At 36.4% G+C, this 144,179-nt stretch overlaps 1 protein-coding gene across 2 annotated transcripts; it reads right to left on the minus strand.

Moving 5' to 3' along the window:
* Positions 1–11,382: 11,382 nt before the first annotated feature.
* On the minus strand, positions 11,383–69,985 carry LOC118900165 (glutamate carboxypeptidase 2). 2 transcript variants are annotated; one of them, XM_036862452.1, is made up of 19 exons: positions 69,728–69,985; positions 67,341–67,446; positions 61,830–62,016; positions 57,210–57,311; positions 48,790–48,915; positions 47,487–47,673; positions 44,447–44,540; positions 33,478–33,576; positions 33,111–33,196; positions 31,404–31,523; positions 29,125–29,207; positions 27,573–27,636; positions 24,885–24,952; positions 22,454–22,545; positions 20,112–20,202; positions 16,955–17,219; positions 16,600–16,681; positions 12,813–12,905; positions 11,383–11,687 (listed from the first exon to the last, which is right to left on the minus strand). In XM_036862452.1, exons 1-19 carry the CDS (start codon positions 69,843–69,845, stop codon positions 11,498–11,500), a joined length of 2,253 nt encoding a protein of 750 aa, XP_036718347.1. In that variant the 5' UTR covers positions 69,846–69,985; the 3' UTR covers positions 11,383–11,497. The 2 variants fall into 2 exon arrangements, 1 of the variants encoding a protein (XP_036718347.1); XR_005021051.1 differs by lacking the exon at positions 11,383–11,687 and adding an exon at positions 14,145–14,300 and having other exon boundaries at positions 12,819–12,905.
* Positions 69,986–144,179: the final 74,194 nt, after the last annotated feature.

The following is a 144,179-nucleotide window of genomic DNA, read 5'->3' on the forward strand; positions in this document are numbered from 1 at the left end:
GGTCACTTATCCGTTCTTCTGCCTCAGTTATTCTGCTATTCATTCCTTCTAGTGTATTTTTCATTTCAGTTATTGTATTGTTCATCTCTGTTTGTTTGTTCTTTAATTCTTCTAGGTCTTTGTTAAACATTTCTTGCATCTTCTCGATCTTTGCCTCCATTCTTATTCTGAGGTCCTGGATCATCTTCACTATCATTATTCTGAATTCTTTTACTGGAAGGTTGCCTATCTCCACTTCATTTAGTTGTTTTTCTGGGGTCTTATCTTGTTCCTTCATCTGGGACATAGCTCTCTGCCTTTTCATCTTGTCTATCTTTCTGTGAATGTGGTTTTTGTTCCACAGGCTGCAGGATTATAGTTTCTCTTGCTTCTGCTCCAGGCATTTGATAAGAGAGGCAAGTACCTCTGAGAAACGGGCTGGAATCAGGCAAAGAAGAATAGTGAAAATAAATTTCCAAAAATGGAACAATTCTATTCCAGGAGGGTGGAGAAAGGATTTTGATGAAGAATGTTGAGCTGAAGGATGCTGACTTATCTTAGAGGCTGATTAACCGCATCTGTCTCCTTACAGGAGTGAGTCAGCACAGCTGCACTTGCCTCAGCCTCTGCTGCCAGAACTCCATGCACAGCCCATGTCTGGGCTGATGGACTGGCTCAACCGCTTCCAAGGTGAGTATCTCTCCATTGGTGTGTCCACCCTGCAAGGCTCTTCAATAATGGTTTCCACAGACAAACTTTCCCTCTTCATCTCTCACCTTGTACAGGAGAACAGCCTACAAACAGGCACGTACAGACATGTGTAGTCACAGAGTCACTAAAATCCTTACAAAATACATGCAGGCTGGTGCAGGGATAGATGTGATTCAGGCCTCATCAATTACTTATAAATTTGATAAATAATTTCTATAATAAATAAAAGGACATGCTCCAAAAATGGCTCCTTGAGCCCTAGAAATATCATCACATACAATGTCAGTTGTTCACTGAATTCTAGAAAATGGGTTATTAATCCAGGATATTCCAATTTCAGAGTCTAAGTGCAGTTACTTAGAGTTTAAAAACATTTTTGCTTGAAAGTTTCTTAGCAATTGAATGTATAATGTGTTTTTCCATTGATATAATCAGAAAAAATGCATAAGCCTCAAAAATTAAATGCAGAAACTGCAAGGAAGCAAAGGAATGGTTGATGAGCCACATAGAGCTAGCTCCATGATAAACCTAACTCTGGAGGGTGCCTTAGCAGAAAGTGGAAGACTAGACCTCAGGTTGGAACCACATATCAAAGGCAGAAAAATCCTATAAGTAAACTACTTTTAAGAAGCCATCCTTAGTTTTTGTTTCTGCAGTGACCATTTGCTAACTTAACTGGAACAGTATAATAATCCTGGCAGAACGATCACCAATTCTTTAGTCTAAGATGCACTGTGTTTCCACTGATAGGGGTGGTGGAGGTGGAGTAAGGTACAGTGCCATGACCTTGGAGGTGACCAGTGCACATGTGCGCAGGCTTTTAGATGTCATGGAAAGCATCCATAGCCCTGACCTCCCTTGAGTTACAATCTCTGAACTTATAGGAAGTGTTTTCCATGGGAACTATTTATTTGTTTCTTCAGCAGATATGCTGGCAACATTTGAATCCAGTACTTTCCAGTGAGAGCTGCTCTTCTAATCTTAAAATACTTTTCCATTGAGACCCTAGGTGGACTCTCTTCTCTGGTAGAGAATATGATTTTTAACATTGATCTTGACTGGAGTATTCTCTCATCTCTCCACAGTAAAACTTTCATTCAATAATGAAGTAAGCAGTCAGCATGTCAGGCTGTTTCATGATGCAAGAAGTTTGAAGTATGAGCATGACAGCCTCTGTGTGTCTTTGGATGGCAAAACATCGAAGTATTTTGCTGCATGGGGAGCCCGGGGCTTCACCTCTGGCAAACAATACTGGGAGGTGGATGTGGACGGCTCTTGGGACTGGGCTGTAGGCATCTGTAAGGATTCCTGGACAACGAAGGATGACGGCATACTGAAGGAATCCAACAGGGACAGCTTTCTCCTTGTGTGTGTGAAGGAGGATCATCATTACCGTCTCTGGACCACCATACCGACCACTCCTCTGTACATAGAGAAACCTCTGGGCCGGGTTGGCATGTTCCTTGATTTTGACAGCGGGAGTATGAGTTTTGTGGATGTTGTCAAGCGCTCCCTCCTTTGGAGGTACGAGGATGGCCTGTTCACTTCCCCTGTCAGGCATTTCATTTGCACTGGCCACACGTGAGGCGGGCTAAGTCAGGACCCTGACTGGATGCTCAGGACTCCTTCTCCGAGGCAACCCTTCTCAGGTGCAGCAAATCAAGGATACTTCATTGTCTTTAGGCTCTTTCTACTGTAATGGAAACTCCTTTATTGTTATTTGGTGTGAAGATAGTGTCAAATGCAACTTTTGTTGGTTTTGCTTCTTCTTGACCATACATTCTTGTCCTGTAGACATGTGTCTGGAGTATATGTTGTGGTTGTTCACCTCTTTTGTGAGCTTGCTGCATTCACCACAATATGACCGTGTGCTTCCCACTTCCTGGTCCCCAGTACAGGACCCCAGGGCTGGCACAGCATAGACAGACCTGGTCACCAACCAGACCCAGGTCAGCCCCTTACCTTCTCCTCCTTCCTCATGATCTACTCTGTCTTACACATCTATTCACCCTCAGGGCGAAAACCAATTTTCAAGGAAATCTCCACTGATCTTGTAGACTGGGATAAGCATTTCATTAAAGAACCCAGAATTTGCAGGTCCTTTTCTTTCACAATAGAATAAGGGAAAAGAGATAAAGAAAGATAACACCTCTTAAAGGAAGCACTTTATGGCTTCTCTTTGATCTATCGGATATACCACCATCACTACTACCGCGCCTTGGGCCATTATTAAACAAAATAAGGGTTACTTGAACACAAGCAGTTTGATTTTAGGAGTGGATCTGATAACCCAGAAAGTTACTAAGTGAATGAGGGTGGGATAAGCAGGACTAAGGGGTGATTCACGTTCTGGAGGGATTTCATCACACTGCAAAGAATGGCTCACAATTAAACAATCTGAATTATTTATTTCTGGGATTTTCCATTTAATATTTTCTGAGCAAGGTTTTAACAACCGGGTAACTGAACTCAAGGAAAGCAAAACTGTGGATAAGGGTGGATTACTCTATAGTTAAAAAAAAAAAATCTAGGGAAGGGAGTGAAAGAAGTGCTTGGACTTCTAGTAATTTCCATGTTTCCCTGTGGGTCATGTTACTCTGGAACACACAATTAACATCTAGGTCATCAAAAACAAATATGAAGGTATGAATTTTACATACCCAGAGGGCTTGCATAAATGTGATTTTCCTGTTATAAGAAAGGCTGAGAGAATTTGCCTGAATTTATCATATTGTCAATAAAGCAGGAACATGTGGGTTCATTTCTGGAAAGTAACAGGATTTATTAAGTAACCCATTAATACAATTGCTTTCTATTAATGTATCTGAGGAAAAATCAGATTGATAGATGAAAGAAAGGATGTGATAAACTAATGTGATAAATTAAAGGATTTGATAAATTAATATCCATCATGGACTAAAAGCCTAAAATGAATAAGTAAACAGACATTGACTTAACATATTAACAATAATTTAAACTCTATACAAATCAGCATTATTTTAGTAGTAGGAAACCCTGCTTTAAAGCTTTGAAGCATCAGCTTTAAAGTCACAATGAGAACAATAACATATCACCACTATTAACATTGTTTTAGACATATGGCACAACACAGTGTGAAATAAACTTCAGGTATAAAAAGTTAAATACTATCATTATTTCTGATATTATGATCATTCACCTGAAACACACTTATAAACAGTAAAGTAAGTCACTAAGATTTCTAGAAACAAAATTAACACTCAAATATTAACATTTGAATGTAATTAATGTTAATGTTAAAAAAATTAACTTTTTTTGTATATAAAAGATACAACTACTTAGTAAATGCAAATGTTCTTGAAAACAAAAAATGAAAAAAGCCAGGAACTTTAAGGCAAAGAAAAGAAGAAAGAATAATGTGAGGGCATTAGTGTTAAACAGACTTTCCATTATTATTCATATGTCAGTGGGATAATTATATATGTATAATTTCCTGTTATAAGAAAGGCTGAGAGAATTTGCCTGAATTTATCATATTGTCAAAATATATATATATATATATATATATATATATATATATATATATATATTACCAATATATATATATTAGTAGAAAAGAGTCGGGGTTTCTGCTAAGAATAAATGCAGACACTGCCTGGAAAACAAGTGGAGCACCTCATTCAAATGAAATAGATGAGTGTTTTTGATTTTTATTTTTCTAAATCAGAAAGAAACACTTTATTGGCAGATCAAAGTTTAAATATACATATAGAAATACTGCTGCCCACAATCTATTCACTCTCAGTTGGAGAACGGCCTACTCCTAAACTGAGGAAGTAAGGAAAAGAGATAGCAAGACTTTGGCCATTTTCTTAAAGTCACCTAGCCCACCTCCCGTCAAATATTCCCCACTGCATATCCAGTACAGGGGTCCATGAGGAGAAATACACAGAAAAGGAGTGGATCATAGACAGATGATAACAACACTTTTCACTCCAGGATAAACAGTCTAACCCATTGTTTCTTTACCCAACAGCTCAATCATTTCATTGTTTTCTCATTTTGTTTTCGAAGAATCTTAATTGCATGGATTTCCAGGAGGAGGGATGGGTGGTATTGGAGGTGGAAGCAATATTAATTCGTATTTACAGTTATTCTGCCTGTAGTGTCCCCCTCCTCCCATGTTTATGGACCTGATGCAGTGAATACTGCTTCAAGTTGTCTTCTTCCCAACCTGTCCTACTTTATATGCAGAAGGAAGGAAGGAGGAAGGAAGGAAGGAAGGAAGGAAAGGAGGAAAGGAGGAAAGGAGGGAGGGAAACTGGCAAGGAGGAGAGTCCCCTCCCTTTGGCATAGATTCCCTAGAGTTTTGCTTGACATTCCTCTGTCCCACCCTTTAAGGGATGAAAACATATTCAGTTGGAATCTGAATCAGAGGAGAAAACAGACAACCCCTGACTGAGTGTGAGATTCTTTCCTGCCTCATCTTCCCACGGGAAAAAGCCTCCTGAAAAAAAATTTTTATTAAAATGTCTTGAGCCCCTGAGATGGCCAACACTGAGCCTGCCAAAATGCAGAAAATACCTGCTCCTCTGCGGTGTGCTAACTCTGGAATAGCTGTCAGATGTGAATTCATCAAGGTTTATGGACTTAGCTTGATGAAAAAACTTAAAATGAACATGAATCTAAAAATGGGCAGTTGAAAAAGGTATCTTTTATTTGGCTAAGAAATAGTAATATCATAAATATCAGGTACTTTGGAAATAAAAAACAGATGGAGCAAATAATATTTCCAAGAGAACACAAATAATCTGTTATGCCTAGTATTGCCCAGGGAAGATCCTTTTGCACCAGGGAGATTAAAAGAGACTTTCAGTTTATTCATCTCCCATGACAGGACCTAGGGCAGGTGAGAGATGCTGAGAGAAGCCAGGGTACAAGCAGGTATACATCCATCTGGACTGCAACATGGATTTTGACATGACCAGGCCCCCGTCACATTCTGGCACCTTCCTATCCTGAGTGGTGCAGCTCAACTTGGCTACAGGCAAATAGGAGTGAACTTCTGGTTGATATCAGCGCGGTTGGTGGGAAGAGTTGGTCAGTCTATTTACCAGAAGGTGAACAAGAAATTATAAAACTGCTGTCAGTACCACTTGGGCAACTAGAAATAGATGGAAACACTCACTTAGTAAAATAACGTGATCAGCCTCACCCAATCATCTGCTTTTCAACTTCTGTGAACAACTTGTGAGAAGATTTAAAACACACCCAGGGCCTAAAGCCTGCTATCAACCTGGCATTATCAATATGCTGGGTAGCAAGAACCTGAATGCAGCAGCTAGCTACAAGCTTGTTAGGACTGGGTTTCAAGTGAGCATCTGAAAGTATTTTATAACACAGCTATCTCCACAACTTAGTGTATCATAGTGTTTTTCCTTCTATACCTAGGATGCAAGCGCTTCTAACCAGCATACTAGGAATCCAGTTTGAAATAATTCTGTTTAAAGTGTTTGTCTTTCGAAGGTACTCAAGAAACCCAAATTTATAGGCCTGGGAGGAAAAGAGCTTTTCTGACTTGGGGAAGTCTTGGTAGTTCTCTTAAAGTTTTTAGTTTTCCCTAAGATTGAAAAGGAGCTTGCCACCTTTTAAATCTAGAAATAGTTTCATGTAGTAGGTAATGAGTAATGAAAGGTATTATGACTTCCTGAGAATGTAAGTCCACTGCAGCAGCCTGGGTCACCAAATCCTATGTAAACTCAGGCTCACTGCTTGAAGGAGTGAAAAGCTGATATGGACCTTTTTAGACAGATCTTTATACCCCGTTCCTACTACAATTTATCTCCTTTCACACAAATGTTGCCCTCCATCATACGGTAGAATTTTCATTTGAGCCACTTAGGTATGGAATACTTGAGGTGATAAGGTTGATAACACAAATTCCTCTTTATGTGTGTGATCTATCCTTTATTCTCTGGAGCATAAACCATTTTCTAAGAGGCACAGCCACACACATACATTTAAAAATCAACTTCTCTATTACACACACACACACACACACACACATACACACACACACACACACACACCCTACACACAGCTTCCTTGACTATTTATTTGAATGGTATTTACTTTAGAGTTCTATTTGGGGAGGATTGACATTTTTACCACATTTTGTATTCCTATCCACAAATGTGGGCTTTCTCTCCATTCACTCATATTTCTTTAATTTCTTTTAATAGTAATTAATGGTTTATGTACATAAAATTTTACACCTTTCTTTAGACTTATTTCTAGGTATTTGATGCTTTTGCTAATATTTTAAATGCATTTCAAATTTCCTTTCCCCCTTTTTATCGTTTATAGAAATGTATTTATCTCTCTTATTAATTCCACTAATTAGAGCTTTCAGGAAATTTTCTAACCACACTATCACATCATGTTAATAGTTCAAATTACTACAGCTTTATTTCTTCTTGACTCGTATAAGATTTATTTCTTTTTCTTGTTCAATTGCATTGAATATGACATCTATAATGGTGTTGAGTACAAGTGGTAATAGCAGACAATCTTGTTTCTTTCCTATTCTTAGGAGAAATCTTTCAAATTCTCCATAAATATGATACTATCTATACATTTTTTTAGATAATCTTTCTTAGATTGTAAAATTTTGCTCCCATTTCTTTTTTAATAATTTTTAAAATTATGGATGAACATTGAGTTATACCAAATGCTTTTTTCCTGCATATGTATATATATATATATATTTTTTCCTGCTAATGAGGTGATTTGCATTTATTCTGCTTTCAGGTGTTAAAAGACTTTACCTTTCTAAAACAAACTCCACTAGGACATGGTATATTATGCCTTTATCTCTCACTAGGTTTGATTAGCTCATATCTTGTTTAGAATTGTTCCATCTATATTTATGTGAGAGTGTGTACCATAATTTTCATTTCTCATAATACCCTTGTCAGGCCTGGGTATCAAAATTATGACTTGGGAAGTATTATTTCTCTCTCTGATATATGGAAGAGTTTGTCTAAATTTGTGGTGTTTTGTTTTTTGTTTTCTTAAAATTTTGGAAAATTTCACCAAAAGATCAGTGGACAAAAATTTTTTTAAAATAATGGATTCAGTTCCATCAGTGTAAATAGTGTCATTCAGATTTTCTATTTATCTTTCTGTCAGCTTTTGTAAGATGTGTTTTTCGAAGAATTTGTTCATATCATCTAAATTGTCAAGTGCCAAGACATAAAATTGTTCAGAAAAACCTCTTATTACCTTATTAACATCTAAGGAATCTATACGTTTGCCTTTTATTCTTGATTTAAACACCCCTCCTTTTTTGCTAGAGGATTATCAGTTTAATTGCTCTATTCAAAAAGCCAATTTTTGATGTTGTTGACTTTATCTATTGTCTGCTTTTTTTTTTAATTTCAGAATTTTCTGCAATTATTATTATTATTTTAATCCTAGTTTATTTGGCATGGATTTGCTTTTATTTACCTCTTTGAGGTAGGCTTTTCTTCTTTTTAATTATATGCATTTAGTGCTACAAATTGCCTTCTAAGCATTGCATTAACTGCATCTCAAAAGTTTTGTTTGGATGCATCCTTAATATTATTCAATTAAAATATTCCATCATTGGTTTTTGTTTAATTTGTGCAGTTGCATAAGAAATACATAGTTGGAAGAAAATAGCTGCTGAGTACCAAAAAGAATGGACTGTCCAGGCTGGGACTTGAATGTGTTCAGAATCTTTGCACATCTTCCCCCTACTTTCTTCTTTATCTCATGTAGCCTGACACTACAGGCTGAGATTCCAAAACTTTTATACAACCTGGTGTCTAGCAGGCTCTGGAAGGACATTAGAGGGTGAGAGAAAGGGAGAAGTCACTATATTTCTTCTCTTCCTCTCTGCCTAGGGCACCATGTCCTTCATGGTTCCAGCCTCCATCCCTGACTCTGGCTCTGAAAATAAGTAACATCACTACCATCCTATCTCCACAGTCTAGTCTGGTGGTGGCTCCTGCTGTTGCTAACCTCTGAGTGGTTTCACTGTCTCTTATTTCTATTCTCGCCTCTCATTTCAGCAGTACAACCAATTCCTTGCATTACATTCCTTCTGTTTTAAATGCCCAGAATATTTTCGATTTTTTTTGTTTAGATTCTTACTGACCCATTTTCCCTTCATATTTTAAAGCCTCAAGACCACAACTTATAATGTGAATCAACTCCAGGTAACAAATTGTCCCTTATAAAATGGCATAAATGCAGTAATCTCTTCTAAAATGGACTAAGGGTGCCCTATTTGTGTTTCTGAGAGGAGACCATAATATTTTTGCTCTTTTTTTCCCCCAGAGTTTTTGATTTACACATAACTCTGAGCTGTCAATCAACACGTTTAAATATTTATTTAAACTCGTTGAAATTGATTTAAAGGTACGTCTATAAACTAAAGGTGTTAAAGATATATAAAGTATTGCATTTCACTACCTGTGTTCTCAATTGATTCAACACAATCATCCAGTCTATATGAAACACTTACCTTTGCCTTTCAGGTATGGTGGGTGAACCAAAACAAGGTAGCTGAGCCTTCTCCCCCAGAAAACTTACTGTATAGTTAGAAAGATAAGGCAAACACAAAACAATTTTTCAAAACGTGCTTAAATTAATCACAAGATTGAATAAAATACAACTGAAATGCTTAATGCAAAAAAGATTTAAAGAATACAATAGGGCTTCCCTGGTGGTGCAGTGGTTGAGAATCCGCCTGCCGATGCAGGGGACACGGGTTCGAGCCCTGGTCTGGGAAGATCCCACATGCCGTGGAGCAACTGGGCCCGTGAGCCACAACTACTGAGCCTGTGCGTCTGGAGCCTGTGCTCCGCAAAAAGACAGGCCGCGATAGTGAGAGGTCCGCACACCACGATGAAGAATGGCCCCCACTCGCCGCAACTAGAGAAAGCCCTGGCACAGAAACGAAGACCCAACACAGCCAAAAATAAATAAATAAATAAATTAAAAAAAAAAAAAAAAGACGGCATGGCATCAGACAATAATTCTCATATTTAGATGTGGAAACAAATTCTTAGGAATCCACCAATTCTCCATGTAAATGTGTTTAAAAAAAAAAAAAGAATACAATAATAATAAAATTTTTATAGAAATATAATCTGAACCGTATATGTATTTTTAAACTTCTTAGTGTCCATATCATAAAAGGTAATTAAAAACATTTGAAATGAATTTCAATAATATACTTAAATATATTCAAAAATTATCATTAAAAATATAAATAATATTGAAAATATTAATGAGCTATTTTACATTCTTTTTTCTATACTAAGTTTTTGATGTCCAGCATGCATTTCATACTGACAGCACAGCTCAATTCAAAATAGTCACATTTCAAGAGCTTGATATCTACATGTGGCTACCCTATTAGGCATTATGGAATTAGACAAACCACCTATTACACGGGAGACACATTGTTTTCAAATCCTCAGCTGACAGAACAATTTCAAGCAGTCTTAGGAAGAGAGGGTGTATTGGAACCCACTATCTCCAAATTCCATAGCAATAGATGAGCATCATAAATGGTCTCATGATGATAATTTTAGAGGAAAAGTTGTCAAAATCAGCCAGGCTGTTTGCATTGTAAGAGAGGACTAATTGGCAGCTGTACTTGGCATCTTAATGTCCACCAGTGAAGATCTTTATTTTCTGGATACTGTGAATTGTATTCCTTAGGCCTTTTGTAGAATTTCCAAAGACTAGACTTTTCTTAGGATATTGTTCGTTAAAGAAGATTAGGTTATCTTAGGTGTAAACACAAGATCAAATCATTTTGATTGGATTTACACAATGGCCTAATTTATTTTTAAGGAAACATCCACATGTTCCTGCAGTCCTCAATCCAAGGAACAGTGATTGCTCCATATATCTGTAATTCTTATATTCTGTTTTTTTAAAAAATAATTATTTATTTATTTGGCTGTGCCGGGTCTTAGTTGAGGCGCATAGGACCTTCCTTGCGACATGCGGGCTCTTAGTTGCTGCACGTGGGATCTAGTTCCCCGACCAGGGGTTGAACCCGGGCCCCCTGCATTGGGAGTGCGGAGTATTAGCCACTGGACCACCAGGGAAGTCCCTGTAATTCTTATATTCTTTAAACTTCTTTTTACCTTTTACTAGACAATACTTCATTGCTCCAATGCTATTGTAATTAATCATTCTTTACGTTAACTTTCTGTTTATGTTTCTGTGTGGTTTCTCTGTCTTGACTGAATGCTAATGCATAAGTGTTATATCCACGCAAGGGAATGCTCTGTGTCAGTGGAATCTAATGACCTACAGCCACAATAATACATGGATGAAATGTTAAAGGTGAGTGAAAAAATCAAGTCCTAGAAAAATATACATGGTACAATTTTATTTATAAAAATTCTAAAAATACACAACAAATAACAAACTGATGTTTTCTACATGTGCAGTGACAGGAGTAGTTTTGTAAGTGCTGAATTAGACATGATTCTCTGATAATGCCACATAAGTGTATTAAAATTTTACTCTCTCCTTAATTTCAACACATAGTCCAACTTCAGAATGACTTTCTATAATTACAGAATAAAAATCATCCATCTTTCTTATTCGATCTATATGGAGAAGAAAAAAGAATGCCAAGGTGGATATATGTATCTGTCTGTATCTATATATGTATATATATGTACACAACTTTATTTTTCAGTTTATCAGTACATCCAACATGATTCTTTCTGAGTGATACATCATACTAATTCGATGTGTTCCCCAAAGAAACTTCTTAGGCTACTTCTCTCAGAGTCCCTGCTGCAGCCTGCACAGTGAAGGCTGCAATAGAAATGTGTCTCTTCACTTCTTCCCAGGCCTTGGAAGGATCCACCTTGCTTTCAATATCAAACAGAGCATCGAAGATCCCTGGGAATGACTCCCCCATATACTTGTTGTGGCTGCTTGGAGCATAGATGACATGTCTGTTGATAAAAATAGTTTGCTATCAGTTGCTCGAATTATATATACAAGGGAAAAAACAGGGACATTCTACAATTCATGGATTGTATAATTCTAATTGGCACTTGTCAACTAAATTTACAAGTTCAATCTCCAAAGACTAGTCTATGAAATATGTGGCAATTATTTATATTTTGACTTTAGACAGATGACGTAAAGTGGCTCAGAGCAACAAAACTGATGACAACGATAGCAACAACAGCTTGTCACCTACTATGGAGCACGCTTGGCATTAAATTATTTACCTATCATTTTTCTAATCCTTGAAAATAAACTCTACAGAGTTGATATTATAATTTCAAAGAGGAGGAAATTGAGGTCTGGGAGATGAAGTGATCACTCTCAAGGCACACTGCAAGAAGTGATGAGTTCAAAATACCACTCTATCCTCTGAAATGTAGCACAACTGTGATTATAGGGTTTCATTTGTGACCAGACAACCTATCATTGTGTTTTTCTCCTATTTAAAAAAGAAGTCATGTTATAATACCTAGCGTCAAGCATGAAGAATCATTAAAAACAGTTTTATAACATTCAACATGACCTAGGAAGAAGGTGATGTTTTACTGAAGGAGCTAAGCCAGTGCATGTAACAGCCCCTGGCTGGGGATAGTTGGTGTTTATCAGAAATAATTATGATTGTCAAAAACTAGAAGAAAACTAAATGTCAACATTAAGAGGTAGAGTAAATAAATATATATTTATTATGCCTTATGTATATGCATAAATACACATATATTCAAAATAAAATGAGAGGGGCTAAAATTATGTATTACCAAAGGACAAACATGGTTTTATATCTGACAAGTAGAGTTGGGGAGATTTTTATTTTCTACTTCTGACTTCCTGGGTTTTCTAAATTTCCTGCAATGAACATATACTCTTTTATATACAGAAACAAAAAAGATAATAAAATAAAGATCTGTAGTAATCATATTACATTATATAAATAAGTAATATATTTATCATTTACTACATATATTTTGGAATTTTTTAGATGCTTGCAAGAAATCAACTATATTTTTCCCACAGAGCAAAAAATAAGAAAAAAATTATATTAAAATAAAGAGTCATATTTTTATCCTTACCTATAAAAAGGCCTGTCTGGTAATCCTAAAGGATCAATAAATGCTCGTTCCAAAAACATAAGTTGATCATTCATAATTCTTAATAATATTGGGCTAGAAAAGGAAAGGAATACAGTTGTAGCTTCATGAAAATATGTGCACTACCCAGCAAAAAAAATTCAAAACAAAACTAAACACAGCTAATATATTTTAAATTCCTATAACATGCAAATTAAGAACAGTAGCATGCATAGTTACATTTTTTAAAATCCTACAAAATACTACTCTGCTGAGGCTTATAAAAGGACTGAAAAAGTTCAATGTGCCCATGGAAAAAAAATATAGTAATTTTTATTTATATTGAAATAATTAATTGATAAACCTAGGTATTCAAATATCGGCAAGACTTTTTTTCATCTTAAGTCTCATAATAATCTGTTCATAGAAGTCATTTCAATACTGAAATGGAAGAGTCTATTAATGTTTAGTAGGGTACCTGGGGAATTATATATATTTACCAAATGACAGCTAATAATATTTTTATTATTATTTTTAAAGATAAACCTATCATGAACAAAAGGGGTGGTGCTTATTTCACCCTTTCAACAATATTTGAATGCCTGCTATGTATCAGACACTTTTGGCTTTCACAGAGCTCACATTCCAAAGTGTGTGGGACAGCGTTACTGTAATAAAAATGACTCAATACAACTGAAAATTTACCAGCAAGCCTGCAGTAGGGCAACAACGTTATTAAATTCAACCTATTAAGTCTGTCATAATTTAATTAACTAATGAGAAATAACCATTACCATAAGGAATCATAAATTACTTTATATAAAAATTTAATTATCTTAGCTTTGTTATTTTTTAGATTTAATAATAAAACAATGTGCCCATTACTATTCTGAAAGTTTACAAAATTTATTCTTTTTAATCTTCAGAGCAGTCCTCCAAGTTATGCAGGATAATAGCCTCGTTCCACAGATGAGATACTCAGATTCAGTAGATAAATGACTTGCCCAGGTCCACAACTAGAAAGTTTTAGAGTGAATAGTAGCTCAGTACTATTCCTTCAACTGGACTATGTTGACAACACGAAGACAGACTAATTAAAGGCCCCACAGTTTGGATTTGAGCTATTTTCAACTTTCATTTATTTAGCATCAAGAACTCGGGTTTTACAATAGTATAAAGGTAAACTGGGCATACACTTTACCTGTGAGCAGTTCACATAAACTAACAAAGGCGGCAATTGAATGAACCATAATTTCAATAAGACGTTACAGGTTTCCGAACCAAATTCATAAAGCATTGCTACAAACACAAAAATTCATGTGGTTACGCACACACCCCATTTGGATGTTCCTTGTACAGAGCAGGGTTCAATCTGAAATATCCCTGGGAGGTAAATGCTCACAGCACCAGACGTACGTAAACAGGATCTATTTCCACCAGAAGCAGGCTGGCCTCCCTAGGGCTGGAGGAGGTAGGTCTTGAGGTTGAATACTATGTGAGCATAAAAGTACCAAGGAGTCAACACTATATCCTTTGATGGGTTAAGGGATTGATTTAAGAAAAGCAGGATTCAAGAAGTGTCTCTTCCTCACATTTCAAAGTTTTGGTTGAGAAACTCAACATCCACTTTAATTTACTTTAGCCAGCATTTACTCATATTATGTACAAAGCACAGCTCCAGGTGTTTCAGGATATGTAAACATAATATAGAGACACAAACTGTACCTTAACTATCATTTAGAGATGGTAAGACAAATACAGAAATACTCAAGGAAGTGAAAGCTCAGTGTCCTGGATTACCATACCATGCCAACAGCAGTTCTCCACAAGGAAGAAACGTCATTTATTTAATGATAGAAAATCAGCTTAATAGACTATATGGTGTTTGGCATTTCTCTAAAATTTATAATTGTTGAATTTTTTACTCACATAAAAAATTTGGAAAGAATTGTAAAGTATAAGAAAAAAAATCTTCCTATTCACCCAAGGGTAACACGATTATTATACTAATTGTTTTTCTGTAAGATTTTCTCTATATTCAATAAAATATTGTATATGTACAATTTTATGACCATTTTGTTTGCTTAACATTTTATTACAAACATCTTATTATACTTCCTTTATAACCATCAGTATTAATCTTTACAAAATGTTTAAATGGGTGGACATCTGATTGTTTAGTAATTTCTGTCCTCATAGGTATTAAGGCTGTTTTGAATTATCTGGTATTATAATTTGTAACTTTCTCTGAGAAGCCATTTTATTCTCTCAAATTTGAGACTCTTCCCTGAAGAAAAAAATTCAAGAAATAGAAATACTATGGCAAAGTGTAAGAACCCTGTCATAGCCCTAGAAACTTTAACAATATGTATTTATGCTTTTTAATAGTTTAAAGCAATTCACAATGCTATCAGAAAAACATGAGAGCATCTGCTTCAGTGTACTGCCTGTAGCAATGTGCACAAACAAGTTTTAAATTGCTACTCATTTGGTATGAAAATAGTATGACATTATTTTCATTTGTATTTTTGAATTATTAATAAATTGAATACTACATTATTTTCATTTGTATTTTTGAATTATTATTAAATTTGAATTTTTTTTACCTGTTTCTGCACAGGTGGTATCTTCTTTTTGAATGATTTCTCTTGTCTAGTGCCAATATTTCCAACTTTGTTCTTTTGATTTTCTTATCAATTTTCAAAAAACATATTTTTATTATACCCATATTACCCCTCTGTCCATATTTTCTGGAAAAGAGTTTTTCCAGTCTTTTATCTTTGATTTGGAGTATCAGTTTCCATATTATTAACCATTTTAATATTCTCAAATCTGATTGCATTGTTATTTCTAAACTTGGAATCTCACTTCCAAGATATTTCAATTTTTACTAAAAATTTCTTCTATCCCTGTTGTTTATTTTTGCATAGAATGTGAAGTGAGATTTTGAATTCACTTTTTTATCAATTCCTGAAAGAGCTTATACAATATTATTGTTGAATACCTTTCTTTCTCATTTGACTTTAATGTATCCTTCATTACAAATACATCCTTATATATCACTGGTCTATTTTTTGTTCTGTCTGCTCTTTGTCTTTCTATGTATTCTTGCATCAGTCTCCAAGGATTTGATATTTGTATCGTCACAATATTTTTAATATATAGTAGATATTCACTCTCAAAATTCTACCTTTAAAAAATTGTCCCTAACATTCTCTTTTTCTCCAGTCTTAATATTTTGTTCATATTATGTTTTACTTTTGTGATTTTACAAGAATTAATCCCAAATGCTTAACATCTGAAAAAAAACTAATGGCTTTACCTTATTTGCTAGTCTGGATATAGAGAATTTTTCCAGGTGGAAGTGGAGATTAGGAACTCTTTGTGTGGGTAATGACATTAAGAAAAGGGAGGAAGAAGGTGTGTTTTGGGAATAGGAGAGCTTGGTTGAAGTATGATTTACAGATGTTGAAAGAACAGGAGATAAAACTGGAAAAAGATGGGGACACACAGTGGAGGACCTTCAATGTTAAGGTAGAAATTTTGTTAACTACCACTCAGTTGGTAGTAAAGAAGGTACCAGCATTTCTCAACAGCACATATGACACTCAGAATGTCAAAAATATCTCTTTGAGAGATATGGCAGCCCTGTATAGCCCTGTTAGAATGAAGAGAAAGAAAGCAGAAAAATACTTTCCAAAGATACTTCAACAACAAAGATGTCAGCTACTATTTCTTTTTCATTATGTCTATTACATGCATAACTTATATCTATATATATACAACGTACTTGTTTTTGTCCAAGTCTTGGAGTCTCTCACTGAAGTTAGAAGCAATTTCTGTAAAATTCTTCACTGCAGAAAATAGTGATTCTGAAATAGAAATGAGGACCTAATGGCATTGTTCTATAGTTTAAGCAAAGGGAACAATATAGAAGGTTGCTCTCTTTTGTATTTAACAAGGTATTCATATTTTGTATATTGCAAGACAGGCATCAATGAAATGGAAGATACATTTATATGCATAAAATATTTGATCATATGGAATAGCAATAAATAATAAATGGGCCTAAGGTAGATCATTACATTTTAGAGATTAATAGAAACATACAGACTGTGAATTTTGAAAAAGGAAGGCTATCATACCAAATGACACATTGTATGTTTTCATTTCTTGTGGATGTTTCATTGAAATATTGTAGATTTTATCAGCATACTTTCTTAAAACGACAGCATAATCTCGACAGTCAAAAGGGAGCACTATGGAATTGGCTAGTTCGAAGATGATTCCTCCTCGAACCTGGGCCACAGCAAGGTGATACTTAAAAGCTGGATCATAAAACTTTTCCACTAATTCATATGTTTCATAGACACTGTGATACAGTGGATAGCTGCTGAATTTGTTTGTTGCCTACAAAAAAACCCAAAAAACAAAATATATCTCTCGTGAGATAACTTATACAAAATGCATAGTATCATAGATACTATTAATATTAGTAAGACTGTTTCTGTCAGCAATGAATAAAGGAAAGTATTTAAGTACCTCAATAAGCCACTTACTAAAGGGTTAATATAATATTAAAACCCACCCCAGATTTTCACCAGTTAAAAAGTATGTGTATATAACAAACAATACTATGAAAATTACCTTGGATAAAACCTAACATTCTTGCCTTTAAGAAAACAGGAGATGTAACAGAAATGTTTCTGAAGTAAAGATAAGATAATGTTGCATTTGAGTGAAAATAATTTAAGAAGACAGAGAATCATTAAAAGCAAGGAAATAAGCATGATACAATATTATATAGAGCAATGCTGCAAATCGTTTAACGACTGAAATTCCATGAATAACTTTCTGACAAGCAGTGTGCTGACAACTGAAGAGTGAACAGTGAGGGTTTCAGCAGTAGATCCAAAATCTCACTAAGTAAAGAAGTAATGCTCAGATGGGTATAAAAAAACAAGAACATACACAAAAGGCAAGAGAGAACAACTTTTCAAATTCCGAGTTGCTGATTTATGCCTTTTGCCCATCATTTAGATGCTTATCAATTTATTCTTTTTTTTTTTTTTTTACTGATATAACAGAACACTTTATATAGTGGTGTGTTGAGAGTGGACTCTGGAATTAGCCTGCCAGAGTTTGAATCCAGGCTTCATGGCTTATTACCAAATAACTCTGGGAGGTTATTAACCCAAAAGTTATTAACCTTTCTTTGCTGTGGTTTTCTCATAAGTAAAATGTAGATAATATTAACATCTACCCTCATCACCAACCCCAATGGTAAGAGATTATAAAGATTTTCTGTCTGGGGAGAATAACTAGCCCAAGACAAAAGACCTATAGATTCTCAGCGTTAGTTGGCTCCCAATGAAGCAACAAGAACACGCATTCTCAATCCCTCTCTTGTGAAGCTCCCCCTACAACAAGCACCTCCCCTGCATACAGGGCTTCAATCAGCTTTTCATGGTCTCACTCCCAAATAAGATACATTGCCAAAGAGGGCCAGGCATTTGAAGAAAGGCTTTAACTTGAAAGATACAGACCAAGCACACAAACTGAAGTAAAATCAGCCCACAGTAAGGAGGTACTACGGGGAATGGAGGGAAACAATAAAAAAGAATGAATTAATGGCAGAGTTGAGAAAAATATCCCAGAATGTAGAAAAAGACACAGATAAGAACACAAAAGAACAGATAAAGACATTGGAAAATAATGCTACAGATGCTAAACAAATTAATAATGGTTTGAGAAAGAGGAAAGAGGGAATAATCAAAGAAAAAAACATTTCCTCCAACTACAATACATAGGTTTCCAGAACAAAGAGTCCACTTTGTTCCCAGCTCAGCGTATTAAAAATGGCATAATACACATGTACACCAAGGGCAACACAGCCATAAAGAGAAGATACTAAAATCTTCCTTTAAAAAAAACCAGAGGCGGGACTTCCCTGGTGGCGCAGTGGTTAAGAATCTGCCTGCCAATGCAGGGGACACAAGTTCGATTCCTGGTCTGGGAAGATCCCACATGCCACGAAGCAACTAAGCCCGTGTGGCACAACTACTGAGCCTGCGCTCTAGAGTCCGTGAGCCACAACTACTGAAGTCTGTGTGCCTAGAGCTCGTGCTCCGCAACAAGAGAAGCCATGGCAATGAGAAGCCGGCGCACCACAACGAAGAGTAGCCCCCGCTCGCCACAACTAGAGAAAGCCCGCGCACAGCAGCAAAGACCCAATGCAGCCAAAAATCATAAATAAATAAATAAATAAATAAATAAATAAATAAATTTATTAAAAAAAAAAAAAAAAACCAGAGGCAAGAGATCAAGGAACAAGGGACTTCCCTGGTGGCGCAGTGTATAAGACTCTGCACTCCCAATGCAGCGGGCCCAGGGTTTGATCCCTGGTCAGGGAACTAGATCCCACATGCATGCTGCAGCTAAGACCTGGTACAACCAAATAAATAAATAAATAAAATATAAAAGAAAGAGATCAAGGAACAAACAACATCTCTCAACAGGCAATGAAGCAATGAGTTCACAATTCTAAGGGTACAGAATTTTCAAGCAAAATTTTGTGCCCAGTCAAATTATTGAAGAATTTTGTGTAATATAACAGACATGCAAGGTGTTTAGCTGTCATTCACCCTTTTCAAGAAGTGCCTGAAGGATGTGTTCCCAAAAACGTGGAGAGTAAATAAGAAAAAGGAAGAAAAATCTGGGAAACAGAAAATCCAAAATACGAGTGAAATGAAGATACTCTCAGATTTCTTAGTGAAGGAAAATTTCACAGCCAAGAGCTGTGCCACAGGCAGAAAGAATAACCAGAGAACCCAGAGAAGCAGAAGAGCCCCAGTGGGGAAAATGGACTCAGCCAGTTCACCTGATGTGTTTGAATATACTAAGAGTTTTAGGTGAGTTAAGTATGGATACACGGAGGAAAAACATGTCTTCTAATCAACAAGGGTAGCACAACTATATATTGAAAAAAATGCCATGAGGGAAAGCATTTGGGGGTTGGGAGAAGTGATATAAGAGAACTGAATGCCTAGCTTTCCTAGTAAGAAGTAAATGGATAATACCTAAAACTGAAAAAGAAAGAAGTAGCAGTAGAAGCATATTATTTACAAACATGCAGATCGATATCAGAAGAAACCAATTAAAATACTGAAAGAATTTCAATTTGCTGAACAGAATCAGAGATGGAACAAGCACGGTGCTTAAGTCACTTTTTTTGATCCAGAATTATTTGTTTAGCTAAAATATATTCATAACTAACCATGAAGAACTTACTGATAGACTTACCCAATCTTTAGTGTACCGTGCTCTGCCTGAGGCAATTCCAAGTCTTTGGAAGAACACTTCAAAATCATTACCAGATCCTAATTTGCTAATCCTTTTAGGGATAAAATACAGGATTATTTGAGTAACTTCTTCACTGAGTACAGATCAAAATTAATTAAACTAATCTCCACTCAATACTATAAATATAATTTTTAGATATATTGCCTTGGATATATTTTAGATATAAGCAGAAAAAAAAAAGGGGGGGGGGAATGTCAATTCTGATCACAAAATATCTACTTCCATAAGACTGTTTTAGGGAGAGGTGACCATTGTTCTTTTGGGTTTCTGGATCCAATTCCAACCTGTTTGTGTGTGTGTTGTCGGGGGGGGGGGGCAGTTCCCCACACCAACAACAAGCGATTCTCCAGGCCATCAGCTGGGTATTCTACAATTCAACTCAACTCTGACATTGTCCACCCAGAGATAGGGTCAGGTTCCACACATTAAGGGCTCAGTCCCAAGAGACTGTCCCCCCCACAACACACAACCACCACCAGTGCTCCTGACCAACTGGCTGTAGATGGGAGGTTCCCACGAGCCCCTCCTTGGGTTTGCTAGAGATGCTCGTAGAACCCAGAGAAACATTTACTTACTAGGTCATCAATTTATTATGAAAGGTTATGACTCAAGAACAGCCAGATGGAAGAGATGCATAGGGTGAGGTATGGGAAAGGGGTCAGAACTTCCACGCCCTGTCCGGGCTCGCCGGACTCTTCTAGCACCTCCATGTGTTCACCAACCAAGAAGCTCCCCAAACCCAACTCTTTTGGGGTTTTATGAAAGCCTCATTCCATAGTCATGATCAATTAAGTCATTGGACACTGGTGACTGAGTCAACCTCCAGGCTCTCTCCCTTCCTGGGAGGTTGAGGGTCAGACTGAAAGTTCCAACCCTCAAATCACTTGGTTGGTTCTCCTGACAACCATCCTCCACCTTAAGTGGGGTCCGTGTCACCTCATTAACATAAAAAAAGGCACCTTTGTCCCTCTCATCACTTAGAAAATTCCAGGGGTTTAGGAGCTCTGTAAGAGATCAGGAGGACCAAATATGCACTTCTTATTATGAATCACAATATCACAATTGTATGTTGCTAATCTTAGAAAAAGATCATTGAAGTTGGAAAATATTTTCCTTCACTAATTTTTTTTATTACCTATATTTGTTGTACATGATAAAGTTAAAAGAATCAGAAAATTTTCAGATAACTCAGATTTAATTCCCATCCTTAAAAATTTAAATTATTTGTACTGTTATCTTTAATCTCAAACTACTGAGATATTTATTCCTCTTCCCATGCTTGTGAAGACACAACTAAACCTGAAATGATGCCTATATTCTTCTTAGAACATTATGCAGTTAACAAAACACTTGTTAACTGTATAATGCTCAGAAAAAAGAATATTTATACAGTGATGAGAGGACAGACTTAGGTGCCATGTGTATATATTACCTATTCAAAAGTGAACCATATTTTGATGGCCTACAGATTTAATTTCAAAACACACAGCAATATTTTGTAAGCAGATAGGGTAGGGGGGTCCCTGGAGAAAGAGAACTAGGCATGGCTTTCTTGACATAAGACAACTCATTTTTGGCCTAAGCCATTTTGTGGTAAAGTCCTGGCCACAATGTTTATCCTTGAACAGGTCTCAGTAATTAATGATCTTAAGGCAGCAAGAGAATTTAGGAACAAATGACTTATCAGGCAAGAGAGGTAACAATAGCAAAGATAATAAATCAGTTGTAAAGACTCGCAGTTCTGCTACAATGGTAAAGATTAGCCTGAAGAACATTTTTGAGCTGTTTTGCAGAATTTGGATCCCCTTGAGCACTCAACCCCCAGATCAGCTGAAACCTAAGGAATGATGATGTTGACCCTTTCTGAACTCAATCAACTAAAGCTTGTACTCTGTGAAACTTTGCCCCAATTCTATACTGAATTCTCCTCTGCTCAAACCCTCTCATGAATATGTATGTACCCTTAACTTGAAACTTCCCCCATTTTGCTGTCCAGGGAGACACTGCTTTGGAAAAGATCCCCGGTACTCTCCTTACTTGCTGCAAGTAATACATCCTTCCTTCTACCACTCTTTGGCTTGGTTGTGCCATTTGGCTGACACCCACCAGGAGGCAAACCCAGGTTTTGGGTAACAATTTTATTTGTAAACCTAAGCATCACTTTTTCTTTAACAGGTATCAGAGAATTTTAAATTAAATGTTTATTATTTGTTGAAAGAAACTACCCTTTTATTTTCAACACAATTCCACAGTAAATTCAGTAAAGAGTTTTCTTTGTTTACCTGGGCAAGCCACTGAATTCGGGTGAAGGGCTTTTTTCATTCCAGCTCTCAAAAAGGGATTTGCCTTCAAAACCTTCATCAGGACTTTGGAGCTACACAAGTTAAAAGGAAAAAAAAAAAAAAAGAGAGAGAGAATACTTATAAATCAGATGTTTTAAAACCTAAACATCTATTAACCAGGGAATGAGTAGCCAAATTATATTCAGGAAAATAAGGAATGCAATTCATACATTAGCAGTCATTAAGAATTACAACAGTGAGTTTCTGACAATATGGGAAAATGCTCATGTTATTATCTATAATGCACCTATTATAAAAAAAATACATGGAGTGTATGGAAAAGAAAGCTGTACCAAATTATTACCAAGCCATTGTATTCAGACGAATGGTCATACTGTAAGATTTTTTTTTTTTTTTTTGGTCTATTTTTCCAAATTAAGGGAGGCTACTCTCAAAAACACATTCCTCCTCCACTTATAAAAAAAAATGAAAAGAAGCAAGCTGGTTAAGGGAAGGTTTGTTTTTTTGGTTTTTTGGTTTTTTTAAAATATTGCTTTGTGCCAACAAGTTTGTTAAATAATACATAACAAGTTTGTCATTAAATAATACATAACAAAACAAATGCACTAATATTTTATTTAATTAGTTGAGTATTTATTGTAATTGTGTTAAACACAGGGCTTTCAATACATTTTCAGATTTTACAGATGAGAATTCTAAGGGAGTACAATACGCCCTACTATTGAATGCTAAACTCAGAGCATTAAATGTTATGCCAAAACGTTTAGCACACTAAATTGTAACTAATACTCACTAAACTGTAACTGAATAATATATGGTATAAAAAGTTTTTATTTTTTATTTAAGAAAAGTCCTATGCTCTATTTTTTAACAGGTTCAACTCAAAAAATTTTATAGACTACCTATTCTGTGGAAGACTTTTTGTAGATGTCAGCCATACAAAGTTTAATAATACAAATTACACACCATCTACTAGTGGGAACTATAAATAAAAATGTGGAATTCATGTGCTAGGTGCTATAATAGGCGGATGTGCAAAGGTTGATGGGAACACCGATAAATTTATATAAACTTGGGGAGAAAGAAGTTATGTCAGCATCTTAAGTCATAAAATATCAATACATAAAGCAACAAAATAATTTCACTCAAGCTTACAAATTTACACAAAATTTTGATATAATGGACAGTACCACTCCATTTATTTTAAGTAATATGAATTTGAAGTAATGTATTTAGAAATATATTACTAAAGTCACAGTTTATCACTAAAATTTGAAATACCATGAATCACCTTCCCCAAACAAAAACAGAATTTAAAAAATCCAAAACTGTCAAGCATCATACAATTTCAAACTTGACCTAGAAAGTAGTGTTTTTGCATTTGTCACAGGGTGCCACCAATCTACCTGGTAAACAAATATAACTGCCAAGCTTCCTTAGCATTGACCTCAAATTACATAAATGGTGGGAATTCTGTGAGACACAATGTTTCAGATATTTAATTTTGTATACACTTCATGGGAATTGTAAAACTGCAGGCACCTGACAGAGCTCTTAAGTAACAATATGAATAGATTAGTGCCAAATTAAACTTTTCTATTCCTACTGGAGATGTTAATAAATTAAATTCCATGCTTGGGAAACCAAAGCTTAACAATACGTTTAGGATCTATTTAAAATCCCTATCTGAGGGAAATAATTGTCTTTCCTGGTAATTACATTTCAATTGGTAATTCTGTTAAATAAGCAAGTCTTTTTATCCTTTCCAGTTCAAATCAGGTAATTAGCAGTAACAGCAAAAATCTGCCATGCAAAACATTCCTTATGACTAACTTTAGGAATGGTGGCTTTATGGGGCAGGAGAATTAAAATGAAGAGTTGCCTATTGGTCCTATAGAAATTTAGGCACCACCTCTCCGCCAGGTTCAGTATGTTGTGCTACTGTCAGAATTAAGATAACTTTAGCTCAGTGGACTGAAGCCCACAGCAGGAAATCAGGAATTGGGTACATGGTCTTACCCAGTCTCTGTCCCAGGAGTCAGCACCTGGTTTTTTATACATTCTCTTTCTCAATCGGTTAGAAATGTCTACTCTTCCAGAGTCCTAAATTAATCGGTATCATTATATTAAAGAGTAAAAACCAGTTTTAAAATTAAGGAGTTAAACCGCAGGACCAAGTCCTGGTTCAGCTACTTGAACAAGTTGTGTGACGCTAGGGGCTAATGCTTTTTGGGCTCAGTTTTCTCATTTTCAAATGGAGATGGTAGACGCAATGCTCTCCATAGACTGCCTCAGATTGGTATGGGAGAAATGGGCAAAAGTTATAAAACAACACAGATGTTTAACATAATAATGCCACCTCAAGAAAACATCATTTGTAGAACTTAAAATTCCATGTAATTATTTTTACCTCCTTTGTTAGGTTGTATACCAAGCTGTACATAAGTGGGGTACAATCAACTCTCAGAGTGTAGTTTCCTGAAAGACAAGAAGATAGTTTGTTTTCTATTTCATTTCTTTATTTTATTCTTCCATTCAAAGACCATTCCTAACTCCTTAGCCAGAATGATCCCTTTATAACCTAAGTCTGGGGAATTCCCTGGCGGTCCAGTGGTTAGGACTCTGTGTTTCCATGCAGAGGGCATGGGTTTGATCCCTGGTCGGGGAAATAAGATCCTGCAAGACACGTGGCCAAAAATAAATAAATAAATAAAACCTAAGTCTGATCAAAACTCTCCAACTCATCACTCAATAAAATTCATCCTCACCATGACACTTGGTGCCACACATGAAACAACCTCAGGTCACCTCTCCAAATATTCACCTCCTACTCCACCCAAGTAAATGTTCTATACAAGAGAGATAATAAAAGTACTTACCTCACAGGAATATTGTGTTAAATAAATGTTTATATTTAAACATTGGTTGGTACTTTGTGTGAGCTAAATTCTATATATGAATGTCAACATGATGGAAACACCTCAAACTGAGGACAGTAGTTCCTATGAAGAGAGGGTTATTTGAGAATGGTTTCAGTAGGAATTGTTTTCTTTGCAAATTTTGCATTTTAACATTAGAAAGCTAATAGATGACTTATTTTATTATTTGAAAAACGAACAGTTAATAAAATTTTAAATATAAAACAAAGTGAGACAAGCTGTGTTTCAATCACAGAGTAATGAGTGTGTTATTTGCTCTTGATCCTGAAAATGCTGGGGAGACAATGCAGCATTTTAAACCAGGGAATGACGTAAACAGCAAAATCAAAGATTAAAAAAATGCATTAAAATCAAGTCTTAAAGAAAAAAACCAAACAAACTAGCAATAGAGAGAACATTATTCTACTTTTGAAGAATATATGTTTGGTATACTTATTCTGTGTGGCAAAGGTGTTTCATCTTCATATGTGTGTTTAAATAAGGGTAATAAGGAATTCCCTGGTGGTCCAGTGGTTAGGACTCTGTGTTCTCACTGCCGGGGGCCCTGGGTTCAGTCCCTGGTTGGGGAACTAAGATCCCACAAGCCGTGTGGCACGGCCAGTAAATACATAAATACAGATAATAATAATCCAAGCTAACATTTTTGAACATTTACCCTGTGCAAGGCACAAGTCTGGGAGTTTTGCAAATATTAACTTCTTTTGCCCTTACAAGAGCCTTTGAGATATGTGCTCTTAGTAACTCTATTGAGAGGTGAGAAAGTAACAACCTGAGGTCACATAACTATAATAGAAAGTAGCAGTGCCGGGAATAAGGCCAAGCCCTGAGCCACTAACTAAGGAAAGTTAGAGGAAGGAAGAAAAGATAACTGAAATGCATGAACTAACTTAGGGGACAGTGCAGCTCAGATATGTGGACAAAGAAGAAAATGTAAATGCCAATGCGCCTCCATCAATATACAATGCTCCAACTATTTTTGACATGGCAGATTTACTAATAAACTAAAGAAAATATTCTATAAGTCCACCCTTCATTCATTTATTCATTCATTTGTTGCACCCATGCAAACACCATTTATTTAATAAGACATTAAGAATCCAGGAATGAAGAAGTATGATCCTGCCTGTTCCTGGAAGAAAAATATAGTCTAGGAAGGGAGAGGGTTTATAAAACAAATAATTACTTAATAACAGCAGTGATGAATGCTACAAAGATGGTTTCCCAGAAAAAAATAACATTCCTGGGGAGACTGTAAGAATAAGAATTAAACAGATGGTGTGTCGAACAGCAATCTGAGTACAGAGAACAACAGTTGCAACGGCTGAGAAGTTGCATGTGGTCAAGGGACAGAAAGATTCGTGCGGGGCTACAGTATAGTGAGTGACAATGGACTGTTTCAGTTTCTTGAAAATGGACTTGAGATTGTCCCTTAGTTTGAATCTCTGTTTATCAAAGCAAATCCATTCTAAAAGGCCTGTCTTCGATGCCTATCTCATTTCTCAAGCCTTTCCTGACGTTGCTATCATTCTCTCTTCTGAACTCCAAGATCAGTCCGATAATATCCTTCTGAGAGTACCTGCATATATTAGAATCCTAGACTGACTTATTTTATCATCTATACTGAGTCTTCAACTCTTGAGCACTAAACTATTCTTTACTAACCCCTAATTCCTTTGAAATCCTGGAAAGTACACTGCACAGAGAGGTGCTTAGTAAATATTTGCTGAATTGAAGAAAAAAATATTTAAGAAGAAAAAATTCTTGGTGAAAGATGAAATCTGGGAAATCAGCATTTGTTTTCAAAATTTGTGTGCATGATATTATGATGACAGTAGTTAAATCATACCTTTTAGCTACCCCATTCTAAAATCATAGAAATCTTTAGTTCCATAACTGACTTGTTCATTTAACAGATATTCACTGAATTCCTACCATAGATAAGGTAATCTGCCAGATGAAACAAACAAATCATAGAGTGTTGTTCTGAGGGCCCAAATCAGCACCCTAGAGCTCACAGCTGCCATGAGTATGACAAACCAGCAGCAAATTCCCTCACCACCTGTTCATGGATTTGCATTCCTAGTTAGTGCATAATTTATGAACTAAACTGCCGTTACTACCAAGATCATATATTTTCCTATGAAACCAATAATATTCACCTTCTATAGAAGAATCAGCATTAATATAGGCCACACCACGCACTTGAAGAAGTCTGGAATTCTCCTATAATATTAAATAAATAAATAAATAAACAAACAAATAGCCATAACCCCTTCCTAAAAAAATGCACATCTACATTTACTGTATGGAGGTTTCTGAATTAAGTTGGCCCATGTTCACCCCAAATCTGACATATAAGATTTTCAAGCATATGTTTGAAAGAATTTCAGTAAAGGTCATTGGTAAGAAATAACAAGCAAAACATTTGTAAGACTAAAATTTGAGATGAGACTATCCACATTCATAATACAGTGAGTGGGAAAGGAGTTGATTTCTTTTTTTTTATTGGGTAGTTGCTGTGTGCGGGCTTTTGTGCACGGGCTTTCTCTAGTTGCGGCGAGCTGCTCTTCGTTGCGGCGCGCGGGATCTAGGCGCGCAAGATTCAGTAATTGTGGCACGTGGGCTTAGTAGTTGTGGTTCATGGGCTTCGTTGCTCCGCGGCATGTGGGATCTTCTTGGACCCGGGATCGAACCCGTGTCCCTTGTATTGGCAGGAGGATTCTTAACCACTGTGCCACCAGGGAAGCCCAGGGGTTAATTTCTTAACCACACTATGGTTTAATTCCTTAAATTAAGTTCTCCTGTGTTATGACACCATCTACTGGTCAAAACTTTAAAATTTTTTCCTCAGCTTTAAAACACTGACAAAGTATAGCAGGATTTTTTTGATATAAGTGGATTATGAATCTCCAAAACAAGCAATTTTCTAAGTGTCCTGACTGTAAGAAATAAAGTGAAAAAACATGCAGCTCTAGGTAATGAAAATAAGATGAAAGAGGCAAATCAACCTCAAAATATTTAGGCTCTTCTTGATGCCAGCATAAATCTTTGTCTATAGGAGCACTACTTTTTTTTCTACCCCAGAGAAAATTGAAGTTTACAGGGCTTCTTGTAATTCCTAGATAATAGGAGCCAACTAAATATTTATAGCGTGACTAGAAGTTAATGGAATGTTAATTTTGCATATGTTTACAAGTAACACTTCTATTACACAAAGCCAACAATGCATGCGGGTAAAATTACTTTCCAAGGAGCCTAGTAAATATTCTGTGGTGGGGCATTCCACTTCACTTTTAGCATGATTTAGAGTAGGTCATTATGATATGAGGAAGACAGTACAAGCTCAAGGAGTATTTAAATGTGATTAGCTTTAGGAGTTAATTTGAAAAAATTAAAACATTATATCTTATTATGATGTCCAGTTTCTAGTGAATTTACTTAGCTACTATCACACTCCCAGACAACGAAGATTAAATTATTTCCACAATTGACATTAAGTGGCTTTAAAATTTCAAACAAAACTTAGTTCTCAAGTGACGAAAAAATTTTTATCGTTGATTTTTGAACAAGAATATGTCGCTTCAGACTTTCTGGAAAAAGAGTTTAAATATTTTCTGGCTGGATTGACCAGTTATTCTTACATTCTTGTGAATTAAATACTAACTGCTTTATTATTATGAAAATGCATGTTATATCGAATTATCAACTAACCTCTGCCCACTCAGTGGAACCAAGAAGACCAAATTCTTCTGCATCCCAGCTTGCAAACAAAATTGTTCTTCTAGGCCTCCATCCTGAAATACATGTGCATACTTATAAAAGCTGGGAAAATGCATAACATTGCCAAGACATCACCATCCCCAGCAGAGTAACAACAGCAAAAATTCATTGGTTGTTTAGGAAGGGTGAATTATGGTGACAATCTTTACTTAATTTCCTTTTGAAAGATTTTAAAGCTAATCTGTCAATACAAAAGAACACATATGTATTGAAAAAGGGGGAAATGCAGACATGGTAAAAATCCTGTGAGATCATAAAATAGTCTAATAGGTTTATAATGATTGCCTATGCTAGGAAGCCATCTGTGGTCTGCAGCTGCCTAGAGTGAAAGAAGAAAATGCTGGATGTGGTCTGTGCTCTGAGACAATAGAACTGAGAGAAAATCCTTTACAACTCTCCCATGCTGTGTTGGCATCACAACAAACACAACAAACAATTGTTCAATGGCAGCTGGTTGTGTGATTTCACTCCATTCTCTGCCAGAATTAGTCAACAGAAGCTCCATTCGCAACACTAGTGTCTGCTGCTGCTGAAAAGGACACCCTTCATTAGGACGGTCATATGGCTTGGAGTTATAAACACTGATCTTGACGTTAAAGAAAGATCTTATTTCAAGCCCTGGTTCTTTCACTTACTAGCAGTATGACCAAGGGAATGTTACTCAAACTTGTTAGGCCTCTTGTTTCTTCACCTGTGTACCAGGAAGGGCAGAGTAAAGATAACACTCCTTGATTGTTAGGAGGATTAAATGGAATAATATTTATAAATATAGCACTGAACAAGTGCTCCAGGCATGTAAGTTGTTATTGTTTGAGTACATATTTCATTTGTGCTTAAGGATATATATCCCTCTAGCTGTTGAGTCCAGAGCTTCATTTTTGTTAAATATATTAATAGCATTATTCAAACCTCCTATTAATTATTATTCCCCATCATTGCAGCCTTTTGGCATACTTTGTAATTGTCATAGTGGTGTTTTGTATTTACCATGGGAATCTTCTGGCAAAATCACGAAACTTTTTGTAATACTATTAAACACAACCTGATTCACAAACTACGTAAATTCAGGTCTCCATAGTTCTATTTTCTTAAAAAATAAGATAGCTGTGTGGAAAAAAGAATACAGCACCTTTACATTTGATTTCAAAGAGTGACATCATTGTTCTGTGAACTGGGAGCCAGAAATCTGAATTTTAACCCTAGTTCTCTGATTCTGCCACACACCAGCTACAAAACGTTGGGTGAATTACTTGATTCTGGAAACCTCAGTTAACTTATTTGTGAAATGAAGACAGAAATAATTAAACATATCCCTCATCCTATGAGTTCAAAATAGATAACACTGTTTCTCTAAGAAAGTAAGTACCAGGCAAATGTAACATATTTTTACCACATTCATTGTTGCTAAAAAAAATATGTATGCATCACATTTACAGCCCGTAGACACCTTGTTTGCAGGGTCAGTAAACAAAGTAGAACTTCTGTTCTCAGTATGTAATGTTTACTTTAAAAAGTAACCATTTGAACTCAATTTTATTTTGGTTTTCATATGAAGATTCTAAAATGACTGAAGTGACTGTGCTAGTAGTACAATCTTAAATTCTGTGAGAGAAATCAAAGCTGGGGGTGTGAGAGTGCAGATATCAAACTTTTGACAGCATCCTATTAAGCAGGAAGACCAGCATTTTTCTGAATAAGCTTTCATCCCCTCAGTCAGTTGGTGTACTTGACCTGAGGCCTGAGGCTGGAAGATCCCAAGGAACTCCTGCTCACATTTCTCAGACCAGGATGCTTTGGCTTATGACCTAAATCTGGTGTCTACTCTCCAGTAAAGAAACCCATCTCCATCTTCTTTGTTGCCAGAGAAACCACTAATAGTATAATTCCTTTATTTCAGATTATAATTTAATATATAAATATAAATAATATGAACTTTATTATATAAATAAAAGAATTATTAAAAATGAATATATAAAAATGAATAAACAATATCATTAACCAACATAAGTAATATAGCTGCTAGTTATTGAAAGCTACTCTCTGCTATTAAGCACTACTAAGTGCTCTATGCTACTAAGATGATATAATTTGCATGCAGCCTCTCTGTTGTGTTTCACACAAACCTATGAGGTGGTATTTTTATACTCACTTTACTGAGGACCAAACTGAGATTCAGAAAACATGGTCTTTTTACTTTTTGTTTACATTACCTTCTTTTTTCAGCTTTCCAAAACTCCTGACAATTTCATGAACAACAGCTGCTCCACTCTGAGGGTCAATGCCACCAAATACCCAAGAGTCACGGTGACCTCCAAGAATGACATATCTGTCTAGAAAGCATCATTGCAAAATTACTTGCCATTCCAGGTCAAGAATAGAGGAAAATTGCAAATGACTCAATAGCATCTAAACACAAAGCACTCAGGACTCAAGTTAAGATAGCAAAGGTTCCTGAAGACTTTTGTAAATATATCACTTTGTTCTGAATTTGATGTATGAAGAAAATATGAATGTGATAAGCAAATGTATACTTCAATTAATTACAGTAATTATAAGTATATAAGTAATGATAAGTGAGTATAAAAGTATCCTTATCCATTTCTTTGTATAATTCTCTGTTACTCCTCTCTTACCTATTTACACTATGTTTCCAGTATTTTCAGAGTAAGAGAACACAGTGGCCAAATAACGATTTCTCCACTTTCTACTCCTTCTACTTAGTTTTTAAGGTACAGCTCAAAGATTCTACCTCTCTATGATCTGTTCCTATTTTCTACAGGGAGAGGGAATCGCACCCTTATCCAGCTTTCTGGGCAGTCTTTTCATATTGATAAAGCATTTACCATGGGGCTTCCCTGGTGGCGCAGTGGTTAAGAATCTGCCTGCCAATGCAGGGGACACGGGTTCAAGCCCTGGTCCGGGAAGACCCCACATGCCACAGGGCAACTAAGCCCGTGCACCACAACTGCTGAGCCCGAGAGCCTAGAGCCCGTGCTCCACAACAAGAGAAGCCACTGCAATGAGAAGCCTGCACACCGCAATAAAGAGTAGCCCCCGCTCGCCTCAACTAGAGAAAAGCCTGCGTGCAAAAAAAAGTAAGAGGATTAAAAAAAAAAAAAAAAAGCATTTACCACACTTAAATGTAGGCGTCTTCTTGTCTCTGGTCTGTGTCTTTTTAAAAAATCCCTCCATCCCCAAAGCCTAGCACAGAGCTGGCACAAAATATGTACTCAGTGAGATTCAATAAATAGCCAGTTGTACATTGTTTAGTGCTCATTGGAAGCATATCAATATTCTTTATCCCTGAAAGAAAGTACTGGCTGCTTGTACAAAAGATATTCAGTTTAATTCTGTCTGTTTGGGTAGGAAATATAACCATATAGTTCCTAAGGAATCAAACATAATAAAGTAAGATTATTTTCAAATGTATCATTGAGCAGGTTATCTGAAATCATATGGAAATCACGTGTATATATATTCCACCCATTCCAGTGTAAAAACAAACCATGTAAAGGATTCATTAACTTCAGGTTATCTTAATTTTCTAAGAGTGTTACTTATCGTTGTAATGAAGATATTTCTCCAGGCAAAATATGTGGTAAAGAAATCCAGAAAGCTCAGATTAAACACCTGTAAACCATCTCTCCCTGCTCTTCCTCCCTTGGTCCTTTAATTGAAGCATGCATAGTTTATCAACAACCTTGGTCATCTGACCAATCTAGTCCCAACATTTACTTTCTTCACAACATGCATCACAATGTAAAGTTACCTCCTATTGATCTATTTTGTGTTTATGTGAGTTCCATTAGGACAAAGAGTTGCTTTGCTTTGTTCACCTTACATTCCCAGAGCTCAGAGCAGTACCTGGCACCGAAGAATTGCCCGATCGATATTTGCTGAGCAAATGATCAATTTACCTGGCTCCACTGCCCCTCTGAGAGTTCCAATCACATTGTAAATTCTTTTCACTTTATTGTTGGAATGGATGTGCATCTTGACTTTTCTAATGCAAAAATAAAGGGCACAGGCTAAAAATACTGGTTAACAGCTTGCCACCCACAATTTTTAAATCTGACATTGTTTTGAATATTTCTAAATGCGCACAGGCAATAATTACATTGACCAATTGTCCAATTGTGAGGATATATGCGTATTCCCCTTTTCAACCTGTTGTTATGTCTCCTGCTGGTAGTGGATTTTACTTTTCAGTCATCCTCTGTAATTGTTTTTTGAAAAAGGTTTCCTCCCCCCTAAAGAGAGTTATAATAAAAATAGTCTCTTAACTGGGTAGAGAAGTTTCCAGTAAATCCAGGTCCCACATTGTAGGGCACTTGGAGACTTCCTTTCCAGCTGTAATCCGGTGGTGCTGATCCACCCATTTTTCTGTTGAACACAAAAAATATTATTAGCTGAAGGAAACCTTTGAAGTTATAAGTTACAATGTCCTTGAACTTGTTTTCTTGAGTGCCTGCTCATAATAGCTTCTATGAGTCATGGTAGTACAAAGTGCTTTGCATAGGGATATGCCATTTAACTCTTTTTTTTTTTTTTTTTAGTAGATTAATCTCGTATTACACTGCCTTTTATTTATTTATTTATTTATTTTTGGCTGTGTTGGGTCCTCGTTTCTATGCGAGGGCTTTCTCTAGTTGCGGCGAGTGGGGGCCGCTCTTCATCGCGGTGCGCGGGTCTCTCACTATCGCGGCCTCTCTTGTTGTGGAGCACAGGCTCCAGACGCGCAGGCTCAGGAGTTGTGGCGCATGGGCTTAGTTGCTCCGCGGCATGTGGGATACTCCCAGACCAGGGCTCGAACCCGTGTCCCCTGCATTGGCAGGCAGATTCCCAACCACTGCGCCACCAGGGAAGGCCTTAACTCTTCATACACCTCTTATGAGGTGGTTCTGCTATTACTCCCCACTTCAAAGATAAGGAGGGTGAGGCTTAGAGAGATTAGGTAACATGCCCAAAGTCAAGCAGCTGATTAGTGGCACAATCGAGATTCAAATAGTTGGCAAGAATTTGGACTCTGTGTTACCAGTTTCCAACAGTAAACCATGTGAAAAGTGCTCTCAACAGCATGCTCTGAAGAAACAGCAGGTGTCAAACTTTTCGGAATTTCCCATTATGTTATTTCTCCCACTGATAAATACATTCCCAAACACATGTATGGTCATCCTTTGCAAAGTACTTTTGCACACATCTATTAGGGAGGGAGGAAGGGCGAAGGAAGGGATGTCACTTCAACCAACAGCCCCTCAAAGCTTTATACACTATTTATTTTTTTAATTCAAAAAGGTGGAAAGATTCAGATGGACCAGCCCATATATGCCACTAGCCCTGGTTATCTCTCAGCAGGTGATTGAGAAAAATAATACGATAATATCTGTGGAATGGTGAGGTTCTTGCTGTTTCATTTCAGCATATCTTCCTTTACTGTTTAAGAGCATGGATTGACTTATTCTTGATTTGGGCATGGAAACCAAATGTACTTTTGCTACCTAGAAGCAGATTGAAGAAGATGGCTCCAGACAAACTTAAGAGAGTGAAAAACATCAATCTGTCTTTTATGGCTCCATCTCTGGTCCACACACCTGTATGCACCCTATGATTTACAGTGAAACATTTTCTGTAGTTTCCTCCTTTTTTCTGTGCCTGCGCACGGGTACTTATTCCCTGCCTACTCAGTTAAGGTAATGTGAATAGCTCAGCTTGACCTAGAATATATTTTATGTGCAAAACTACATCAATATGATTATCTTCTCATGGAAAACTAAGTATAAATAATATTTTGTTTTAAAATGCTCTATCAGAGAGTAAATATTTACTCTGTTTTTTTCCTATCTCATGAGGGAGTTTGTTTAATAAACATAATTTCATGTAATATACTATATAATTTATTTATCTATATACAATAAAATTTCACATGAAAAGCATCAAGTAAAATGAAGGGGCATTATACATTGTTAAATATCATAATGAATAGTCAAACTAGCAGAGTATTATGTATACAAAAATGGTAGAAGCCAAGTGAAGAATATACATATACTTGGTTATACATAAAATATTTTTATAGTAGTATATTGCAGACTAATAACATTGATTGCCTTTGGGATGGAAATGGGTAGGAGGGAAACTTTTTATTGTATACCCCTTTGAACTTTGAACTGTGTAAATGTATTTCCTTTTCAAAATAAAAATATGAAAAACAAAACAAGGTGCAAATTCATCAGGAAGTCAATTACATATTATAAGGAAGGTAATGAAGAGTCCATGTTCCCAGAAAATAATAAAATATAAAGCCAAGATTACAGTGCCCCCACAAGGACAAGAAAATATCACACATCTATGGAGAACAGAGGTTTTAGTCACTAAATTTCACTGGGATAATTAATCAGGGATATAATTTTCTTTAGGTCCCTCTTTCACTCTATAAATAAAAAATAAATTCTGTGAAAATTAAAAGGTTGAATATTTAAATTTCAAATCATAGAAATTTCAGAAAATATAATATTGGAAATGTCCTTGAAAGGATTTGATAGATCATAGATGCTCAATAAATATCTATAAACAACACTGAATTTAAAAATCTATATTGTGTAGCATATTAAACTTTATTTGTTCATTTAGCAGAGATTTATTCTCTATAATGCTCAAGGTACTGTATTGTACTCACTAAGGAATACAAATATGTGTAAGACATGGTCATTCTACCAAAGAGTTTATAAGTCAGAAAAAGATAGATATAAAACAGAGCATGATATATGATAGATAAAGTTCTGAAGGACAAAAGAGAGCTTAATTCCCCTTGTAGGATCAGAAATAATTTTCGTTCTACAGGAGGTTTCACTTATCTGGATTTTTAAAGAATGAGTAAGATGTGGGCAGGGAAGATGGAGGTAAAGAGCATTCCAGGTACAATGTATGATGTAAACAGGCACGAAGGCTGAAGAGTCAAAGCAAAAGTAAGGTATGGTGATTAATCTGGCTGGGGTATAAGATGATTAGGATACCATAACAGAGAAGCTTGAAAAGTAGTGAGACTTTGCTTCTGAGAACATGCATTTTACCCTATTCATCCTGCTGAGTACAGCTAAATTCCCTGGACTATAAATATATGAAAAATAAACATGAGACTCTGAAAGGTGGAGAAAAGAAAATAAACCAGCTCAGGACCTCAGGGTACAAGAAATGAAAAAGTGGTGAGTTCCTTGGGTTTTCATGTGGGCTTTCATATCTCATACATAGAGCTGAAGAAGCTGGCAAACCAGAAAAGCCAAGTGGCACATATAAAACACGTTGCCCAACAAAAGCCTTGAGTATGAATACATACTTGAATAGTATACATATTCAAGTGCACCTAGGACAATTTTCAGGATAGACCATATATTAGGCTATAAAAAAACTCAATAAATTTAAAAGGCTGAAATCATATCATCTCTTTATTAATCATACAAACCTTTTACTAACCCAACTATAGTATAAAGAATTTAGTAAGCAAGGATTCTTCAATATATGCAAATCAAGCAATGTGATACACCATATTAACAAATTAAAGAATAAACACCATATAATCATGTCAATAGATGCAGAAAAAGCTTTGGACAAAATTCAACACCCATTTATACTAAAAACTCTCCAGAAAGTAGGCATAGAGGGAACCTACCTCAACATAATAAAGGCCATATATGACAAACTCACAGCAAACATCATTCTCAATGGTAAAAAACTGAAAGCATTTCCTCTAAGATTAGGAACAAGACAAGGATGTCCACTCTCGCCACTATTATTCAACATAGTTTTGGAAGTCCTAGCTATGGCAATCAGAGAAGAAAAAGAAATAAAAGGAATACAAATTGGAAAAGAAGAAGTAAAACTGTCACTGTTTGCAGATGACATGATACTATACATAGAAAATCCTAAAGATGCCACCAGAAAACTACTAGAGCTAATCAATGAATTTGGTAAAGTTGCAGGATACAAAATTAATGCACAGAAATCTCTTGCATTCCTATACACTAACAATGAAAGATCAGAAATTAAGGAAACAATCCCATTTGCCATTGCATCAAAAATAATAAAATATCTAGGAATAAACCTACCTAAGGAGGCAAACGACCGGTACTCAGAAGACTATACAACACTGATGAAAGAAATCAAAGATGACACAAACAGATGAGAGATATACCACGTTCTTAGATTAGAAGAATAAATATTGTGAAAATGACTATACTACCCAAAGCAATCTACAGATTCATTGCAATCAGTATCAAATTACCAATGGCATTTTTCAAAGAATTAGAACAAAAAATTTTACAGTTTGTATGAAAACACAAAAGACTCCGAATAGCCAAAGCAATCTTGAGAATGAAAAACGGAGCTGGAGGAATCAGGCTCCCTGACTTCAGACTATACTACAAAGCTACAGTAATCAAGACAGTAAGGTACTGGCTCAAAAACAGAAATATAGATGAATGGAACAGGATAGAAAGCCCAGAGATAAACCCATGTACCTATGGTCATCTAATCTATGACAAAGGAGGCAAGAATACACAATGGAGAAAAGACACTCTCTTCAATAAGTGGTGCTGGGAAAACTGGACAGCCACATGTAAGAGAATGAAATTAGAACACTCCTTAACACCATACACAAAAATAAACTCAAAATGAATTAAAGACCTAAATGTAAGACAGGATACTATAAAACTCTCAGAGGAAAACACAGGAAAAACATAAATCACAGTATCCACTTCCTAGAGTAATGAAAATAAAAACAAAAATAAACAAATGGGTCCTAATTGCACTTAAAAGCTTTTGCACAGCAAAGGAAATCATAAACAAGATGAAAAGACAACCCTCAGAATCGGAGAAAATATTTGCAAATGAAGCAACTGACAAAGGATTAATCTCCAAAATATACAAGGAGCTCATGCAGCTCAATATAAGAAACCAAACAACCCAATCCAAAAATGGGCAGAAGACCTAAATAGACATTTCTCCAAAGAAGATATACAGATTGCCAACAAACACATGAAAGGACGCTCAACATCACTAATCATTAGAGAAATGCAAATCAAAACTACAATGAGGGCTTCCCTGGTGGCGCAGTGGTTGAGAATCTGCCTGCCAATGCAGGGGACACGGGTTCGAGCCCTGGTCTGGGAAGATCCCACATGCCGCGGAGCAACTGGGCCCGTGAGTCACAACTACTGAGCCTGCGCGTCTGGAGCCTGTGCTCCGCAACAAGAGAGGCCGCGATAGTGAGAGGCCCGCGCACCGCGATGAAGAGTGGCCCCCGCTTGCCGCAACTAGAGAAAGCCCTCGCAGAGAAACGAAGACCCAGCACAGCCATAAATTAAAAAAAAAAAAAAAAAAAAAAAAAAACTACAATGAGATATCACCTCACACTGGTCAGAATGGCCATCATCAAAAAGTCTACAAACGATAAATGCTGGAGAGGGTGTGGAGAAAAGGGAACCCTCTTGCACTGTTGCTGGGATTGTAAATTGATACAGCCACTATGGAGAACAGTACGGAGGTTCCTTAAAAAACTAAAAATAGAACTACCATATGACCCAGCAATCCCACTACTAGGCACATACCCTGAGAAAACCATAATTCAAAAAAACACATGCACCCCAATGTTTATTGCAGCACTGTTTACAACCACCAGGACATGGAAGCAACCTAAATGTCTATCATCAGATGAATGGATAAAGAAGATGTGGTACATATATACAATGGAATATTACTCAGCTATAAAAAGGAATGAAAATGGGTCATTTGTAGAGATGTGCATGGACCTAGAGTCTGTCATACAGAGTGAAGTAAGTCAGAAAGAGAAAAACAAATATCATATATTAATGCATATATGTGGAATCCATAAAAATGGTACCAATGAACCCATTTGCAAGGCAGCAATAGAGAGGCTGACATAGAGAATGGATGGTGGACACATTGGGGGAAGGGGAGGGTGGGATGAACTGGGAGATTAGGATTGACATATATACATTACCATGTGTAAAATAGACAGCTAGTGGGAACCAGCTGTACAGCACAGGGAGCTCAGCTCGGTGCTCTGTGATGACCTAGGTGGGTGGGATGGGGGGACGGTGGAAGGGAGGTCCAAGAGGGAAGGGATACGAGGATATATGTATACATATAGCTGATTCACTTTGCTGTACAGCAGAAACTAACACAACATTGTAAAGCAATTATACTCCAATAAAAAAAAAAAAAGAGAGAAAGAAAAAAAAGAAGACAGCAGTGTTCTAAGAATAGCCATGTATGGATGCTGACTGCCATCATCATTAATAAATGATTCTGCACTGAAGCCAAAGAATTAATTTGAGAGTGATTTATTATAATGTGTTGCTAGGCAATTAAAATAAACTTCTGAGGAAAAAAAATAACAGAAAAAAATTTGGAAAATTTGCAAATATATGAAAATTAAACAATTGACTCTAAATAAGCAATGACTCATAGAAAAATATCACAAGAGTAAATAGAAAATACTTTGAGATGAATAAAAATGAAGACATAAGACACCAAAAGTTATGAGATGCAGTTAAAACAGTGTTTAGAGGGAAATATATAGCTGTAAACACCTATATTAAAAAAGTAGAAAGCTATCAAATCAATAAACTAATCTTCCACCTAAAGAAATTCAACAATGAAAAGCAAGCTAAATTCATATCAAGCATAAGAAAGGCAATAATAAAGACTGGAGCAAAAATAACAAAATAGAAACTAGAAAAAAAAAATAAAGAAAAATGAATGAAAGCAGAAGTTGGGTCTTTGAAAAGATCAACAAAACTGACAAATCATTAGCTAGACTGACCAAGAAAAAAAGGGGAGAAGACTGAAAATCAGGAACAAAAGAGGGAATACTACTATTGACTTTACAGAGATAAAAAGGATTATAAGGGAACACTATAAACAATTATACACCAACAAATTAACCTCAATGAAATGAATTCCTGAAAAGATATAAACTACCAAAACTGAAGAAAGAGAAAATGTAAGTAAGCTATAACAAGTAATCAAAACTTCTCAGAAAGAGAAGCCCATATGGCTTCACTGCTGAATGCTACCAATCAATAAAGAATAAACACCAATCCTTCACATGCTCTTTAGAAAAACAGAAGGAACATTTCTAAAGTTACCCTATGCAACAAACATTACCATGATACCAAAACTAGATAAAGAAATCACAAGGAAACTAAAGATAAATATGAATATTGACACAAAAATCATTAATAAAATACTAGCAAACAAAATTCAACAGCATTTTGAAAGGATTATACACCATGACCAAGTGAGATTTATTCCATGAATGCAAGACTGATACCACATACAAAAATCAAAAAGTGTAATATACCACATTAACAGGCTAAAGAAAAACCACATGATCAGAATAATTGATGCAGAAAATAAACAACCACAGCAACAATAAAACACTGGGGAAAATTCAACATCCATTCATGATGAAAATTATCAGAAAACTAGAAATATTGAAAGAAAATACAAGACAAACCTTAAATATTTTGTGATGTCAGAATACAAATGCTTATAAAAGGATTGGAAGAACTGTATTCTTTTTATATTGCTGGTAGGATGTAAAAGGATACAACCACTATGGAAAAAGTTTGTCAGATTCCTAAAAAAGTAAACATGCTATTATCATATGACCCGGCAATTGCACTCCAGAGAAATGAAAACTTATGTTGACACACAAATCTGCACACGATTATCTGTAGCAGCTTTATTCATAATAGCTACAAACTAGTTGTCCTTCGAATGGTGAAACAAACTGTGATACCAAATACAATGGAACACTCCTCAGTATTAAAAAGAAAACAAACTATATATATGACAACTTGAACAAATCTCCAGAGAATTATGCTGAGTGAAGAAAAATCCCCCAAGGGTATACATTTATATAACATTCTTAAAATGATGAAATTATAGAAATGGTGAACAGATTAGTAGTTGCTAGGAGTTAAGGTCAGAGGGTATGGATGGAGGGGGACAGGAAAGGAGTGGGTGTGGCTAAAAGGGCCACATGAGGGATCCTGGTGATGATGGAAATGTTTTGTGTCATGACTATAAAAAAATATGTATCAATATCTTGGTTGTGATATTGTACTATACTTTGCAAGATGTTACCATTGGGGAAAGCTGGGTAAATGGCCTAGAGGGACCCTCTAGTACTACTTACAGTTGCATGTGGATCAGTTATCTCAAAATAATGAGTTTAATTCTTAAAAATTAAGAACAAGCTAGATGGGCAGAAAATGATGTGCTAGAATTTCGTGGTTTGTCATGTAGCCTCTATTAAGCTGTGAGCTTCTATACTATATTTTGAGGCCCCTGAGAACAAAGCCTATATATAAATCATACTTTTACCACAGTGCTTGACAAAAAGAAGCCATTCCATAAGTGTATCTTGAGTGGACAGGCTGTAGGAAGCCATTAAAGGTCTTCTGAGCAGAGACACAAGAATGAGACAGTGCCTTGACAAAGAGGTGCCTACTAAATGCTTGTGCTGTTGAATAGAGAATAAGTGATGCTCAACAAAGCTGTCTTTTACATCAGACATGAGTTTGGGTCCCAGATCTATCACATACTCTCTGAACTTTGATTTCTTTATTTGTAAAATTAGTTATCACAATACTAACTCATGTAGTTGTTTTATGGGTGAATTGATAAACAGTATGTAAATCATTTAGCAAAAAGTAAGTGCTAGAATATAATTAGCACTCTCTGCATGTTAGATGCTATTATCATTGTCTTTATTAGTATTGTCGTTGCTGTCATTATAATCCTGGTAGTTACTCAGGGAGACAAAGAGAAACCATGTAACCACATTCCCTTCAGTACAAATGCAGAAAAGAAGAAGAAAGAACATACACACTGTTCCCCTTTTCTCCCACCTAGGTAAACACAATTTTCTTTTTTCTATAATTCACATTTCATCAACTTTTTATTAAAGTTCTCGGCATACCTGGGCCGTTATATAACTTTATGTCTCTCCTCTTCTTCTCATATACTTATTAAGAAACTCATTTTATGATATATCCAATTTGTAAAATACTGTCTATTCTAATTAATACATAATGTTACACTACTAACCGTTTGTGGGAATATGAGAACTGACTATAATGGATACATAGCACACTCCCTTGATAATTATGCAGAGGGAGTAAATACTCCCAATGAAATTCATAAACAAATTACATGTTCTTAAAATATTTTATGACTAAATTCCAGTCTGTAGAATGTTTCACTATACCTTAGAAGGTATGGATGGTGAAACAGAAACTATATTATTGCTTTTAGTATACACAGATCATCTCCTCCTTCCAAATACATTTTTAATACATTTCTGTACATCCAAAATTCATTTTTAATCATGGTGTTTTGAATGCAAAATATACTTCCATAGAATTTATGTTATTTAATGATGATTGCATTTACAAAATGACTTACTAAAGCTGACTTAAATACATTTGGTAATTTTTTTGATCAAATATTAATAATTCTACTACCCAGTTAGGGCATAGCCAAATTCAACTAGTTTACCAGAGCAGTCAAATGGTAGACATGGTTAAATAAACCTCACGTCCAATTCTGTATGATCCTTCCTTCTTTCCTTCCATGCACTCTTTTTCTAACTACAAAGATAATATGGGTTCACTTTTTAAAACTTATAATTTAGGGATTATTTTATATATATATAATATTATATATATATATATTTGAAATCTACTTTTTCTATTTAATAGTAGAGCATAAGCATGTATCCACATTGTTAAATACTCTTGTACAGCATATATTTTAATGGCTTCATGTACTGTCATAGACAGTAATATATTTAACTACTTATCAATTATTGAAGATTTGTGTTGTTTACAATTTTCCGCTATCACAAGTAAAGCTACAATCACGTTCATCTTTTAAATATAATGAATATTTGGGGGGACTTTATATTTTCACAAACACATAGTCCATGGTGCCCTCAAAAGTTGTGCCCCATCCTGAATCCTAACCCATGTGGTAAAGCTAAGAGCTCAAAAGAAAAAAAGACCAGGGTGCTTGCTATTCCTTAATCTGCCCTTAAATTGGACAGACACCTCCAATTATCTGATGACAGCCTCCTCACCTGTAAAAATGAGGGCACTGAACTAGGTCATAAAAAAGTTTTCTTATACATTCTAGAATAAAATGATTAAGAATGTCTTAAACTCAAAGAAGAAAAGGGACTAACTGTCCAGATGCTTTGGTCTCCAGTGATTCTACTTTCAGAGAAGTCAGTGCTCTCTCCCCTCCTCAAGGATAATGGAGAAGAAGGGACATGCAGATGGGAGAAAGCGGGACAGGAAAGAGGAAAGAGCTCCAATGTCAGGTTAAACAATAACAACTTTGGAGAAGCTTCAGTAGTGAAAACAGAGGAAGAAGAGGAATGGATAAAGATGAAAATCAGTGGAAGATGCTTTCAAAGGGCATTATTCCAGGTCCACCAAGAAGTAGACAATAAGAGGTTTCAATAAGTAAGAGATTTATTAGGGGAAAGGCGTGTGAAGGAAATAGCAAGGGAGCTAATAGAGGCTGAGAAAACCATCAGACTGCAATGCAGGTCAGAAATGGGGTAAACGAGAAAGAGAAGAAAGAAGAGTGCTGGTGGCAGAATCCCTTGATAGCAAGGCTGTCACAGAGTCCTGAGCCAGTCTCCCATCAGAGGAGTCCCATGCCTCCCAGTATTGGGCCTCATTTAATACCCTTGCTACATTTAGTTACTGACTGGGAGCATCTATGGGAAGCATGGCCTTGACACAAACAGGGTAATGGATTTCAAAACACAGATTTCAAAACACCTTATCAATTACACTCCCCACAGCTGATGATCTGAAAGACTCACTTTCATGGCTGTCACACACTGGATACCAGTATTTAAAGCAAATCCCAGGTTAGAACCACTGTTCTACAAAATGGTGATAAAATTGTATGCTTATTTGACTTTCCGCCAACACACAGAAGAAGAGATACTAACTATCTGATTCCATTTAAATCAAGTTCAAAATCAAACTAATCAATGATGATAGATATCAGAAAGTGGTTGCTTCTAGGGGGGTATGGTAAAAATTCAGCACAGAAAACTTCAGTATCAAATAATGGAGATAAAAGCATGAAAGTTGAAGATGGCCAGTAAAGAGAATTACCCAAATAGCCATCTGTTTGTTTCTTACAAACTTACCCTAGGAGCGTCTGTGCATCATAGTATCCAATTGGATGAACAGGAATATTTGGAAGACCGACAGCCTCTGTGATTTCACGTCTATAAGCATATTCTGAAAAAAAGTTGAACATACTTCTAATAAAAATGGAGTCCCTTTCAAAATGTTCTCTGTAAATCACATTAAACACATTCTTAAATTGCATCTACTAGAACTGTTACAATTAAAAAGACAGGCAGCTTCAAATGTTAGCGAAAATGTGGAGCAACTGAAACTCTCATACATTCTTGTAAGAGTGTATAATTAGAGAGTCACTTTAAATAACTTCTTTGAAAAGTAATGTTATACAGAATTATGCCCTATGGCAGAACAATTACACTCCTAGTTACTTACCCAAGAAAGATGGAAACATATGTCCACAAAAAGACCTGCACAAAATTGCTCATAGCAGCTGAATCTAGGTAGCCCATATGGGACACACACAGTCCAGCTGTTTGTAAACAGGAGAATGAATAAGCAATTTGTAGAACAGTCCCATAATAGAATTCTACTCAGCAATTAAAGGGAAGAAACTATTAACATACACAGCAACATGACTAACCTCTAATCGTTGTACTGAGTGAGAGCAGCAAGGCAAATGATGAGGAAAAATCATAAATTTTTCTATGACTGGAAAATCAAACTAAGAAAGAAAAGAAATAATATGCCCACTTTGTGGCAGGCCTTTCCCAATGTGCAGTGTGCATCTGTATTGTACATTAACCAGACCTCCTCAAACAGGAGGATGTAATCAACCTTTAAGAAAAATGGTCACTTTATTCAGACACCAGCATTGTAATTTTAAGGTTATTTTAATTTCTTTTTCATCCCATACAGGGAGTTGTATTGACCAAAGGCTCCCTCTGGAGCCTTTGGTCAATACATAACTGACCAAAACATCTTTGATCAACTTTAGGTAGAATGCTAACCTGTCAATATAACACAAATTCTTTGTCTCAGAAATGTATAAAATTGCATCTCTAACTCCTGACCAATGGAACAGTTCTCAGAGCTTCTGCAAATCTGTTCCCTGGGTTATAATCCTCAGTTTGACTCAGATAAAATTCTCTTCTCTTTCTTCTTAGCTTGATTGTTATTTGATTTTCCACCAACACACAAAAGAATAGTTACTATCTGATTCCATTTATATGAAGTTCAAAACCAAACTCATCAATGATGACAGATATCAGAAAGTGGTTGCTTCTAGGGGGATATGGTAAAAATTGACCAAAAGGGGCACCAGAGAACTTTCTGGAGTCATAGAAATGTCCTATATCTTATTTTGAGTGATATAGACACATGCAATTTAAAAAATTTATTGAATTAACTCAAGACCTGTGCATTTTGTTATATGTAAACTCTACCTCAAAATAAAAACATATTTTCTGTCATTTCTTCAGATTTCAGAAAAATAAGAGCTATTTTTCCATTTTTTTCTTCAAAATTTTAAATTATAAGAGCTTTAGGTGATTGCAAAAGCTATTCTTTTTATAGTAAAATCACATAATAATATGTTGCATGGGATTTGTTTTAAAATTCTTTAGGGTAATAATGCAAAAAGGGAAGACGAAGAGATAAAATAAGATTGACAAAGTGGTGATAATTTTCTCTATTTTTTTGTATGTTAGTACTATTCCATAATAAAAAGTAAAATTAAAAGGAAAAGAAAAAAAATAGGGTACAAAAGGGAATTCAACAAATGCAAGCCTCACAGGGATAACATGATTTTTCTTTCTACAATGTCATCTTTTACATTTGAGGATAATAAACAGAAATAGTCCAGATAATCTTATTTTATGTTCACAATTTTAACTTTATATAACCAACAGAGCTGGGGAGAAGTTGCACTTTTCAAAACTTGGGAATAAAAAGGCTAAGTAAGTAAAGTTCAGGTAGACTTATGTGATTTTATTATAGGATAATATGTATCGCTTAAAAAAAAATCTATGATAATGTACTATATTCCAAGAAGATTTACGAAGCCAAAATGCATAAACTTTAAAGGAGTTTACAATTTGATAGAAAATCCAGATGAAATATAAATATGGAAATGCCATGGATACTTTGGTAACCTATTTTATCCAAGGTACACACCTTAGTTTTAAACCACACAAATTAAATGATCACAGATTTTTGTAAATGTCATCAACTAGCTGAGTACATTCAAAATAAATTAGCTCCCTTTGTTAATGATCTATTGTTTTACAGCAGAGCATTTCAGCATAAGACAAACATGTGGGCTGGAGCCAGACCATCTGAATTTGAATCCCCACTCCTCATTTAGTGGTGTGATGGTCTAGGGCAGAGATTGCTTACTTCTAGTCTCGCTTCCCTCCTCTGTCAAGTAGAGATAATAACACAACAAAGCTTATAGGGTTGTTAATGCATGTAAAGAGCTAGCATTTAGGAAATACTCCTTGAAAGTGATCACTATTGTCTTTACACAGCAATGATACAATAAGCACTTTCTAGGCTCTAAATTCTAAATGTCATTTCAGGGATTTATAGAACTTCTTTTGTTCTACTATCCCTTATCTACAACTAGAAATTTTAAAAACTGTGAAATCCATTAATTGGGGGGAATTTACTTGTCAGCAAAACATGATCTGATGTAAACTAATTTGGAAGCAAGATCTGACTTGAGTAGACAGACTATTTATATTACTTACGTTCCTCTGCTTAATATGATTATTCATACATTTTACTGCAAAAATATTTACATGCTTGCTTCCCATTTTAGGCTCCAGCCTCCTATGTGAATGTTATGCAAGAAATGGTATATGCACCATATTACTTTTAAATATCTGAAAATGTCTGCATTTCAAAACCTATCAGACCCAAGGATTCCAAATAAGGGATAAGGGACCTGAACCAACAATTTTCTGAGTTCAAAATCCTTTATTCTTAGATACAAAGAGAACAAGAAAAAGACATACTTTATCCATGTGTCAAAGGAAATCCTTTGGTAAAATCACTTTACAATGTTAAGGTTTTTGTGATGATTAAGGCCTGGCCACTCACCATTTGCTGGGTAGCCAGGTGTGAGAGGGTCCCCTGCACCATTAAGATTTAAGATATTTCCACGCTGAACACCACCTCCAGGAAGATTCCAACCAGCTGGATAGGACTCCACCCCGGGAGCAAAGTAATCAGCAGGATCCGAGTACAAAATGATCCCTTTGGCCCCAGCCAGCTGGGCATTTTTAACCTGGAAAAGACAGTCTTTCTTATTTTAGGTTGGTTACTCAAAATTACTCTTAAATAAGTAGCTAAACCTCATCTTCAATCTTTTATCCTTAGACTTACAACAAGGGACATCTCACAGAGAGTTGGCTTTTTCTTTTTCCTACTGCAAGCTCTAAAAATGAGTTTCCAGGGCTGAATCAGCCATCAGAGCAGCAGATTTTAAAAATGTACACATAGGGCTTCCCTGGTGGCGCAGTGGTTGAGAATCTGCCTGCCAATGCAGGGGACGCGGGTTCGAGCCCTGGTCTGGGAAGATCCCACATGCCGCAGAGCAACTGGGCCTGTGAGCCACAACTGCTGAGCCTGCGCATCTGGAGCCTGTGCCCCGCAACAAGAGAGGCCGCGATAGTGAGAGGCCCGTGCACCGCGATGAAGAGTGGCCCCCCACTTGCCGCAACTGGAGAGGGCCCTCGCACAGAAACGGAGACCCAACACAGCCAAAAATAAAAATAAATTAATCTTTTTAAAAAAATGTACATATAAAAAAAAATGTACATATTAGTGGTAGTGAGTATGTGCTATTTCCTTCCTCTAGTCTAGAAGCACAATAAGCAAGTAGACTCCACAGACTAGATTCCCATTTCTTCTATGGTTGAGAGGGAATATTTCTGAAATTTAGCTTCCCACAAAAGAGGAAAAAATATTAGCAAATCAAGCCAAATTAAGTGATAGTAACTTTCAAAACTGCTGTGTATAAATTGGTTTCTCTCATTACCTATAATAAGAATTAATACTAAAATTTAATTTAGTAAATATTTTCAAAGGTAACATTTAAAACAAAGATACTGAAGGTTAACAACAAATCAAATGCATGCTTCTTTGTAGACCACAGGCATAATGTGTAGGTATGGAAAAAACCTGCTCTGTTTCCCTGAACTTCTACACTGGCCGAATTCCAATGACCCAGTTTAAAACCACTGTCTATAAGCTAGAAAATGTATCCTCCCTATTAGGTGGGCTGGTACAGAGTATGAGAAGATCACAGTCCTCTAAAAGTTTTAAGGATGTGGTTCTACCCATGTAAGATACAATATAACTTTTTATTTTTGTGGAAAAGAAAAAAAAGATTATTTTTTACCTTATTTCCTCTGAAAATTTTCCCATATCTGGCAATCAGAATCTTCCCAGAGCAATTAATTTTCATGTCCCGCTCTAGCTTAAAGAAGTCTTCAGTTCGTGCGTAGTTAACATAGACTAGGTCACCCTGTTGAGATCACGGATGACTCAGTACAAGTAAGATTTAATAAAAGAGGTTTTTCTGCGTGAAGACTGTTTCACATCTTTGAAAGAGGTAAGAGACAAGAGTATGCAAGAGGGTCAGAAAAGCATGAGCCTCAGGTAAGAGATTCAACAGAGAAATGAACTTGAATTGAGAAGGCAATTACCTGGGTAGAGACTTATGAATTAACTATTAAGTTTTGTTTATGTCGATGTCTCCTGTAAAGTGACCATAAAACTATAGAAGCGTTCGCCAGAAAAATGCACGTAAATATACACACTGCAATTTGGAAGGGGCCAGATACCCTAGGTGAAAAAGCCCTAGATGAGAGCTGTATTCTCTTTGAAGTATATTCACAATGGGTCTTCACACCACCAGGTAAATAAGAAACGTCAGGTAATACTGCTTTACTGGTCTGGCTTCAGGATTACGTGCGAGTATTCTAACATCTCGGAGTATCAACATTATCATTTGTAAAATGGCCTGTTAGATTAGATCAGTGTTCTTCACACATTTTTTTTGCTCACCTACTCCCTAGATTATTTTTGAAGAGAAATGTATCCCTCCTTTATTTTTTATTATTATTTTTTGGATTTTTTAAAAACATCTTTATTGGAGTATAATTGCTTTACCATGGTGTGTTAGTTTCTGCTGTATAACAAAGCGAATCAGCTATACGTATACATATATCCCCATATCCCCTCCCTCTTGCGTCTCCCTCCCACCGTCCCTATCCCACCCCTCTAGGTGGTCACAAAGCACTGAGCTGATCTCCCTGTGCTATGTGGCTGCTTCCCACTAGCTATCTATTTTACATTTGGTAGTGTATATATGTCCATGCCACTCTCTCACTTTGTCACAGCTTACCCTTCCCCCTCCCCGTGTCCTCAAGTCCATTCTCTACATCTGCGTCTTTATTCCTGTCCTACCCCTAGGTTCTTCAGAACCACTTTTAAAAAATTTTTTAGATTCCATATATATGTGCTAGCATACAGTATTTGTTTTTCTCATTCTGACTTACTTCACTCTGTATGACAGACTCTAGGTCCATCCACCTCACTACAAATAACTCAGTTTCGTTTCTTTTTATGGCTAATATTCCATTGTATATATGTGCCACATCTTCTTTACCTATTCATCTGCTGATGGACACTTAGTTTGCTTCCATGTCCTGGCTATTATAAACAGTGCTGCAGTAAACATTGTGATACATGTCTATTTTTGAATGATGGTTTTCTCAGGGTATATATGTCCAGTAGTGGGATTGCTGGGTCGTATGTATGGTAGTTCTTTTTTAATTTTTTAAGGAACCTCCATACTGTTCTCCATAGTGGCTGTATCAATTTACAATCCCAGCAACAGTGCAAGAGGGTTCCCTTTTCCCCACACCCTCTCCAGCATTTATTGTTTGTAGACTTTTTGATGATGGCCATTCTGACCAGTATGAGGTGATACCAAATTGTAGTTTTGATTTGCATTTCTCTAATGATTAGTGATGTTGAGCATTCTTTCATGTGTTTGTTGGCAATCTGTATATCTTCTTTGGAGAAATGTCTGTTTAGGTCTTCTGCCCATTTTTGGATTGGGTTGCTTGATTTTTGATATTGAGCTGCATGAGCTGCTTGTAAATTTTGGAGATTAATCCTTTGTCAGTTGCTTCACTTGCAAATATTTTCTCCCATTCTGAGGGTTGTCTTTTGGTCTTGTTTATGGTTTCCTTTGCTGTGCAAAAGCTTTTAAGTTTCATTAGGTCCCATTTGTTTATTTGTGTTTTTATTTCCATTTCTCCAGGAGGTGGGTCAAAAGGGATCTTGCTGTGATTTATGTCAGAGTGTTCTGCCTATGTTTTCCTCTAAGAGTTTGATAGTGTCTGGCCTTACATTTAGGTCTTTAATCCATTTTGAGTTTATTTTTGTGTATGGTGTTAGGGAGTGTTCTAATTTCATTCTTTTACATGTAGCCGTCCAGTTTTCCCAGCACCACTTATTGAAGAGGCTGTCTTTTCTCCACTGTATATTCTTGCCTCCTTTATCAAAGATAAGGTGTCCATATGTGCGTGGGCTTATCTCTGGGCTTTCTATCCTGTTCCATTGATATGTATTTCTGTTTTTGACACACAGGATTCTTGGTGGATGTAGTAGCAGCCTTAGCATTTCATGCCCGTCTCTGGTGTCCTAGGCTTGCGCCCGTCTCTGGAGCTCATTTAGGCGGTGCTCTGAATCCCCTCTCCTCGCACACCCTGAGGTCTTTTGACCCTTAGGCAGTTCCAGACTTTTTCCTGGACTCCCTCCCGGCTAGCTGTGGTGCGCTAACCCCTTCAGGCTGTGTTCATGCTGCCAACCCCAGTCCTCTCCCTGGGATCTGACCTCCGAAGCCCGAGCCTCAGCTCCCAGCCCCGCCCGCCCCGGCGGGTGAGCAGACAAGCCTCTCGGGCTGGTGAGTGCTGGTCGGCGCCGATCCTCCGTGCGGGAACCTCTCCGCTTTGCCCTCCGCACCCCTGTGGCTGCGCTCTCCTCCGCGGCTCCGAAGCTTCCCCCCTCCGCCACCCACAGTCTCCGCCCGCGAAGGGGCTCCTAGTGTGTGGACACCTTTCCTCCTTCACAGCTCCCTCCCACTGGTGCAGGTCCCGTCCCTATTCTTTTGTCTCTGTTTTTCCTTTTTTCTTTTGCCCTACCCAGGTACGTGGGGAGTTTCTTGCCTTTTGGGAGGTCTGACGTCTTCTGCCAGCGTTCAGTAGGTGTTCTGTAGGAGTTGTTCCACATGTAGATGTATTTCTGATGTATTTGTGAGGAGGAAGGTGATCTCCACATCTTACTCCTCCACCATCTTGAAGGTCCTCCCCCCTCCTTTATTTTTAAGTTGACATCTGAAATTTTTTGTCATGTCTTTAAGTTGTGGCGAACCATGCAATTTCCAGCACATTATAAATATTAACACTTTTAGAAGCAGTTTTACCTCACTTTTTATTTATATCCAAAGGAATTTAAATATCGTAATGATTTATTATTCAATATCATCCATTTTAAAACCACACTCTTCAGTCAGAATTTTATCATCACTTTTTCTCCTTGAACTTATATTTGCCCCTTTCCCTGAAGCATTTTACTCTAAAGTAAAATGTATTCATGCTGGACACCAGGGCGTTGGTGTCCAGATTCCCCTTCACTGAAGATGTTCTTGCTCCAGCTGCAGGGAAGGCTCTCTGCAGTCAGCCTTAAAGAGTCAGCCCCTTGCTCACGATCAGCTACCGACAGCCACCTTGTTCAAGGTCATGCCCCTTCTTAGGATGCACATATTCAATGACTGATCGATGTGGGAATATGAATACCTGGACATCTTTGTCCAGCCCAGGACAATCCTGAAAGGCTATTCTGACTCCAGAGCTGCCCATTGGGTCAGCTGAGGCTGTCCTTGAGCTGGCACTGAGGTGCAACTTCTCCCTCTGCCTATTCCAGCTTCCTTCTCCTCCCTGCCACAGATATTGATCCCAAGAGAACACTCCTTAATTACCATCTAGCATGCTAAATTCCATTTCAGTTTCTGTTACCTAGAATCTGGGTATGTTTGCAAGTCTTTTATTAATCACTGCCAAACTTGCCTTGATTAAGAATGTGTGTGTGTGTGTGTGTGTGTGTGTGTGTGTGTGTATAGTGCTTAAAAATATTTATTTCCTATGACAAGCTGTACATGTTAAGAAAATTCTTCAAGAGTAATTTACTATTATAATTATTAGTAGTATCAATTGAGTCTAACAGCATCATTACAAACTCTTATAAATAATATCTAAGCATAAAATTTTACTTGAAATACAACTTCTGGTGCTATAGGATGTTAAAACATTAGGTCATGGATCTATGGATGAATAAATTATTTCCAGAATGAGTCAGGACTCACTCTCAGTTCTATTTACATTTCTTGTTTTTATACAAGTTCTGAGAAACCTTGGGATGGGGATGAAAAAAATTGGAATTTTCCCTATATTATTTAAACTCTTTCCAAGTTACAACTCCTAAATCTCACACTGATCTATTATCCAAGTTAATTCTAACGATACCAGCTGGAAACTCAATTAGGCTCATCTTTAATTTTGTTCAACTATAAACCATTTGACTTGCCAAATCTTTGTTACCCAGCTCTTAGAATCTTTCACTATTGTCTCTCTGTTTGGAGCCCCAGAGATTTTTTTTACTACTCAGAGATATTCTTCATCTTGTTTTAGGATGAATGAGTGATGTCTCTCATTCATAAAATAAGAGAAAAATAACTGTAAATAAGGAGGTGAAGACAGAGTACCAGCGGGACCTCACCACGGGCTAGTTATCAATTCCATGAAAGAGTCCACTGAGAAATTGATGGTGCAACTGATTTATTTAAAACCATCCTATGTCTGCCTTTGGAAAGTCTTCACATACCCTAGAGTTTGAAGTCCCTGTCCTACACGATTTCTAATATCCTATCATTTTATTTTGGTTATTGTTTTCCTCTTTAACTACATCTCATAACATGTGCACAACAAATTTATAACATATTGACATAAGGTTGTTTCCAAGCTGATTGTAGGATTCATTCCACAAACTTGTTGAGGGCATATCATTCTAGGAATTAGGGATACAGCAAATCCCTGTCCTTGAAGAAACTTACATTCATGTGGAAAGCAGATAAGATAATAAACAATAAAGTTAATAACTAAGTAAATTGTATATTATATTAAAAGGTGATGAGTTCTGTAGAAAAATTCAAAAAAAAAGTTTAAATACAGTAGGCAAACAGGGAACTTGTACTGTATTCAGTTGGGTGCAATTTTCAAAAAAGGGAGAAAGTCTATTGAGAAGGTGACATCTGAATCTTTGCTTCAGTAAAAGGATTAGTTTTAGCTATTACTTTTCCTCCTAAGACCAATGCAATATTAATGCGCTATTGATGATAGCACTGTATGTCTGATTTATAACTGTTAGTCTTTTCTGGAGCTCACTCTTATCCTACTGTGAATACAAAGCCATTAACCAATTTGGTTTCAGTGAATTTTGTTTTAGTGTAAATGTTCTACTTGAAATTTATTCATATTTAATATCACCAACTTTGAGAAGACTAACTACTTCTTTAAATATCTGTAAATTGTGGCTATCTTTTAATAAATCTGCACTCCTCACAAAGCAAATTATGATGGAGAAGGGATTGGAGAAGATATTAGTTTGAAAATGACAGTAAACTTTGAAAATGAAAACACGTGTGGACAGATAGGCCCTCTCGGCACTTCACAAATGCAAGTTGTCACTGCTAGTTAGAAAAAAATCTTTGTTTTCAGACAATGACCTTCTTGTAAAATTTACACTGTACCATTGTTCTATAACTGGGAATAAATACAATATTGCACTGTTAGCCTACAATTTTCCATTTCTTTTAAGCTTCCATCTTCCTGAGCTTGTTAATAGAGACAGAATTGGGACGTGAGACCAGTGGTTCTCAAACCATGGTTCTTGAACCAACAGAATCAACAATATCTAGGAACTTGCTGGAAACAAACTCTCAGGCTTCACCCAAGACCTACTGAAACTCAGGCAATGGGAATCAGAATCTGTGTTTTATATGATTGTTTATGATTTCCTTTCTTGTGCAAAAGCTTTTAAGTTTCATTAGGTCCCATTTGTTTATTTTTGTCTTTATATCCCTTTCTCTAGGATGTGGGTGAAAAAGGGTCTTGCTGTGATTTATGTCATAGAGTGTTCTGCCTATGTAAGGTGCAAGAGGGAGGGGATATGGGGATATATGTATACATATAGCTGATTCACTTTATTATACAGCAGAAACTAACACAACCTTGTAAAGCAATTATACTTCAATAAAGATGTTAAAAAAAAAATAATGAATGAGGAAATTAATAAAGACCCAAAGTGTGAAAACATAAAGAGAACACTGGACAATATCACAATTAAAGAATCCTTTTCAGTAAAAAGCAACATAAATAACATGAACAAATATGGGTGAAAAATTAGGAGAAGCTGTTTGCAATATCTAAACCAATATGAGATGAATAACTAAAATATTTAAGAAACCCCTGAAGTTAATAAGAAAAAGGCCAGAAACTCAACAGGAAAAGAAGGCTATAATTAATCATTTCACAGAGCAAAAACACAACATAGCTAATAAATATATTTAGAGATGTACAATCTTATTTGTAATAAAAAAAATGTGAATCAAAATAAATTAAAACAACAACAAAACAATTAGATGGGCAAAATTTAGAAAGTTACATAACTTCAGCCGTTGATGAAAATGTGAGGAAAAAGGAACACTCATACAGTATTGGAGGGAGCAGTAAACTGCTACAGTCTGGACAGTGTGAAATGAAGTATTCCCTACAAACCAGCAATCCCATACCTGGTTTAGTTTACACAGAGAGCCCATGTATGAGCATATTCACTCCAACACTGTTTGTGGTAATTTAAATTTAGAGGCAAACCACGTGTTTGCCACTAAGAGAATGGATAAGTTACATGTGGTGTGCATGATAACATGGGATAACATGCAACAGTGAAAAGTAACAAACTACTCTGATATAAAGCAATAGATTAAAACAAAAGTTGACTGAAAAACAGTAAGAGACCAAGTAAGACCTAAGGTATAATATTATTTGCATACATTTAAAATACACCAATCACAAAATTAAGGCCATGTTTTTGTAAGAATACATACATTGCTAAAAGTATAAATACATTACAGTGGGTGGCAGGGTGTAGTGGGGTGGAGAAGAGGAATGAGATTGAAAATAGGGATGAGAGATGAAAGGAAAGAAATTAAATTAGGGATCTTACATGGACCCATGATGGTAATGTGCCTTACCTTGAGGAATAAGTCTAGGTCACCTCAGGACACCTGAGTTCTAAAATATACTATCTCTTCATTCCCAATTTTTATATACCTTATTTCTATGTCATGTCAATTATGAAATAATTATAGTGATTATAAGCATTCTATTTATGTGCAAATATTTAGGGAGAATTTTTCTAATACTGTTCCCTTAACTATGATGTTAACTACTCATTTGAAGTAAATTTCATACATCCAATAGAAAATATTCTATTCTAAGTTTATGAGAGTTTTAAAATTATAAGTTAATCAAATATTTAAAACATTAGAAAATAATAAAAATAGTGTGTTTTTTAACTTTACTTATTAAAAAACATGGCATTGCCTAATATTAAATCATCCTTATGTTCTTGCAATAAATCTTAACTAACTGGTGAAGATAGAACTTTAAATGTCAATTCAATTCTAAATGTAAATTTTTTACTTAGGATGTTTCTGATGATAGTCAAGCCCTTATCTACCTATTGAGTGATACTTTAATATGCCCAACTGTCTATTAGCAACTTCTTGGAATATATCCTAGGCACCTCAAACTCAATATGTCTAAAATTGAATCTACTTAATGTTAAATATTATGGTAGGAGACATAACATTTTAAAAGACATTAATAAATTATATTCAACTCTTTCAAATTTAACTTTCTTATAAAAAAACAAAGTACTATGCAAGAATCTGGGGATTTACTGTAAAATCTCAGATGATAGTTATACACACTGCTTTATTGAGTAAACCACGTAACATTTTCTAAAACGGACATTCGGACATTCATACTCTTCACTTGAAAATGGCAACAATTTCAAATTCTCATTCAAGTTCTTTGAAAATTAATCCAAGTTATACAGTGGTAGTAAGATATGTAGTATTTTCATACAATGGAAATTATTTGGCAATAAAAAGGAACAATCTACTGATAAAGGCAAAACATGTGAATTTCACAGACCCTATGTTTAGTGAAAGAAAATAGACACAAATGATTACATGCTATCAATTCTATCTATATGAATTTCTAGTATAGGCAAAACTAATCAAAGGAGGCAAAAAAAAATCAGAAGAATGATTGCCTTGAGAGTGTGTGGAGTTGATTGAGAAGGGGCTTAAAAGTACTTTCTGAAGTGACAGTAATATTCTATATGTTGATGGGGTTTTAATTACACAGGTGTATGCATTTGTCAAAAGTCAATAAATGTACATTTTGGATTTCTCCATCTCAGTGTAGTAAATTTTATCTTAAAAAACACTATGAACACAAAATAATATGTATTCCTTTTTATTACTAAGAAATTCTATTTCTTAAATGTAAAAAAAGATGAATTTGGATTACATCAAAAACCTCCTTAATACCCCTTTAATTATTGCCTGTATGTATAAGGAAGTTCTCTTTGTTATTTTTATTTTATTGCATGCATTTTTACCTCTGGCATTCCTCGTGGAGAAAAGGCACTAAAAGGTGGAACAACATCTGAAACATTTTCATATCCTGGAGGAGGTGGTTCAAATAATGATGTGTTGAAAATCTAGAGAAACAAAATATAATAATCAGAAGCAAATCAGACAAAGTTTGATTACTACAACCAAACAAGGAAATGTGTAGTATCTCTTTCTGTCAGTAGATGGTTAATGAAGCCTTTGGTATTTTAAAGATACAGATCAAAGAGCCAGCACTGTGCTAGAGACTATGAGGATTTCATGAGATGAATAAACTTAGAGACCCTTAGAGGATGTATAAGCACTAGCTTTTGATTTAGAAGGAAAACTTTAATTCCCAAATAAAAATAACAGCATACAGTATTCTTAGTCACTTATAAAAATGCTAAGATAATTACTTGGGAGCAAATTAAATGTTAAATTCACTTTGAACCAAATATAATATAATCTTTTAAGTGTATCACCGACATTGTTAAGTAGGAATCAATTTTTTTTTAGGTTCCAAACCACTACCTCTAAGAGAGCTCCAAGCTACAGGAAGAAGAAACTGACAGAATTCCAAAGGGAAATAAAAATAATCCACCAATATAGTGAGATAATCTAACATTCCTTTCCCAGCAGTTAATAAAGATTGCAGACAAAATAAGAATACATCAAGTATAAAGGCGATTTTAGCCAAACAATTAAGAAACTTGAACTAGTGAACAAATATAAGATCATTAAACTCAACAACTGAATACATTTTTTTCAAATAAACACAGAACATTTATAAAAACTGACCACATAATAGGCTATAAAGGAAACCTCAACAATTGCCAAACGATTAGTGTCATACAAACCACATTATCTGATCACAATGTAGTTAATTTAGAAAATCAGATCAAACCGATAGTGGAATAACTTTTAAATTTGGAATTTTAAAAATACCCCTAAATAGCTCCAAGGCTCAAAGATGAAAACATAGAAATTAGAAAATATTAAGATACTAATGATAACTAAAACACTTCTCCAAACTTGTGAGATCTAGTTGAAGTGGCTCTTAGAAGGAAATTTACGGTTTTAAATACTCATATTAGAAAAGAAGAAAGGTTGAACACCAATAAATTAAGTATTCAACTGAAAATATTACAAAGAACAGCAAAATAGACACCGGGAAGGTAAAAGAGGAAATTATATAAAGTAAGAACAGAATTAATGAAACATAAAACAGATATACAGAAATGATTGCCAAAGCTGAAGGTTTATTCTTTGAAAATACAGGTAAAATTGACATATCTCTGTCAATGTCAATAAGAAAAAAATATAAGGTAAGCACAAATAAATAATATTAAGAGTTGAAAAAAAGTCATATCTATAGATGTCGTACAGATTCAAAAAGGTAATAAGAAAATACTAGGAAGAACTATGCCAATAATTGAAAACTTAGATGAAATGGAAAAATGCATTTTAAAAAATTTATTAAAACTGACATAAGGATGCATTTTTAAAAATCTAAATAGTCCTATAACAATAAAAAAAATTGAATCAGTAGTTTAAAATCTCCCACAAAACAAAGTATCAAAACCAACTGGTTTTCCTTTGAGTTTGAAAGATGAAAGTAAAAGATTGTTTAAGTATAACACAACCTATTTCAGAGATTAAAAACTCAGCTCAGTTTATAAGGCAAGTCTAATCTAGAAATTATACCCCAATAAGCAAATTGCAGAAATACAGGCCAAACATGCTATGAATATAAACTGAATATATACAGATATATGAGTTGAAAACTCTACTACTGAATAATATTACAAATTTCAAAAATGTAAGATTAGTGTAATATTAGAATATCGTTTAATATAATTATCATTATGAAAAAGAAAAATTATACTCTCATCTCAAAAGATATCCAATAAAAAGAAAAATAGTGTTGATAAAATTCAACATAAATCCATGACAAAAGTCTTAGTAAACTTGGAAAGGAAGTGAATTAACGTAACCTGATACAAATATCAAAATTAAGGTGAAACATTAAAAACATTCAAGTCAAGGACACCTGCTATCACCACTCATTTTTAATGTTAAACTGTAAGTCCTGGTCCATGCAGTAATGCAAAGGGTGGTGGGAGATGGGGAGTGACTCTGAGCTGGCATTATATTGTACTGACTAGAGCACCAGTTACCTACTTCTGATGCTGATAGAACTTAAAATGAAACCAAATCAACTACTACTCTTCCAAAATTCCCATATCTTCCATCTTTCCCATAATTTTTCTGTGGTCCACATAGGGTACAAATGCAGCTGAATCACTGGGAAAGATTATAAGAAAAACTATACTAAAGTGCAATAAAAATCCATCTAGAGACAAAGTCATCCCATCAGCAAGTCTTTCAGCCAAGGAAGTACTCAAGCTCGTCTCACTTGATTTGCCTTTATGGTAATCTTCAATTTTACAACACCACTGAGCAGGTGGATTTTACATCAAGTTTATGAGTTATTCTAACAACTAGGAAAAGTTTCTTAAGGTGATGGAAAAGAGTCTTTTGGGTGACTTTATCAAAGGTTGACAATACACCAGTGAGCACTGCTCACTATCCAAAATTCACTAATATAGCCTCAAATTATGTATGCTGAGTATAATTAAAATAATTTTGGTTTACAAATTTCTATTTACTTTTTGTGACATAAAAAAGGCAATATATATAGTTCAATCCATATGGAACGTTATCCTATGTAAACAAAGATAAAATGATGCATATTGTATTAAAAATATTTCTTGCAGAATCTATAAAATGCTAATCATATTTGTTGCCTGTGGGAAGGGGAACTCTTCTGTTCCCCTGTCTGTGTCGTGCAGGAAAGTAAAAGTTTGCAGTTTACCACATAGCTTAGTTATGAATAGCCACAATAATTAAACTGGGAGATGGGCACACAGTAAAAGAGCATTTGTAGTTGGGGTGAGAATAGAGCTGAACTGTCACAAGGTCAAAAGATAATGCCTGAATCTGAAACACAAGCAATACAAGCATGTCATTTAAAGAAACAGAAGTAAATACCAAAAGAATCAACTCAATGTTGAACAGTGATTGCCTCAGGGAAGGGGGATATAGAGGGGCCCTTTGGAGAACTGTGTGATTCTTTATGTGCAGGTAAAACTTGGGTAAAAATAAAAATGATTTAATGATATAACTTTCAAAAAAGTTAATAAGCTTTTGGCAGCTAACACCATTCAGGAAAATCTCCAAAATGAAACTTCTGCAAGATAGGTTTATATTAAGTGACAGGCTTTAGAAATTTCATAAGTGCTTATAATAGCAAAAACAAATAATGAAATGAAATAAAAGCAAAGGTACAGTCAAAATTGGAAGTGAAGAGGAAGGAAAAAAGAAGAGAAATGAAAGTTTGCTATTTTCCTCATTGCACACAATTGCCAAATTTGATAAATCAAATTTGGTTAAAGTATGCGTATTTTTTTAACATTACCAATATTTTATTACATCATTAAATAATCTTCCTAAATATACATTTAAAGACCCCTTAATACTTAATTACATAGATATGCCCCTGCTTATTTAATAAAGGTTATGGGACCATAGGAAGTATATCAGTATTCCCCATACCTACCTTAAAAATATTTTTAAAATTTTGAAATAGTTTGATAATATTTTTAAAAGTTAAACTGTATTAACTACTATAATTTAAAATAGTGAATATGGAAACTTTCAACTCATATTAGGAAATTTAGCATGGGATTATATCACTGACTGTAAAACAACATAATAATCATGAAGGAGAGGCTGATTCATTAGTCAATAAGAGGAGGTGATTAAAAATTTATATATACTTAAATCACATGACATTTTAGTTAACTGATCAAACTGGACATATTTGAAGCTATATGCAATTTAGAAGGCCCAGCTAACAAAAGGACTGAAAGAAGCTATCCAGAGTAAAAGGGGCTACTTTAAATATGGTAGTTGTAAGGCAAATAGGGATGAATATTGAGTTATATTTTATGAGCTTTCATATTGTATATATATCGTGATAAGAAATATCTCAATAACTTGTATTATCTTCTTTCCCAAGTGCCCTAACTAGCAAAGAAGATTGTAAATTCTTTAGTGTAGATATAATTCTATAGTATTTCTCTCCAAATTCTCCTTCCAAATGCCCACACCCAAGTTCTGTGCACAGAGCTGAACACATTATCATATGAGATATAATCATTAAGTACCAATAAAAACCTGCTAGCTCAAACAGCACTTCTCTGAATTTTCTAGCATCTTCAAAACTATGCATGATCTTTTATAGTCCTAACCTATCAAAAATGTATCAATTTAGTTGCTTAGAAGTTTACTAATATCTCATATTTTATATTAGTGTACAATACTAAAAAATAGAAAATAGCAAATGTCATCAAACATCAATTTCTCAGAATCTTTCAAACATCACATAAATTCAAACATCAGAAGAAAGAGTTGGCACCAGTAATAAGATTATTAAAGGCATAATTCACAAGTGTCAATATTGATTTCTATCAGTACTTGGAGATGGTATAGGGCATTCTTTCACAGAAGGTATTTCAAAAGAGTAGACCAGGGGGGCTTATTTTTTCTTTCTTTCTTTTTACCTCATTTCCATCTTCATCAATTATTGAGATGTAGTTGGGATGAGTCTTATTTGGATAGGACAACAGGACATCATAATGGGCTAACTCAACAGAATCCAGGCCAAATTCTTTCCACTGAGACTGAATTTGCTTTGCAAGCTGAAAGTTTTGTTCTGTTCCAGCTAAATGTGGTATCCGTGTAAAATTACTGTTGAACAAAAATTGAAAGCAGTTAGAAATTTTTAGTCAGCCTTTATCTTAAATCAACAACCAAATGAGGCATATTTACATTAAAAAATACTTTGAAGTGTTATACATTAAAAAAGCAAAGTGGCACTCTTATTACATCAAATAGATTTTCAAGTGTGTTTTGAAATTTTCATGCTCTAATTTGTACTCATTCAAGAGAAAAATTAGAAAAACTGATCTTTGTAGAGAATTGTTACACGCAATCCTGTAGATGTATCTCTATATATTAGTTGAGGAAAGGGTTATATTCTTTCTTAAGACCCACGCATCTTTGAACTTTCATGGAATTATCTGTTTACTTCACCTTGTAAAATATAATTGGAAAATAAAAAATATTTTCATGCAAAGATCAATCTGTGACATGCCAAGAACTACTGATAATTACATTTATTTTTAAATACTGAAAGTTATAGCCAAGTGAGAAACCTTTTGATTAGCAACCATTTTAAAGTGCCTTCCTTAAGGAGTAATCGGAACATATTTACACAAGCTCAAACTGAATCTTTTGTACTCCATTCACCATATATACTTATTAAGTAAGTATAATACTTAAAATCAATGATGAGAATTAGTCTGACCACAAATAAACTATGTGGCTAAATTTTAGCTACCACAAATACTTTCATGAATAGATTAATTTCTCATTTAATATGTCCAGATACTGGTGCTTTTGTTTGTTTTAAATTTCTCTCTCTTGGAAATTTGTTGTTTCCCTGAAGATTCAGTTCATTGGTATTTTCAAACCCCTTCAAGAAAAAACAAAAAATCCCATACAACAAAGCATCATGTATCATGATAAGACACTGATTTATTTCTAGCTCATGAACTTCTTGAACTTCATGAATTTCTGGTTCTAAATATGTAGATTTTTCTAAACTCAACACACTTCCATCCTGATGGTGATTTAAAAAAAACTAATAGACAACATGGCTATGATGATCCCAATTTCAAATGTTTGATTCTATTGTGTATCTTTAAAAAAAAAGGAGGAGGGGGATTCTGGTGATTAATTTTATAATTATATTAAAATCATTTAAATTGTATTTACAAAAATAGTATTAAAATTCTCATTCAATAAAATTTTAGGGGCTTAAAACCTTACATGGGAGTTCTAATGCGTATTTACAAAATAAAGTAATGAAAAGAACACAATTTTAAGAGCCAGCTGAGGAGTTTGTATATCCCTTCATCAATGGATACCTGCAAAGAAAACAGAAAATAGCCAACAAGTTGCTATTTTCTTCCATATTACACAAATCCAAACTGTAACATAACTAGATGCAGATGATGCATATTTCCTGAAGTCACAGCTATAACTCTATTCCTACATGAGAGAAGAATTGTTATGGGAGTCTTGAACCTGCTCACACACACAGAGGAGATCATTATTAGACTTTGTTATTATTGAAACTGAGTCCCCCTAAAACCGAGCTCCCCTGCCAAGTTTATGATTAACCTCTCTAACCAAAGCTTTATTCTCTTTCTCATTCTGCCCCTGTTCCTCTCAGGATTAAGAAGTATCAGAGAAAAGGGGGGACTGAAACCAAGCAGTACCCTGCAGGCCCCTCCCAGGTACAAGAGCCCCTCAGTGTCCCCCGTTTCTTTTTTGTAGTAAAAGGCTTTAGTCTTCTAGGCCTTCCATGGGTTCCAAAGAGCAGACCCAAGCTGCTAATTAGGGAAATGAGGGAATAGAGAAACAGAGGAAAAGTGGTCAAGCAAGAAAGTAATGATAGCTTAAACAGTATAACAACCTGATGCGCTATCTTTGAGCTGTTCTGCAGAAACTAAGAACCCCACCCAGTTGGAGGATGGTGACTACATGCTGACCACAAGCACACAGACCCTAGACTAGTTGGAACCAGAAGGTTGATGATTCAGATTTCCAAAACATCACCCTGTTACCTCACCACCAACCAATCAGAAGAAAGTCCATGAGCTGCAACCCTCACCCCACATGTTGCCTTTAAAAACCCTCCCTTTTAGATAGCTAGTGGGAAGGAGTAGCATAGCACAGGGAGATCAGCTTGGTGCTCTGTGACCAGCTAGAGGGTGGGATTGGGAGGGTGGGAGGGAGGGAGATGCAAGAGGGAAGAGATATGGGGATACATGTATATGTATAACTGATTCACGTCGTTATAAAGCAGATATTAACACACCATTGTAAAGCAATTATACTCCAATAAAAACGTTAAAAAAAAATCAAATGGGAAAAATATTTTCGGATCATCTAAAGTATTTTGCCTATAAAAATAAAGGAGAGAAGGAGTTATATATAATGCTTAAAAAAACAAAAAAACAAAAAACCCTCCCCTGAAAGCCACCTGAGATTTCTGGTCTTTTGAGCATAAGCTGTCTGTTCTCCTTATTTGGCGCCCTACAGTAAATGCTGGACTCCTTCACCTCAACCTGGTGTCAGTAGACTGGCTTTGCTGCACAGCAGGCTAGCAGACCCAAGTTTGGTTAGGTAACATTATAAGTGAAATTCCTGGTAAAAGCTTTGTCATTACCCACCAAGATGCAGTGGTGTTCTATGATCAGGTTTAGAACCCACTCATTTGGAGCAAAGTTAATCCTGAAAATGATGAGTAGGAAAAAAGAATTGTTTCCAAGGATAAATAAATCAATTGGCCACAAAATCAGTGTATTACAGGTTTTGCCACTAACTTGTTGTATAATCCTGGCCATGTCTTAAATTTCTCATCCATACATGGGGAGAATATTGTTACCTCACTAATTCACAAAGATTTGAGGCTCAATTAGACAACTGCTAATAAACAGAAGTTCATTTTTTTTTTTGTTTTAATCAATTGAGAAGTGTGTCACACTGTCTTGATTCTATTAGAATATCCAGTTATTTTCTAATAAGAAGAATAACTTACAAATTATCCAAAATAGCCAACAACATGTATTAACAAAAAAAATTGGCTCATACATCTCTGTCTGGCTAGAAAAGTTTATATATGTTCCAAGTATCATTATGTTATCTCAATTAATAAAGGGAGCTATTGGTATTCCTGTTTTCATACATTGCATCTGGTTTACAAATGCACAGTGCTTACAGAAGTTAGATGACTTAAAGACAGCCAGTGAAAGATGGAACTGGTATTCAAATGTAGATCAGTGAAAGTCTAAGACACTCTTTTGAAATAATCTTGTCTTTCAGAACAGGGTGGAGAAGGAAATTCTCTCTAAAGACATGCAAAATAGTGAACAGATCTGAGAATTTAACCAGATGCTACAAAACAAAAGGGAAAACATAGGACAACCTTGCACCCCAAGGGAGACTGAAAAGGCAGCCCCTACTTAACCCCCCCAGCCACTATTGAGAGTCAGGTGATTTAGAAGTAGTAGAGAATTTTTAGTAGTAAAGCAAAGGATGAGAAAGGGGAACAAGACAGAGGATCTGAGGCTTTAATGACCCCTAACCTAAGGGTCTAATTAGACTGAAAGCGCTCTGATGGACAAATGGAGAATTGGAATTCTGGAGAGTCCAGGAGGCTTCTGGAGGTTCTGTGGTCCTTGGAGGGGTGAGTCGGGGGTTCTGTTAATCTCTTTCTTTTGTTTGTTAATGATGAAAATCCTTGAGTTCTAAACAGTTAGAGGAGCTTGGTCAAGGCCACGGAGAATAAGCAAGAAGCTGACGGCCCAGAAAGTGAGCTAGAGGAAGGCATTCATTTTATTTCTTTGCTGGTCGCTCCATCTCACAGGTTAGAAAATGAAAAATGAAGCAGAGGCAGCTCTGCTGTCTAGGAGTGAAGATTATATCCCACCAGACTTCCACTTTTATTATACCTATTATACATAATTATAGTAAAAGAAGTGCAAGAGGCAGAAGGATTTCCACAAAATTTAAGCTTCTGGATCTCTCACTTGTAATGGTCTTTCCAAAGACTTGATAGGTGCCCTAGCAAATTTTATTCTTAGTTTTAATTCTATCATAATTAAATAGACATATGTGTTTGTATGACTATGTGTATGTACATCTGTACATATATATATTTACTTGACTGTTTTTACATAAAATTATATAATTATAATTTATAATTATTATTATAATAATTATAAATTATAATTTTTACATAAAATTATAACAAAATTATAACCTTTAATTGTTACCAGTACTTCAAGTATGTCACTTTGAAAAAGCTAAGTATTCCAATCAATTATTCAATAAAAGTGTTTTATTTAGTTGCCTTGCAAATACATTTTTTTTAAATTAATTAATTTATTTGTTTTTGGCTGTGTTGGGTCTTCATTTCTGTGCGAGGGCTTTCTCTAGTTGCAGAGAGCGGGGGCCACTCTTCATCGCGGTGCACGGGCCTCTCACTATCGTGGCCTCTCTTGTTGCGGAGCACAGGCTCCAGATGCGCAGGCTCAGTAGTTGTGGCTCACGGGCCCATTTGCTCCGCGGCATGTGGGATCTTCCCAGACCAGGGCTCGAACCCGTGTCCCCTGCATTGGCAGGCAGATTCTCAACCACTGCGCCACCAGGGAAGCCTGCAAATACTTTTTAAATTTACTCATTTACCTCTTTTTCCCTACACGAGGGATAGCTATTTCAGGAAATAGGGAGCTGGTTTTCACACTAGGTCACATATATGCTCTCTAATTTCATGCTCATCAGAACAATATCATTATCCCCATTTTATAGAGGTGAAAATGATGGCTCAGGAAGGTTAAGTATTCACTCAAAGTTACTTTAATATCAATGGGCAAAGATGGAATTTTAGCTCATGTATGTCTACTTCGAAGTCCAAAATTTATTCTTTTGACTAAAATATACTATCTTCCTCTGAAACAGGAGTCAGCAAACTATGTTTCACTGACCAAATCCAGCTCACTTCCTTTCTTTGTACAGCCCACAAGCTAAAAATGGTTATCACATTTTGAATAGGTGAAAAAAATCAAGAGGAATAATATTTTGTGACATATCATTTATATGAAATTTAAACTTCAGTGCCTACAAATAAAGTTTTATCGAAACCGTCACACTTATTCAATTACGTATTTACTATCACTTTTTTGGTGCTACAATAGCAGAGCTGAGTAGTTGGGATAGAGATCAGCTGGCCTACAAAAGCTGGACCTTTACAGAAAAAGTTTGCTGACACCTGCTTTAAAACATCTATCATGATAAAGTTCAGTTGAAGGTACAATCCTCTCCAGATGAAACATGATACAAGATCTTCAGTAATAAAACCTTTTTAAAAAGTCAGTTTCTGTTTATGAAATATTGGATCAAAACTTCTAAACAGAATAATAAACTTTTAAGTATATCCTTACTACAAGAACGTCTTGATGTTCTCTGCTTTCAACTCATCCAAAAATGCTTTCTTCACACTATGCTGTGGAATGTTAGTAGCTCCACTGGAGGATTTTATAAACCATCCTGTAAAATACAAACAAATATGGGAATGAGATATGAGCTTATAGACAGGGCCTATTTTTCCTTATTATTGTATTTATCATATATAAAGCATGTTATCAATGACCTCTGGCATTAACTGAGATTTTCTGAAGTTTCATTGCTCTTGCCTACTTCCATTGGAAAAAAAATCATGCAGACAGAATTAATTACAAATCAGTTGCAACATATTTTTTAATCCAATTTCAATAAGCATTGCTGTTATTCTAAGAAATGTTTTATGAAATTAGCACTAAAATTGAAGATGGCTCAACTGATGGGGAAAATGAAGGCAAAAAGGAGATCCACCTTCTTTCTCCTTAAAGCTTCTATCCCCAGTGACGACCCCTCTGCTGACCCAGAATAAGCATTTAGTAAATGTTTGTAATGAATTAATTATGAGTATATTTCAAGTACATAAATTATTTCAAAGAGTTGAAGGCAATTCAGACTTGTAATTTGTTCTGGTTCTGAAACTAAAGCAAAATATGCTTAAATATTTTGTGCTTGCAGTTGAAGTAGGCTTCAGAAGTTCAACTTCAGAGAGCTACAGTGAAACTCCAATTCACCCAACATCTCTGCAAGACACACAGTGAACACAGAGGCTAGAGGCAATGGGTAGCCAGATCGCGTAGAGCCATTAGCCCTGGTAGTTGGCTTCGTGACATAGTTTACTTAGATAAATGATATGATTTGTGCATAAAACGGTTACCAAAATCACCCAGCTAGCTTTCATGGAGCTTTCCAGTTATTAATCACATACACGTTACACACATGCATATATACATGCATATTGAAATAAACGGTTGGCAGCAAATGGAAATACAGTTCCACCAGTATGTAAAATAAAGGGACTTGGATTAGACTGTAGGATCAGGGCACTCGGAGGATGAAATGCTTGAATCGAGATCTAAAAAATGAGCTGGATAAAGAGGACGGAGGCCTGTGGGAGGGAGGGAGCAGAGAATCCTAGGAAAAAATTAACAAACATTAATAAAGAACCCACAGCCATTGAGCAGTGAATTTAAGGATGGGGCTGAGGGCAATACTGGGACGAATAAAATGCTTTTAAAAGATGCAGAAGGTCTTAATCCTCATGCTACCCTTGCCAAGTGTATTTCCCACGTTTACAGCTGAGAAAATTGAAACCCGAGTTGAAGTGCGCCCTTAACGAGCACACTTATCTAAGCCCCACAATAACCCTAATATCCACATGCTAGTTAAGAGCAGAGTGTGGGCTCAAAGGTAACACAACAAGCAAGAAGAGGCTGAATTTGAGCCAGCTTAGTTGGTCTATGCCCTGGTCTTCTAAATCCCAGAAAGGGGACCCAGAATTCAGAGTAGGGCCAAACTACCAGGCTATACCTTAACGCTAGTCCTGTGCATTAATGCCCAGTTAGAAGCACCTCCTCACCAGGAAAGAATTTTTAAAAAGTGCCAATACCCCAATACTGTGCCAGGAGCTTTAGATGCTATTTCGTTTACGATTCCCACTAAGTTACAGATAGTATTCTTATAAAGGTTGACAAACTGTGGCTCAGAGAGACTCGGTAACTCGCTCAAGGCCACAGAGAAGTTGCAGAGTTAAAATTAGAATTTAAAAGAGTCTCAGCGAATCTGTGCTGCCCCCTGGTTATCATGGAGAGTTGGGTTAAGTCTGCAAATCAGTACACAGGGGAAAACGCTAAAGAACTGCTATTAAGGATCTGTTCAGAGCACTGACAATGCCAGCCAGTTAGCTCCTAAATGTTCCTCTTTATTTACTCCCAAGGACGAAAGAATGAGAGAATAGGGCTCCCACGCAGCAGTGCCCTGACTTCTACCTACTGTATACACGAAGCAGTTCCAGGCACAGGCACTAGATAAACACCCCAAACAGGTAAGAGTCGTTTCTTGCAAAGCTCCTTGGACGACCTAGCAAACGCCCCCAGAGATCCGGCGCTCCTGCTAAAACGTACCGATTGCTCGCAGGGCCTCAGCAGTTGGAACTTTCTCAAGTTCAGTTTGAGTCTCTCCGTTCTACTCCTTATCCTGGGTGACTGTCCTACAGTAGCCCGTCCAGAACCCAACTGTGCACCGCCCCCAGCAACTCCCACCTAACGCGCGGGAGCTCGTCCCCACGTTCCCCCAACCCGATCACCGCCCCCCACCCCCCGGGAGACCCGGAGACCAGCAGCTGGACCCACGCGGCAGCTGGCCCGGGAGTCCCGCGAACCGCCGAACAGCCGGGTAGGCTCGGGGCTGTGCGTGGCGAGGGCCCCCGTACCGAAGAGGAAGCCGAGGACGAAGAGGCAGGCGGCCAGCACCAGGGCCCCAGCGCACAGCCAGCGCGGGCGGCGCCAGGCGACAAAGGTCGAGTCGGTTTCGTGCAGGGGATTCCACATCTCAGCGTGTGGCCGGCGGGGCCTCCGGGGACCGGCGCCTCGGCGGTGGCCCCCCTGCTGCCTCGCGGGCGGCGGGGCAAAGGCTTCCTCCTTCGAGGGCCGCGCTTACCAGCTCTGCAGCCTAGAGTTCACTCCCAGCGCAGTCCACTCGCACTCCCAGGGCACTCCCAGTTTCTCCGCCCCTGAAAGTATTTCTACTTTAGTCTCAACCAATCCCGGAGAGCAAGATTCAGCATCAGCCCCCAGAAGAAAACTCAGCCCCTTCGGAGAGGTGCTTAAAAAAAAAAAAAAAAAAAAAAAAAGTTTAGCTTGAAAATTTCTAGCCCTTACTTTAAAATAAAAGGAAAAGAAGGGAGAAAGGGAAGGAGGAAGCGGGGAACAAACTCTTCTCCTTTCTCCACTTCCAGACCACAATCCGATTCACAAAAAGAACAGTAAGTTCTTGGTGAACGATCCTCTTTTGTCTGTCTAGGAGAATGCATGTTCCAGGCAAGTTAGTAGACTAGACTAAACTATTTCTCAAGAACGTTTTTCGGATCCGAAATCCTATTAAATACTATTATAGCCCAAAAAGGAGTAAAATCAAGTAGAAAACGGTGGTGTCCAGTTCTGGCACTGCTTTGGATATTCAGGGAGTGAATTTTGGTGTCAATGCCAGTTACCACTGTGCTCTTTTTCCTAATGAAGATCATTGATACTAATCAATTATTAGGGAATTATTCCTCCCTTTACATAGCACAACCATTTTTAAAGAAATATTATTGGAATTTGCTGAAGGCAGAGAGTACATCTCTTTTTATATCAGAGCTGCCCTTGGTACTCTCTTACATTGTGGGTATGAAATCAGTCTTCGTTGAATTAACCTGAAGAGTCAATCACACATAAATCTACCCCTGTTATAAATTCTTAAAAATTATAACAATGATATCTAAAGGAGGGCAATAACCACATGCTTTATAAAATCAACGATGTTCTTATAATCTGTAAGGGACACTGCATGCATGGCCTCTAGCTAGGAGTGCTTTATGGAAGCATTGTATTTAAAAGAATCGTGAAGTACCAGCAGAGTTTGAACCAGGGGAGATGAGAAGAAACTTTGGGTCTGGGAGCCAGAGGGATAGTCAAGGAATGGCAGATAGTTTGCTTTGGGAAAGGGAGCGAACAGGGAGAGAGTGAGGAGAGATGGGGCTACATCATAGAGAATGTTGGGTACTTTGATAAAGAATTTCAGAGCTAAGTGAAGAGATGTGGGAAAATTAAAATGTTAACAGTGAACCAAGACAACTAACTACTAGATGACTTAGGACAGGAAAGGAAGGAGTTTCTTAATCCCTTTCTAACAATAGCTTATATTTATTAAACGTCTCCTAATCTTCCTGTTGTTAAATCTAACCAGGAATGGTGGAAGAATAATACTGAGCACTTTCTAAATGAGCCACTTTATATACATTAACTCGTTTAATCATCGGTACCCTTCGTGGTTGATACTATCGCCCTTCCCACTTTACATGTAGGAAAACTGAAATTTAATGAGATGAAATAAATCACTCAAAGTCACAAAGCTAAGACATAATCCAAAGTGTACCTTACTCTAAACCACTGTACTGCCTCCCTTGAGCATGGGTTGCATTTGCTAAGCTCTTTGCTTGTATTGGGAGGAGCACTGGGCTTGGAGTCAGAAGACTTGGACTTAAGCTTTGGATCTGGTCCTGTCTAAGTCTTGTACCCTGGAGAGTCACACATTCGATTTCCTTGAATGTATCTTCTCATTTGTAAAATACAGGATCATCTAATAACGTTATTAAGTACCATCTGTTAATAAAGATGTTCTGAAGGTCAGATGCGAGTATAAATGAGGGAAATTATATTTATTAAATATAAAAAGGGTTTTGAACAATGTTACAACTACCTAACAATTTAATTAATACCCTTATGGTGAGCTGGGCTACATTTGAAGAAATCAGAGAACAAATGAACATCTGTCAAATCTTATTGAAAGGATTCCTTCTCTCCTCATGAAGCTTACAGTTTAGTGGGAAAAACATAGCTTTTACGAGTAATTAATGACTGATTAATATTATGAGCACATTCTACATGGCAGGCACTTGCTATATGCTTTACAGAATTATTTCATTTAATTATCAGGATTTAGCCCAAAAGAATTTGAAATCTCTAACTGGTGGTTTTGCAAGCCACACTAGATTTTTCTTTTCTTTTCTTTTCTTTTTTAAGATGCTCTCTCTCTTTCTTTTTTTTTTATTTTTTATTTATTATTTTTGGCTGCATTGGGTCTTCGTTGCTGCACACAGGCTTTCTCTAGTTGCAGCCAGGAGGGGCTACTCTTCCTTGCAGTGCGCGGGATTCTCATTGCGGCAAGCCACACTAGATTTTTCTGTTGTCACTGTTTCTCTTTTACAGCTGAAGAAACGAAGCTTTAATGAAGTTTATTAACACCCACCCTCCCCCCAAAAAAACCTGACACATGTTTGCTTTGATAAACATTAGATCACACTATACTTCCTTCTTCGACTATTGAGGAAAGATTGTAGATGAGTCTTCATATAACGACTTGTAGAAGAAGAATGCCAAACCCAGTAAGATACGTTCTTATTTTTCTTGATTATAACATTTATCGTACTATATTGTAACTGTGTTCACTTGTCTATCTTCCTGGATATTGTGAATTTTTTTTTGAGGTCAAGGACTTTATCTGATACATATTTATACCCATAATTCCTGGCACAAGATAGCTAGGAATGGCTATTTGTTTCAGTGAACGAACAGGTGAATGATTGAACAGAAAAACAACTTTAATGTTAAAAAGGAAAACTATTTGCTTGATAATTCACTATGTATTATGTCACCTAATGACAAATGAAAAATCTGACATCCTTACACCTTGCCTGTGTGCCTATTTGAGATTTCAAAAACATTGGTTTCATACAATACTCTCCCCAACCCTGCACCATTTACTTCCTTCACACATTTATTATGACTCCTAAACTCCCAAGGAAAAATGAATACAACATCTGCTTAATACTGCTTTATTTTTGAAAGTGTCCAAAATTGCAAATGTACTCCTCTATGTGGACATCTTATTTCCACTTTCATATGCATAATTTTTTCTCTCTTTAAAGATCCTGCTTAAAAATACCTGTGTTGTGAAGTCTTCTTGATAGTCATAGACATTTGCTACTAATACACTGATCTCTGCTTTTCCTTAATTTTGTGTCAGCCTTTTGTTACACATGTTACTCTCTTATTCCCTTTCAGATTTTAAGCTTCTTGGTGCCAGGAACCATATCATGTTCCTGTCTATTTTCCAGAGTTATCACAATGCCTCGCATATAGAAACATCCTCTTGAATGAATGGATGACATTATGCTAAGTAATGAAGCGATTATGAGGTATAAGAGATCATTACTGTTACTGAAGAACTTTACTCAAAGGGGGAAGACAGGACCTAAACAGAAAGATAAATAACAATACCAGAAAGCAGAGATTATGAGCCAAAAAGAACAGCAATAGCTTGTGCTCAGGAAAGCATTTTGGGCTCCTTGTTTGTACCTAATGATTCATATTAACCTCATTAGCTTTTGTTTGAAGAACACCTTGAAATATTTCATAGTGCCATATGTGCCAAAGCCACAAAAAATGTGTGGCTTTACTTTGTAGGTAGGTAGATAAGGTAAAATGTGACCTGATCATTCTCTTCCTCTCCCAGTGCAGGAAATAATAGATTCAGAATAGAAATATTAAATGAAGGAAACGTAATACATTTGTATCTGCTACTAGTTATCAGCTCTTACAGAATCTCTAGACTGAAAGCTCCAAAGAGGAAGGGCTGTGCCTGACAGAGCATTTGGCACATAATACTTATACAATAAATACCTTTAAATGATTGAACAGTACAGCAACTGTTAGATGATGAATAGTTATTACCTAGTTACAAAACTCTTTTAAGCAATAGAACAGTATAGTATAAAATAAAACTATTTAACTTTAATTCAGTAATGAGAGAAAGCATTTTTGTCCTTTACTAATATATACTCATTTAGATATTTTATTCAGTCTGAAAAACATTTCTTAAAATTATCACCAAGGGCCAAGTACTGGGCTGGGTCACAGAAACACCAAATAATAAGATGTTTTTTTGCTTACGCTGGGATTTCTGACTCTCTGAACTGTAAGGTTTGGTAAAAGCAGATGCTCAATAAATAGTAGCTATTATGATTCCCTACCTATGACTGGCTAGAATTGAATATATATAAATCAGTACAAAATAGTTGTGCTGGCTAACCAGCCTTGGAGAGAATGTGTATAATCCAACCTTGTTAGGCTGAAATGATTTAAAACAGTCTTGACCAAGAAATCTTGGAATATTCCTGTGAACTCAGGTGGGAGGAAGCTTGAGAGCTCAAACAGAACAATGTTGTCAGATTAATTTTCCAAGGTCTCTACCCTGTTTTTAATTTCCCAACTCAGAAACCTTAAGTGGAATCCAGTGCACTATATAGCGATTCTAAATTCCTTAACAAAGCACTGCAGGCTATCTAGATTTCGGATTCTTTTTCGCAACATCCTCCATTAACCTCTCTGTCGTGTACTCTAATGTAATTTCCTTAGTCTTGCTAACCTTCAGTTTACTCATCTATAAAATAGTAATAATACAAGTTCCTGTTGCACACGGTGGTTAAAAAAGGTTAGCCGACAAGCCTGGCACTTAGATCACTGTGAGTGAATAAGAGATGCTGTCGTTAAGTATTTCAAAAAAATCATGTAAAATCATTATCTTATTTGATCAGATTATTTTAAGTAAATGTCATATATGTACTTAGAAATCTCCTGTGTTTGAAACCAATACACTATCATTACGCTAACTTACACTTAAGAAAAAACTATTCTTATGAGAACAGTAAAGAAATATATTCCAAAGAGTAAAATGAGATACTCTATGCATAATACTAATATTTCTTTCATAAATTGAAAGTGATTAGATCAGTCAATATGGCAATAAGGACAAGATAAATCTGTCTTTGTACAGACATGAACTAAATCAAAGAGTATTACACTCATCTCTGGAATCTGTTTGAAAGAAAACAATTAAAATTATTTTAGCTCCTTTATCCCCAGGCTCTAATACATATTTACTTTTTAAAAATACTTTAATGTTCTAAAGAAAAAAAATACTTTAAAGCTCCATGACAAAGGAAACCATAAACAAAACAAAAAGGCAACCCACAGAATGGGAGAAAATATTTGCAAATGAAGCGACCGACAAGGGATTAATCTCCAAAATATACAAACAGCTCATGCAGCTCAATATCAAAAAAACAAGCAACCTAATTAAAAATGGGCAGAAGATCTAAATAGACATTTCTCCAAAGAAGGCATACAGATGGCCAAGAGGCACATGAAAAGATGCTCTAACATCTTTACTATTAGAGAAACACTAACTATTAGAGACATGCAAATCAAAACTACAATGAGGTATCACCTCACACTGGTCAGAATGGCCGCCATCAAAAAATGTACAAACAATAAATGCTGGAGAGGGTGTGGAGAAAAGGAAACCCTCCTACACTTTTGGTGGGAATGTAAATTGGTACAGCCACTATGGAGAGCAGTATGGAGGTTCCTTAAAAACCTAAAAATAGAACTACCAAATGATCCAGCAATCCCACTCCTGGGCATAATATATCCAGAGAAAACCATAATTTGAAAAGATACATGTACCCCAATGGTCATTGCAACACTATTTACAATAGCCAGGACATGGAAGCAACCTAAATGTCTATCAACAGAGGAATGGATAAAGAAGATGTGGTACATATATACAGTGGAATATTACTTAGCCAAAAAAAGAACAAAATAATGCCATTTGCATCAACATGGATGGACCTAGAGATTGTCATACTGAATGAAGTATGTTAGACAGACAAAGACAAATATCATATGATATCACTTATATGTGGAATCTATAAAAATGGTACAAATGAACTTATTTACAAAACAGAAATAGAGTCACAGATGTTGAAAACAAACTTATGGCTACCAAGGGGGGAAGGGGGGGATAAATTGGGAGATTGGGATTGACATATACACACTGCTATATATAAAATAGATAACTAATAAGAACCTACTGTATTGCACAGTGGACTCTACTCAATACTCTGTAATGACCTATACGGGAAAAGAATCTAAAAGAGTGGATATATGTATACGTATAACTGATTCACCTTGCTGTAGAGCAGAAGTTAACACAACATTGTAAATCAACTATACTCCAATAAAAATTAATTTAAAAAAACTTTTAATAAACATTCTTGAACAAAAAAACAAAAACAGAAACAGAACTCCATGACTTCTACTTCATCTGTAAACACAGAACCTTTGAATTCTAAATTACACATTAAATAATGTAGCTTGGAAAGACAAGAACTCTCTTCTCCAAGTGATTTTCTATCTTTTTAAAATTTTCAGTCTTTTAAAGTTGGAGGGTGGTTATACGAACATATACATTTGTAAAACTCTTTTCACTATACATTGAAAATCTGTGCATTTTATTGTATATAAATTATAAATCACAAAAACTGATTTAAATAAAAAGATGGGTGTATAGGTAAATGAGAATATTTCTTAAAGATTCCTCTAAATTCCACTCTTTTAAACTAATTAATTCTCATTCTCCTAAACTAGGGGAATCTTTGCAGACAAGTTTCTTTGCTTCGAAATTTTGAGAAATAGAATATTTAGCTTTTCAATCAAATGATAGAATGGGATTGTAAAAAGACATGTTTTAAGAAAAAATATAGGGGGTTTTGGTTAAATTTTATTACTAAAATGAAGCATGTTTATCTTTTTAAGAAATGTATATAGAAGTATAGGAAGTAAGAAGCTCAAAGTAATCTTTTACACCCTTCTTTCCTTTCCTACACCGTATCACCCTCCAGAGGTAAGTATTGTAAACATTTTAGTATTAATCCTTCCAGACATTTTTCGATGCATATACACAATACCTTTAAAAATACAAAATGATATCATGCTATGCATTTATTTGTTTTTTTATTTTAAGAAAGCTTTTAATTGATGTGTACATACTTACAGAAAAGTACACAAATCATAATCGTACAGCTTCATGAATTTTTACGAGGTGCAAACAATGGTAATTCAGCATCAAGATCAAGAAACAGAACTTTACCAGGAAGTCCAGATGCCCTCCTCAATCCCCTTTACATCTCTACTCCTCACATTGAATAATATCCACTATTCTATCCTGAATTCTAACACCAACGTCTAGTTTTGCAATTTCTATAAATAGAATTATATAGTATATTTACGTTTGTGTTCGGCATCTTTCACTCAGAATTACATTTGTGAGATACTTTCAGTGGTGTACTAGTAAATCAGCTCTGGCAAGGGAGGGAAAAGCCCTGATTTGTGGCATCTCTTAATTTCCATGATGCAAATACACCCACAGTGGTAGATTTAAAGCTAACAACGTGATGTATGTGAGTTGGAAGGAGACGCCCGTAATTGCATTTTTTGGGGTTGCATTCGGTCTTTGTTGCTGCGCACGGGCTTTTCTCTAGTTGTAGCGAGTGGGGGCTACTCTTCGTTGTGCTGCATGGGCTTCTCATTGCAATGGCTTCTCTTGTTGCGGAGCACAGGCTCTAGGCACGTGGGTTTCAGTATTTTCAGGGCACGGTCTCAGTAGTTGTGGCTCGCGGGCCCTAGAGCACGCAGGCTTCAGGGGTTGTGGTGCACGGGCTTAGTTGCTCTGCGGCATGTGGTATCTTCCTGGACCCGGAATCGAACCCGTGTCCCCTGCATTGGCAGGTGGACTCTTAACCGCTGCGCCACCAGAGAAGTCCCCCATAATTGCCTCTTTTAAGCTGGTAGGAGCAGACTCCAGCATACTACTGGGCCATATTTTTTCCATGTAGCAATCATTCATTCATTCTCTGGGCTATGAACTAACCTATTGTACAAATATGCCACCACCTATTTATCCATTTTCCTCTTGATAGACATCTAGATCATCTCCAGTTCTTAGCTGTTAGAAACTGTGCTTCTACAAACATTTGGCGATTATATGTATTTATTTCTGTGGGTATATATCTAGAAGTCACTCTTACCAGCAGTGTATGTGAAATTCTAATTCCTCCATATGCTTGCCAACTAAATTGTATTTCCCTGACAGCTAATAAAATAGAACAGCTTCTCCTAAGTTTGTTGCCCCACTTGTATTCTTTGAAGTGACTGTTCAAGTGTTTTGTCCAATTTTCTGTTGGGTATTCTGACTTTTTCTTTTGGTGTTTTTGTAGGAATTTTTTTGTACTTATGCCTATAACTTTATAATATGTTTATTTTACTCAATAATGCAGGCTTTCATAGTAGTACATAAATTTTTTCCTTTATTGTTTTTAGTAGCCTTATAATATTTTAAAGAATAGATGTGAAAAATAGATTTTTTCATTCTTAAGCATACCAAAAATTTCTATGTGTATCTGATTCATATAAGAGTTTAATATATTGAATCAAAGCTGAAATCTGTCCTGGAAAGTAGCACCAGGAATTTTGTTATGAATAAACATTTAAAAGGAAGAGTGGCCCTAAAGGACTTGAAAAATGAAAAGGTATTCTACAGTCTGATGAAATAGAAAGGGCCATTTTATTCCACACACAGCAGAATAATCACAGAATGCTGGTGATTTTAGTTTGGTAAGAAGCAAGGTGAGTGTGATTTGGATAGGACAAAGTGAAAATTGTTGAGATTTGTTTGGAATATAAAAGTAAGAGCTCAGCCAGAAGCTCATTAGGAATAACTATTGGCAAAGGTCACAGTTTTGAAGGTCTGTAGTGGGAATTCTGAGAAAAAATACATTGTTAAGACCTAGACTAAAAGACTAAAGAGAATTAAATTAGCAAGTGTCTAAAGAAATATCTTCCTCAGAGTTCTTGAGAAAATATGGAGAATGGTAAAGATTCAATTAAATGTAATTTTATTGGGAGAGGGGAGGAGTGTTGATTGGTGGGATGTTTCATTGTTTAAGCTAGAAACTAAAAACTCTGTTTTTTGGGGTTTTGGTTTTGTTTGTTTTTTAAATAATTGGAAATCTTTTACACTATTGTTGGGAGTGCAAAATAGTGCAGTCACAATGGAAAACAGCATGAAGGATCCTCAAAAATTTAAAAAGAACTACCTTATGATCCAGCCGTCCCACTTCAGGATATTTATCCAGAAGGACTGAAAGCAGGACTCGAAGAGATATTAGTACTTCCATATTAATTGCAGCCATATTCACATAAGATAAGATGTAGAAGCAACCTAAATGTCCATCAACCAATGAAAGGATTTTTTTAAAATACAGTAGGTATGCATAACATAGAATACTATTCAGCCTTAAAAAAAAAAGGGAATCCTGCAATATGTAACAACATTGATGAAACTTGAGGACATTATGCTAAGTGAAATAGGCAGTCACAGTGGTGAAATACTGCATGCTTCAACCAAATGAAGTATCTCAAGTAGTCAAACTCATAGAAGCATAGAATAGCATGGTGGTTGCTAGGGAGTTGCTAATGAGGGGCTATAAAATTTTAGTTATGCAAGATGAATAAGTTCTAGATATCTGCTGCATAACATTGTGTATACAGATAATATTGTGCAGAATAGATAGCAGTATTGTTTTAAACACTTAAAAATCTGTTAAAAGCCCAGATATATTAAATATTCTTACTACCATTAAAATAAAGAACAAAAAAACTAGATGGCAATTCTAAAACTAAAGGATGCTAAAAGGTCCCAAATACAACCAAAACAATACATTAACAAAAATTTAGTTTTTAAAATGTGGTATCTTAGATTCGTTGAGAGTATTCACTTCGAAAATATTAACAAAAAATATTATTGAAAAGACACAAACATTCACACATACAAATATGCCAAAGTACATATTTTCAAAGTCATGGCTTTGAAATCAGACATATTTGATTTTAAATCTACCTCAGGTGCTCACATACACAATTATAGGTAAATTGTTCAGTTTTACCCCTTTTGTAGTCTCTACCAACTCCACAGAAAAGGCTCTTCTCAAAGTTACCAAGACAGTGGTCAATTCTCTTTGCTCCTCATTTTCTTTCTCTCTCTATTTCTCTCTCTCTCCCTGTCTCTCTCTGTCTCTCTCTCTCTCTCTCTCTCTCTCTCTCCCTCTCTCTCTTTTATTAGTGGAATGGACTGCACCTTGGCACTGTATATCCATGAGTTATCTACACCCATATGGAAATCTGTTTCTACCAAATGGGAAAAACCTGACCAAAGTGTAGGTTTCCATTAAGATCAGAGTTCTTTAGACCTATGTAGGAAGAATTTTAAATAACATAAGAACCAAAAGAAAATTAAACCCAGTGATATAACTACCTGAGTGAGGTTGCAGAGTCTTGTGAGAAGAAAAATTAAGTCAAATCTAAACCCAAGCATGTAATCTCTGTTGGTTATTAGACCTACAAGACTGTTAAGTGAATCGATATAGTGACTACAAATAGGGCATCACAGGCATAGTATCTCTGGTCAGTATCTCAGGTAAATATGTCAAACATGTAAGAGAGTATCCTTCAAGACTCTTTGCGATGGCACCAATATTTCCTTTGTGAGAAAGCATATTTTTACCTCTAGAATATTTAGATTTAAACATAGAAATGTTTAGGTAATCAAATTAATTATTTATTATTCCATTAATTATTATTTCAAAACTGTGCTGTGTGATATTTAAGAGAATTTGGCCTATTCGATTAGACTTGATTCTAATATAAGCTATATAATTGAGTAATTCAGTTAATCTTTTGGGTTTTAAATTGAAATTACTTACTATATTTATATGCAGTTTTACTGAAATACATAAAAGAAGTTAATATTCCCCATAATTATAAATTAAATTTTTTTAGACTTATAAGAATTAATTTTAAGTACTTGATAAGGTTTGTCAGGTGATTGAATTGCCTAAAAATTAACAGAATACATTAAATGTATAAATGCTGTTTAAAATGTTTGACAGTATTTAATTCACTGTGTAAAATAAGACTAAAATTATAAAAGGTCCCAGGGTTATTGTTAAAATTTATTTGATTTATTAATTGAATAAGATATATATGCTGAAATTAAAGTAAGAAAGAACAAGTTCTTTTTTAAATTTCAAACTTCAATCAACCAAATATAGATTATAAAAATTAAAGTAAAATTCTGAATAGTTTTTTTTCTATATAAAACCTGCCCTTAAGGATATTTGAAACAATTTTTTAAATGTTACAACACAGATCCTCAAAGAGTTTAGTAAAGTGAAATGCTAGTTCCCCAATTAACACTTTCTCTTCCAGACCAGATGACATCACTTCTCTCAAACTGGCATTCCTTCTCAGTCTCCTTTGCCAGCTCCTCCTTTATCAGCCCTTTAAATGTTGGACTGTCTCAAGGCTCTGCCTTTGGCCCTGTGCTCTCTGCTTTCTATAGCATCTCTTGAGGTGATTTCAAACTCGAAGTATGATCCATGCTCTGGTAGAAACTGCTCACCAAACACATTTCCTGTTTCCTAGGCAAACAGCTAGGCCAGAAGTTCTCAGTCTCCCTTGAAGTTAGGTAGGCCCACATTACTGTGTAAGAGTTAATAAAATATAGGAGGAAGTGATATATACCACTGCCAAGCCTAGCCTTTAAATACTTCCTACATATTCTTCTCTCTCTTCACTTCAATCATTTGGCTGAATACACAAGATCTAGCAGAGATATCAGAGGCTCTAGGGGATGGTATTGCCTCAAGATGGAAAGAGCATCCATTTCTGAATCATTACTTGGAGGAGTAACCAGCAATCAAGAATGCCCATTGGATTTTATAGATGTGAAAAATAAACTTCTATTTTTTTTAATCCAATAGATTTGTCACAGAAGTCACTGTCACTAATATCACTGATCTTGATAGAATCCTCCATTTCTTCATGTTTTTCGTCAGCCTAGACTTCACTCCTGGGATCCAGAATTAAACACCCAATTGCTTAATTGAAATCTCCACCTGAGAGTCTATCAGGCCCACCAGTATTAGTCAGGGTTCTACAGAGAAACAGAACTGATTGGCTATATAGAGATATACAAAAGAGAAGATTTATTATAGGAATTGACTCACATGGTTATGGAGGCCAAGAAGTCCCACAGTCTGCTGCCTGAAAGCTGGAGAGCTAGGAGAGCTGCTGGTATAATTCAGTCCTCGACCGAAGGCCCAAGAAGGGGCATGGTAGGGGTGTGTCTCCAGTATAAGTCTTCAAGTCTGAAGGCCCAAGAACCACTTCCTCTGATGTCTGAGTGCAGGAAAAGATGAACGACCCAGCTCAAGAAGAGAGAGAGGAAACTCGTCTTTCCTTCACTTGTTTGTCCTGTTAGGACCCCAATCACATTGGTAAGGGTGAATCTTCTTTACTCAGTTTACTGAATCAGATGCTAATCTCTTCCAGACACACCCTCACAGATACACCCAGAAATAATGTTCTACCAGCTCTCTGGGCATCCTTTAATCCAGTCAAGTTGATAAATAAAAGTCACTTCACTACCACCCCCAACACATTTACTGTCCACTCTCCAGCATCACCCCCACCTCCACCCAGACTTCCCTGTCTGCCCTATCTGAATAAATGACACCATTCTCCATTGTTGTTCAGGATAAAAGCCTAAGGCATTCTTTGTCCATTTACCAATGAAATATCTATTGAGTCTCCTATGCATCAGGAACTATGCAGATACAATAGTAAACAAAGTAAACCTGGTTGCTCTTCTCTCTTTTAGTCATACCCAACCACCACTAGGGTCCTCCTAAAAAATAAATGCAATCATATCTGACTCTTGCTTGAAAACCTTTGCCTTTACTCTTTTTTTCCCTTCAAAATAAAGTTGAATTGTTTTCATCAGGATATGCACATTTTCCCAGGACCTTATACAAATCTATTCTTGTAGTGGACATCTACCTTGAAAACCTCATGCCTCTGGGTACAATTAGTTGAATGAAGAAAAGATATCTGATTCCATTTAGCAGACGGTCTTCTTTGCTGAGGTAATGAATTGGAGTTTGAAGTGGCTGGAAGTGTTACATATGTGACCAGTCAGCTTCTGCCTACTACATGGATACATTCACAGAGAACTGGGATTAACTAGAAAGTATAATAAAGCACGTGTCCAGAGAGGAGCAGAGATAGTATTAGAAATGGAGTACTCCCTTAATTCCTGACCTTCAAGATCTTGATTCCAGGGTTTCTTGACACCCAGTGTCATTCTTACCCTTGGGTTCTATGAGATACTCTTGTGTCCTTGTAATAAACCCCTACCCCTTTGTCCATTCTCCCTTTTGCTTAAACTAATTTTAGTTTATTTTACTTGCAACATTGAATCCTGAATATTTAAGTTCTTCAACCTCATTTCTCCTTCAGCTCTACTCCCCCATTCTCTAATCCCATCATCTATCATAAAAACTTGTTACATAAAATTTCAAATGGTTTCTGAAACATTCTTGGCTGTTTTGTGGCATTAGGCTTTTATAAAATCTGTCTCGTGCCTCAAATGCCCATTACCACTTAACTTTCTGGAAATGTTCTAGTTGTATATTAAGGTTTTTCTCAAATATCACCTCTGCAGTTCACTTTTTCTGGATTTTGCCAAGATGTTTTCATCTTCTGTGTTGCCATAGTACTCCATCTACACATCTGTTACAGCATAAAGGACATGAAATCACTATTGAGAGATTTTCTTCCACATTAGACTAACTCAAGTGTAGGAATGGTCTTTAATTCTGAAAAGCATTTGGATTAGTTTCTATATTTCTGAGAGTATACCTGATGTATAGAAATGCTTTGTCTTTAAGCCAACTAAATAGAATTCTTTAAAAATTAACTTTGTCAATACCATTGGAAGTAGAAAACTATCACACACTGATACATACATAGACATACATAAACATACAGAGAGACAAAAACAGAGAACTTATGGTTCTAAAATTTTACCAAGAAGCAGATAGGGTAGGGGTCCCTGGAGAAAGAAAACCAGACATGGGTTTCTTGACATAAGAAAAGCTGTTTTTTGGCCTAAGCTATGTTGTGATCTAAGCCTGGCCACAATGCTTGCTCTTGAACAGGTCTTGGTAATTAATGATCTTAAAAGAACAAAATAACTCAGGAACAGATGACTTTTATCAGGCAAGAGAAGTAACAATAACAAAGATAATAAATCAGTTGTAAAGACTCCCAGTTCCACAATGGTAAAGATTAACATGAAGAACATTTTCAAGCTGTTTCGCAGAATTCGGACCCCCTTGAGCACTCAACCACCAGATCAGGTGGAACCTAAGGAATGATGATGTTGACCCTTTCTGAATTCAATCAACTAGAGCTTGGACTCTGTCGAACTTTGCCCTAATTCTATACTGAATTCTCCTCTGCTCAAACCCCCTCATGAGTATGTATGTACACTTAGCTTAAAACTTCCCCAATTTTGCTGTCCAGGGAGACACTGCTGTGGGAAAGATCCCCAGTACACTCCTTACTTGCTGCAAGTAATACATCCTTCCTTCCCCCGATCTTTGACTTGGTTGTGCAATTTGGCTGACACCCACCAGGAGGCAAAGCCAGTTTTTTGGTAATAGTATAATAATACAAAACCCACAAGTTTAGGAAAGAGTGGTTGGATCCAAATTGTGTTTCTGGTAGATGCATAAGTTAAGTTTACCAGCTCAAATGGCACAAACTTTTTATTAATATTTGTGGAGAGTGTTAAGATTTTCCATTTTTTCATTTGCTTAGTTTCCAAATAGCCTTTCCCCTTTTTTTCTTTCCTTTCCTTTTCTTTTTTCTTTTTCCTCTGATAAGAATTACCTCTCTGAAGTTTCTGTTTCAAAGAGATGGCCCTCAGTTCCTAGAGAAGACCAGGTAGAACATTTATGTCTCGAAGATACAGGGAATGAATGCAAGTTTCTTCAAGAAGGACTTTTGATCCTAAATCCAGAATTTTACAATACTTACAAGTCTTTTGAGATGAATAGGGGAGGTTTGGGGATTGGTAAAAAGATAGGTGAGCTTTTAATTGTTTCTAGAGCTGCATTTCTGTTCTTGTAAAGACTTGATCTGTTAGAAAAATACTGTTGTTTTTAATTCCTCAAAGAATGGGTTGCAACCTAAATGACAATGAAGCTGACCTATCCATCCAACTACATTATCTTCAATTTTCTTTAGGAAAATTAATAAACAGAAACCTCATTTAAAATGGAGTTGGGAGGCCAGAAGGGGGAGCTCTCATGCCCTACCACTTAACTTCAATTGCAGACCCAACAGGAAGAAACTTACCTTTACGTCTCCAACAGGAAGAAGGTTACTACTTTACTGCCCAGCAGGAAGAAGAAAGAATTTCTCCTTGCTTGGAAACAGACCAGCCAATGAGAGACTGTCACAGCTCAACCAATGAAAACTTCCAGTTCCTATAATAGGACTCTCTGTTTATAACAACTCCTTCACTTCTCCCTATTCTAGAAAAGAACTTTCCTCTCCTTTGTCCTCCAGACTTGCCTGTGGTTCACCACCATAAATTGTATGTCCCAAATTGCATTTTTTTTTTTCTGTTCTCAAATAAACTCATTTTGCTGGTAAAATAACTGGCTGTTTTATTGTGTAGGTCAACATTACTTGGTGTCAGAGAATGGGATCCAGAGAAGACCCCCCAATAACTCTGAGGCTGGTTATTGGCTGGTTATTCTTTGGTGCTGGTACCCACAGAGCCCACTGAGCTCACTGGTTTCTTGCAGACCCTGGAGCTGTGCTCTTTTTGCATTTTAAAACTTTCCAGGCTTTATTCACGGCACCTGCCCTTTTTTTTTGTGAAGGTTTTGTCCTTTCTGTTAAAGGCCTTGTCTTTTTTGTGAATACTCATTTGGCAGTTTGGCCTGACTCTTTTGAAATTGGGCTGTTCATATTGGAAATGTGCTGCTAAGCCTTTGGTCAGATTCCTTTGGAACCAGCCTGTACCTATTGAAATTGTGCTGTTTAGGATTTTTCTTTGCTTTTCTCTAGAGTAAAACCTCTAAGAAATGGGATCCAAGTTATCTAAAAGTTTTGAGCATGCCCTCTCTTTTCAGAAACCCCAGCTGGTTTTATAAATTAAAACCACAGTCCCTCCTCATGCACATTTCTATCTAAATGGACCTACTTAACCAAAAGTAATTTAGAACACTGATGCCCATTATGGGGAACTTTTTGAACTCCCCAAATTTACTTTTCTTAAAATTGAATTGGACAGCCATGGCTTTAAAATTGTCAAAACTGAATGGGATACTTATTTCGATTGGTATTTTGAGGCTTTCAAGTGTTATCAGAAGTCTAAAATTTCTTCTCTGAAAAATACAATTTTTAAATAACTGAGGCAAACAAACAATTAAAGAAAGACAAAATGGCTTCTGAGGCCGCTCTTTCCCTCCCCCCACCTCCCAAGTCTCTTTATCCAGATATGTGGGAGTCATCCTTGTGATCAGGCCCCACCTCCAGCACCATCTTTCTCCTTCTGTTCTGCACTGCCCCTACCTCCCCTATAATCTCTGCTTCTCCATTCCAATTCTTTCACCAAACTTCCCTTTTTTCCTAAAACTTTCCGCACTCTCCTACTCTGAACCTATCGGAACCTGTCCCTTTAAAGTTAAGTCTTCTGATGATACAAACAAACCTCAAGTTTTTTATGTTCCCTGGACTAAGGCCAAATTGTGAGCCACAGTTAAAGAGTTTCCTAAAATAACTAAGGATCGCCCCCACCCCACAGGTTTGCTGAAGAATTCAACATAGTTATCAAACTTCCCAACCTGGTTTTTCAGATCTGTATCTGTTAGTTTACATGCTTGCTGGTGAGAGTCAGGCCAAACATTGGATGAAACTTGCCCAATGGGAACTTCCTGAAAGAGATTTAAAAAAGCAAACTCCTGACTTTCGGCAAGAGGCTAGAACACTCGCTGTAGAACTCTACCCAGCACTTACAGTAGCTTTTCTTTTTTTTTTTTTTAAAGGAAGAGCCTCAATTAGCCTTTTTTTTTTTTAAAGTACATTTTTTTTAATTAATTAATTTATTTATATTTATTTTTGACTGTGTTGGGTCTTCACTTCTGTGTGAGGGCTTTCTCTAGTTGTGGCAAGCGGGGGCCACTCTTCATCGTGGTGCACGGGCCTCTCACTATCGCGGCCTCTCTTGTTGCGGAGCACAGGCTCCAGACGCGCAGGCTCAGTAGTTGTGGCTCACGGGCCTAGTTGCTCTGCGGCATGTGGGATCTTCCCAGACCAGGGCTCGAACCCGTGTCCCCTGGATTGGCAGGCGGATTCTCAACCACTGCGCCACCAGGGAAGCCCAGTAGCTTTTCTTAAGCCTATTGATTGGAACAAAATTCAGGCTAGCACACAAAAATCTGATGAACCTTTTCATGGCTATTATAATCAACTTCAGATTTTTTTCAAAGAAAATTCTCATCTTCCTTCAGATGTTGAATCTACTTGGGTAGCCTTTAACTCTATGCTTGTTAACATTTTGAACTGGTGTCTTTCTTTTTCAATTAAAAGGACCAGGGTGGAATGAGAAACTATGTCCACTCCAGATTTAGTTAATTTGGCAAATCAGCTCACTCGCACCCTAGATCAGTCATCTAAAAGAAAGACTGCTAAAATTCTTAATTTTCAACTCCAGCTAATGAAGGTTCCCAAACAAAACCAAAGCCCTCCTAATTTCTGCTATTATTGCAAAGAGGCAGGACATTGGAAGAAAGATTGTCACCAACTTAAGTGCTTCAGGTGCCTTTAACCCTCTAATCACCTTTTTCAATGTCCTCCTAATTCCCAATGGTCTAAAGGGATGCAAAAGATACTATCCTCTCAATATCCAGAGCCACTGGCACAGATAGCCAAAGGAAAAAATGGCTTAGACAATTATCCTGAGAGTTGGCAATAGTGAGTGGTAGGACCCTAACTGCAAATATGGTACAATGCACATTTCTGTTCAGCCATATCTAGCCACTAATAGGATGTAACCCACATTTATCTCTAGTCATATTTTAGGGGTCCACAACCTGACAATTGTCAAGCCAAGTTCTCAGGACACAAAACAAAACAGACAAGAAGGTAATAGCTGTTCCTGGGAGAGAAAGCGTTGACAACCAATGAGTACCTGAAAGCAAATTCATGAGTCACAAGTCAAAGATCTAATTCTTACTTTTTTTTTTTTTTGCCTGGCAATCTGAATTTGGAAAGGAGGGAACAACATGAAATTTACCTTCCTCTCTCTACCAAGCACCACAGATAGAGATCTGAGAGAACTGACTTTGGTAGGAATTCTCACCCTTTGCTGGCTTCCGCCATTTTGCCCAGGATCCCATTTGCAGGCTCTGGAATGAGTGGGATGTCCCAGCAGGTCTCATCTTGGTCACCAGGAACTGTAGCAGAGGAAAAATAATTTTTCCTATACCGTTTATGGTGAGTGCTTGGCTGAGATCTCTTTTTCTCTAGGATACCTCATATATAGATAAGCTTATCTAAGTTAAAATTTCTCCACTGTGGTCACTGAATTCAAAATATTTGTTGGTAAGGTTAACTTGCTTGTTCAGCCTTAGGACAAAATTTTATTTACCCGAGGCTTAAGTCAGGCCCAGTCCAACCCCAGATCCAGTCCAGTAGGTCAAACCCAGTCTGACTCTGGCCAGTTTCTGGAAAAAGAAATGCACAAATAAATTCTGGAAGCTAATAATGTAAAAGCTGCAGAGCTAGGATCCAAGAGGGATGTACCCACCATCTCCAGAGGCATCGAGAAAGCAGGGAATTCAAGGGCTCAGCAGGTACATTTGCTTGGTTGCTTCTTGCTCCTGGGGGTGTTGGGGGAGGTTGGAGGGAGTCTCCTTTGGTTCCACATTCTGAAACCAGAACCATTAAAAGATAAACTCAGGTATATTAAAATTTTTAAGAGTTTATAAGAGCAAAAATCGAATGGAATTTGGCAACATCAAACCAGAAGTGGTTAGGAATGCTCCACTGACAGGAGCACAGGGAGAGGCTTTTCTAGAGAAAAAGCGGGAGAAAAGTAAGAAAATTATTGATTGGGTATAGTTTAAAGCCTTGTTTCCTGTTTGTGATTGGTTGTGCTTAGCATTTGGATTTCATAACATTAAGGCATTTATAGGGTTAGATTTGGGTTTGATTACATGGGTCACAATGGCATTAGGGCCACACCATCTAATGGTTTCCTGTTTTAATTAATTTAACACTTCTCATTTATTGGTTCAGGATTTTGGATTTTATCGCAAGTCCAGTGGGTATCAGGCAAGGATCTCTTGCCAACGATATCTCTAATGCAAGTTATTTAGGTTTATAAGGACTTTGTTGTTGTTGGAGCAGTAACTCGTTAAGCAACCATTTGAGGGCTTAGGAGAGGTTGTTTGCGAGCTATTTCACACTCTTCTGATTTATATTGGGGTACTCAATGCCCTCTTGCACTAGAATACTTTGTAATTTTCTTCAGAAATGTCTATACTATGACTGTCCATTTCCAATATGTACTATATCTCGGTTAAGAAACTCTTTATGAATTTCCACGTTTTCTTCTGCCAAGAGCTGAACTAAACAAGACGTATTTTGAGCCACTGGCCAATAATATGCAAAAAAATTCTTTTTTTGGATATAAGTTTACTAGCTAGAATGGCTTTGGAGGAGAAAGACCTCTTTACCCTTCAGAAGTGGCAGGAAAATCAAGCTGTTCCTCAGAATTGGCTCATCCACCTGTGACTCTGACATGATTATATGAAGTGATATTAATGCAGTGATATTAATGCAGGTTTTGTAATTCAGTTTGTTGTTTCTTGTTCCAATGAGGAACTTGATCTGTTCTTCTGTTCCAGCTCTTCCCCTTCACAGCAAGTAAATCAAAGGAGAGGAGGGAGTTGGGGGTGGGGGGGGAGGGTGACGAAGACCTGAGAGTGAGGGTTTCAAGGTGACATTCTCCAGAAAGAATGAAAAATTATGCCAACCATTCGAAACACATTGTGGAGTTTGAATTTTGATTAGAATTTTTGTCTTTATGTCTTTTTGCTCCAGTTTTTTTTTTAATTCTCCTTTAAAAATGTGTTATAGTACAAATTAGATTTTAAAACTCCACCTTTGTCCTAGCTGAATTGATAGGTTAAGGAATGCTTCCAGATCTCAAACCTAAATGAATAGGGGAATGGCTTATCCCTAAATGGCAAGCCAGTTAGGAGGGCCCTCTTTGGAAAGCCCAGTCACAAGAAAATTGATATGAAGTGGAAACCAGGAGTTTTTCTATAAAAATAATCCTTTACCCTTCTGCCCATAAAAAAAAAAAATTATTTAGTTTTTACAGTGTTGTAGGGATTTTCCAGCTACTGCTAATAGTGAGGGAACAGATTTAGTCTCTGGACAAGGACAGAGTGAGAATTGCAACATAGTTTCAGATTCCGGAAGAACCAGGGTTCCTGCCATGGATTGCCAAAATATCCATCTATAGCTTAGCTTCTGTTTAGATGATCATTCCTGTGTCTCTTAGATATTCTTCTTCCTGATCTTGGGAAAGCTGCCCCATTCCATCTGTGTTTCTATCTGGATACTAGGCACATTATTTTCTTGTTATCATGTATTATTCATATATAATTCAACTGGATTTTGCTGTTTAATAGAAAGAACACTAGACCAGGAATCAAGAGCTGTGGTTTAAAAGAAATGATAACAGAACAATGTAAATTCCTCTTACTTTGTAACTATTTAGCTTTTAAAATTATTTAAACTGCTACAAAATTATTCATAGTACTTTCATTCTTAATTACTTTTCTTAACAAGCTGCAACAGCTGCTGTAAAAATTCTGGAATCATCTCTGAGTAAATAAAACAACACATCGTAAGGATAAAAATTTTTTTAAATAAAAGAAATAATAATGTAATAATAACTAACAGTTATTGCTTATTTGCTATGTGTCTGGGATTGTGATAAATGGTTTACATGGGCAGTTGAAAATAAATGAAATGTTAAGTAAGCAACACACTAGATATGTATGATAATATTCAGTTTGGTTACAGAATAAAATATAAAATAAAATTATCTATGGTGTACATGCAGTCATTAGTGTGCTTTGTATTTAGGCATAAGTGGGAAGTATTTCAGACAATTTTTACAGCCAAGCCGAGTAACTCAGTAGAAGAGAAGTCTGCCTTTATTATTACTACTTTTTGTCAAGCCTAAGCATCTGGATGTCTTACTTTCACTAGAAAGCAGCCTGGGCATTGCAAGACCAGTGTATTTACTATCATAGATACATAACACAGCTGAGTCATGCCCTTCATTCAGAAGCCCCAGGGGAACATGGTGCTATATAATGGGGTGAAATAAGAAGCAGGGAAGAGAGGAAGCATAACTTCTTTAGAGGTATGAATCCAAGATCCTTAAGAGGGCAGAGTAGTTTTCTCATTTTTTTAAGTTTCTTTCTGCACCTCCTTTCAATTGAAGAGAATTGAGGTCATAAACACTTTTTTTACCTTTCCATTTTCATTATTGACTTTACATAAACATGGAGTAAGTTACTGACAAAAAGACTCTGGACTTTATCATCCCAGATCAACTCTATCATTCAATTAAAACTCTGCACACAGGAAAGTAATTTGGATTAATAAGCAAGTGGGACAGATGTTTGTGCTAGCTCATATTTCAGCAGATAGGACACCTCCAAAATCATCATCATCATCACTATTATAGCTTTGGGTTTGTACATTCTGGGTTCTAAAGTTTTGACAACAAAAGTAAGGTCAGGTTGTCCCAGCCCAAAATATGGAGGAGTTCTATAACTGAGGACTTTGAAATACAATTAAAGAATCTTCTCTTTTGCATGGCCTAAATTCTGCAAATCCTCTTCTATATGTCTTCATATTCTGTTCTTCTGCATTCAGATGATTCTTTGTACTGAAAAGAAATTAACCATATATATGTACATCCTTAGTATTCAGAATTCACTGTACATATCCAGGTGTATATGTGCAGTGTCCCTCTATTTCTCCTTCTGTCTCTGTTTCTCCCTGTGTGTGCTGACCACTGCCTGCACCATTTAAAATTCACTTCTCTTCCCGAAAAGAGTGTATTATTCATGGAGATCTCAACTGAAAAAGTTCCTTCCATTGGACGGAAATGTGCATAGGATATCTTCCTTTGGCTGAAACAGCTTAGAATTGTTATTGTTTAACCATTTTATGGCCCATAACATGTTAGGGAAGTATGCTTATTTAGTACATCTTCCCTATATTCTTGTTTATTTTTCATTCTGTTGTTGTACTTTGTGAATCTTTTATAAGACACCTCAAATCTTTTTGGGGGAGACTAAGTCTAGAAATGTGTCACTTCTATGCTCCAGCGCAATTTATATGTGCCTGTTCTAGGTTGAATGTGTTTCCCCAAATTTTATATATTGAAGTCCTAACCCCCAGTACCTCAGATGTGACCTTCTTTGGAGAGGGGGGTCTTTACAGAGGAAATCATGAGGCCATTAGAGTGGACCGTAATCCAATATGACTAGAGTCCCTATGAAAAGAGGAAATTTGGTCATAGACGTTCATAGAGGGAAAATGTCTTATGAAGAAGAAGGCAGAGGTCAGGGTGATGCTTCTACATGCCAAGGATGCCAATCCTTATCATCAACAGAAGCTGCAGGAGGGACATGGAACAGAATTTTCTCTCACAGCCCTCAGAAGGAACCGACCCTGCCAACATTTTGATTTTGGGCTTCTAGCCTGCAGAACTGTATCAATAAATTTCTGTTGTTTAAGCCACCCAATTGTGGAATTTTTTTATATCATCCCTAGGAAACTTATACAGTGTCTCTAGTGAAACAACTGTCTTGTTAACTGCAGATTTCTTTCTTTGGCATTTCTGTTCTATACTGGAGTAGGCATTCATCAGGAGAAGTGAATTTGCTTGCCACATACTTTACTCTGTGGTAGTTTTGTAAGGGGTACAAAATATGACATGATTCCTGCCTTAAACTATGAAATTTATTAATCAAATATCTATTGAGTGCCAGATGTAATTATGTAACAGGCACTCAGTCAGGATATGGATCTCACAGTGGTGAGCACAAGAGCTGGTGATCCTTACTCTCATGGAGGAAATAGTCTGGAAGATGGCAGTGGGGTGAAACATTAAGAATATATACACAAGAGGGCTTCCCTGGTGGCACAGTGGTTGAGAGTCCGCCTGCCAATGCAGGGGACACGGGTTCGAGCCCTGGTCCGGGAAGATCCTACATGCCACAGAGCAAGTAAGTCCGTGCGCCACAACTACTGAGCCTGCGCTCTAGAGCCCGTGAGCCACAACTACTGAGCCCATGTGCCACAACTACTGAAGCCCGCGCGCCTAGAGCCAGTGCTCCGCAACAAGAGAAGCCACTGCAATGAGAAGCCCGCGCACCGCAACAAAGAGTAGCCCCGGCTCGCTGCAACTAGAGAAAGCCCGCGCACAGCAACAAAGACCCAATGCAGCCAAAAAATAAATAAATAAGTATATTTAAAAAAAAAAAAAAGAACATACACAAGATAAAATAATTGCATGTTATTATAAATAGTCTGAAGGAAAAGAAGGCAAATCACATTTTTATAATAGCAATTTCAATGCATACAAATATGTGATCATTGTCAAGTAGGAAAGAAACAACTGTGCATAGAGGAGAGAACGGTGATCATCCTTGGCTGTGAGATGGTCTGGGAAGCCCTCCAAGGGAGGGAATTTGAGCTCAGCTTACAAAGAGCAGTTGACTTTGATAGAGGGTAGGGGGAGACCCCATTTACAGTTGATGTACACTTGATTACATAAGATTCCCAAGATGGGAATAAGCATGAACCTCTGGGTCACTAGTAGTCCACTTGTCTGGAACATAAAGAAATAGAATAAGCAGAATGATATGGTAATCATAGCTATTATTATTTTTTAATGCTTACTAAGCGCCAGGAACTGAAACAAAGGTTTACATTATCTTATTTACATTCACATTTTTTATGAGGTGGCCTGTTGTTGTCCCAGTTTACAGATGAGAATGTTGAAGTTTGCTCAATCATTGCTTTGAACTCATGTTATTATACCACACAACACACCACCAAGACTGATTCATAGGAATAACTGTAATTTGGAATGAGGTCTCTAACTCCAATAAACTGTTTATTCTATGAAAGAGGACTGTGTCCCCACATACAGTCAGAGGATGGGTTGCAGGCAGATTTTTAGAATACTTTGTATTCCTAGCTAAAGACTGCAAAGTTTATTTTAGAATAAACAAAGGTAGAAATAGAACTTTGGCAAAGTAGTTACATGAACTGAAATGTGTTTTAATATATACATGCTAAAACATTGAAACAGGAAGAAATTGGGGAATATAGAATCCCTTAGCCCTTAATAAAGGGAAAATCCAGATGAGAAATACAGATGTATTATTAGGATGGTTTAATGTGCACAAGAAGCATCTGAGGTGCCTCTTAATAATCCCTATTTCCAGGCACTACCCCAGGGGATTGTTGATGTGAGGAAGCTTGAGACAACATTCTGTTCTCACTTAGCCAAAAGATTAGGGGAGCAATGTGAGCCAAACTTCCTTCTTCACAGAAAGCCTTTGGCCTGCAGGGACCAGAATTCATTCATCTTTTCATTCATTTTCCCACTAGGACCTGAGATCTTGCTCATAATAAGCACGTGGATGAATTGAATTGAACTGTCGGAGTGAAAGACTCTTGTCAAAGAAGAATCATTAGGATTGTTTGAATTGAAAAAGAGAACAAATTCAAGAAAACACGATTTGTAAGTCTGGGAGAGAGAGCACGTGGGCGTACAGGGATGGTTATATGTGACCAACAAAACAAAATTAAATGAAATCTCTAACCTATTATATCTGAGTGATCTGCTGCTTAGGGTGCATGATTAAGTTCCTAGCAGGTTTTATGTCTGTTGGGTACTTTTCCTCTACAGACTCTGAAAGCACTTTGAAGAGGCTGCGTCACCATTAGGAGGCAATATAAAGCACCATTTGATTAGAGCCCCCTGCTCTGGAAACATGCAGGCAGCGTTCTTTCTGCTGAGTGCCAGAGATGAAGCAGAGAACCGTTTTTTTCCATTGAAATAGCAGGAAGATACGTAGGGAAGCACAATATTGTTTTCTGAGTTGGAAATTGGCTAGAACATAGACATGTGAGTGCCCATCTTCTCTAAAACACGCTGGATTCCAATACATATGAATGGCGTGAAACATTAAAATAAATGGCAGGCTCAAAAGATACTAAAGCCCTTATTTAAGAAGTCCTCATTTATTGACCTGAAGGTAGTTGGCATTCCAATAAATATCTGTTGAAATAAAAATATCTATAACAAATTTAGGGCCTACATGCTCTCAAGGGGTTACTGGCTTGTTTCTCATACCTCTTCTGTTGCTGGACCAAGATGTAGAAAGGTTGTCTGTCCTTCTTTCTCCTAGTTGACACTTCCAGATCATTTTCCTTCTGTCCTCCTTAAAAATCCCCCAGCATAATGCTCATATCATTAGATTATATTACTTATTACTCTTATTTATTGCTTTAAGATTGTATCATGTGTGTCTTTACAGCACTCCTGTGTGTCATATAAGTTTTTACATCACTCCTGTCATAACTCACGATAAATGTCCATGGATTAAATTTCCAAAATCCTGATCTCTCTTTCAGAGAACTTCCATTCTATTTCAGCTACTCAGGTCCTTGGTTGTACCCTAGAATAATCCGTAGTTAGCTCCTCTGTCCTGCTGCCACCACATCAACTAACCTGTTCTATCTGCACATGAGTATTCTCTCTTCTTTCATGCTACTAAGAACGAACTAACCATGATCCTATATGCTAATACTTGTACACTGGGTCTCACTCCCTTTCACTTCAGCAATTAGACTCTCTCTCTCTTCTTTATGCAATATTTCTCTGTCTCAACCAGGCCATTACCAAAATCATGCAAACATACTGTAATATCTTCTTTTTTTAAAAAAAACAACCTCTTCTTTAAATAATCTCCAACTATTACCTGATTTCTCTGCTTCCCTATGTATCAGAATTCCTTGAAAGAGGTTTCTTATACTCATTCTGTTCTCTCTCTCTCCTCCAGTTCTGTCTTGAATCTACTCCAAAAGGTTTCCACAGTAAAAAAAAGTAACCCTTCTCAAGATTATGAATGACTTCCATTGTGCTAAAGTCATTGATAAACTCTCAGTCTTTGTCTTAATTAATTTCTCCATAGCTTTGAAAATAAATTTTTTTATTGAAGTATAGTTGATTTACAGTGTTGGGTTAGTTTCTGGTACACAGCAAAGTGATTCAGTTATACATATACATATTCTTTTCCATATAGGTTTTTACAAGATATTGAATATAGTTCCCTGCGCTAAACAGTAGGTCCTTGTTAGTTATTTATTTTACATACAGTAGCATATATGTTAATCCCATCCTCGTAATTTATCCCTCCTCCGCTTTCCCCTTTGGTAACCATAGTTTGTTTTCTATATCTGTGAGTCTGTTTCCGTTTTGCAAATAAGTTCATTTGTATCATATTTTAGATTCCACATATAAGTAATATATGATATTTGTCTTTGTCTGACTTACTTCATTTAGTATGATAATCGCTAGGTCCATCCAGTTTCCTGCAAATGGCATTATTTTATTCTTTTTTATAGCCATGTAGTATTCATATATATATATGTATACTACATCTTCTTCATCCATTCATCTATCGGTGGACATTTATGTTGCTTCCCTGTCTTGGCTATTGTAAATAGTGCTACTATGAACATTGGGGTGCATGTATCTCTTTGAATTACAGTTTTCTCCAAATATATGCTCAGGAGTAGGATTGCTGGATCATATAGTAGACCTATTTTTAGTTTTTGAAATAACCTCTGTACTGTTCTCAATAGTGGCTGCACTATTTTACATTCCTACCAACAGTGTAGGAGGGTTCCCTTTTCTCCACACCCTCTCCAGCATTTACTGTTTGTGGACTTTTTAATGATGGTCATTCTGATTGGTGTGAGGTGATACCTCACTGCAGTCTTTATTTGCATTTCTCTGATTATTAGCGATGTTGAGCATCTTTGCAAGGGCCTATTGGCCATCTGTATATCTTCTTTGGAGAAATGCCTATTTAGATCATCTGTCCATTTTTTGATTGGGTTGTGGATGACTCTTTCCTTGAAATACTTTCTTCACTTGGCTTCTGGAAGCTTATCTCTCAGTTCTCTTATTCCCCTTGGTTGTTTCTTCTAGCTCCCACTGTTGACTCTTCTCATCTCTCCACTGGGGTTCACTGGGGTTTGGTTCTTAGATCCCTTCTCTTCTGTATCAACACTCATTCCCAAGGTGATATCACCCACTCTTATGGCTTTAAATATTATCTGTATGTTGATGATGCTCAAATGTTCTTTCCTCTGAACTTAAGATTCTATTCAACTGCTACTGGACATCCTCACTTGCAAAGTTAATAGACATCTCAAATTTAATACATCCTAAGTTGGACTCTTGATACCAGCTCCTCCAAACCTGATCTTTCTGTACATTTCCTGATCTCATTTAATGTCAACTTCTTCTTCCAGTTGCTTAAGCAACTTGGAGTCACCCCCCTTCCCAAGTGACTTTCCTCTTTTTCTCATACATATTTGATCCATCAATCAATACTGTTAATTATACCTTCAAAATGTATAAATAATCTGATTATTCCTCTGCCAAGGCCAACTCCTCCAGGTGACCTTGATCTGTTTCCTGGGTAAATACAATACTCTACTTTTGGTGTCTCTGATTCAGAACTTGCCTCCCTCCTATGGTCTGTTCTGAACATAGCAGCTAGGTCAGATTGGGTAATGTCACCCTTGAACCCTAAACTCTACAGTGGTTTCCCACCATCCTCCTTACAATGGCCAACAGCCCTGCGTGATCTGGCCACCATTTTTTTCTTCAGACCTAACTTATTCTTCTCTTTTCAGGCCTCATTCATTAATCACACTGTCCTCCTTGGTGTTCTTCACACTCAACTCATGCTCCCAACACAGAGTTTTATTGTTCCCTTTACTTGGAGCACTTTCCCCCAAATACGCACATGTCTCCCTCCATAACCTCCTTCAGGTCTTTGCTAAAATGTCAGTTTCTCAGGGAGGCTTTCCCTGACCACCATACTTAAAATTATACTCCTCCCAGCACTATCTATCCTCCATCCCTGATCAATTTTTCCTAATAATATTTATAGCCATCTGACTTACTATATATTTTACTTATTTGTTTATTGACTTTTCTCCCCTCTAGAATGTAAGTACAACGAGGGCCTGGCTTTTATTTACTGTTCTATCTCTAGCACCATGGAGAATATCTGATACATTGTAGGCACTCAATAAATAACACTCGAGTATCTCAAAGTCAGACAACTCTGATTTCCGTCCCCCAGCTCCTCTACTTACCAGATATAGAAATAAGAAATATTGAGAACACTAGGAACACCCCTGTGTTATTGACCAGAAACAGTAACATACTCTTTTTCTCTACAAGGACCAAGTTGATCAATACTGAAGAAATATCAGTGACATTCATACTCATGAAATTAAATTGAATAAAAATATATTTAGATGCTAGATGCTTTTTGATACATTTGAGAGAATGAATTGAGACTTTTTGCTTTTTAAGTCAGGTGGACTTCCAACCCCTTTTAAGAATTAAGTTAAAAGGTCTCATTTTCTCTGAAGGCTTCCTGACTTCCCAGTCAGTCACTCCTTCCTCATCATCCTTTCATCAGCATATTTTTACATATCTTAATTTTAGCCCTTATCACATTTATTATAGTTCCCTGTAACGAGTTTATTTCTCCAGATAGGCAGTGAGGTTCCTGAAGAAAGGGGTAATAGATATCTACCTTTGCTAGAACTATTTCCGTCATGTAGTAAGTTCTCTTAGGTCTTTTTTGAATAGATGATGTAATTTAGGTTCAGATGGCACAATACTGGCAACAATTCACTGTTATTAAAAGGAAAATGACTATAAAACAGAGCTTTGTTTATAGACATATTAATAACAGGGGAACAATGGAAGACTATTTTCAAAAATTTTAACATACTCTCCAAATTTTGGACTTAATAACCCTAGAAAAATGTTAATAAACATAAATGCAAAAGTACTTTATTTTTATTCTTCCTATATTTTGTATCACCCTTATTTAGACACCAGATGTCACTAGGAGACTGTGGTCCATGTCGCTCTTTCTGTAAACAAGAAGGAAACAAAGGCTTGACATTGTAACATGAAGTAAAATCTATTTCCTTGTAGAAACTCATCTGAATGTAAATCCTAGTAGCTTTAATATTTTATTTTTGACCTGATTTTGACATAATCTAGGTTAGAATAAAGAACACTGGAGGGGGAATCAGAAACCTTGGGTTTTAGCTCCCACTCTGACATTTTCTTTTTTTCTTTTTTTTTTAATCAAGATTTTAAGACAGTTTTTTTTTTAATTTTTTAATTTTATTTAATTTATATTTTTAAACAGCAGGTTCTTATTAGTCATCAATTTTATACACATCAGTGTATACATGTCAATCCCATTTGCCCAATTCATCATAAAAACCACCCCCACCCCCCCAAGGCTTTCCCCCCTTGGTGTCCATATGTTTGTTCTCTACATCTGTGTCTCAATTTCTGCCCTGCAAACCAGTTCATCTGTACCATTTTTCTAGTTTCCACATATGTGCTTTAATATACAATATTTGTTTTTCTCTTTCTGACTTACTTCACTCTGTATGACAGTCTCTAGATCCATCCATGTCTCAACAAATGACCCAATTTCGTTCCTTTTTATGGCTGAGTAATATTCCATTGTATATATGTACCACATCTTCTTTATCCATTCGTCTGTCAATTGGCATTTAGGTTGCTTCCATGACCTGGCTATTGTAAATAGTTCTGCAATGAACATTGGGGTGCATGTGTCTTTTTGAATTAGGTTTTGTCTGGGTATATGCCCAGTAGTGGAATTGCTGGATCATATGGTAATTCTATTTTTAGTTTTTTAAGGAACCTCCATACTGTTCTCCATAGTGGCTGTATCAATTTACATTCCCACTAACATTGCAAGAGGGTTCCCTTTTCTCCACACCCTCCCCAGCATTTGTTGTTTGTAGATTTTCGGATGATGCCTGTTCTAACTGGTGTGAGGTGATACCTCATTGTAGTTTTGATTTGCATTTCTCTAATAATTAGTGATGTTGAGCAGCTTTTCATGTGCTTCTTGGCCATCTGTATGTCTTCTTTGGAGAAATGTCTATTTAGGTCTTCTGCCGATCTTTGGATTGGGTTGTTTGTTTTCTTAATATTGAGCTGCATGAGCTGTTTATATATTTTTGAGATTAATCCTTTGTCCATTGATTCATTTGCAAATATTTTCTCCCATTCTGAGGGTTGTCTTTTTGTCTTGTTTATGGTTTCATTTGCTGTGTAAAAGCTTTGAAGTCTCATTAGGTCCCATTTGTTTATTTTTGTTTTTATTTCTATTACTCTAGGAGGTGGATCAAAAAAGATCTTGCTGTGATTTATGTCATAGAGTGTTCTTCCTATGTTTTCCTCTAAGAGTTTTATAGTGTCCAGTCTTACATTTAGGTCTCGAATCCATTTTGAGTTTATTTTTGTGTATGGTGTTAGGGAGTGTTCTAATTTCATTCTTTTACATGTAGCTGTCCAGTTTTCCCAGCACCACTTATTGAAGAGACTGTCTTTTCTCGATTGTATATCCTTGCCTCCTTTGTCATAGATTAGTTGACCATAGGTGTATGGGTTTATCTCTGGACTTTCTATCTTGTTCCTTTGATCTATGTTTCTGTTTTTGTGCCAGTACCATATTGTCTTGTTTACTGTAGCTTTGTAGTATAGTCTGAAGTCAGGGAGTCTGATTCCTCCAGCTCCGTTTTTTTCCCTCAAGACTGCTTTGGCTATTCGGAGTCTTTTGTGTCTCCACACAGATTTTAAGATTTTTTGTTCTAGTTCTGTAAAAAATGCCATTGGTAATTTGATAAGGATTGCATTGTATCTGTAGATTGCTTTGGGTAGTATAGTCATTTTCACAATATTGATTCTTCCAAACAAAGAACATGGTATATCTCTCCATCTGTTGGTATAATCTTTAATTTCTTTCATCAGTGTCTTACAGTTTTCTGCATACAGGTCTTTTGTCTGCTTAAGTAAGTCTATCCCTAGGTGTTTTATTCTTTTTGTGGCAATGGTAAATGGAAGTGTTTCCTTAATTTCTCTTTCAGATTTCTCATCATTAGTGTATAGGAATGCAAGAGATTTCTGTGCATTAATTTTGTATCCTTTAACTTTACCAAATTCACTGATTAGTTCTAGTAGTTTTCTGGTGGCATCTTTAGGATTCTCTATGTATAGTATCATGTCATCTGCAAACAGTGACAGTTTTACTTCTTCTTTTCCAATTTGGATTCCTTTTATTTCTTTTTCTTCTCTGATTGCCGTGGCTAGGACTTCCAAAACTATGTTGAATAATAGTGGTGAGAGTGGACATCCTTGTCTTGCTCCTGGTCTTAGAGGAAATGCCTTCAGTTTTTCACCATTGAGAATGATGTTTGCTGTGGGTTTGTGGTATATGGCCTTTATTATGTTGAGGTAGGTTCCCTCTATGCCCACTTTCTGGAGAGTTTTTATCATAAATGGGTGTGGAATTTTGTCAAAAGCTTTTTCTGCATCTATTGAGATGATTGTATGGTTTTTCTTCTTCCATTTGTTAATATGGTGTATCACATTGATTGATTTGCATATATTGAAGAATACTTGCATCCCTGGGATAAATCCCACTTGATCATGGTGCATGATCCTTTTAATGTGTTGTTGGATTCTGTTTGCTAGTATTTTGTTGAGGATTTTTGCATCTATATTCATCAGTGTTGTTGGTCTGTAATTTTCTTTTTTTATAGTATCTTTGTCTGGTTTTGGTGTCAGGGTGATGGTGGCCTCATAGAATGAGATTGGGAGTGTTCCTTCCTCTGCAATTTTTTGGAAGAGTTTGAGAAGGATGGGTATTAGGTTTTCTCTAAATGTTTGATAGAATTCACCTGTAAAGCCATCTGGTACTGGACTTTTGTTTGTTGGAAGATTTTTAATCACAGTTTCAATTTCATTACTTGTGATTGGTCTGTTCATATTTTCTATTTCTTCCTGGTTCAGTCTTGGAAGGTTATACCTTTTTAAGAATTTGTCCATTTCTTCAAGGTTGTCCATTTTATTGGCATAGTGTTGCTTGTAGTAGTCTCTTAGGATGCTTTGTATTTCTGTGGTGTCTGTTGTAACTTCTCCTTTTTCATTTCTAATTTTATTGATTTGAGTCCTCTCCCTCTTTTTCTTGATGAGTCTGGCTAATAGTTTATCAATTTTGTTTATCTTCTCAAAGAACCAGCTTTTAGTTTTATTGATCTTTGCTATTGTTTTCTTTGTTTCTGCTCTGATCTTTATGATTACTTTCCTTCTGCTAACTTTGGGTTTTGTTTGTTCTTATTTCTCTAGTTCCTTTACGTGTAAGGTTAGATTATTTCTTTGAGATTTTTCTTGTTTCTTGAGGTAGGCTTGTATAGCTATAAACTTCCCTCTTGGAACTGCTTTTGCTGCATCCCATAGGTTTTGGATCGTCGTGTTTTCATTGTCATTTGTCTCTAGGTATTTTTTGATTTCCTCTTTGATTTCTTCAGTGATCTCTTGGTTATTTAGTACCGTATTGTTTAGCATCCATGTGTTTGTGTTTTTTATGTTTTTTTCCCTGTAATTGACTTCTAATCTCATAGCATTGTGGTCAGAAAAGATGCTTGATATGATTTCAATTTTCTTAAATTTACTGTGACTTGATTTGTGACCCAAGATGTGATCTTTCCTGGAGAATGTTCCATGCGCACTTGAGAAGAAAGTGTAATCTGCTGTTTTTGGATGGAATGTCCTATAAATATCAATTAACTCTACCTGGTCTATTGTGTCATTTAAAGCTTCTGTTTCCTTATTTATTTTCATTTTGGATGATCTGTCCATTGGTGTAAGTGAGGTGTTAAAGTCCCCCACTATTATTGTGTTCCTGTTGATTTCCTCTTTTAGAGCTGCTAGCAGTTGCCTTATGTATTGAGGTGCTCCTATGTTGGGTGCATATATATTTATAATTGTTATATCTTCTTCTTGGATTGATCCCTTGATCATTATGTAGTGTCCTTCCTTGTCTCTTGTAACATTCTTTATTTTAAAGTCTATTTTATCTGATATGAGTATTGCTACTCCAGCTTTCTTTTGATTTCCATTTGTATGGAATATCTTTTTCCATCCCCTCACTTTCAGTCTGTATGTGTCCCTAGGTCTGATGTGGGTCTCTTGTAGACAGCATATATATGGGTCTTGTTTTTGTATCCATTCAGCGAGCCTGTGTCTTTTGGTTGGAGCATTTAATCCATTCACGTTTAAGGTAATTATCGATATGTATGTTCCTATGACCATTTTCTTAATTGTTTTGGGTTTGTTTTTGTAGGTCCTTTTCTTCTCTTGTGTTTCCCACTTAGAGAAGTTCCTTTAGCATTTGTTGTAGAGCTGGTTTGGTGGTGCTGAATTCTCTTAGCTTTTGCTTGTCTGTAAAGCTTTTGATTTCTCCATCAAATCTGAATGAGATCCTTGCCAGGTAGAGTAATCTTTGTTGTAAGTTCTTTCTTTTCATCACTGTAAGCATATCATGCCACTCCCTTCTGGCTTGTAGAGTTTCTGCTGAGAAATCAGCTGTTAACCTTATGGGAGTTCCCTTGTATGTTATTTGTCATTTTTCCCTTGCTGCTTTCAATAATTTTTCTTTGTCTTTAATTTTTGCCAGTTTGATTACTATGTGTCTCGGCATGTTCCTCCTTGGGTTTATCCTGTATGGGACTCTCTGTGCTTCCTGGACTTGGGTGGCTATTTCCTTTCCCATGTTAGGGAAGTTTTCGACTATAATCTCTTCAAATATTTTCTCGGGTCCTCTCTTTCTCTGTTCTCCTTCTGGAACCCCTATAATGTGAATGTTGTTGCGTTTAATGTTTTCCCAGAGGTCTCTTAGGCTGCCTTCATTTCTGTTCTTTCTTTTTCCTTTATTCTGTTCCGCAGCAGTGAATTCCACCATTCTGTCTTCCAGGTCACTTATCCGTTTTTCTGCCTCAGTTATTCTGCTATTGATTCCTTCTAGTGTAGTTTTCATTTCAGTTATTGTATTGCCCATCTCTGTTTGTTTGTTCTTTAATTCTCCTAGGTCTTTGTTAAACATTTCTTGCATCTTCTCGATCTTTGCCTCCATTCTTATTCTGAGGTCTGGGATCATCTTCACTATCATTATTTTGAATTTTTTTTCTGGAAGTTTGCCTATCTCCACTTCATTTAGTTGTTTTTCTGGGGTCTTATCTTGTTCCTTCATCTGGGACATAGCTTTCTGCCTTTTCATCTTGTCTATCTTTCTGTGAATGTGGTTTTTGTTCCACAGGCTGCAGGATTGTAGTTCTTTTTGCTTCTGCTGTCTGCCTTCTGGTGGATGAGGCTATCTGAGAGGCTTGTGCAAGTTTCCTGATGGGAGGAACTGGTCTCTGACATTTTCTATTTCTTTGACTACCTGGTAAGTTTATTCACCTTTCTGGTCTCTGAAAAGTTTCTCATCTGAAAATAAGGATAGCAAAAGAAGATGATCCCCATAAATGCTTCTGATGATTTTATTCCCTCCTCTTGCTACTCCTTAGGGCATAGCAAAGAGTTCCTCACCTCCAGTGGTGACTGGGAAGTCAGCTCAAATGAGAATTCTGGATACATCTTACACTCTCAATTTTATTCTAAATGCACGCTTTCATGGATTGTGACCTACTGTGAAGCTGGAAAACCTTCATGTTCTCATTGCCACACCATCTCCAGATGTTGGTTGACATGTCGTGTGAAATTCCTTTTCCCTCTAGAGAATGCTCCATTTTTATTATAAAAATATTGCACAAATTTGTTTAAGATATCAATATGTAAATATGATACTTTTAGCAATAGTCATTTTGGGGGTTTCATTCTCACTGGCAAATGAATTATTTACCTTAGGTATTTCTGAATACTAATCTGAATATTCTCTCTCTTTGTTACCAGTTCTCTGTTCTGCCTACCCATCCACCTACCTAAAACTCATACAGCTTAATCTTTTATTTAAGGTGTTACAAAGCAGCCTGCAATCACAAACCACTTGTAGAAGACTCAGACACTGTTGTATGAGTGCCTCATTTATCTCTTTCTGTGAATATTTATGCATTGGCTGATATATACATTTCATATGTTCTTTTTTTTTAACATCTTTATTGGAGTATAATTGCTTTACAATGGTGTGTTCCTTTCTGCTTTACAACAAAGTGAATCAGCTATACATATATGTATATCCCCATATCTCCTCCCTCTTGTGTCTCCCTCCCACCCTCCCTATCCCACCCCTCTCGGTGGACACAAAGCACCAAGCTGATCTCCCTGTGCTATGGGGCTGCTTCCCACTAGTTATCTATTTACATTTGGTAGTTCTTTTGATGGTGAGGGTCCAGCAGTCTCAAACCATTCCTTTGTAATTCTTTTACTATGGATTAAGCCACATAGTAGTATCTTTGAGAATAACCTCAATTAGACGGAGCCCTTAACACTTAGAGCCAATAATCCACTACCCAATTTACATGAACCAAGTTTACAAATGTTTTTGTAGAATTTATTCATTCCTGAAACATATGTTGCGTATTTACTAAGCACTTTGCAATGTTGATGGTCTGAGATTTAGACAACAAATAATACACCAGGTAACCTGGGCACAGCACGAATAGGTATGGACACAGCAAAGTGATGGACACTACAGTGGAGTTATGTTAGTGTGCAGCAGGGGGCTAGAGGAAAGCAAGCCTAAGCCATCTGGGGGAGCCCGAGAAGGCTTCACAAAGATTTACAAAGTTACCCTTGATCTGCATTTCAAAGAAAAAGTCAGCAAGTTTGGATGGGAGGTTGGGAGACTATTTCAGGCAAAGGGGGCAGCAGAGGCAAAGAAACAGAGGTACAGAACTGCATATTAAACTGGAGAACTGCCTGTGCGTGGTTTGTGCTTATTGGTTAGTGAGGAGGTGATACACTGGGAGGTGAGACTGAATTAATGTCACCCATTGATTTCTCTTTGAAACTTATAAAATGTTCTCTTGCCTCTCTCTCTTCGTGTACTTTGATAACTTTTCAAGGGTCAGTTCAAGTGTTTTTTAGAGAACTATTCTTCATGATCTTTGTTTCAGTGACTCATTGCTACTCTTTATTTATATGTTGGTGGTTTGACAGGTACATGGGCTCTTGCCTCAGCTAGACAGTGAGTTCCCCTGGGTCATGTTTGTACTTAGCAGTCACATTGAAATGTTATTATTCAATATATAGAGGATGGAAGGAAGAAAAGAAGAAAAGAACAGAGGGAGGGAGGAAACAATGGAGAATTCTACCTACTGTACTTACTTAGCAGCATCATATGAGATAATGTATGAAATGTTCCATCCAATTCGGGGGGGTGGGGTTCCAGGTCCCCGAGGTTGAGTACCTGTGCCTTGCTCTGCCTGACAGCCTAGGACTGATCTACTTGCAGACTTTTAGTGCTCTGGTTGCTGAAAACAACATCATATGGCTCTGTGCAAAGTACAGTGCCCATTTCATGGGTTTATGGAGGCATATATGCCAAAGTTGAGAGTCTGATTGAAAACTTAGCAGTCCTGTGTGGTGTCTTACAGTACTTTGCATTTTGAAAGAAACTCATAACATAGCTATATGGAGTTTGGTTGTCGTGGTTATTGTAAACTTCCATGAGTGTCTCATATTGTGTTATTCATATGCAGGTTATTTATATAGTCATTCTACCCACTATTCTTAAAAGCTGATATGATTTAAAGATACCACTGCATCTTTACGGTTCTCTTTCATTCTTGTATCTGCAATCAAGACCAGATGCACTAGCATCTGTTTTCCTTTGTTAATGCCAAATCTCACTTCCAAAAGTCAGCTTTCTTTTGACTTTTTTCCTCAAATCATACTTTAGGGCTTCAAGAAAACATGGAGGCCACCAAACCAATACTCATTCTTTACAGCTGAGGAAACTGAACTCCAGAGAGCTTCAGAGATTTATACAAGCTCACATGGTGTTAGTGGAAGAATGCTAAGTCTTCTTGTTTATATGTCTTTTTAGATAAATCATATTATCCTTGAAAGTAGAGTCATTTTAAAAATTTGGTTTAGTTCAGAAAGTTTGCATGAAGTATGAAGTTGTTTGATGTAATAATTATTTATATTGTTACAATTTGTTTTATTTTATCTATAATAATTCATCAAATCATTATAAGCTTAAATACTTTACAAAGTAATTCCACATTAATCATTTTGTTGTGTCTTATTCATACTCATTTGAAGAACACAGGTAGATATAACTCTATTATTAATCTCATGTCCCAGATGATCACATTGAAGTTCAAGGGTTTGTGGCCTTCTCAATGTCACATAGCTAGTAAAAGTAGGTGCCAATATATAAATACAGGTCTTCTGACTCCAAGCTTACTCCAACCCACCAAAAGTATTATTTAAATTAAAGTATTAATTGTCTACAGAAAGTAAACTTGAAGAAATAGGTTAGTCAGTTTTAAGCTATTTCTTTGCTTGGAAGTAGATGTGATAATTTTCATTCTCTTTAAAGCACTGGTTGCATGGTGAAACTGGACACTTCCTGTGTCTCCTGAATTGGAATTTCATTATTTAATCTGAAGTATTAATTTGAAGTATTAGACATTAGATACAGTTATGTTTATGCATAATTTTGTAAGCTTAGTTCAGAGTTAGATGTAACATAATTGTTTTTAGGTTCTCTGTACTAATGCTTCTATCCATCAGAGCAGATAACCGAGGAGTCCTCTATATGTGTCATATGCATGGACTTCTTCAAATTATCAACATGGCACTTAGCTTTCTTATCTTGGAAATCTCTTAGTTCTTTTACAATATTGCAACAGTACAACTTCCAGAGGAAAATGTAATTTTGATCATTTTGTGTTTTTATGAAGAAATAATGATTATTATTAAATGTTGGTTCTATTTATATTGAGCTACTGTTAAAATGCCATATGGTGACTATTTAATTATATGCTACTTCCTCTTAAAAACACTTGAAAATGGGATCACATATGCTATAGATTAATAATATATAAGTACATATATATTACTTATATATTTCTTCAACCATGGTTGAAGAAAAATCAACTGTGGTTGAAGAATGATGCATGATGCTTGAAAAAGAGAAGAAAGAAGGAAATTTTCCCCCAATTCAGCATTTTTTTTTCTTCTACAATCATATTCTTTTCTAGATCAAGAAGATTCTTGGAATTTGTATTATTGAATACTTTTTTTTTAAGCTGAGGACACGACAGATCTAAGTGTTTTGCCAAAACTCACACAGTCAGTTGGTAGCAGCACCAAAACCAGAACATAGTTATTTTTCAACTATGTGCCAGAGTCCCCCCAGCCCCTGACTTCCTTAATAAAGCATTACTTAATAATTTAATTTCACTTGAACTTCTCCTTTGTAATCCCCAAAGTACATTATATTACAAAAAAGAGGAAATTCTGAAAGAATATATTTATGATCAAATTTTAATTTTCCTTTTTTATATAGCATCTAGCAGTTTGCTCATCCAATGTGCATTGCAAATAACTATCATAAATATTGTAAACACCTGATTAAACTTTCTCTTTTATCACTCCATACAAAGACATAGGTGGGGGACCCATGCGAGCATCTCCTCACACCACGGTTAGATTATTGGCTAGTACAACTCTGAGCCCTTCTCCCCACTCCCAATCATTCCCAGCCACCATATCCTATGCTTTTCCAGTCCAGCTGACAAGACCATCTTCCTAAAGTCTTTTAAGTTCTCAGAACAAAATCCTCAGTGGTTCATTTCAAGAAACATTAAATCTAAATTTCTCTAACAAGGTTCTACAAATCTAACCCTATTCACTAGTATTGTGATGGAGAGGGAAGGTGTGCATGAGGCCATTTTTTTTCACTTCTTATTTTTTAAATAATTTTTATTGGAGTATAGCTGCTTTACACCGTATTAGTTTCTACTGTACAGCAAAGTGAATCAGCTGTATGTATATATATCTCGCCTCTTTTTTGGATTTCCTTCCCATTTAGGTCACCACAGAACACTGAGAAGAGTTCCCTGAGCTATACAGTAGGTTCTCATTAGTTATCTATTTTATACATAGTATCAATAGTGTATATATGTGAATCCAAATCTCACTTCTTTTTAAAAATTTTTATTGAAATACATATAGTTGATTTACAATGTTGTGTTAGTCTTAGGTGTACAGCAAAGTGGTTCAGCTGTATAGATAGATATAAAAATATATATATTCTTTTTTTACATTCTCTTCCATTATAGGTTATTACAAAGTATTGAGTATAGTTCCCTATGCTATACAGTAGGTCCTTATTGTTTATCTATTTTATATATAGTAATGTGTATATTTTAATCCAAAACTCCCAATTTATCCCTTCCTCTCCTCCCCTTTGGTAACCGCAAGTTTTTTCTATGTCTGAGTCTATTTCTGTTTTGAAAATAAGTTCATTTGTATCATTTTTTTATATTCCACATATAAGTGATATCATATGATATTTGTCTTTCTCTGCGTGACTTACTTCACTTAGTATGATAATCTCTAGGTCCATCCATGTTGGATAATGCTGCAAATGGCATTATTTCATTCTTTTTTATGGCTGAGTAATATTCCACTATATATATGTACCACATCTTCTTTATCTATTCCTCTGTCAATGGACAGAGGTTGTTTCCATGTGTGTGAGGCAATTTTTTAAATTTTAAGCTGTGGAGGAGTAAGAACTGCCTGTGTGTAGGGGAGGTTGATCTTAATATTGAAGTCAGAGGCATAATCCATGAGGACAAAGGGCAATCAGAAGCAACAGAGGCAAGAGGCAGTCTTTTCCTCAGAGAAGAAGCTTGAGCTGTCAGAACACTCCTCTTGGAGGAAAAAAGCACAGGTGGAGGCCCCCAAGCGCTCTTTTCCCTATAGTGACCAGGCCACCTGGCAGTTCCTGAGGACTGGGACCCTGACACCTCGGTCACATGCAGTTGCCCCAAGTAAAATGCACACTTTACCTTCCTTTTTTTTTTTTTAAGTAATTAATTAATTTATTTTTGGCTGTGTTGGGTCTTCGTTTCTGTGCGAGGGCTTTCTCTAGTTGTGGCAAGCGGGGGCCACTCTTCATCGTGGTGCGCGGGCCTCTCACTATCGCGGCCTCTCTTGTTGCAGAGCACAGGCTCCAGACGCGCAGGCTCAGTAGTTGTGGCGCACGGGCCCAGTTGCTCCGCGGCATGTGGGATCTTCCCGGACCAGGGCTTGAACCCGTGTCCCCTGCATTGGCAGGCAGATTCTCAACCACTGCGCCACCAGGGAAGCCCCTAACTTCCTTCTTAATCTCCAGAGTTTTCCTGAACAAGTTTCACTGAATTCTTGATCAGTAACAGTTTTAGGCTGTTTGAAAATTTTCTCTTGATCTGCATACTTCTTAATGCAACATTAAGTAGAAGGCACTCCAGTTCAATCTTTTACCGTGAGACCAAACATACCTTTTTAAAGTACTTGTTGGGATGGTTCTTTGAACAAGTCAGAAAAGAAGGATGCTCTCTGAGGTTATGAAGACAGTGCAAGTGTGGCAGGGACAGACTTGTCAGAATGAACACACTGTGGCATTCTGAACTAAACTCAAGGTGATCTCTATTCAAAGGCACTTTAAGAATTATGCATGACAATCAATTGTAACGTAAAAGGAATCTCTTAACACTTCTGTTAATAATTATTTTATCTAAAATTAAAATAAAACATGATTTAGGTTTATTCATATTTATATTAACACAAATGTATATGTTAATATCACATATATATAATATGTACTTCCAATGTATGAACACATATGGATGAATATATATATTCAGTGAATATACATATTGTTCATATATTGGAAATACACTCGCCAAAATTTCCACTGATGGGTTGAAGCATTAAAGAAGTTTGAAAACTGCTGCTCTAGTCCTTCTCCTCATCTGCTTATGAAACCTGAGGAGCTATTCATCTCAGTATTTTGCAATGACACAAGTAGATGAGAGATGAATTTGTTTATCCCCCCAGAACAGCTATAAATGTGGTTGTAAAGACAATGTGGGTTTGCTGTAATCAGTGAAACTGAGGGAGCAAAGAGAAGATACTAAAATGTCTTGCTTTTCTCCTAGAATGTTGTCAATAGACAACAGCAATTTTTTAAAAAGGGAAAACTGAGGCCCAGAGAGGTTTATTAAATTGCTCAAGATAACAGATCTTATTACAAGCAAAGTAAGCATTTGAATTCAGGACTATTTGTCTTTAAATCCTGCCTTTTGTTATGAAAACTTGCTGCATTTGTTCTTTTCTTTGTATTATTATCAGGATATCATGGCCTTTTTTTCCATCCTTTCCTTTATCCAAATTCTCCTTATCCTTCAAGACTCAGTCCCCATTCTCTATGAAGCTTTTACTGATGATTCCAGTGCTTATTAATCAATCTCTTTTCCAAACTCCCAGTGTGAGCTTCATTTACTGAGGGTTTACTCTGTGTCAGATATACAGACATTTAAAATTATCTCCTCACACATCACTATGAGTCATTGTGATAGGCAGAATAATGGCTCCCAAAGATGTCCACACCCTAATCCCTGGAACCTATAAATATGTTACATGGCAAAAGGAATTTTGCAAATTAAGATGATGGGCCTTAAAATAGAGGGGTTATCCTGTATTATTTGGCTGGGCCCTGTCTAATCACATGAGCCCTTAAAAGTGGAAAAAGAAGACACTAAAGGCAATCAGAGATGTGACAGAAGAAGATGCAGGAGAGATCCAAAGCATGAAAGGGACTTGACCCACTGTTAGTATCTTTGAAGACAGAGTAAGGGGGGCCACACGCCAAGGAATATATCTGGTCTCTAGAACCTGGGAGCAGCCCTCAGCTGACAGCAAAGGAAAGAAGACCCTAGTCCTACAACTGTAAGAATCTGAATTCTGCCCATATCCTGAATGAGCAGGAATGCATTCTCCCTTAGAGCTTTTAGAAAGGAATGCAGGCTTGTGGACACTTTGATTTCCACCTGGTGGGATCCGGAGCCCAGAATCCAGCCAAGCCCACCTGGGCTTTTGACCTAGATAACTGTGAGATAATAAATGTGTGTTGTTTTACGTTGCTAAATTTGTATAATTTGTTACAGCAGCAGAAAACTAATACAGTTGTTACCTACAATTTCCCAGTAAAGATTTGAGCCATGGAAGAGTTATGCTCACACAACTCCCAAGTGTCTGAACTGACTCAAATATACTCTACTTCCTCTTGAGTGGGCATGTTACATAGTCTCTTCTACTCTCTACTCAAGGGAGAGAACCATATCTTAAATATTTTATGCATCTATCTTCTCTATATTACCCGCTATAGTCTTGGACACACAGACATCCTAGAGTGTGGACATTTGATGAGCTTTCCAGATGCCCCATCAGTGAAGGACTCAGTACCCTGACAGCTGAGAGGGTCGTCAGTCATGACCTTCAATCACAAGCCCCTTCAGAGATCATCCCAGCTATGGCGCCACCTTGCCCAAACACACACTGTTTGCGGGGTGGCCCACATGACATGTCTAGTACATATCAGGGCATAAAGACCTGGCTGTGTTGACCCAAGTTGGGACAATGCTGAAGGATCCTTATAAATACAGAGCTCCCCACGGGGTCAGCAGAGACTGTTGTTAAGTTTACCTTGCATATCCATTTCTCCCTACCCCATCCTGTTTCCATCTCCTTCCTTCCACAGGCCCATAGGTGTGGATCCCAAGGGTACTTTCTACTAAACATTTTGCAAGTTAATCTGCTTCTCAGAATCTGCTTCCCAGGGAAACTAACCTGTGACATCGAACCTTTGGTTGGTTAGCATATCTAAATGTTAGATAAAGTTTATTTTACCTATTAATTTAGGTAAAACATTAGCTCCTTGCCACAAATTTCCAAAGTGTGCAGAAAGCTTATTGGAATTGTTCTTGTAACTTCTATCCCTCATTTGATGAATTTGAGGGCTGCAGATGGCAAATTTTATAAATAGCCTCACTTTGGTTAGTGTTTTAATATGCACGTGTAATATAATAAAGTAGGGTGCAATATAAGAAGCGAGGCAGTATTCTTACATGAGGCGTGTATCAGGCACTAGAGGGATAGAGGTACATTAGCATGCTTAAACAAAAGCCACAAATTTCATGATGAGCTGGGAGAATTATATAGAAAGTTGACGAATATCTACCCTATTTTCCTCCCTGCCTCTGCAGCCTTGCTGCCGTGTTCCTGGCCTGGGAGTTAATTCACTTGGGAGTGTTAATACAAAAGGAGGTTCTTCAGCTGTGCCTTTTTTCTTTCTTTTAAAAGTCTCCAAAGCCATCTTCCTGGTACCCATGATGAGTTCTCTCACCTCCTGGCCTTTGTACTTGTTCTATGATCTCTGTAGCTCCTGCCTTCCAGGAATTCACTGGCCACAAGGTAGCCTTCTGTTGTTTTCCAGTAAACTTATGTGCTCTTAAAATTTGTGGTCCAGAAGCAAAACCCTCCTAAGTGTCATAGCTTGAGATAACTGCTTCTTTTATTCTCGTTGTTGTAATCTTTCCTTTCTCCCTCTACCATTTTTTAAGAGTCCCCTTTAAATTCCCTGGGGAACATTTCTTCTCACCATGTCTTCAAGGGCCTCTCTTTCCTATAGTACAACTTTATTAGATATTTTATATAAGTTTTCCCCTGGAGTATTGCAGTTCAGCATTAGGTTTTTCTTACATTCAGTTTCTATTGGTATTCATTTCATCTACTTTTACCAGTGTTTTATGCCACAAAAAATAGAACTACTAAGCATAGTGATCTTTTTAACTCTAAGAACTCCAAGCTAGCATTGGAATAGGTGGTAGGCTTAGAGTCAGTGAAGAAGAACTTTTAACAACATATATGTCTTTGATGCAGTGGTGAGCACTTGTCCCGTTGTACAATAAGGATGGAGAATCCTCAGACCTCAAGTCAAAGTCCACATTTAAATCCTAACTCTCAGCTCCCTAGGATGCATACAGACATCCTTCCTTGCCCTTTGAACACAATGCATCCCATAATAGTTGTTTTGCAGTGAATGCACATTTCCTGGGGAATTGAGGTTGCTTGCTAGCTAGCCTTCGAACGCCTTCTACAATAGGTACATCTTCGTGGGCAAAGTTGTTGCCTTTTGTTTCCAGTGTCAAAGCACAGGCAAGACTATAAGTCATCAGGATAGCATCCTAAAAGCACCTCTGTTTCTTCCTGTTGGCATCAGATCCCAGCAGACTAAATTTTATCTGTTGTTTCATCTTAGACTTCGCAAATCCATTCTGCAAAAGATATATCTCAACAGGAGCCAAACACAAGCAATCAAACTCAGACATATCATATTCTTAATTCCACTTCCCCCCTCGATACAACCATTTTGGCCAGATTTACACTGTGATGAATGTCTGCTTGTGTTCTGTTTGTTCGCCATGGTCTCAGTTATCTACAACTTTAAGATTCGTTAAATTGTCTTTTGCTTATTTCTCCTGTTCACCTGTATGCAGCCTATGTTTCACTCATTTCCTGATAACATCGCTACAAATACTTTACTTCAAATTGCCATGGATAAATTTGGTCAGTGGCCTTATTGCTTCTATCAAATTCTCTTCCCACTCTTCATGCTCCAGCTCCCTTTCCATGGATAAATTGAATGCAACAGGCATGAGCTACTGAGTACAGGTGCTGCTGACATGCTGGAATCCTGGAGGCACCAAGCTGGTGCCCAGTATAGTCTTCAAAGCCAATGACCTGAAGTTGAGCTGCATTTCTCACGGAGGAGTGGGGAGAGTACCTCTCTCTTAATTTTAGTATGACCATTCCACATGACCATAAAACATTTATGTTTGTTTCTCGATAATTTACAAAGTTTATAGTGAAATAGCTCTTTTAGTGTTTTACTTATACCACGTCTTAGCAAAAATATGAGTCCATAGGACATTGAACGGGAGACGAATCTGAGAGTGAAACTAATCTAAGTGTAGATAGCTAACGCTCAAAATGTTTCTTGATGGAGTTCAATTCGGATTAATAGTCGGCAAAACCTGTTTGCTTAGGTCTCTCTTTTATGGTAAGCTCAGTCTAGCCCCACTCCTAAGGGAAACTAGCTGAAATTTGTGAATTGAAAGGTAGGGGTAGAGCATGGAGGAGATCTGGATGGAAAGTGACCTTGGCGGAAGTCATAGGGGCCTGAGAAGAAGGACAGATAGAGGGGTGGTATGAGGAGAGACCCAGAATCATCATCAAGAGACTGCCAAGTACATTTCAGTCACCAGTGCTCACAGCTCCATGGATGCCAGAGAAAGCTTGTAGCCCTACGCTTGTGACCATTTGCAGAGGTACTACACATCACCTATGTGAGGTTCCGTGTTAGCTGATCTCAGAACTCTTAGACAGGATAGCCCGTCATCATCTACTTGCTCCATGTCTGAGAACCTTCCAGGAGAGGTGCTGATCAGCCAGATTTGTTGAGTACACCTGAGCTACCTGTGCTGTGGCTACTCCTCTCTTAACTGCCCAGGACACTCCTAAGCCCTGGAAACAGAGCATGGTGTCCTTGAACAGTAGTGGTTTGGAAAGGAATTCCCATTCCACCCTCAGCACTAGCATGTGGAAAGAACAAGACTGTAATTAAAATGAAGTCCATTACACAAATATTATTTACAAATTCTAACTCTTCCTGAAGCAACTAGGAGCATTACACTTGCTTTGAATTTTGAAAGATTAAGATTTGTTCTCATCAACGTGCATCCTGTTCTATTTGAACTGACAATTTTAGCGTTGGCTTTAATCTTGTTTGAATCTGAAGTGGGGCTTCTTTCAACCTTACCTTCACTGAAAGGAGAAAAATATGACCATAAAGGCAAGTGTAGCACCTTTGTGTTTATCTGATTACCATGTCAATGTACAAGAAATCAAAGAGTGTGGCAAATCAAATACAACATAAGGCAAATTAAGTTTTTATTAAAATTTAATTTCTTGGCAATAGTTATTTCTCCCTGGAGAGTTACAGTCTGCCATTTAAGACTTAATCTAATGCTTTTATAAATCTTCTCTTCCTTCTTTAGTTCTTTTCTTTTTTCTTTTTCTTTCTTCTTTCCTTCCTTCCCTTCCTCTCTCCTTCCCTCCTTCCTTTCTCCCTTTCTTCCTTCTTTCCTTCCTTTTCTTTCTTTCTTTCTCCCTTCCTTCCTTCCTTCCTTCCTTCTTTCCTTTCTTTCTTTCTTTCTTTCTTTCTTTCTTTCTTTCTTTCTTTCTTTCTTTCTTTCTTTCTTTCTTTCTTTCTTTCTTTCTCTCTCTCTCTTTCTTTCTTTCTTTCTTTCTCTTTCTTTCTTTCTTCCAAATATGACTGCTGGCTGGACAATGCAAGTGACACCCTTGAGCCTAACTTTGGTCATTACTCTAGTTCTTGTTAGCCTGAAATGCAGAATACTTAAATGAAAATATTTACCTATTTTCAATATCCTCAAGAAGCCCCCTCCGTTAATTCACTTATTGTACAAACATTGATTTTGTACCTACTTTGCATCACACTTGTAAAAGGTGCTGAGGATACACAGTGAGTAGGGCATAGACTATGGTATCAAGCAGCCCATAGTCTGTTGGGAGCTAGGAACATGGACAATAATAGGCTGTGTCTGTGCAGTCCTAAGAAGCTGGCTTTGTTGGGTTTGTAGTAGTTACTAAATAAATGTTTATTACATGGATGTTACTGAAAGATTTGGTTGCTACCATTTATCACCATCACCCATCCCAACTCTGTGAATGTGAGTATGCCCAGTTCACTTTCAGACTGTTTCAGTGGTGAAATTTTCCTTTGCCCTGTCAGTACCATCTCCCACATGGGACTCTCTGACCTTATTTGCTGCCCTTAGTAAATGTCTCAGTATGACAGCATTGCTCGAAGCAAATAGGAAAAGGCTGTCTTTTCTTTATTTGTCCATTTTAAACTTACTGACTTCTGATTTGAGGATTTATTCGAGTATGGAGATAATTGACAGGTTAGAAAATTAGTTTATCTCTTTCTTGATGTAGGTCTGTTGGTTTTTAACTTTAAAAAGTTGGTAACATTTAGGCTAATATATTAGCCTTCAGTCAAAAAACGCAAAAGAAAGGAAAATTAAGTCCACTTTTATTATTTTCAGAGTGCATTCACACATGTAAGCTAGGGTATTCTCAACAACCCCCATGGCATTGTGGACCGGAAAGAGCCTGGAAAAAGGGAAAAAGCACTGGGCCAGGTCTTGTCTCAGCTCTGTCTTTAATTAGCTCTGGGAGCAACAATTGTTATATGTGGAATAGAGCAGACCTACTTCCATTCACCAAATTACATCTGTTTGTGCAACCTTAGCCAAGTTACTAAATTTCCGTGTGAACTGGTTTCCTCCTATGTAAAATAGGGACACTATTACCACCATCACACATTTTCTGGGAAAATACTCTTATTTAAAATATATAAAGTATTTAGACTAATGCCTGACACATATAGCTATTACCATGTTAATCATTATTTTTTCCTTTCTATTAACGTAGATGGGGAATCTGGAATTAGAGAAAATCGCCTTCATTTTCCATAGCGTTTCACATGCAGGCGTGTTGTCATGGGTTGGTTTCCAAGGTGCTAACTTTGGGACAGAGTGTAGTGCACAGCATTTTAGTAGGAAGTGCCCTTATGATCAAGACCTGTGGAAAGAAAGGAGAGAAAGCAGGACTGGGCAGGAGTCAAACTGCAATGCAGACCTGGTAAGATCCCTGACAGATTCTACAGGTAGCTCCAGAGCTTAAATGGCCTATCAAAGATGCTCCCCTTTGGGACACAACGGTTGTGCCATTACAACCCCAGCTCCTGTAGTCATTGGATTTTTGTTGCCCCAAAAATGACTGTGCTAGGGGGAGTCTCTGATCTGCACACTCCCCAAAGGGGCTGACTTCTTCTACCCACTTTGCAGAAGTCTGTCTACAGACAGCACTCCCAGAAATGAGGGCACACATCCTTCCTTGAAGGAAGTCTGGATGGTTCATCCCTGTGTCCATCACATGTACTAACAGTGTCCTACCAGAGAGGCAATGCAGGGTAGAGATAACGGCATTGATTCTGGTGCCTGATTTAGAAACTTATTGTATGCCAGTTACTTAATTTTTCTGTATCTCTCTCCCTTAGCTGAAAAATGTAGATGATAAAACCTATCTGATAGGCTGTTGTGATAGTAAATGAATGTTTATAATTATACCTAACAGTCTATTCAACATGTTAGCTGCATTCTGCAGAAATGCATTCTGCATTTCAACATTCTGCATTTTCCCAAACCAGACAAATTTTGTCCTGTTTTCTCATCAATTAAAAACACCTATTCTAATTTTTGTTTAGAAAATGGAGTTACCGTAGTTTCTCTGTATATTTGCTTTAAATTTTGTTCTTATATTTTACATTAAGCCTGTTTACTTTCTCTACAGCCAGTTGGAAGCCCAAGATCTCTTCCTTGGACTGCTACAGTATCTCACATTTGGATCTTACAGCTACAGTATCTCACATTTACTCTGTAGCATAACATGTAAAATGTGACAGCTCCACACTAAGCCAATCTTTTGCATATTTTCTTATATTTCAAAAAAGTCATCATTTCCTAGCTTTAATATTACCTGTATATATCATTAATATAAGGGTGGAAAAGGATATGTATATTCAGCTTTTCTCTCAAAATCCAGTCCCTTAGTAACTCAGCCATTGGTTTTCTAGAATGTGTGTCACCCAGATGTGTGACACTACACTTCAGCTCTGTTTCAGTAGACTCCAGATGCAGACATGCCTTAAAAACTGTTATAGAGTCCAAGCTTATACTACTCACCACACGGCAGGCCAATAATTCAAGAGGTGAGGTGTTGGGGCAAGGAGTAGCGACTTTATTCAGAAAGCTGTCAGACCAAGAAGATGGCAGACTGGTGTCCCAAAGAACCCTTTTACCCAGGTTAGAATTCAGACTTCTTTTATACTAAAAGGAAAGGGGATGTGGCTGGTCGTTGCAAACTTCTTGGTGCTGGCCAGACCCTGGAGGGGTTAAGGTAATCCTTTGTTCTCGAATCTGTCCATGCAGATCTGGTCACCATGTTCCTGTAAACCTCCAACAAGGCAAATGTTATTTTCTGTTCTGCAACTTTTTATCTCTATATGAATGGAAAGTGTTAACATCTTTAAAGGTCAAGCCTGGGAGGCAGAGCCTTGAGAATGGGCTTTCATGTACATTTCAGGCTAAAGGCAATATTCTTTTACAGAGATGCAGAGCCAGCATGACTAAGTACAAGCAACAGAGCACAAAGGTTAGAGCTAAAGGAATAGATTCAGTATGGAGTCAGGTTTGTTCCTCTTTTTTTTTTTTTTTTTTTAACTTTTATTTTATTAGGTTTGTTCTTCTCTGTTACAAAACCAACAGCTGTAAATCAATCTTTTCAGAAAGTAAGGTGAGACAATATGATCACAGTTTGGACATTGTTTTAAAAAAAAAATCCAGGGAAATTTACTCTAGGTTTATAAAATAAATATCCATGAGTTTATACTGATACATATAAATGACTGAAGAAGTAAACAAAGGGAGAGCATAGACTAATCTCTCATGCAGAAGAATTCCAAATAATTTATGTAGATACTCCACTCCCAAGTAGGTGAAGCAAAACTCCCTATTCCTTAAGTACTGGGTGGGCATAGTAATATTTTTTCAAAAAGTACCATATGGAAATGAGAAAAAAGAGGAAATTTACAAAGGAAAAATCTGTCAAACGCTACTTCGGCCAGGTGATCAAGGTTAACATCAACAGTGATTAAGTCATGTTTATAGTATGTATCCTTGATGTGATGTGATAAAAATGGCACTTCACTTCTATGATCTTCATCTCTAAAACCCATATATGTCTTCTGATTATGATGAAAACATCAGTAAAACCTCAGTTGAGGTACATTATACAAAATACCTGACCAATATTCCTCAAAATAGTCAAAGTTATCAAAAAAAAAAAAAAAAAAAAGTCTGAGAAACTATCACAACCTAATGGATCCTAAGGAGACATAATGGCTAAATGCTATATGACTTCCTGGATAAGGTCCTGGAACAGAATATGAATACTGGGTAAAATCTAAGGAAATCTGAATAAAGTATGGGCTTTAGTTAATAACAATGTAATACAGCTTCCATAGTTATGACAAATGTACCATATGAATATATGATGTTAACAATAGGGGAAACTGGATGTGGGTGTGTTGAACCCTCTGTACCACCTTCACAACTTTTCTATAAATCTAACAATATTCTAAGATAGGAAGTTTAATAAAAAATAAGTTGAAGTCCTCCAAAACATTTGTTTACAAGAGCATTCTCTCATCTGTCCTTTTGTTCTTACCAGTCCTCACAAGTCCCCCTACCATGCTCCTTACTTATGGTTAATGAGCACATTTCCTTTCCCATTGATCTTGGCCTTGGGCCCATGACTTGACTTGGCTGATGGAAATGAGCAGAATGTGCATTCAGGGTGGTCTCAGTGCTTCTAACTCTGCGCTTCCACCATTAAAACAGTCCCAGAGAGTGGTTACTCCATTTACATGCCTTCTAGAATGAGAAAACAGGTGGAGCTAAACTGAGCTGAGCCAAGCCAAGCTGCATGTCATTCATGAGAGCTGCAGCCATATCATAGTCTGCAGGTAACCTAAGAAATAAATGTTTGTTGCTATAAACCACTGAGATAATGGGAATATTAGCTACTACAACAAAAGTAGGTTAGTATACTTGCAGATATCTTTCAAATAATATTCAGTTCTTGTACTGTGTCCTTCATGAAGCCTTCCCTAATTGTCTCCATGATTCATCTATGATTTCCAGATTTAACAAATAAAAAGAGGACTTAATGCACTTTAAAAATGTGTATAGACTAACTTGATTATAATCTCCTTAAAGCAAGTCTCAATCTTATTCATACATTCATAGATTGAGCAATATATATTGGACCCCTAATGTCCCAGGCACTTTATTAGGCTTTGGAGATATAATGGTGTATGAATATAAATAGGAGCCCTACACTCTTCAAGCTTTTAAGCTATCAGAGGGGACAGAAGTTAAATAAATAATCACAATAATAAATGCAAAACTGCAGTTCAAACCAGTGCTATTTAAAGATACCAGTGCATGTTCTTCTGAGGATCTATATATGGGAGATTTGAACAAGTCTTAATTCCAAGGCAAGGAAAGTTTTCCTTGACAGTGAGTTAAGAGGTAGAATGGTTGGGAAGAATAGCCAAGCCTCTAAACAACCCATGTATAGGAGTAGCCAGTGTGGCTGGAGAAGAAAGAGTGAAGTTGGTGTGAAGTGAGATTGGAGAGGTAGATGGGAGACAAACATAGCATCTCTACCCCTAACACTAACCCCAGGGTCACACACTTAGTATGTGCTCAACAAATAATGATGGTCATATATGGCTTGATTCAGGCTAGCTAAACTTTTTTTTTTAATTGAAATATGTTTGACATATTAGTTTCAGGTGTACAACATAATGATTTGACATTTATATACATTGCAAAATGGTCACCACAATAAGTCTAGTTACTATAAAGCTAGTTAAACTTTTTAACAGACATACTGAATGCCTGTGGCCAGATGATGCAAGTGCAAATGTGAGTAAGGCATGGCCCTTATCTACAAGGAGCTCATATGCTAGAGGCTATAATAATCCAGTATCCAACAGCTATAGTTGAGTTCTATGTGACAAAAAAGCCAGAACCAACTGACTTATTGCTTTATTGACTTATAAAATCAAAACAAATGTTCAACAACCAAGCTACAGGAAGGACAGGAATATAGCTAGTCTTTGAAAAACCTGGAGCTAGAAACTCAAATGCTTCCAGGATTTTTTGTGTCCTTTGTTCTTTCACTTTAGACTAGCTTTCTCTACTTTAGGATATAGTGCTGTCTTTGGTTTGTTAGTTCTACATTTCCTGACTTCAGACATAGAAAGTGATATTCTAAAACTCTTTTTGGTTGAGCTTGGCCCAGTGACCCATCCTTGGACCAATCAATCAGGATTTGAGTAACAAAATCATGTAAAATCAAGGTCATTAAAACCATGTGACAGGAAGAAATCCTGACACACAGGGCAACACAGATGAATCTCAAAAAGCTTACGGTAAGTGAAAGAAGCTAGGCACAAAAAAAAACCCTGTATATTATATGATTTCCCTTACATGAAAGTCTGGGAAAGGCAAAACTATAGTGAGGAAAAGAAGATCAATGGTTGCCAGAAATGGGAGGAGGAGATTGAATACAAAGAAACATGAAGGAAATGTTGGGGTGATGGAAATATTTAATATTATGATTTTGGTGGCAGTTACACCAATAGCTTTAGCAAAACTCTTTATAGTCTTAAAATTGGTAAATTTTACTGTACATGAATGATATCACAATAAAGCTAATTTTTTGAAAAGCAATAAGAACATGTGGATGGGTGACAAGCAGTTCCAAGAGAGAAGATGTTGGACAGAAAATACCAACAATATCCACCAAAAATACAGTTTGGTAAGTGGTATGCCAATAATGAAACAAAGAGCTATGGTGGGGGCATTGAGGGAGTGTATTAATTTATATACAAGTGAAGAGGTCTCAAATGTTTGCTTTATCTGTGATTAAGAACAAGAGTAGAAGGAAGATGTTCCCATGAAGATTCCTAGATATTTGAAGTTCTGCAAAGTAGGCATTTCAAATAATGTAATTAGTTTTTAAAAATGTGTGTATGGGGAAGGACATGGTGGGGGAATGGAAATTGAAATGGTTTGGAGAGCCAGAAGGGAAGAAGATAGAATGAACTGAATAAGAGAATTTCTATCCTATGAAGAGGAAGAAAGACTGAACATTCTCAGGCAAAAAGGAATGAAGAAACCTGTTCCTTTCTATAAAAGAAGACCAGAAAATGAGAAGGCAGAGTTGTAGTGTAAAAGACGACAAAGCTACAAAGTAGTTTTTTTTTCTTCCAGTTTTACTAAGATATAATTGACATACAGCACTGTATAAATTTAAGGTGTACAGCATAATATTTGGCTCACATACATCATGAAATCATTACCACAGTAAGCTTAGTGAATACCCATCATTTCATACAGATACAAAATTTAAAAAAGGAAAACATTAATTTTTTCCTTGTGATGAGAACTCTCAGGATATATTCTCTTAACAACTTTCATATATAATATACAACAGTGTTAATTATATTAATCATGTTGTACATTACATCCCTAGTACTTATTTATTTTATAACTGGCTGTTTGTACATTTTGACCACCTTCATCACCATACAAAGACATTACATTATTAAGATATTACATTATTATTGACTATATTCTCCAAACTGTACACTTTATCCTTGTGACTCATTTATTTTGTAACTGGAAGTTTGTAGCTCTTAATTTTCCTCATCGATATTCACCCACCCTCTTCCCCACTTCCCCTCTGGAAGCCACCTGTTTGTTCTCTGTATCTACAAGTCTGTTTCTTTTGTTTTTTAGATTCCACACGTAAGTCAAATAATACAGTATTTCGCTTTCTCTGTCTGGCTTATTTCACTTTACACAATACCCTCTAGGTTCATCCATGATGTCGCAAATGGTAAGATTTCCTTTTTTGGGGCAGAGTAATATTCCATTATATATATATATGTATGTGTGTATGCATGTATATGTGATATATATATATATATTACATCTTCTTTATCTAATCATCTATCAATGGGCACTTAGGTTGCTTCCATATCTTAGCTATTGTGAATAATTTTGCAACAAACATAGGGGTGCATATATCTTTTTGAATTAGTGTGTTTGTTTTCTTCAGGTAAATAGCCAGGAGTGGAATTGCTGGATCATATAGCAGTTCTATTTTTATTTTTTTGAGGAACATCCATACTGTTTTTTATAGTGACTACACCAAATTACCGACCCATCAATAGTGCACAAAAATTTCCATCCCTACACATACTCCCCACCACTTGTTATTTGTTGTTTTTGATAACAGCCATTCTGACAGGTGTGAGGTGATATCTCACTGTGGTTTTGATTTGCATTTCCCATACTTAGTGATATTGAGCATCTTTCCATGCATGTGTTGCCCATCTAAATGTCTTCTCTGGAAAAATATCTATTCAGGTCCTCTGCTAATTTTTAATCAGTTTTTCTTTTTTTTTGCTTTTTTTGAGGTTAATTTGTATAAGTTTTTTGTATATTTTGGATATTAACCCCTTATTGGGTATATTGTTTGCAAATATTTTTTCCCATTCAGTAGGCAGCCTTTTTTTTTCCACTGTGCAAAAACTTTTTGGTTTGATGTAGTCCTATTTGTTTATTTTTGCTTTTGTGTTTATTACCTGAGGAGACAAATCCAAAAAAAATATTGCCAAGACTGAAGTCAAAGCTTGTATGTTTTCTTCTAGGAGTTTTATAGTTTCAGGTCTTATATTTACATCTTTAATCCATTTTGAGTTTATTTTTGTATATGGTGTGAGAAAGTTATCCAGTCTGATTATTTTACACATAGCTGTCCACTTTATCCAACACCATTTATTAAAGAGACTGTCTTTTCCCCACTGTATATTCTTACTTCCCTTGTCATAGATTAATTGACCATATAAGAGTAGGTTCATTTCTGGGCTTTCCTTTCTGTTCCATGGATCTACTGTCTGTTTTTATACTGTTTTGATTACTGTAGCATTGTAGTATGGTTTGCAATCAGGGAGTGTGATACCTCCAGCTTTGTTCTACTTTCTCAAGATTGTTTGGGCTATTCAGGATCATTTGTGTTTTCATACAAATTTTAGAATTATTTGTTCTTGTTTTGTGAAAAATGCCATTGGTATTTGAACAGGAATGGCATTGAATCTGTAGATTGCCTTGGGTACTATGTTCATTTTAACAAATTAAGTCTTCCAATCCATGAACATGGCATATTTTTCCATCTGTTTGTGTCATCTTCAATTTCTTCCATCAGTGTCTTTAGCTTTTCAAGTACAGGTATTTTACGTCTTTAGTTAGATTTATTCCTAGGTACTTTATTATTTTTGATGCAATTGTAAATGAGATTGTTTTCTTAATTTCTCTTTCAGATAACTTAGTGTATAGAAATGCAACATATTTCTGTATATTAATTTCGCATTCTGCAACTTTAATGAACTCATTAATGAGTTCTAATAGTTTTTTGGTGTCATCTTTAGGATTTTCTATATATAGTATCATGTCATCAGCAAACAGTGACAGTTTTACTTCTTCCTGTCCAATTTGAATTTCTTTTATGTCTTTTTCTTGTCTGATTGTTTTGGCTAGGGCTTCCAGTACTATATTGAATAAAAGTGATGAGAATGGACATCCTTGTATTGTTCCTGATCTTAAAGGAAATGCTTTCAGCTTTTCACCATTGCATATGATGTTGGCTGTGGGTTTGTCATATATGGTTTTTATTATATTCAGGTATGTTTGAGAGTTTTTATCATAAATAGATGTTGAATGTTTTTAAAAGTTTTTTTCTGCTACAAAGTAGTTTTTTACAGGAAAGCAAATTTACTTCCTTCTAACTCTAACCGTACCCCCCAACTTTATGACTGTTAGCATAAAATGATTGTTATTGGGTTCTGCCTCATTTATTTACTTAATTTTCACCTTACTTAAAAATCAGCCAGAGAGTAGCAGTGACTTTCTTCTTAGAGTTACAAACATTCCAGCAATTAACTCAAACTTCTAATTTATGGCTAACACTTCTTTTCTTTCCTTGCTTAGGGAATGCCCTTTCTCATTAGGCATCAAGAGTCTAGTAGGGGCATTGCACAGCCAGGAACTGAGTTCTATAGCCAGGGTGAAATTGCTGAATTTTGCTATTCCTGCACTGTTTGTGGTAGTAAATTAAGCTTGACATTTTTGTCTTTTAATTTTTTTGGACTTTGCTGCACTTTAGTAAAATTGCGTGGTGTGATTTAATGAGCTCTGGTGCAGGAATAAAAAAACTGACTGTAGTCAGTGCTCATTTTTTTCATTCAATAGATATTTATGGAGCACTTACTGTGTCCCAGGCACTGCTAGGCATACAGTATAGTGGTGAAAAATGCCTACCCTCATGGAGCTCATAGTCTAGCAGGCTAACAACCAGGTAGACAAATTATACATATATAAGCCAAGAGCTATGTTTGTGCAAGTACAGGGAACTGCAAGAGCTGATGGCAGTAGCAGCTAACAGTGGAAGGTGTTAGAAGAAAGGCATTTTAAAAAGGTAAAAAGATTTCCTGTTGAAGTTAAAATTAAGAGATGAAAAGGAGCACACCAAGGGGGAAGAGTTAGAAAGCCTGGAGATGAGGGAAACCATCACCTTAAGAACCCGAAAGATGCTTACAGTTTGAAGGGTATATCTAAGAGAATAAAGTAGGTAAACTTTGAGAGACTACCTGGAATTAGATTATGATGAGTCTTATGATTCAACTAAAGCAGATTAAACTTAACACTAAGGATATTTAGTTCCTTTAATTAGGGTCACTAGTTTCTTTAATTTCCTTGGGCCTAAATTTGCTCATTTGTACTTTGGAGGTTGTATTAGAAATACATTATTTGTTTGCCTAGTATTTCTTTCCTTGAAAATTTAATCCTTCCTTATGCAACCACTTCCTTCCCCAGCCACAGTCATATAACCACATGGCAGTCAAAGTGCCTCATCCTTTTGGATATAGTGACTGATTCAGAGATGAGAACCTGACCCAAGCAAGGCCACTCGGAGACTATGAAATTTGATATGTGCGTGGGAGAAGAGAGCTTTTGGAGGAAAGCTGAAGTATGGGCTAAGGGCTGCTGCAGTGGCCATGTATTTTAACCAGTGGAGAGTGAACATGAAGCCAAAACACAAAAGAAAGCACTGAAGGGAAGGAAGGAGAATTATATCCCTATAAGGCCCTGGCTCCAGCCATGCTTGAAGCAGCTACAACCCTTGGACTTCCTAGTTATATGAACCAATTATCTTCCTTTTTTTTTCTTAAAGTAGTTTGACTTCCTTGAAATTAAAATATTCTTGATTAACACAGAGTTGCTTCCGTCTGCTTTCAAGGCTATTGTGAGGATAAACTTTTAAAATAATATAAGAATGAATTGTGAACTCTAAAGAGTACCTGAGTCATAATTACACATTTAACACAAGTTCATTTGGCCATGGAGAAATAATTTTTAAACAATTATTCCCACTAAATAGGGCTCTTCTTGGAATAAACACACAGTAATAGATTTTTGCATATGCTATGATTTGCAATCATAAGTGTTTCTGTGTTGGGCTTAGTTCTGAACACTGTTTGTGTGTTTGTTTGTTTTTACTAGTAAATGAAACCAGCAAGTATTATGTTTATTCAAGCGCTTATGGCCAAATCTATTTAATTACTCAGGAAAAAATTGTTTCTACTCGAACAATGTTTTTTTAATAGGCTGGGGCATTATTTTTCTTTAGTACAATTGTGGTAATAAAGCTGGAAATATGTTTTCACAGCCGAGCTTCCTCAGAGATATTTATAATGGTTTGATTGCAAACTGACTCCCTGTGTTTCCTGCTTCTTTCTTTGTGAGTGAATTAGGGGATTCCCTGGTAGTACAGTGTATTTACTCTACCCATTTGCTATCTTACCTCCTCTTTCAAATATTTCAAACTCTCCTTGCCAGTGCATGAGGAAAAAAACTGTTTATTTTGCTCCTCAAATGGTATATGATTGCTTTTGTCATATTCTGAGATGCTCACAATACCTTCCTGAGACTCAAAGGCAAATGTGCCAGGTTTTGCAGTCATTCTGATGACATTGTTAGGAAACAGGTTGATAAACTGTGGCTGAATCATTCACAATGCCAGATGTTCCTGGCAATTTTTCTTATACGAAAATATATCTGATATATTCCAGAAATGGAAATTACCCACAGTTTTTCAGTATCTGATGTATTTTTACCAGGTATTTCTTCAGTAAACTACTTGAATGGAATGAGTTAAATAATAACAGCATTGGTTTTTCACACAAAAGTTTGGAATATTCCCTTCAGACACAAAAGTATTTTTTTCTCATTCTCCCTTGTTAGAAATTCACCACAGTAGTGAGGCTGAATGTTTCTTTTAAGGGCTTATTACATACATTCTGAGAAGTCAAAGGAGAAATGACAATTTACAAAACAAACTGTACTATGATTTGCGTAACAATCTGTACTAAATCATAGTATGCAACACACATAAGCCCAAATTGATTTAACATCACCATAGACCCATATGTTCCAAAATAAGACCTCAGATGAATTGGTTTACCCTATCTCTAAACTCACATATTTCAAAGAGAAGACCACTGACGGTCAGTAATTTGCCTTGTTCATAAATTCTGACCGATCCCTGCCCAGACCAGGCTTACTAACTTCTGCTCTAAAACCACTACGTCTATCTATCTCCTTCTCTCCTAAATCCTATAAGTATCTTTCTCTAAATTTTCCCTTTTGAGAGCTACAGATACTCTTGCTAATGTTGTGCTCAGCAAGCTTAATAAATTCAGCTTTGTGTGATCAACAGTTATCCGTGGTGATCTTTATATGGGGGCTTGGATCATTCATACACAGTGACATTATTTTCCTCATCATCCATCGTGATACCCACACTGTGCTCATTGTTCCTAGAATTTAAATCCTTGTAATGAGGGATGTAACATTTACTCCCCTCCTATTAGTTAATGGAAAGGCATCTGAAAGGAGATGGAGACCAGGGACTTATTCTTGTTCAAACTCCATATTCCTTTATTGAGGTCAATCAAAACCAGGTGGTAAACAATCCTTTTAAGTAATGACCCTGGTTCTACAGAAATTATAAAAGAGCCTCAGAAGACGATGACGTACTCATGTGCTCTCAACAAGCAAGCACTAGCCTCCGCTGTTGTTGCTGTTGTTTCTTAGAGCATGCTTCCAAGGTTGGAACAAAAGAGAAATGTGCAGAGACTACATGAAGGGGGCCCAGAACAGCTATGCAAGCAGTTGCAACTTGCTTTGATCAGCACATAAACTCTTTTTGCTGTGAATTACTATCCTTTTCAATATAAATAACATGCCACCTCCATCATGACTTGTGGGGTTGGGCTACATGTTTGTTAGGTCCTTTCCAAACTCAAGTGCCCTTGAGGTCATAAAAATTGCAAAGTTGGTAAACTTCGACTTTAATGATTTTTCAGCTCATCTTTTTTATTTCCCACTCTCTTCACATTGGTTCTGTTTTGCTCTTCTTCACCACTGTTCACTGATGTTCTTAGAGTTTTCCTGTTGTCCTCATTTGCCCAGGATCTTTATTTTAGGCTTGCATCCAAGAGCAAAACATCATTCTCATTCATGTGATGTTATTTCCTGTGTTGGAACTAAAACAATCAGAATGAAGTTTTAATATTTGAAGGTTATAACTCTAAGGTATAATTGATTTTACCATGATCTTCCCGAAAGAAACAATCACTGAATCAAGGAATGGATGTTGGTATTCCATGTATCATCTCTATAGCAGTGACCTACTTTTCATCTGCATCAGGTCAGCCCTGTGCAATAGTGTTTTCTTATTTACATGATAAGCACATCAAGGATGCCATCAAACATTATGTCTTTCAATCTATTCCCCATCAGGCATTTGTCAGCCATTATATTCAAAAACTGCATATAAAATTAACTGACTTATAATGAACATAATTATGTGCTAAACTATGTATTTTACATGTATTTTATCTCATTAAATTCAAGTAACTGGGAGAGAACGTATTTATAACCCCTGTTTTCCAGGTTTTAAGAGGTTAAGTAAATTGCTCAATGTCACACATTTAGTAACTGTTGGACTTTGCTCTCAAGAAGCTTTCACTCTGGCTGAGTAAATAACGATAGTCGTGGAACAGTTACACAATAACATGAGTACAAAAGACATGCCACACGACAGTACCTTATTAAATGCCCCCTAACCAATTTGTGAAATCTAAATTTCCTGAATTTAAAGAAAGGAGAGATCATGATGAAATGGCCTCTAGTTAGAAAGTTTCCTAAAGGAGATGGATAATTACACGGGAGTTCAAAATATGTGCAATGGCAGAATGTTTTGTGAGGACAGAAGTTGTGTCAAGTAGAGGAACAATACATTCTTGAAAGGAACAATCATTTGGATAGTCAAATTACCAAGTAAATTTTCAATAGCTAGTGAGGTCATGAATGGGGCATGGAGAGGGGGGAAATTAGGAATGAATAGCTGTCAGTGTTAAGGGAGGTGAAAAGTATAATTTGCAGCCACACTATCCCTTCTCTCCAGGAGCCACTTGGAGCTATAAAGAGATTGGCAACTCAGGTTTATTCTAGTGGAATTTATTTGTACCTGCCTGAAGAGTTGCAAGAGCCATATTTTGAAATAGAGAGACTTTAGAAGGATGGTCTGGCAACTTCCAAACATCAAGCAGAATCATTTGTTTATGAGTTCGTCAATATGTTTGTTGATTGCTTTTTTCAGTCTTTTGAGAGGTAACAAAATGGAAATATGTATAGCTGGGAATGCAAGAAAGAAAAATAAATAAATATATGGCTATATGTGGATATGGTAAATGAGAAGAAAACTGATATTTATAAGTGGATCTCAGACTGTGGATCATGAACTGTGCTAAATTTTTTCCTTAATTATTTTTTTTTCTTTTTTTAAAATTAATTAATTAATTAATTTTTTTGGCTGTGTTGGGCCTTCGTTTCTGTACGAGGGCTTTCTCTAGTTGTGGCAAGTGGGGGCCACTCTTCATCGCGGTGCACGGGCTTCTCACTATCGCGGCCTCTCTTGTTGCGGAGCACAGGCTCCAGACGCGCAGGCTCAGTAGTTGTGGCTCACGGGCCTAGCTGCTCCGCGGCATGTAGGATCTTCCCAGACCAGGGCTCGAACCCGTGTCCCCTGCATTAGCAGGCAGATTCTCAACCACTGCGCCACCAGGGAAGCCCTCCTTAATTATTTTTAATCCTTACAACAACTGTAAGAAGTTGGTGTTATTTACCTTTTTTTTTTTCCAGAGAGGGAAGCTGAGCTTTAGGAAAGTTTAATACCTAGCTCAAAGTCATATAGTTACTAAGGAATAATGTCTTTATTTTAGCCAGATCTCATTGATCTCTAAGTACATGCATTCTGATCAAATGAATCTCATCAAAAACAAAAACTCAAAATTTTAGTGAGCAAGCATCCTTGGGAAATTTAAAAGGCAAAATATTCAGAAAGTAATTAGTGTTTCAATTATATATTGCTGTGTAACATACTACCCAATATTTAGTGGATGAAAATGACAACTTTTAATTACTCTTCATTATTCTGTGTTAACTGGGCTCAGCTGGTTGGTTCTTCTGCCATACTATACCAGATGTCAGCTAGTTCTACAGTCATCTGGAGGCACTGCTAAGCTAGAATGTCCAAGACAATTCACTCAAATGGCTGCAACTGATGTTGGCTGTTGTCTTGGATCTCAGATGAAGATGAGACTGCTGACCAGACTATCCTGATTCTTTTTCACACAGCCTCTCCATGTGGCGTGGACTTCTCACAGCATGGTAGCTGGTTCCAAGAGGGAGCGTCCACGTGCTCAAAAGTATAAGTTGTAGATCTCTTTAGATTCAGTCTTGGTATTTCCACAGGGCTTCTACTGCCAGATTCTATTGGTCAAAACAAGTTATTGGGTCAGCCTAAACTAAAGAGGTAGAGAAAGAAATTCCACCTCTCAAAAAACGTGGCCAGGGATTTGGGGGCACTTTTAATCAACTACAACTTAAGTGTTTGTTGTGATAATGGAAGTGGGACCCCTCTGCAACTAAATGTTTTTAGTTACTTTTATGTGTGTATATATATATTCAGCCATTGATATTATAATGTTTACTCGATGTGGGTAGAAGCACTGCACCTGTTTTCACAGCACTGTATTTATTCTTGGTGCTTAATAAATGTAGTTGACTTGCCCATGGATTCAACTGATGCTGGACTGTTGTAAAAATAACTGCTGCTCAAGAGAGTGCTCCCTCCCACCCTCAGGTGACCTCCTAAGCAAAAGTAAACAGAATGAAATCAGCCAACCGTTTTATTTCTCAAAGATCACTGTCTAGTTATGTCAAGCAACAGCCTTTCATTTAGTCTCCTCAGTGCAGAAATCTGCAGCCTAAACCCAGGTGAAAATTTTATTCCGCTTTGACCTCTCTCGGGGACAGGCAACCACTTGCTGAAGAAGCAAGTTCTTATTATTAATTAGTAATTTATTTTTGCATGGTTGCAAAGGAACCTTATGACCTGTTGAGACTTAAAATGGGCACAATCATCAATGTTTCTGTCATTTCAGAATAGGAAACAATTTTAGTCTAAAGTGTGTGTTTCCTGGAATGTATTTCTAAATACTTCTTTTTTTAACAACATTTTTGAAAGCCATGTTAAAAATAAAACTTTTGGCTACTTTTAGCCTAAAATAATTACTTTTCCCAAACCTTGACACTTAAGTAGTGTCTACTACACAATTAACATTTGTTATATTTTGCTATAAACATAAATTTATTTGAATCAGAAAAGGTCAAGCCATAAAAGTTTAAACTCAATTCTTTCAATTTTAACAAGATTGTATATTTTTTGTTAAATGTGGTATATGTTTGTCAGAGTAAAAGCAAATGATTGTTTATTCACTACTGAGAAAGTAACTATAATCATGTGGAATCATATGATAGGAATAGGAAGCATGAGAGTAGATATAAGAAATAACAAGGAAAGCATTTGTTATGCTTTTTCATAAATCAGAGGGCAAGTGTTGCAATGAGAAAAATAAAGTTACTGATGATTGTATTTTAATATTAAAAATCATCATAAAGTATATTGAAAATGTAGCTATCTGTTCAAAATCTGAAATTAAGGCACATCCAGGGATTTCCCTGGTGGTCCAGTGGGTAAGACTCCGCACTCCCAATGCAGGGGGCCTGGGCTCAATCCCTGGTCCGGGAAATAGATCCCGCAGGCATGCCGCAACTGAGACCTGGAGCAGCCAAGATAAATAAATAAATATTAAAAAAATAAAAGTAATGCATAGCCAAAAAAAGAGAAAAACCTAAAAGGAGAGTTATTTATATTGATATACATATATAGGGATATTTTGGTACAAATCAATATAAACGTATTATACTGTTTGATAAACAAAGTTGGACACATAGAAATAGTTTTAACTAGTTAACTATTCAACTAATTATTAATTGATTTGTCTCCAAAATTCCAGTGAAGTTGTTCCTACTACACTAATCCAAAGGTTCTATTTGTTCTTGCTCTATTTGAAACTTCTTTTTCCCACCTCTCTTGTTCCCCTCCCTTGGTTTAGAGGACACCTCTGTGACTCAGAAATTTTCTTACTTTTTGATCTCTTTTATCTAAATCCTTTATAGTCTCCTTTGCTAGATGCTAGGTCCTTTTTCTCCCCAACCTGTGTTCCAGGTGTCTGTTTTCACATCACCCATTCTCACCAGTAAGCCCCTTTTAACTCTTGACTCTCAGAATCTCTGTCTCTGGAAACCCTCTCTTTAGTATCTGGAACTCATAATTTCAAAATTAAGCACATTATCTTCTCCCAAAATTGTGCTTTTTCTCCTTAATTAATTTACCCCTATAATGGCATCACCACTTTAACAGTCTTCTCAGACAGAAATCTGAGTCATCAAGATGCCTCTATTCCTCTCCTTTCCATACTCCTACATACAATACATTTCTAAATTCTCATAATTCAACCTCCAGTATTTTTCTTGAATGTATTCTTTTTTCACTGACCCCGTATGGTTTCAGGCATTTATTCAGTCTTTTTCCTCAACTCTTCATATATCTCCCTTGTCTCCCTGCTCCCAAACTTTGTCATTTCCAGTGTCCTGGGAACTTTCTCCTTCTAAAACATACACTAAACCATAAAACCCTATGACATATCTTCATTTCCTACAGAAAAATATCCAAATTCCATAGAAGTCATTCAAGATTCTTGTAGATATTCCCTCTGCCTAAATGATAGTTTCACCTCCCAGTTCTGTGTTCTCTAGCAGTAGAAGACCATGCAGGTTGAGGTGTATTTTCACACCTTTGCACACGGTGTGTCTTCTTCCTGAAATGTCCCTTAAAATTGTCTTCCACCTAGTCAATTTCAAATTGTTAAGATTAAGCTGAATTGTTGCTTCATCTGTAAGGATTCCTGTTTAAAAAGTTAATAATTTTCTCCCATTTGCTACCATGTTACCTTGTGTATTCCTTTATTATTGCATTATGTTGCTTTGTATTTATTTGATTGTATGCAGGCTTTCACCACCAACTAACCTCAATTTTTTGAGGAAAAGGTTTGTTTCTTATCAATCTTTGTATTCCCAGGGCCAAAAATAAGGCCTGATGTATAGTAACCTCTGAGTGAGTTTATCTTAAATGAGTTAAGTGCTTTCTCTTGCATAATGTGCTTTGGAGTTTGACAGCGCTATATTCAAATCTCATTCTGACACTTAGTTGAATGACTTTTAATTAACTTTTCACCATCACATTTCCTTCATGTGAAGATAATGGTATCTACCTCACAGAGTTGTGAGAATTGACATTAAATAATGCATCTGAAATACTTAGCACAGTGTCTGACACTTAATAAGTACTCAATAAATGATTCCTGCTACTATTATAGGGCTTAAGTTGAATAGGAGAGGAAGTAGAGACCAATGGAATACAATAGTATGGGATAAAATTGAGGGATAAGGGGATGAAAGCGTAACCAGACTGAATGGAAGTTTTGTTAGCAATAAAAGAGGGAGAGAACGGGAGGAAAAGGAAGTTGTAGTGAGAGAGTGGAATGTCATAGTTTAGTATTCTGCTGTACAGCATTTCACTGTGATGAAAAGATCCAAGATACAGTCATAAGTTAGGGTAGAGGAAATGGATTGTAAGTAAGGATAATCAAAGTTGTGATACACAGGAATTAAATGTCATGATATTAAATTCTTGCCTTTGGAAATTTGGATAGTAAAAGATTGCCAGGGAAATCAAAGCCAGTGTTGTCTGAAACCTCAGGTGATGCCAGAAACTTGACAGTGCAATATTTGGCTAGTCAACAATGGTGAAGCTTTGGTTGGGATCACAAGCCTGGGGACATGAGAGGATGGATAGAGGCGGTGCCACCAGAAATAACTTAAAAACCCCTAGGCCACAAGGCCTTGAATGTCCCAAAGATTACTAGACTACAAACAAATAATGCAACAACTCATTGCATATGAGTAAGCTCCCATTTCATTTCACAGTATAGTATTCTAGAGTCAGATTGACAGATTAATAGATCAATAAGTCGATAGATAGAATGAGATAAATAGAATTATATATCCATTTATGTGTACACATTACCTGTCTACCTGTCTGTCTGTCTATCCATCTATCTATCTATCATCTTTAGTCATGTATTTTTAGGTAGAGAATTTTGTTTTGGACATTTTAACTGCTGAATTTGTTGAACTACACACTGCTACTTAGAAAAATGAAAACAAGACTGTACTATTTAAAATATACAATACACATTACTTCCCTATAAGTGGTTACCTCAGTCAGCTTAAGACTGTCCATTGTTAATTGACATGCAAACCACTGAACCGCATGTGAATTAAATTACCAAAACTCAGCAGTATATTCATTATTGGTGCCATACATTTGCAAGTTTATTTATTTACCACAGGTGTCAGACCACTGTTACTACATTGTAATAATATTTGTTAATGTGGTAGAGTAAAAAGTAATATAAGTCAATTTAAAAGGCTAATTACCTATGGCGTGAAACTGATAACAGTAGAAAATAAATATATATCCATCAAATGTATCTATAAACATAGAGAATGTGTCAAAGGCAGCAAATTTAAATCCAAAGTTACAAAACACAGTGAATAACCTTGGAATGATGCATAAAGATTCACATTTAATATTCATTTAGGGCCTAGATAATATTAGAAGAGAAAATGACAGTACAATATCATAAGCAATGATAGAAGTAGGAATAAAGTCCTGGCCAAGGGAATGAAAAGAGAAAGGCTTCACATAATCTTTACATTTTTGTCCGAAGAAGAATGAGTAAGAATTCACTACCCCAAAGAAGATGCAGTGTTTGGCTTTCAGTACGTCTGCCATAAAGACACCAGAAGAAAAGGAAGAATGTGAAAGTCAGGTTATTTTTCAAAGGCATTGCTGATTTTGAACTCTGACTCAATTCCAAATATACATTCTGTTCTGTGTTGATACAAATACATATTTATTCATCTTTCCTTCATGTATTCCTTTATCCTATTTTTAAAACAGTATTTATTGAAACCCTGCTGTGTGCAAAGCACAGTAGTAGGTTCTGGGTAAACAAAGATACAATCCTTAAGAATGCTCCCTCAGGTGGGGAGACAGACAATTGAGGGACCAAAGCAATTCCTGAGGTAATGCCACAACAGAGATGGGGAGAGGGCTAGTGGTAGTACAAAAGTCATCAACATCACTCAGGGGAAAGTCTTCACTTTGGAGGAGGCAACTTATTACAGCAAATTCATTATAATATTATTTCTATTAGAAAATATTTTATGTTCCTTTCAGGATAAAGCTTTGCTATTAAAAAGGCTACCAGCAAAAGATGTCAAAAGAAATTTTATGTTTGCTGCAACAGGAAGAGATGCAGTCAAGTTTTTCAGATAGATTGCACGTACCTCAATGTGGGAAAGGAATTAGCTTAGCTAATCAGTTTATTTTAAAAAGGTTATAAGTTTACTGCAGTTATTCTATTCAAAAAGGAAATTATTGCTGACTTCTAAAGTCTCTTCCAACCCTGATGGTCTGTTAGTTAATAACCATTGGAAATGTTAAAAATAAACAATATTAAGTTTCACCTGAGTTTATGCAGTGCTGAGGATAACCTTTCTCAGACATCAGAATATGTTATATTAAAACTACCTCTGATTTCTCTAAGACCTTTTGTCGTATTTTAAAAAGAAATTAGCTTCAAGTACGCATTTTCTGATCATGTTTAAGCCAATTGACTTGTCATTTAATATTGCTATGCTACTTTGATAAAGCATAAAAAAGAAGTGTTATTTTGCGTATGTATTTTTAAATTTAGTGGGGTTAGTTTGTGTGTTTTTAAATTAAAAATAAAGATTGCTTTAATGTTATATTCAGTAACATCTTGGGAGCTGCTTGTATATGGCTCAGTTATTTATAGCAGTCTGGGACCAGACCAAGAACAAAATCTTCCTATATAGGAGCAGAGGCACTGAGGATAGAAACGAGTGACAGGTGCTGAGGGGAAGGGCAGTCTAGAGGCCAGAGTGTAGGATTCAGAGAAGTGCCCTGAAAGTGGGGGTGGGGAGAACACGGAGGTAAAACCTTTAAGTAGCAACATTTAGATTTCCAGGAGAATCTCCTGAAGAACACCTGTCAGCAGGTGACTCGCTGGATTCCAGGCACTGGCCTGAGTTTCAAGGTTGAACTCTCACTTCCAGCAGGGACCTTGGAGGAGAAAGGCCACAGTCTCAGAGAAGCTGGGGTCTGAGACATGTGACAAAAGCTTTTCAGGCACAAGGAACCATCCAAGGGTCCAGTTACCAGGTCCAGTATATTGAAAGGATGCTGGATTTAAAGAAAAGCAGTGGTTGGCTTATTAGGTGGTTAGTCTAGCTTTGAACCATGACCTTTTCATTCCTTCTGTCGCCTCTTTCCTATCTACTCCTGCTGTCCAACAAAGGAGGTTAGAGGAAGAGCCCAGTCAGAAGTAGTAAATCAATGGTTATTTGGATCAACTCAGACTTGATTATTTTAAAACCAATACTTCTAGGGTTCTTAAAATTATTTTTTAAATGATTAATAGAAGTACCATCAATTATTCTTTAGTAAGCATTCATAGAATTTACACTGTGTACCAGTTATGTATTAAGTGCTGAAAATAACAAGATGAATAAAATGACATCTGCTTTTGAGGATCTTATGGTCTAAAGGGCAAATAGACATGAAAATGTATAATGCAGTAACATAAATTTTATTATCGCAAAAGAGATGAATAACATTCATTTTTCTGAAGGGTACCTTCTTGCTCAGAAACTTTCAATATCTTCCATATCGCCCCCCATCGAATTTCTAACTGAATGAAGGACTAACATTCACTTTTCTATGTCAGAGCCCAGTAGTAGGGAAGAAACTGTATTGTATTACAAGTTAATCACTGAAGGGATGTTGCCTATAAGCTAAAATTACACATAATAGCCCATCTCTGGGAACCCTGCTTCCCAGGATATGAGCATTAAGCTAAAATGTCTTTGTTTAGCTCACAGGAAACATCCTGATCAGGCCCACCTGTGAATGACTGCAGGAAGGAAAAAATGAACACATCCCATCCAGAGGGTGACAGGAACCAGGAAATGTTTGACTTTACCCCCTCCCCTTTTAGTAAGAAAGAAACCTGAATTCCAACTCAGGGAAGACGGTTCTTTGGGACACTAGTCCACCATCTTCTCCATTTGCTGGCTTTTCAGATAAAGTCTCCATTCCCTGCCCCAACACCATGTCTCTTGATTTATTGGCCTGTTGCACAGTGAGCAAGCAGTATGAACTTGGACTTGGTAACAGCAACACAGGACTAACACATCCATAATTTCTGTAAAAATTCTCCTTTCCATTCTGTATTCAGATCCCTGTGATCTAACCAAACTGAATCAACTGTCAATCCTTGGACATGACTTACTCTTTTCTGTACCTCCATCTGTGTGAAAATCCTTTCCACCTTGAAATTCCACTTTTTCCCTCTCCATCTTTCAAATCCATTTAAGCCCATTGGAAATATTGCCTTCTCCACAGAGACGTTTCTGAATTTTCTAGACAGAGGCAATTTCTCCTTATATAAATTAGCATAATAAACTCCATGTTTCACACTTATTACTTATAAACATTAAGCACTGACTAGAGTTACACTTGAATTATCTCCGTGCCATTCCATATTATCATTGGACCATATTTAAGGATTCAGAGCAGGAACTGTATCTTGGTGTCTTGATTATTTTGTACCTACCTTACAGTGTCTAACCCACAACCCAATGTACGATACGCACCCAAAAAATACCGTAAATTCCTGAATATAATATAATCCCCCCAATAGAGTAAGCTTCCATATTCCCAATGGGAGTTTTACAAATGAAAGGGTTTTACCCAAGACAAATATAAATTTATTTATCATATATGAGATAGTCTAATAGCTAGTTGTTTTGCTCTAGTTATTAAATTAGTTACACTTACATATTTCAATCACATATTTTTTTCAAACAATATAATATTTAAGAACTAGCACAATTTTTCTCTCTCACATTACGTGAAAAAATTTACTCAGACTCTTACATGAATCCATCTTACCTGAGTCCGTCATGGAATCTTCATCTTTTACATTTATAAACATCATCATTATTTTCCAGGATATAACAACTTCACTGGAATCTAAGAATTTTAAAAATATGTGGTTCTATGGTCTCTGGGAATTTTATTTCAAACAGCAGAATCCATTTGCATATTTTGTAAATAGTCATTTTTTCATTTGATCTGTGGTGGTATACTCATGATCTCCAAAACATTGACATCTGTTATATTTTTTAAATTAATAGACTGGTTTTTGAGTAGTTTTACATTTACAGATAAATTGAACAGAAAGTGCAGAGTTCCCATACTCGCCCCTCACTCCCTCCAGTTTCCCTATTATTAACATCTGGCATTAGTGTGGTAATTTCGTTACAGTTAATAAGCCAATATTGATACATCATTACTAACTAAAGTCAACAGTTTACATTTGGGTTCATCCTTGTGTTGTACATTCTGTGAGTTTTTGACAAATGTATAATGACATGTGTCTATAATTATAGTGTTATTCAGGATAGTTTCCCTGTCCTAAAAATACCCTGTGTTCCGTATATTCATCCCTTCCTTCTTCTCCTCCCACCCTTGAACCCTTGGCAACCACTGATCTCTTTTCTTCTCTCCATAGTTTTGTCTTTTCCAGAATGTCATATAGTTGGAATCGTAGAGCATGTAGCCTTTTCAGATTGGCTTATTTCACTTAGCAATACGCATTTAAAGTTCTATGCTTTTTCATGGCATCACGGCTCATTTCTTTTTATTGCTAAATGATATTCCATTGCATATCTTACTCCATTGTAAGTACGAGTTTTTTATTCGACTATTGAAGGGCATCTTGTTTGCTTCCAAATTTTAGCAATTATGAATAAAGCAGCTATAAACAATTTGGGTGCAGGTTTTTGTGTGGATATAAGTTTTCACTGTATTGTTTCTAAAGGAAGCTTTGTATATATCAACGTGTAATATATACAATTTTGAGATCATACTTCCAGAAATAATTACTGAATTTGATTTAATGTGTTTACATCTTTTAAAAATATTTCCCTTTGATTCAGTAAGTCTATGGAGCCAACATTGACTGACTGAGGTTGTTTGAAGCTATGGCATCTTCACCTTAAGAGTCAGACAGCTTTGGGCTTGTTAGCTGATTGTACTATTTACAAGCCATGTGATCTTGTGTAAGAAAACCTTCCTGTATGTCAGTTTACCTAAATGTAAAATGCCAATATCAGTACCTATATTTCATGGTTGTTGAGAATATCAATTGTAGTAAATAAATGGCAGCTATATTTATTAGCAATAATTTAAGTAATAACTTGGAACATGAGACACATGAAAAAATTCCAGCATATTTGTCAAAAAGAGCAGGCTTGGGACATTCAACTGTGAAAATCAGTGTGGGTCACAAAAACTCATCTTCCAGAGCCCCAAGAATACATATGGTATTGTGTAATTAAGACGTCCAAGTGTCAAAAAGCAAATTCTCACAAAACTAACAGATATGCATTAATACATAATCTCAAACTTAGCTTCCATCAGAAATGTGCAATTTACAGATTACAAAATCATACATACTCCTCAGAATATTATATATTCTTAGGAAAGTAAATTCTCCTGGATTTGTTTTTAAGTAACTTACTGATATGTGGATCTTTTTAAAACTGATATGTGAATTTAATTCATAAATTATTTCATTCCTATACTTCCAAACATATTATAACCTAATTGTAAAGGTTAAGATCTACATAGTGATATATTGAGAGAAAATTCTGTATCATAGAATGGAAAAAGTTTGTGCTCTCTGGTCATAATGAGCTGGAGCTGAACCTCAGCTCAGTGATTTACTAGCTGTATAAATTTGGCATTGATTTAATCTTTCTGAGTCTCAATTTCTTCATACCTAAAATTGAGATAATAATTCTTATCTTTCTGGGTTATCTCATGAATGACAATAATATTTGTAAAGTTCCTGATTCATAATAAATGATCTTCAAATAGTAATTCTTGCTTGGATCTCTTTTATCTAAATCCTTTATCCAAGCCTTTCTAGCATTCTCTTTTTCAGTAAGATATTTAAGTGACTTAAGAAAATTGGCTCATACAATAGATTTTTTAAAAATCTAATTTTCTTGTATATCCTGTGACTTAATCTTGTAAATCTAAATCTATCTTACGTAGCATCACTCAGAATTAAATAAATAAGAAGAGATTGTCCAAGCTCAGAATTGTTTTTATGTGATTTAAACTTAAATTATTTAAATTTATCTTTCTCTTCAGTAGAACTTTCCCCCCTTGGCAGCAAAGTTGACTGCAAGTAATTGCTATGTTTTACATCTTACAGTTTGACCCCTAGAAAGAGTTACTAACTGCTGCTATATCTGGTTCTAAGTCCAAACATTTCAGAGAAGAGAATCATTTGGTCAGCTTGGATCATGTGCCTAAAACCAGACCAACAATTGTGGCCAAAGATACAGATGTGTATGAACATGGAGAATTCATAGACTTATAGACTATTGGAACAATAAGACATATTAAATGTTACTTTTCTAATGACTTTTTATTTTATAGATTAGTCAACTGTGACAACAAATGTTTGGAGACTTTCCCAAGTGACAAAACCCAGATTGGAATAAAGATCCAGTGGTTTTCTGATACTTAAAGGTATTAAAGGGACAATGACAATAGATGAAGAGGAAGGAAATGTAAAGAAGGAAAAGGACAGGAGAGGAGGAGGAAGAGGGGGGAAAGAAGGAAGGAAGGCTGAAAGAACAGCTATAATCATATTGATGGAAGGAGTGGGAGAAACCGTTTATAATATACGTGGCTGAGTGTTGGGAAGCAATGCCATATTTGCCCTTTATACCTACCTGCAACTGTAGGCAATGAACAATGCCTTACATGGTATGTATAGCAAGTAGAATCAATAAATGTTTCCATTTAGTCTAATTTGTCATGTTTGTACTTATTTTTTCTCAATTTTGCAGTAGATGTGCTCCATTTTAACTTTTCACTCATCTTCTCTTTTATCTTAATATAGATCTGCAGGTTGCTGCTCATAAAACTGGTTCTTGGGTATAAGAGGGAAAACATTATTTGGTTCTGCCCAGTTTGGGAAGTCAGTGTAAAATATAACCCTTATTACAATACACTTCAATTCCTTAACAAGCACTTAGCTTCATTAGAAATGTAAATTTCAGTTATTGCTATTAATATCTTTAGTGACTTGTTGGTACCAGGTAATTACTTGAGTTATTCAAACACTGCCATAGAAACACTATGTTCTGTCTTCACCAAGGCTTACCTCTAAACATACGGACCTCTGAGATAGCACTATTTATGTATTGTGGTATTTTCCTTGGAGCTATCGGAGTATGGTGAATGATTTATTTAATAAAATTGACTTTTTGCCTGCTAAGTCCAAGGTGGGTACTTAAAAGTGCAAAGAAAAATAAAATAACTCTTAGGCAACTAGTCTAATTATGAGAAAAAGGCTTATAAAAGGTAATTATTGACATTTTATAGTAGCATACTAAATATTTTGAAACAAACTTCTGTCATAATATAACAAAAATGTTGAAAACATGACATTCTTAAAGTCATCAGATAGCTAATAAAGTAATAATTCTAGCATCAACCTCTGAAAGAAAACAGAAATCCAGAGAGAAACCTGGTTTTTTGAATTGCTTCTGCTCTGTGGGCATTTGCCAATCTAATATAGGTGTCTGACAGGTTGAGCAGTATTTTTGGAAGGCTTCTGTGTCTATGGAGAATTAAGTTGGAAGCCAGTGTTACCAAATAAGGTGGCCCTGATAAGTCCCCTGTGATTGGGGTTGGAATCAGAGGGGATACACTCTAGGTCTAAGGATGCATCAGAAGTAAAACAGCTAGTTTGAGTCATTTGGGTGGCCAAGAAAATATCAGTTCCTGAAACTCCGTTAAAGCAACAGCAATGATAAAATATGCAAGTAAATCTAAGTGAATATTGAATGTGTAAAACACTAATATATTGTCTCATGGGGATTAAAATATATAATTAAAATAAATGGAAAAATTCATATAAGTTGAAGGGGGAGGTGTTCTAAGGTGCTTGCATTGTTTGGGAAGAGGGTAATTATCAATTAACTCAAGTACACGTTATAACATCAGTAAAACTACTAAAGTGTAGTAAAAGAGGGATAAATAGAATTAATTTAGGGGAAAATAGAGGATAAACCTAATCCAAAAGAAGTCAAGAAAAGACAGAAAAAAGCATAAGACTAAGTAGGACAAATAGAAAATGTGGAGCAAGATTGTAGATATAAACCCAAATATAAAAGGAATATTGACTGTAAATAGACTATGTAACTAAGAGACAGTTGTCATCTGCCTGGATGAAAACAAAACTCAATTTTATTCTGTTCAAAGAGATATATGTAAAAAAATACAGATACATTGAATGGGAAAAGATAGGGAAAAGGCTTGATTTCATTGGCCTATATAAAACATAACAACAGAATAACACTTATAGAATGTAATTCTGCAGAAGGCACATTGTTTTTATTCTCACAAGGAGCACTTAACAGCAATTAACC

The sequence above is a fragment of the Balaenoptera musculus genome, chromosome 8 (assembly GCF_009873245.2).
Source record: "Balaenoptera musculus isolate JJ_BM4_2016_0621 chromosome 8, mBalMus1.pri.v3, whole genome shotgun sequence".
NCBI classification, from domain to species: Eukaryota; Metazoa; Chordata; class Mammalia; order Artiodactyla; family Balaenopteridae; genus Balaenoptera; species Balaenoptera musculus.

Bases quoted from the DNA above. Each gene is read 5' to 3' on its own strand.
- LOC118900165 (XM_036862452.1), bottom strand. From the start codon at position 69,845: ATGTGGAATCCCCTGCACGAAACCGACTCGACCTTTGTCGCCTGGCGC. The intron at 67,447-69,727 runs GTACGGGGGCCC...TGTATTTTACAG, and splicing joins CGTCCTCGGCTTCCTCTTCG to GATGGTTTATAAAATCCTCC. The intron at 47,674-48,789 runs GTAAAAAATAAT...TGTCTTTTCCAG, and splicing joins AAATTTTCAGAGGAAATAAG to GTTAAAAATGCCCAGCTGGC.